We start from the raw sequence: 144,179 nt of genomic DNA, 5'->3' as shown, positions 1-144,179 counted from the left end.
TTTAAATTGAAATTCGCAGTGCATACATGCATTAACAAAATACACGAGCGTAATGATGGTTCTACCAAGGGTTAGGATTCTAGATACAATGTTAAATAATAATTCAAGGTATATTTTTTAATTTGGGATTAGGCACGAAATGAGGGTGAGATCTGCTGTCAAGTCTACCAGTCCAGCGGTAATTCTATTTTGTTTTTCCGCTAATATTTCTCATTTTCAAAGAATATGTAATTAATAATTATAATCATACAGTATACAGTTATATTTCGATTCTACGGACCTCGGTTTAACGTATTCCAGAAGCGACGCACAAAATCTGAAGGAGCTGATTCAGTCTCAAATTTCTTATTTAAAACCAAAAATGTTGAAATTATTGCCTTATAATGTGTATTTATAGTGTAACCAGTATTTTTTCACGGCCAGGTTGGATATTGTGCTATATTAAAAGTTCATAGTGCTGTATTAATCAACTTTCTTTCGCAATGTATATGTGGATATTAGCCAATGCAAACATTTGAAGTGAATATTACACACTACAGGAAATATTACAGACAATCGGAAACATATGACCACTCATGCTCCCTTCCTAAACAACTTAAAAATCGGAAGAGGTCCATTAAAATGATGGGTGAGAATGTATACAGAGGGTGAATTTTGCTACTTGATACTGCAAAATATCTTGAGAAACAAGCATCGGACGAAACAATGTATGAAATAAAAGGTTAATATTTTGCCGGGAGAAATTTTCCTGTGCTAAAATAAGCCTCCCTCTTCCCCACTTACGGATGGATGGAAGAACGGAAAAAATATATAGGAACCCCATTTTAATTGCAGATTCCAGTTCTAAGGGGAAAATACGTAAATTTTATTTGAAACATTTTTTCGAACCCTAATAGGGGTGGTGAGTTAAATCTAGGTTCATTAAGATATATTCAATTAGGTTGATTAGATAGGAGTTTAGAGTTTAGTGTCATTCTCAGCACCAAGGCTTTATAAAATGCAGACGCATAATTTAACACGCAATTCGAACCACTGTAATGGGTTCAAACGTCATTATTTCCCACCGAGGATTGAATATTTCATATGTAAATATTATCTTATTTCTTAGTTGCAAATTTTACTTCAAATTAGTTTAATTTATAATTATATAATATGAAAACAAGAAAGTAATACACTTTAGACTGTGATGTACTGTAAGTCAAAGATCATAAAACTGTCATTTTTATATGAAACAATAGCCACCCCAAAAAAACTATCTCTGCCTCCCTTTATCACCCCTAAGAAACTAAAGCTGGCGTCGTCACTGGACATGTCACTTAGAAGCAAAAATAAAGGTAGAAGGGTTATTTATTATTAAAAGTACCATACAAATTATAAATAAGCGAGTTTAGTATCGTGACTACCTTCCCAATAGTTTCTAATATTCCTCTAACTGGCCGATTTAGCTAATCATGGCAACACTAGTTCTGTAAGTGCCACTAAAGCCTCGCTGAAATGACGATTGGAATGTATGCAGCACTATATACGCACTCTCTCTAAGCTATGTGACAGTATACCTTACCACTGCTTTCTGGATTCGTGACAAACAATGCTTGTCATTTAGCATTACAAAAGTAGCCGAAACATCACGATCGCCATGTTCTTCCAGCGGTTTAAAAGAGAAAAGAGTGGGACAATCTTAAATCCATATCGTTATACATACTGGTTAATAACCAACGGATACATTCCATAAAGGTTTGTGCCAACGCAACTCAAAATTTGCGATTTAGCATACGATAATTGTAGTAGTAGTTATAATAACATTAACATTTCTTTGCGGTGCATTGCATTTATATACACATAATTTTGCGAAGACTGGTAGGAAGTGGCTTCCTAAGTTATTGATTACAATGCCAATTCAAATGTTAAAAGCAGATATAATTTTCTCACAGAATGGAAATCACTTTCGGTTACAGAAGTTAGCTACGTAAGGACAATAGAGCATTTTTTGTTAGATTTTAACGAGAAGAATCGGTAAGAGTACTTGTTTCTATAGATTATATCCAAGGATGTTACAAAATAGAGGATTTGCCCATACGTATCTTCATCATATAAATTCAATGAAGCAAAAAAAAAAAAAAAAGCAACCACCGGCACGTCTGATTGGCTACTCTTGTTTCAGCCATGATTGTTGGCTCGAAACATTGTGATCTTAGTGGCGCGGAGTGGGCAGAGTAGGTGTGGCGAAGCTGTGACGTACCGCTTCACGATTTTCTTGTATGGGCAGATCCTCTATTTTATAACATCCTTGATTACATCCGACGAATATTCTGGTCTAAGTCTCTTGTTACTACAAACTACCAAACATTTGTATACAACAGTGGGTAATTTTTGCAGCCCCTATGACTCTTAATTTGTTTATATAAGGATCAAGAGATGACTTAAGCTTCTGAAGTCTTGGTCTAACTTATGCAAAAGGTATAAGAATCATTAGAGATACACTTAATCTATCCATCACCCTGACATCACCAGCACCAAAGTGAATGAACAAACACTTTTCCGGACTTGTCAGATATGTATGTTTAAAAAATAAAAGAAAGTGCTTTGAAATTAAATTATACCCATGAATAATACAAACTGTAAAACGAAAGTTAGGGGTCGTCAACATATTACGTAACACTCCAAAGGGGGGTGGAGGTTCGTCCTCACGTTATGAAGTGTGACAAGGGGGAGGAGGGGCTTACGTCTTCGTTAGGTAACACATTTTTTGCTATCATTTTTTATTTTTATTCTCAGGTCTTTAAGCAATATTTAGCAAATAATTTTATTCAGTTCTTTTCTTTTTTATAAATAAATAAATAAATATCTCTATTGTTTTGAGAAATTGCCAATTCGTGTTACTATTCGGTTCAAAATTTCTTGTCGTCGCGAATTCTGTCGAGGAATTTAAAGCTTAAAATATGCAAGACGATAATCATGCCTGTTGTTTTGTATGGTTGCGAAACATGGTCACTTACTCTGAGGGAAGAACATAGACTGAAAGTATTCGAGAACAATATCCTGGGACGAATATTTGGAACCAAGAGGAACTGGAATGGGGAATGGCGGAAACTTCATAACGAGGAATTACATAATTTATATGGTTTACCCAACATTGTTAGGGTCGTCAAGTCTAGGAAGCTAAGGTGGGCGGGTCATGTAGCTAGAATGGAAGAAAGTAGAAACGCTTTCAAAGACTTGACTGCAAGACCCATAGGAAAACGACCATTAGGAAGACCTAGACGCAGATGGGAGGACAATATTAAGATGGATCTCGCAGAGATTGGAATACAAAGTAGAAACTGGATGCAGTTGGCTAAGGATAGAAGTCAGTGGAGAGCTTTTGTGAACGCGGCATTGAACCTCCGGGTTTCATAGGCCATAGAGTTAATTAGTTAGTTAGTTTGGGAAATTGCGAACATATATCCTATATAAATTGAACCATGCAGAAGAGATTCGAGGACGGTACTAGACGCCAGTACGACTAGTGACGAACCCTGCGTGTATTACAATACAATAAAACTCCATTTTGTTACTATCGCAGCATTCCATTTACAGTACACGCTTTTCTGGAGTTGTTAGTGATCGCAACCACCTCTTCAAAACACCCTCGCCTTCCACTCGTGTTGCTATTTCTGAAAATATTATTTAAAACATTTGATTTGAATCATTAGCCACTCTATTCTTTTAAGGAGTTTCGCACGTGAAACAGATGAAATTCTTTTTCGTGAAATAATATTTTCTACGGCGGAACGATCCACGATTTGCAGAGCAAAATAAGATATCTAAAAAGATAGTTCGTCGGATATTCATCTCGTATTGCCTTTTTTTCCATTTTTGGATCTGAATTTTCTGGAAATCGAGTTTATTCGCATTCTGCCACTGATGTAGGACAAGAAGAACCTCAGAATGGGTAAACTGAAGTCCAAAGTCCAAAGTAAATGCTCCAAAAATTATTCACAAACGTGATGTCCTTGCTTCTTTATGTATGCACGACTTTGGATCTGTGGACGACGAGAAAGAGAACTTCGCATCGTCGAGACTGGCGAACTTCAAACACACAAAGTATCCTGGATCCCGGAGAAAAGGACGATGTCAGTGCTATACATTCTGCTTCACTTGCATCTTCCGGCAATATTTCTCCCTTCCCACTCATCGGTGTCTTAGAAGGATGGGTGCGATCTCCTTTGGAAAACGACAATATGCAATTTCGAAGAATTAAGACAGGTTAATTAAACAACCGTATTATTACGGTACTTACATTTTTAATACTTTGAATTGTTGGCAAAAAAACACTACAAGTATATTCACAATACAAGCATTTTGCAATAAGAAGTTCTACTCTTAAAAATAACTCCCAAAATAAGCAAAGTTGGCAAATAGAAAATCAGAAAGTGTTACGTAACCAAAGGGGGATGAATTCGGCCTTGCGTTATGAAGTGTGACAAGGGGGAAAGAAGGGGTAAAAATAGGTCAACAATAGCGTTAAGTAATATGTGGACGGACACTTATTTTCTTCAAGTGCCGTTTTTCAATGTCGAACACAGAAGTTCGGTCAGAGGTATCATCTAATGCCCATATAATTTCAGTGTTTGTATTGTCCGTTCACTCTAGGATGGAAAATTGTTTACAAACAACAATTGTAGTGCGAGCGTCAAAACCTTGCTCCTCACCCCTACATGGCTAATTCATGGTTGCCAGGCACATGAATCGCCGAACCGAATGTACCTACTTCTGCACAGTCATAGAACAAATAAATTTCTGCTTTTGAGATGACTGAGATATTAACGTTATGACAAATCGAGTTAGTTATTATGTAATACAATCTTACATATAATGCACACTCAATTTTGTACAAATGTTCTTGTTCGAAAGTGTGCGAGAACCTTGTACGCCTGGCAATATTGGAAGGATGCAGTTTGTATTGTAAACAATAAACAAAGAGAGGGAAGACCGTTAGGTTCGCTGAACAGCGTTGTTTTCATGATAAGGCGACAGAAACATACTGTACTGATTGTAAACAGGGGCTGGGAATTTCGATGCGAGTATAGGTGGAAAAATTCTCGCCACATATTGCCTGTTGGTGAAGCTTTGCAATGTTGCAAACTGCCAAGTCTAGAATTTCATACTAATTGAACGAACTTTGAGAAGGTTTAGTATGATGCAATAATTATAAATACTAACAACCATAGACTTAAAGTATTAGGAAATAAAGCATGCTGCTGTAAGAAGAATATAATACACATTGAATTACGTGTTCAACGTACAGTATAAAGCGAATTTTAACATGCAAACATTTTAAAGCAGTACGCATTTGCCCTGTTTGGGTGCCCTTACCAGACACTGTCCAACACAAAAAAGGCATTAAAATAGGTAGATCGAACGTGGGCATGAACCCAGCTCTGGCTGGTATTCCTTATTAAGATTTTCGTCAGTCCCACGAGGTGAATGCCTAGACGATAGCTTCTGTAAGGCAGGGGTGGATCCAGGACGGACTTCTGGGGGGGGGGCGGTGGGTTTTAATACTGCTACTTAGAGCTACTTTTAAGAGCTCGAAACTCTGGGATGGTTTTTATTTAAATTTATAAAATAAGAAAGTTTCCTCTCCGGGGGGGGGGGCAATCGCCCCGATCGCCCCCTGGATCCGTCACTGTTGTAAGGCCAGAATTGCGCCAACACTGAAGCCCTAGAATTGGCGGGAAATATATTCCGCCAGAATATTATGTTGCCAACACTTCCACAAATATTATGGTGGGGGTTCCGATATTCCTTTTTCGTTTATATGTGCTTAAATTCATTATGAAGTAAATGTAGAAGTGTTTCTTTCATTCTCTTCCGTTCTTTCTTCTCAAAATCATCCTCGCTCTCTTTTCCCCACCATAAATATGAATATTATCCTCCTGTAAGATTGTTTCTCTCCATGGCCCAAGGTTTAAAGAAACTAACCTGATATAGTTAACTATTAGCAGAACTGTACCAATAAATTCACATTATAGACAGCGCCGTAACTTAGATTATTTTCTGGGGGGCAAGCATTAATACGTGTATTTGGACCTCCTAGAAAAGTTTTTTTCTCATTTTTGGGCCCACATCTTTGATCTTTCTCTATTTATGCCCCCCGGAGCCTGTGGGCCCTTTCTTACGGCAAGGTCTGCGGGGCTATTACTTACGCTCCTGGGCCCCTTCCATACATGACAAATTAATTAAGGGGACAATATTGATAAATCTCAAAACCATGCGAATAAATGTTATTTCTAGGGCACCTAATAGTAGACGTTTACTTTTGTTTTATTTACCTTTTGTGTGCTGCTTTATGTAATGTAGTGAAACTGTTTGATGCTTCATTTATAATTTCATGTTCGTATCGTATATGGATTAAGAAAATTTTGTCTCAAAATGGGCCCCTTGCAACCGTGGGGAACCTCGCTGGGGGCAGTTACCCCTCCCCTGCCCCACACAATTTACGGCCCTGATTAGAGAAGAAGTAGACTGTTTCGAAATTTACGCAACTTGCAAATACCAAACCCTACTAGTGCTAAAGTTGATGAGTTAGTGCCACTGTTACCACTGCGATAAGGGGAAAGAAGGGGAAGGACTGCTAAGATTCGCTAGCCAGTTTTTGTGTCAAAACACAGCGCCAAGCTACAGTAAATGGACAATATACGTATTTTAAAATGGCAACTGTTTATTTCTGCAGAATATCTTGTTCAAAAAAAAGTTAAAACATCCGAAATTACCTTTTATGCACCAGTTACTCCTTTCAAAATTTTTTTGCTTCGGTGCAGTTTCAGAAGGGACACATACGTAAAAAGAAATAATTTAAAAATTTAATGCACTAGCTTAATAATGTGATACTTATTTCGTTTTCTTTTTTCATTTACAAAAATTGTGAGGGAACAGGAAACAAGATACCGGTATATTCGAAATGCACATACATATTATTTTTTAAAATCATATTAAAATAAAACTCATTTATACTCCATTACTTGCAAGTTAGCTTCAATTCTGGAATGTTGAAAAGTTATAATACATTTACTGCGAAGTGTTTTCAGAATACTTTTCCTTTCATAGTATAATGAAACTACACTGAGAAAAAAAGGACTAGGATTTCCGTGTGGATACATCGTATTTACGCGGGTGCGCTCCTTAAGTAATGTAATTTCATGTATAAAAGTACAGCAGGTGGGAACACCATGCCAAGTCTGGAGTTCGGCGTCGAACTAGACTCGCTGTGATTGGATAATTTTATTCACATGATTGATTTCGTGTTAAAAACTATTACTCTCGTAAGGTAGGCAGTCACAGATTTAGAAAGAACCAAGAGGGGACACTTGTAGGAAGGTAGTAACAACATTATATACCTAAGTTACCACCGTCGGAATGGGTATGGTGTTAATTCTAGATTTGAAATGGTGGTCCCACAGTACAAAATTTTCGCTGGACGGTGGTGTAGATCGTACTACTGATGAAACAACATTACTTAATGTGGTGACGCGCATAACCTGGTAAAAACAGCATTTACATGCCGACTAGTTTATACATTTTTCTCCGTGTAGAAGTGTCTGTTCACGGTTGATTTTAGAGTTTAGTCCGGAAGAAATCTTTCCAGAGCCACGAAATTCCCCTACGAATATTTCTCCAATCGAGCTCAAACTGGGTTACTAATATTTATCCAGTAGTTCCTTTACCCAGGGAGAAATCTCCTGAAATCATATATGTCTGCTTATTGTAGAAAGGACATGCCAAATTGATGTAATACTGTGTACAAATTACTTTATCGTAAAAACATAAAATCTTGAGGATACTGGCACCTGAATGTTGATATCCCAAGCAGCATAAAGAGCAATACGACGCATGTTTCTAGCAATAGTATGTAATAATGTTTAAATGTTTATTACGCAGCAAACAGCATACATAGCCGCAAGTGCGTCTAGAAAGCAGGCACATGATACATGCAACCCTGCATATACAACAATCCAAATAATCCAAATAATAATAATAATAATAATAATAATAATAATAATAATACCCCATATACACCATATACTCGTATATTAGCACTTGATGAACTTCTTTCTTGGTCCAATATTAAGCCTGTTATCTAATATCTATCTATCTATCTATCTATCTATCTATCTATCTATCTATCTATATATATATATATATATATATATATATATATATATATATATATATATATATATATATATATATATATATATATATATATATCGATAATTTATTCCCAGATCTATGCTCCCTGCACAAGAACGCTCACTATACGCCCCTAAAATAAAATTTATCTCACAAATATTCTTGGTTTGCTATTATACTTTCGTTAAGCAAAAACATATTTTAACAATAGTTATCGTTATCTTTAGAAAACAAGAAACATTGCTGCATGCAATTTCGGAATTTGAATATTGCGTATCTTAACTGGACCACAAAACTTGTTCAGTTAAAACTTCAAGGTGAATAAATATCGTAGGTGAAATAAGTTTTAAAAGCATAGTGCATTCTTCTTCTTATTATTATTTTTATTATTCTTATTATTATTATTAATATTTTGATACTTAATAATTTGTCATCAGCCACCACTGATGTAAATTTTAAAAATTCGGACTTGAGAACTATTTTTTCTTCCATTTTATATTAAATTTGCGAAAAATACGTAGTGGAATTCCAAATGCAGCTGCCCCGTCGTAATGAGTAGCGTCCTTAATTACTTGTTTTAAGAAAATAGAAAAAAACATGTTAAACCCTCAAATTTTTGGAAATTTTTGACTGCGAAGCGCGATCAGAAGATACTATGTAAATAGAGTTTATTTATTTTAAAGTTGCTTTTACATACTTGAAGAAACATTTATGCTATATAGGGTCATAATGCTATATTATTCATTCGTTTTAGATAAATATTGAAAATTTATTGCTTTTTTTCGGATTTTTCAAATTTCGACGGCGATGCGGGACCAAAAGATATGGAAATAAAAGTTTTTCTTTTTGGGTTTTTTCTTGTCTATACCAGCGGCAACTTGTGCGCACTATAGCGTTCCGGAAATAGAAAAAATGTTTTCTAATCACCCTAATGATTATATTTTAGAACCAATTTAGCAGCTCTAGACGTCAGGTATATACTGCAAGATTCCCAACTTCCTAGTAAAAATTTTAACTTTATTAATGACAATATTCACAATTCACAATAGCATATTACTACTATATATTAATTATATTTCAAAACTTAATTTGGTAGCATTAAACTTGTTATCTTAAAGTGTTACAAAACGGAACTTATATTCATGTCGTTAATTATTTCGAAATTGAAACTAATTCTATATTTTCGCGTTACTGAAGACAGAAACAATAAGTCGTGCTTGTAATGTATCTGTAAATAAGTAATCTAACATCTTTTGCTTCTCATCTACTGACCATAAACGGAAGCTTCCAGTAGAGTGTGTGGACACAGTGCTACAGACAGTTTAATGACACCTACATTATTGTGAGGTTCATCCATGCCTATATTTTCTCATAAATCAGAAAAGATGAAAAAATGAAATATTTAACTTTTAAGTCCTACAGCTATGCTGGATAGGATAAAGGAGACGGTGATGATGAGAAATGAATGAAAGGTGGAATTAAGAAAGTGGGAGGAAACGGTTAATCCTGAGAAATCCGACGCACACAGTATTTGTCCACCACAAAGCTCACTTGGTACTAGCTAGGATCGAACCAAGGACCACATGCACCAGAAGTGAACGCTTTATGACTGAGCGACCGCTGTCCCGCATAAATCAGAGTTTAAAATCATTTAATGGACAAAACTAAGGGGAAAATGGAAATTTATAGGGGACTAATTATATGAAATTATAAATTGTAAATACAATAGTAAATAATACGCCCTAATCATTGGATGGGTGGTTGGGTAGTGGAACTCCAAATGTAGCCACCCCCTCATGGTGAGTAACGTCCTTATCTTACTTTCTTTAAGAAAATAAAAATAAAACATGTTAAACTCAAATTTTGCAAAATTCGCAACTTTTGCAAATTGTTGACAGCGATGCGCGACCAGAACATATCCTATACATATAGTTTATTTATTATCCGTTGTTTATACGTGAAGAAACTTTTAGGCTACATAGGGTCGTCGTCCTATATTCATTTGTCGTTTTAGAAAAATATTGAAAACTTTCTATGTAAATAAAAAATGTCTTTTTGGTTTTTTTTTTTGTCTATACCAACGGTAACTTTGGCGCAGTATAGCGTTCCGGAAATAGTAAAATGATTTTTTCTCGTACCACCCTAATAATCAGTATGCGTAGTGTACATGCCTCCAAAGAAAGGCAGAACAATGAGAACGATTCCGCATATTCATTAGACAAAATTGAATAATGTTAACTTTAAAGTATATCTGATAAATGTTCAGATACCTATCGTCTTCGTTTTCTAGTCTTGCCTCTCTAAACACTGCAGCCCCGTCTAGAATACTGTTGGATTACAGAATGAAATTGTGGTCGTTCTTTCAACCAGTATCGATTTCAGGGGATAATTCAGAGGGGAATTTCAACCCGAAGCCATATTATTAACATTCAAATTCGAAATGTTAACGAAGTTACTACAGCCCTTACGTATTTTGGTTATTCGTACGTTGAAGAACCATGTCACACGCTGAATTCATGTCACACCCTACCGTAGGTCCCGTTCAAAGTTTCTGGAAGAAATTTTGAACGTAAGCCTTTTATAAGATTCTATTAGGGATTTTCAAGTTTTTCTTCTGCCCTTAAAAATAATAGGGTACAACGGGGTAATTTGAATAATTTCAGACATTTTCTCATATATCTCGGAAACTGTAATTGGTATTCAAATATAAAATTGTGAACAAAAACTTTGAACCTTACTATTACTTAACAATTTTTCTTAAGATAGTATCTGAGATACATCATTGTGAAATTTGGGTATTCAATTTCCCCGCCGAAATTTCGAAAAACGTAAATGTGAGGGGCAATTTGAATAACGAGTGGGGTAATATGAATAACCAACAAAATAAACAAGTCTTATAGAAATAATGTATAAACTATTTAATAGTTAGGTTGCAATTTCTACGGTAGTTGAAATATGCTAGTTTTGAATGAAAAGAAGTAGGCCTACATAAATTGAAGGGTAAGGGGAAAAAAGGAGGAATGTCACAAAACTGGATTTTCGAGAAAACGGCGTTTTTATATTGTAAACCGCGTAATAAAGAATAGGGTAGTCAAATCTTTTGCCCCGTTTTGCATGGACATTTCGGCATTTAGGCATACATGGCCTATACTGTCAAATAGTACTAAAAGTCACCAACAGATAGGACAAAGTACCCAATAAGGCACACACGTGGACATTCCTTCTTTTTTCCCCTTACCCTTCAATTGTAAATATGCGTCGCCTATTGCTATCTTTTTGAATGTAGGCCTACACTAAAAAAATTGTTCAGAACACTGTCTAAGGCAGCGTTTCTCAACCGGTGTGCCGCGAATGGACCGCTGCCGTGCCGCGAGGAAACCGAAACAAAATTATTAATTCTATAGCAACCAAACTGCAAGACATAGGAAAGAAATGTAGGGGAGACCGGGGCTAGTTGTTACAATTTTCAAATTTTAATTTCTTGTGAAGTGCATACTGCACACAGAGATAAAAGTAAACTCACATTTTATACATCGGTCCTTTGTCAACATTTTAGAGTGAGTATTACTTTGCTGTGCATTGTGTAAAACCCACAGTTTGCTACTTTATGCACGCAGATGAAACGTAACAATTTACCCCGAAGTCGGGTAAGTTGTTACACACGCTGGGGCAAGATGTTACAAAATACATGTTAACGAGAAACTTACTCTTATGTACATAAATTATGAAACTGCAGAAAAGTCAAAGTAAAAAATAAGCAAAAATGTATAAAGTTTTTAAAAAAGAAACGTTTATTTAGACAATGATGTATTTTTGTTGTAGGCTATCAATAATTGTGACAATAACATATGCTACATTTTGTGTTAATGTTAATATAGAGTTGACATACGAGTAACTTGCTTAACAAAACATCAGAATAAATTTAGTTTATTTTTGATTAAAAAAAAACACTCTTGACTTTTATGCTCTCTAGATATTATCAGTTAAAGAATGGGCCTAATAGCAAATGTGAAAGGGCAGGTTAATTAGCGTTGTGTCACTCAGAATTTAAAAATGGCACACAATAAGGAGACTTAATTTTCATCATCTGTTGTTACGTCATTCCCATCAGAGGAACAATGAATACAAATGTAAAATTGATCATTACCTGCACATCTTTCATGTGCCCATCTTTTACATTCTAGACATTGAACCCAGGTTTCTCCAGGCTTACTCTTTGAGTATGTACCTAAACAAACTATACAAAGGCAATCTTCATCGTCGTCTTCCTCGCTGGAAGATAGTGTAATTCATTTTGGCCTAGGCCTATGTGATTTCTTCGTTCGCTCTTCTTTGAATTGCAGCATTGATTTCTTTTTGGAACATGCTTCTTTCCTTGCTTTTCTTTCCTCCTCCTCTTGCTGCTCTTTACATAACATTTCCCTAACCGGTGTATCCGTGGGGACTGCAGATTTCCTTTTCTTTCTTGTTTGTCCTAAGTTCTTCCGAGGGAGAGCCTTTGGAAAAGGACGAACTGTTTCTGGAGTAGTAACGGTAGTCCTATTTTCATCTGGAGAGTCTATAGCAGAACAACTTGTTGAAGGCAAGTCATTTGGATGGTTGTCAAAGTTGGACGGTACGATTTGTTGATTTCTTGGTTCGACAGGGAAAGATCTTTCAGTAACATTAGCACTCAAAAAATCAGGCTCTGTGTACACATTTCGATTGAAAGGCCATATACCAAATTTCTTAAAACCTGCCACAATATTTTTCGGACTCTAAGAACAACCAAGAGCTTCCTTTGCAATGCATGGAACGTTGTAGATTGATATGGGTGTTCCAGGATGGAATTCATCCAATCAGAGCAAGCGGTATAATAATATTTCTTGAAAGGGCCATACACACTGAAGTCTAATGGCTGAAGGGGTTGGAAATATGGGGTGGAAACGATATAATACAATGCCATTCTCTTTACAGAAATCCAATACTGACAGGGACAAATGAGAAATATTGATGTCCAAGGTTACTAAAACGGGAGATTCGGGAGAAGATGACACATTTCTGTGAATATATCGCATGAATTCCAGAAAATTTGGACCCATTATCCATCCAGTAGGATGAGCAGCGCCTACACAACCAGCTGGTCCCGAACTAATGAAGTGGAGTTTGAACTGCACGCGGGGGAAAACAAACATTGGAGGCACGAAATTTCCTATCGCATTTACTGCAAGAACCATGGTAACAACTGTCCCTCGTATAACTAACAAACTGAGTTCTTTCATTTGATGTTTGCTCACTATCATTCTTTCTCTTTATGTATCTCTGCAGTGTCAAAATTTATGTGATGTTCTTCTGCAGTTTTCCTTAGCGATTTACCCTCTTCAACCTCCCTTGCTTCTGTCATATATATTTCTTCCTTTGCTTTTCCTATCTGTGTCATCCTCTTGTACGTTCGAACCATGCTATTACAGAAAATGAATGCAGGCTACATTAGAATATTTAAAAAAATATATTTCATATATATATGCAGTATTTTATACGGGGCACATTGTTACAGTGTAGCAACTTGCCCCAACGCCGATGTCACAACTAGTCCCTTACGACGCCATTTTACATCATTTCATATTACGCAAAAGCTTCAACAAGTAACACGGTGATAGCATGCAGGCTTATAGTTAATGAACATTAAAATGAAAAGCATATATTACATACAACTTACCTCCTGTTTTCTTTGTAGGTATGTACAAGGAAACGAAACTCAAAAAAATTACTTTTCACCACAGAAAACAGAAAATTCACCATAACACGCTTCAATGAAAAACCTCAACAATGGAAGTAACTGTGCTTCCTCTTCCCCGGCCGCGTCACGTGTTACGGTGGTTGAATGGCTCGTTCGCGTTGCCAATACCACGAAAAACACAGTGTTGCAACATCTCTTCTGTAACAACTAGCCCCGGTCTCCCCTATATTTTTATATTTCACATTACTATGAATTTCTACCATGGAAAAAAATTACTGTAATTGTAATATATTATTCTACATCTATTACTGTGTAGCAGACAGTATTTCGACTCGTACACATTTCCACGGTTAGTTGCTATGTTACGCTTCAATTAAGAGTCATACTAACACCAAGAAATGGAAGCACTTCTACGAACGTTCACTTGACGCGTACCGTACAACACTCATTCGCACGTGAATGGCAGAACAACACTTTTTTCAACAGCTGTGTGTGTTTTGACTTCTACGCATCGTAAGCTGTGTAATTGCAATAATATGCACCGGTTTTGGTTAAAACAGCAAAGTTAAAGAAGGTACAAAACATTTGTTTGTACGTTCGTTATTTAGTGATCTTCGTTCTTAGTGAAAGGTTGGATACAGTTTTCGAAAAAGAAAGCGTATTTTTAAAAATCTGAGTCCTATATTTCATTGCAATTGTTTTCTATTTTAAAATTAGAATAAAAAATAAGCATAATGAATTAGCATAGGGGAAAACCAGTAATCGAGGCTTCATGTCTGTGAGAAGATGATCAGTATTCACAGAAAAAAATACCATGGTATTTTATATTTGCAAATAATAATAATAATAATAATAATAATAATAATAATAATAATAATAATAATAATAATAATAATAATAATAATATCTATGAGTGTGCCGCGAGAATTCAAGTTACACCCGTAGTGTGCCGCAAGTTGAAAAAGGTTGGGAAACGCTGGTCTAAGGCAAAGAGCCGTAATTGGTTAATTCATCTTCCATCGTTCGTATTTAACGACAACGACAACAGATAAACTGTTTTCGACCTTCTGCACCGACACAGACTTCGTAGAACTATGTCTTACAACGCTCGCAACGAATCCAGTCTCCCTTTCTAGCAAAAAGTTCTGAATAGTTATTAAGAAGGCAAAAACAGCAATTCCTTGTTTGACTTTCATTGCCTGCAGCCATCTTTAGACTTAGGCCTACATTTTCGTCACTTGAATAGGTAGAGGATATCAGTTTCTTTCGAGCATTCATTTTTTTTTCTTGGCAGGTTCTGTATTAGCACTCTTCTTTCTTGTGGTGTCTTTGGATTTTGTTGCACCCGATTCTTGCGTCTTTCCTCGGAGGTGTTTTATTCTCATTGCCCGAATATTTTCAGAAGTTGAGTAGCATGATTTTCCTGCGACACGACATCTCTTCTGCACACAAACTTTTTCTGGGCTGGGAAGCACTTGTTGTATGGGTTCATCTATAGGCTTCATTGGGACAAAGTTTTGAGAGCCATGACCGGAAGAAGAAGGCGCGCTGTTAAGATCTTCTTCCCGAGAAGATTGCTCCTCAAAATGTATAATACGGCCAAATGTTTCCGAAGGGGCGAATCAAAATTCTTCAATAGCTTATAGAGTAAACGAGTAGATACCAGTACATGAAAACCCATTAACTGCCAGTCCAACAGAAGCTGTCCGCTTCTAGGCTTCAGTGAACAAAATGCAGAACTGAGATTTAATAATCACTGACCTCGGGTTTTAGTGAATCCAGATAGTTGCCTCTTGGTGGTAATTGGCTTTCAGGGCGTTAGAAACAGAGCGATCGAGTGGTTATAAAAAGTGTGTTGTGTCTTGAGGTAGGTAAAGCATTTCGATGTCATGACTTTGGTACAACTCTAAGGACAAAAGTTGTGTGTGAGAGTTTGGGTTTTAAAGTCCGGATTTAGGCGTACGCCTTTGAATCTTACTACAGGAGGTATAAAAGACCTTCTGGGATTGCACCGTTACATTTTCCCCTAGCTCAACAGATGTTAAACTTGCCACCTCTTTTCTACCCTTTTCTGCAACAATTTTAGAGGTCTGTTATTTAGAGGAAAATTACTTCCGTCCATATTATAAATACGGTTACGATGGTTTATGGAGATCATACTTGTTCATTAATTTTCCCAGTAAGTCAAAATAAGAATTCGCAGTTTCCTTGTTAACATTAGAAGCTTTCGCTTTTGACAAACAAATATAAAATAGTAGGCCTATAGTTGTAATTTCACTGCTATTCAAATTGCCCCGTTTTGAATTACCCAAATTGCCCCGCAGTCGATGAATATTCCATTCAGAACGTGGTATGAAAACTGCTGATTAGTTGACGCCAGTGTACAGTATATCAATGCCCCACATGCTACTGATACGATTATAATCCAGAGCGGTTTCATTTTATCCAGTTAATAATAAGGAAAGCTTAAGGAAGCAACGTTGAAAATTATAACGACCTAAAAATACACACATTCGTACTTACCTTGCAGCAAACAAAAAATCGTATAAACCTTCAGAACCGAAGGAATAGTTTGTATTTCTGAGAGCGACTTCTGCAAACCATCACCTACAAATCCACCACAGGTTCACTAACATGGCGAGCCGTGTTTCCACTCCAGCTGGCAAAATGCTTAACATTATTCAAATTCCCCGCCTATTCGAATTACCCCGCTGTACCATAATATTTTATTGTAGAATGATTTCCTTTTATGAAATTTTCTCTAAAATTGCTTTGATAATTATGATTCTCTTCACACAGGGAGGACTATTTTTCTTGGAACATCTTTTTAACTTCTAAATTAAGAGATTAGAAAAAACACTGAAATTTTGTGTAATGGAAATATCAGCAGAGGGAAGTAGTCTGATATACTCTGTAGTACTACCAGTTTAACAATGTTGCCAATCGAACATGCCCTTGTATATTTACAAATAGCACTACGTCAGATTACTACGTATTTCATTTCCACATGTTTAAAGAAATCTAACAATATCGCACTTACTATTCAGTGTTAAACTAAATACAACACAGTATGACAAACATCCAAATATAAGAGGCCTCTACATCAATAATAACACAAGTAAGACAGCAAGGGCAATACACTATCAAACTACTTCAGTGTTCGACACCACGATCATGATATGATGTATTTAAAAAAAATACTTAGAAGGGATTGAAAATTAAACTTTTTTCCAAAAGATTTTATGCTGTAAAACTAAGTAAAAAAAAAGCTTTACGTCCAAATACGTATGGTTTCCAATTACTCACCGATGTTAAGGGATACGGTAATGATGAAATGGATGATAATGGTGAAGTAACGAAAGTGAGAAGAAGAGGAAGAATGTCAAGAGAACCCATAGCCAAGGTTTGTCCACCAGAGATGGAGTGGGTCAAGTTTTCTGAGTGGGTCAGTGGGTCATGGGTCAACAGCATTTTACCCACTGCGACCCAACACCCACCGTTACCCACTGGGACCCACCACTCAACGTGACCCACTGGAATCCACCGACTCACTGTGACTTATCGTCCCACTGTGCTCACTGCATCCTAGACAGCATCTTGTGAATACTGTTGATTTTGTCTACGTTTTACTTTCAAGCCCTTCATTTCCTTTCCTTTTTCATTTATTTCTGTTTACTTACCTGACAAGGGGCGTATGCGAACCATGACAAGTAAATATTTATGAAAATTGTTATCCTGACTAAATGTGGATCGCTAATCATCCTGTGGATAGTCACTCGGTGTGGAAATGCCTTGTTTACGCGCTACATACATTACATATACCAAGCAATGACCGTGTGAGGCTGTTTCTAGTTATATCCCCAAAACTCCAATAAAAGGTAGAAAATAAAAATATATGCAGGTAAGCTGATATCTAAGAGGACGCGTGATCAAGAACACGGCAGTAGCGTCACACAGTGTTGCCGCCCTAATACAAATTTATAGTTTTTCAAATAGTACGTATACCATTTTACGGCATTAAAACAATTGTCATAAAACGCGAAACAATATAAGCAAAAGGTAGGTTATCATTGTTGCCAAATAAGGAAAATATAAGGCTCTAAGGTTGAGAAATTATGGAATCCGTACAGAGAAATGAACAATGTACAAGAAGAAGACTGCAGAAGGACCAAATGTACAACTACAGCATGCACAGCATCCAGTAACTATCAGACTTGATAGAGGATACACCCAAAAAAGACACATGGTAAAGTTGCAGTAGAAGGAAGAAGTTCCATGAGACATTATACAGAAATGTGAACAACAAGTCGTCATGTAGCCCAGCAACTCCAATTGCGTTTGTGTGGAATCGATATCTCAAACCGTTCCCAAAATCTATGAAAGAACTGTCTTGGGGTTGCAATACTGTATGAAATTAAGCATGTTTTCCAAACCACAGAAACGAAGGCGTAGCATCTGGAAAGAGCACATAAAGCTGAGGCAAGGAAGGTAAAAAATCTGTAACAAGAAAGTACATCAGAATCGATTCGCAAAGATTTATGAGTTGTGATAGGTGTTAGTGAAGAGTATACGAAACGTTAGCATATGAGTCAACGATGAAGATAAAACACACTGCGTTCAGGTTACCAGTAACACACAGGTGCAAAATATGTTAATATAATACGTACAACAGAAAAGCCACACGTAGTATCGCAAAACACGCACATTTCTCGTCCTAGCCGCACTCTTGACATGACGTATCAAGACCGTTGGTCACTGGATGGTGTATATACTGTGGTTTACTCTTTACTATACATTTGGTCTTTCTGCAGTCTTGCTGTTGTTATACATTTGTTCGTTTCATTGTACGGACCCCCTAATTTCTCAACGTTACAGCCTCATATCTCCCATATAACCGACTTTTTGCTCATTTTCTTTCAAGCTTTATAGCAATTGTTTTAATGTCATAAAATCATATACGTTCTATTTGGAAAGCTATAGGTTTCTGTTGGGATGGCAACACTGCTTGCTTGACATTACTGCCGTGTTCTTCATCCCGTGTCCTCCTCCGGTAGGTATTAGGTTACCCGCTTACAAATATCTAAATTGTGACTTTTTAGTTATAGCATTTTGTATTGAGGTCTAGAGGGGGTATGAAAAGTTAAGGGGGGCAGGCTCCCTCCAAGCCCCTTCTAGATAGGTGTTTCTGTCAGATAGGTATTTTAAAGTTTTCTGATAGAATGAAAAATAATGTCTTGTTTGCATTTTCTTAAAATGACGATATTTATAAATAAAATTACGTTATTATGTGCAGTATATCTATTTTATTTTTCCTCATTGATAGACAGTCTTTGTAGATTTTACAAGATAAGTCACCCATCAGTGACTCAGGAATATTCCTTATAGTTAAATTTCCCGTAGTTTACAAGATGTTGTGTTTCTGTGCTTACGATACTAGTATACTTTACGAATACTGATACAAAGATTCATTTCGTTCAGTGTTGCCCACAAAACTATATTAAGGACATTAAGGACTATCTCGTCTCGAAAAGATATCGACAATCTGTTATCTCGTTTCGATAAGTTCTTACATATGTTATATCCCATATATACGAGAGTAAGTTAAAAATTATATTGGACTGACCTCTGTCCTAGTTTATCTTATTGTTATGCTGTTGTGGTCATTATATGAAAGTTTAATCGTAATTCCTCCATTTGTCTTCCTTTTGTTGCAGATAGATCATGGCCGTCCTATTAAAAGTTTGTACCAAAAAGAAACACCGAACAGTTATCTGGTTTTATTGGTCGGGAGGTGTATTAAGGTCAACAGTGGCTTGCCGCAACCGAGTGTCTACGAATGGATTGAAAAATTCAAAACTGGACCCCATAAGGACGCACGAGGAAGGAGCCGGACCATCATCTACAGCCACAAATGATGACAACATTGAGCGTACACATGCCATGAATTTGTTAGACACTTCGTTGTGCCGAGACGCTGTTCCCGTATTTTGTCGAAAGTCTTTGACGGATTGCGGCTTCTGATACACCTTCCGACCACAAAACCGGATCATTAGTCGTTTGATCTCTTTGGTGCAAACTTCTAATTGGAAGGCCATAATCTATCTACAACAAAAGGAAGACAAATGGATCCCTTTGTATTTTAATATGGATCAAACTTTTCATAGCATGACCACAACAGCCCAACAATAAAATAAACGAGAACAGAAGTAATTATCAACAATGCAAGAAAAGTTGTAAAAAATGTGGATAATTTTTGACTTACCCTCGTATATGTTTCTATTTCGAAGATCTTTGTCTTGTCTCATATCATGGCACGAAACTTCTGTCTCGTCTCGTCTCGTAGACAATAGAAATTTCGTTGAATGTCAAAGATATGTGCCTAATAGAACGGTTAAAAAATAATTATTAACTCATAGCTTCCAATCCTTATTATACGGGAACACAAAACGTTTTAGTATGTGTATAATACAAGTAATAGTTTACAAGTGCTATAATACGTGTCTCTTTCTGCATTACCTGCCTGCCCGACACCAATAAATGGCGCTAGCGTTCAGGCGATTTGTAGATTTAATTACAATTTAAGAAGTGCATAGTTTCAATTTAATTAGTTCATTTGAACAACCGACATCAATACAACATAAGTTGAGACAGTGGCGCGTAATGCAAACTGGGGACCGGGGTCAGTGAAGTAGATCGGGTCCCCTTCTCGAAAAATCATCATTTGGCATTGCTATTTTTGAAATTCATTTGCATACTTTTTCTTTCTGTTTACTCCTCATCCCCCTTCCCTTTGGTGTATGTGTTTAAACCATCTTAAATTGGGGGTGACATTCAGCATATATATCATATATATACAGTATATATTCATTTTTAAAGAAGAGGCATGGCAGAAAAAGGATTAGGAATACAAGTGTAACGGACAACCCATAACAGAAATGCCATAATCTTAAGAACAAACAAAGCATAACAACAACAAAGAATTCAGAATTTATCCTACACCTAAGTTATACTATTCTAGCTTAAAAGTGTACTCTAATTAGATAGAATAGTTTAAGTAATGCTAATAATAATACATTTAGAGACAAATTTACTTACAAAATGTAACAATGAGCTGATATTGAAAAATATGCAAATAATAATATAACCGATGCGATTTCTAAATGTAAGTTCTCAGTTTTCTATATAATTTTCTTGTTCGGTTCTCGCCTTTGGTGTTTGTCCTGTGCAATTTTTCATATGATTAAGTTCATTCATATTCTCTCACCTGGCTGAGTTTACGCTACATGGGTTTTATTTGATTAGATTTTTCTCATACAATTAGCCCCATTCACGTAAGATTCGTTTTCTCTCCAGCTATAATATATGATACTTAAACACTTTTTTTAAACCGAACTAGTAAACAATGCCTAGAATAGATTTCTCTCCTGCGTGTCCTCTTCATTTATCTTTTACTAGGTTTCTCCTCATTGATAATATACGATATATTTAGTGCCACTGCGTTGGCCGAAATATCAATAAATAGTTAAGCATTAGAATCTTAATCTCTTGTTTGTTCTTTTTACTATTATTTCCAGATTTCACACTTATTTTATAATTCCATTATTTTGTATTTAATAATTCTATCATATTTATATTCTGCCAATTATGACTGTTTCCATTACCACTTACTAACACACTTAGTATTAGAATATACTGTAACAAAAAATCCTGAATGTAATGAATAATTGGGGATAGGGCTACATCATAAATTAAATCTGTGAGCACAGAATTCTACTGTGGGTTGTGTACCATCCCACTTTTCATTACCACCCATCGCAAGTCGATTGACAGATCTTGACGGCTTTTTATTATTCTTTGGTATTTTTGTATTTTTATTGTCTTAAGTTGAAACATGAAACAACTTTCAGCAATAGTTCCACTACCTTATTAGCCTGTGTTCCGCCATCATTCAGAATGCTACCTTCCTTGCTTTAATAGCTGCGAAAGTATCAACTATGTTATCAAAATCCAAAGTAGATGCTATTCCATTATCGATAGAAAGAATGTCCAGATTCGTGTCTTTCTTGACTCGTAGTGGAGCGTAAGTATGATTTTAACAACTTCATTCTGCTGAAAAACCTTTCAAATGATGCGACAGATACGGGCAGTGTTATAAAAATCTGAAGAGCGGTTGCCAACAGTAAGTACGCCAGAAATTTTTACTTAGGAGGGTGTTCAAAATAAAAGGGGGGGTGTGCACTCAGAATAGTGATATAATTTTTAAACAAACTCAAACAAGAAAACAGTATATTTTGTTACGCAACTATTCCAATACTACTACTACTACTACTACTACTACTACTACTAATAATAATAATAATAATAATAATAATAATAATAATAATAATAATAATAATATCAGCTCTTCACAGTGTTAGGTTCAATAAAGTAAGTTCACACATTTGAGCATTTATTATTATTATTAAACTAAGTAATACAGTGAAACCTCTCAAATCGGACATCGGTGGAACACGATTATTTGTCCGTAAATGACAGGTGTCCCTAAAAGGAAGGGTTCTTTCTCATAACATCACACCACACATATTTATGGCATGGAAGAATAAGAAAGTTTGTCCTCTTATGAAGGTGTCCACTATTGAGGGATGCCCGTTAAGAGATGTTTCACTGTATTAGGAATTAACCATCACTATTTTAGCCAGTAATTACATATGAATTGATTACATACGAATTATTGTAATTATTTTGCAAAATTCTGCCATTATTTCAATTTATTCAACCCAGCAAGTCTTAGTATTTTCTTTTTTCAAAATATTAATTGGGAAAAAATTCCCTCGTCCCACGCTGAAATCACATTCGTTTAGTAATTAATACTGCACATAGTTCCAATTTCATTATTTTAATATTCTAACCCTCTTGTTAACGTTAATTGTTGTATTATTATTTGATCTCTTAATCTCCGTTCCTGCCCCTTCCTGGCTACGTTATTGGCTCTGAATATCTTTCATAAGAAAATTATTCATTGATTTAGTTGTTTTCCAGAAATCCAGTTTTTCAATTTACAAATATGTTGTATCTTTCTGTTTTGTCTTCTTTAATATACCCTAACTTTAATAATCCCAGGGCTCATAGTGGTCTGATCTCTTGTAAATAGTTGAAAAGTGACCAAAAAAATGGCAAAAAGCACACGAAAAGGGACCAAAATCTCATCATTTCATTTTTTTTTCCTTTCTCAATTTCTCCATCACCTCTTAATTTGTTTGTTCTTTTGTTTCTTCTTTACTTCTTCTCTTTGAGCTTCCTCCTTTCTTAAGTTTTCAAAGTATACTTTGTATTTAAGGTAATCAGAATTAGCAGATGTAAAAAGCTTCTGAGTAAGTGGAACTAGTTCTGGCCTATTTCCGAATTTCTTTATCCCAGACATTATATTTAACTTAGCATTAAGAGTTCTCAAAAACGTAAAATATTCAAATTAATCACCTACTCTTCAGAAGAACACACAAGAAGCATAACACAAGACGAACATGATGAACCACAAACATACACACATAACGTTGAACGGAGCGTTAACTATTACGAGAGAAAACTAAAACATTATAATGATAGAAGAAAGAATAGACACAGAAGGTTCTCAACCAAACCTTGAGAGCTTAAGCATCCACCAACCGTCCACTGTGCTTTAGAAAAAATAAAAGTTGAAGTGAGAATAAAGCTGACTGTTTCACATGTGGCAGCAAGTATATACTGAAGCTTTCAGAAGAGTAATGAGTGACAAGTTTCTGCCTTTTTCCATTTGTCTTTATATTTTTCTTAGAAAACTGTCAATGCAAAACATAAATCACACGAAAAAGTTACTTTACGTCTCAAAAAAGTAACTTTTAGTGACAAATTTGAAAAACAGTAACTTTTAGTGACCAACTTCAAAAAAAGTAACTTTTAGTTTTAAAAAAGTGACTCGCTATGAGCCCTGTTCCGCTCAATAAATTTACGTGAATAAAAAATATATTTTACAAAAATTAAGCTAGCGCCAAATGCGTTCCTGCATAACACTAGACTCAGTCTAAAAATATATATAATTCTTACTTTGATCGATCTCTTCATTTCTAAAAACGTCTTGACTACACCCTTCTAATGTCCGTCCGTTGATTCACCACTTGCAGAGCAGGCTCGAAACCAGCCACAGAGCTTTGGGGTCCATGAATATGTTAGGAGGGGCCAAGTCATTAAAAATTCTCTTACAAATATCTAAATTATGCATTTTGTATTGAGGTCTGGAGGGGACATGAAAAATTTAGGGAGGGCCAAGCCCTCCTTAGCCCCCCTCTGGTTGCGAGCCTGTTGCAGAGTAGCACATACCAACTGAATCTGGTATAGGCTTATTACTATATTGTTACATTTTCCTTATTGAGGAGGAGGTAGGTGAATGATCTCTCAAGACGTTGCCAATTTCAGCATCTGTCCATCAATCTCTTTTCTCAGAAACGACCGTGGAGCCCAGGAGGGTAGGTATCAGCGGTCTGATTTGTCAATTGTTTCGATCGAAACACCGCCCGAAACAATGAGGTCATGTGGTTCTCGAAGCCGTACCTGAGAACGAGGTCGCTTCGTATTTTGAAGTGAAATAAATAAATAAGAATATTGCCTTCTTTCCTGAACGCTAAAGCTTTGTTAACTTGATGTAATAAATAACCTATATGATACAATTGGATTTGGGGAAGTATTCCTTTTCCATCCAGGGGTGTGTGTAAAGAAATTTGGAGGGGTGTTAGGGGGGTGTTGGGGGGGTGTAGATTACTCCCTGGTTGCCAAACTCTTGTAAGCTTCAAGCCCCATTGAAAATACATATTTCAGTATACCTTGTGGGGAGAAGTCAAGTGGTTCTTTAGGTTTCTAAGCACACCTTAGTGAACGGATTATATATAAACAATTCTATGCCATCCAAGTCATTCGGTTAGAACCAGGGAGTAATCTACACCCCCCCAACACCCCCCTAACACCCCTCCAAATTTCTTTACACACACCCCTGGATGGAAAAGGAATACTTCCCCAAATCCAATTGTATCATATAGGTTATTTATTACATCAAGTTAACAAAGCTTTAGCGTTCAGGAAAGAAGGCAATATTCTTATTTATTTATTTCACTTCAAAATACGAAGCGACCTCGTTCTCAGGTACGGCTTCGAGAACCACATGACCTCATTGTTTCGGGCGGTGTTTCGATCGAAACAATTGACAAATCAGACCGCTGATACCTACCCTCCTGGGCTCCACGGTCGTTTCTGAGAAAAGAGATTGATGGACAGATGCTGAAATTGGCAACGTCTTGAGAGATCATTCACCTACCTCCTCCTCAATAAGGAAAATGTAACAATATAGTAATAAGCCTATAAAAGATTCAGTTGGTATGTGCTACTCTGCAACAGGCTTGCAACCAGAGGGGGGCTAAGGAGGGCTTGGCCCTCCCTAAATTTTTCATGTCCCCTCCAGACCTCAATACAAAATGCATAATTTAGATATTTGTAAGAGAATTTTTAATGACTTGGCCCCTCCTAACATATTCATGGACCCCAAAGCTCTGTGGCTGGTTTCGAGCCTGCTCTGCAAGTGGTGTATCAACGGACGGACATTAGAAGGGTGTAGTCAAGACGTTTTTAGAAATGAAGAGATCGATCAAAGTAAGAATTATATATATTTTTAGACTGAGTCTAGTGTTATGCAGGAACGCATTTGGCGCTAGCTTAATTTTTGTAAAATATATTTTTTATTCACGTAAATTTATTGAGCGGAACAGGGCTCATAGCGAGTCATTTTTTTAAAACTAAAAGTTACTTTTTTTGAAGTTGGTCACTAAAAGTTACTGTTTTTCAAATTTGTCACTAAAAGTTACTTTTTTGAGACGTAAAGTAACTTTTTCGTGTGATTTATGTTTTGCATTGACAGTTTTCTAAGAAAAATATAAAGACAAATGGAAAAAGGCAGAAACTTGTCACTCATTACTCTTCTGAAAGCTTCAGTATATACTTGCTGCCACATGTGAAACAGTCAGCTTTATTCTCACTTCAACTTTTATTTTTTCTAAAGCACAGTGGACGGTTGGTGGATGCTTAAGCTCTCAAGGTTTGGTTGAGAACCTTCTGTGTCTATTCTTTCTTCTATCATTATAATGTTTTAGTTTTCTCTCGTAATAGTTAACGCTCCGTTCAACGTTATGTGTGTATGTTTGTGGTTCATCATGTTCGTCTTGTGTTATGCTTCTTGTGTGTTCTTCTGAAGAGTAGGTGATTAATTTGAATATTTTACGTTTTTGAGAACTCTTAATGCTAAGTTAAATATAATGTCTGGGATAAAGAAATTCGGAAATAGGCCAGAACTAGTTCCACTTACTCAGAAGCTTTTTACATTTGCTAATTCTGATTACCGTAAATACAAAGTATACTTTGAAAACTTAAGAAAGGAGGAAGCTCAAAGAGAAGAAGTAAAGAAGAAACAAAAGAACAAACAAATTAAGAGGTGATGGAGAAATTGACAAAGGAAAAAAAATGAAATGATGAGATTTTGGTCCCTTTTCGTGTGCTTTTTGCCATTTTTGGTCACTTTTCAACTATTTACAAGAGATCAGACCACTATGAGCCCTGGGATTATTAAAGTTAGGGTATATTAAAGAAGACAAAACAGAAAGATACAACATATTTGTAAATTGAAAAACTGGATTTCTGGAAAACAACTAAATCAATGAATAATTTTCTTATGAAAGATATTCAGAGCCAATAACGTAGCCAGGAAGGGGCAGGAACGGAGATTAAGAGATCAAATAATAATACAACAATTAACGTTAACAAGAGGGTTAGAATATTAAAATAATGAAATTGGAACTATGTGCAGTATTAATTACTAAACGAATGTGATTTCAGCGTGGGACGAGGGAATTTTTTCCCAATTAATATTTTGAAAAAAAAAATACTAAGACTTGCTGGGTTGAATAAATTGAAATAATGGCAGAATTTTGCAAAATAATTACAATAATTCGTATGTAATCAATTCATATGTAATTACTGGCTAAAATAGTGATGGTTAATTCCTAATACAGTGAAACATCTCTTAACGGGCATCCCTCAATAGTGGACACCTTCATAAGAGGACAAACTTTCTTATTCTTCCATGCCATAAATATGTGTGGTGTGATGTTATGAGAAAGAACCCTTCCTTTTAGGGACACCTGTCATTTACGGACAAATAATCGTGTTCCACCGATGTCCGATTTGAGAGGTTTCACTGTATTACTTAGTTTAATAATAATAATAAATGCTCAAATGTGTGAACTTACTTTATTGAACCTAACACTGTGAAGAGCTGATATTATTATTATTATTATTATTATTATTATTATTATTATTATTAGTAGTAGTAGTAGTAGTAGTAGTAGTAGTAGTAGTAGTAGTAGTAGTAGTAGTAGTATTGGAATAGTTGCGTAACAAAATATACTGTTTTCTTGTTTGAGTTTGTTTAAAAATTATATCACTATTCTGAGTGCACACCCCCCCTTTTATTTTGAACACCCTCCTAAGTAAAAATTTCTGGCGTACTTACTGGTTAGAACAAAGCCAAATCAGAGCAACAAACATGTTTTTAGCCTTTCCTCGCTCTCATCATTTAGCTGCTACACAAAATTGGCAAAGTAAGTAAATGGTTCTATTTTATTTCTATCTAAACATAGAAAATGAAATGAAATCTTTAAGTTTTACGTCCCACGATTATGCCGATTAGGTTAAAGGAGACGGTGATGATGAGAGATGAGTGAAATCGGGGAATGAAGAAATTGGGAGGAAACCGAAGACCCCGAGAAAACCCACGAGCACTGTGTTTGTCCACCACAAAGTCCACACGGCGCGAGCTGGGATCTAACCAGAGACCCCAAGCACCGGAGGTGAAAGCTCTACCACTGAGCCACCGCACCCCCAATATCTAAATATAGAAGGAAGCAATATAACATAATTCACGTTTTTTTTCTTTTGAACATTTGAACATCTTATTGGCTCTAAATTTGTGGATTTAAGTGTAAATTTGTACGCCAAGAAACAAGAGCAAGAAAAGAGAAACCGGCTAAGCAAAAGAGTTTCGCTCGCTGAAAATTCGACTTGTAAAGGACAAAAGGAAAACAAGCGAATCAGCAACTATAGCGTCTGCACCAAAGAGCTTTTAGTTAGAAACTGAATGCTAGTACCCTAATATAAAGATAACGAAAGAAGTTCTGTCACTTTTTCAGCAACCACACTGAATATCGATGTGTCACCTAAGACGTAGCTGGAAGATCAGAAATAGTCCCCATCAGCATCGATGACCTTCTCCCAACGTTCTGGAAAGCCATGGATTCTATCGCGGTAGAACGTGGTAAAGTAAAGAAAGTATGAAGTGCATTTTGCACCTATACTAGGGATTTGAACTGCGTCCTCTAAGATGATCGTCCAAGGAATGGAACAAGTAACAATCGGACGATCCAATGTCCGGGGAGTGTGGCGGATGCAATAGTGTTTTCCATCCAAGGCGTAGAATGGTGTCCTGGGTCATCCTAGCCACGTGGAGCTTAGCATTGTCCTGTAACAGAAGAAAAACTTTGCGATTCGGAAATGCTTTCTCCTGGAAAGCACTTAAACACTGCTCAACTGTTGACAGTACACAGTTACATTGATGATTTGACCAGCTGGTAGCATTTCCCGATGCACGATGCCGCGAGCAGTCCACCAAACACACAGGAGGACTTTCTTCTGGTGCAGTGCTGGTTTCGGCTGTTTTGGAACCTGTTCATGGAATGCTAACCAATGATGACGGCGCCGTGGAGCTTTGTACAGGACCCATTTCTCATCACACGTCAACATCCTGTCTAGAAATGACTCCTTCCTCAGACGAGACACAAATAAACACAGGTGTCTGCTCGCGTTGCCTTCTGGCCCGGAGTCAAATCGTGTGGGATCTATCATCACAACTTTTAATGCTTCCCAAGTTGATGGAGGTGCTGCCAAATGGTTTCCCTACTCACACTGAATTGTAGTCCCAGTTCCTCACATGACTGGCCACTGTTCGTCTCAATTGCTGCCTGAAGATCTTCATTTTGTACATGTGTTGGTCTTCCGGCAAGTGGTGCGTCTTCGAGTGTTTCGTCACCGTCCTTAAACTTGTTAAATCATTGCTGCTATGTCCAGGTAGTCACGACACCCTTACCAAAGGCCTGGCATGTCTTCCGCCTCGGTGCAGCGGCGTTTGAATCATGTTTGAACTCGTACAACATATACGCCCTTACGACGCTCTATGAAGGTCCAATGTTCACTCTGTTCTTACGCAAGTTCAAGGTGAAACTGAACTGGCCGGCCATGTATATTTGGAATGTTTAATTGCCACAAGCGGAGAAATGTGTTACCGTGATTTGTGAGAGCAGTGACGTTTTGCTGTTTCCTAGCGTATTGTAACTCCCAACTCAATCCTGGCGTGGCAACAAGGCATTGCAAACAGATCCATCCTGTAGGCGGGAAGCGTGCAAAGTAAAAACAAACGTACTCTAGATGAGGACCGAATTTCTGTTTGAAGTAAAACAGATTCACGAGTATTAATGATAGCTTATAACTAAGCCACGGATTTTTATGTTCTTACAGTTTTTTCTTTGTATGTACGTTCGTGAAAATCAGAAATGCTGGAAAATTACGATGTGAGGAACCACATAAATCAAAATCACGTTACATAATTTTATATATTTTGAAGTCAGCTACATATTTTCCGTCTACTGTACATATTTTTACATCTATCTGACACACCTACATAATTTCTAATTAACTAACTACGAGACTCCAAATAAAAGGACAGCAGAAGGGAAACAATATGCCTTTCTAATAATTTATATCTACGGAAATTTCATTTTGCATCTTTATTTAAGGGAGTTCGATATATAAAAATTCTGCACAACTTTGCAATGAAATATCATTTTATGTCGTCTTAAGGCAAATGCTGGATGGTGCCTTGTTGAGTCCAGGGTAGATAGGTTCCTATTTTCCTATTTCTTAGATAAATTCCTCAGGGCAGTAACTGAGGGTTGTATTATTATTATTATGTGATTTATATTTTCTTGGAATAGATTTTCATTTATTCCTTGTGAAATTTGAACTGTCTGTGGCAAGTTAGTGATAATAATTTTGCAGTTATGTATTTTTTTTTTCAGAGCAACCTAGAATAAGTAACTGGAACATAAATAAATAATATATATATATATATATATATATATATATATATATATATATATATATATATATATATATATATATATATATATATATTCTCTGAGGAAACGACGCAGAAATAAAATACACTTGAAAATATATTCACATATTTTTACGTATGTTAATGTTTTTTTTTTTCATATTTACAGTAGCCTAAGTTCGGGCGCATGAATTTCCCCGCAAAAATATTAAAAGGGACTCTCTTTTCAAGTTCATGAAGGTACCTAAAATTTATAGAAAATAAAGTTTTGACTTATGATGTTCCATCTAGTCAGTCACTACTTGTTCATATTATGGAAAATATTGCGTATAATAATTTATTGTTATTAAGCAGTTATACATTGAATTAAGAAAATATCAACAGAAACAGATTTTTCCTAAATAAATTAGAATAAAATGTTCACAACTAATATATCAAAACCCATCAAAATTTCTGCAACCTGGTCACAATTTTCCAAACCGATAAACCATGTGGAAGAGGTATTCGTTTGATTACTTTGCAACATCGACAATGTGACTTCCTTGTCTTTCAATGCTCAAGATTATAAAATACTCAACCATCTACGAATACTGGCTACCAGAACATTATGACCACCTATTCCATGTGTCTACCTTTGGTTCGCAGGACAGCAGCAATTCAGTTTGGGACGGAAACAATGAGAACTTGGTAGATGGTTGGAAGCACTGCACAGTACCTCTGCACATACAAGCAAAGCTCTGCACGGGTCGGACGCGCCCGTTTGACCCGGCTGATTACCCGGCCCGGCCCTGCCCGTTTAAGGAAATAGCAAATTGTTTTAAGTAATATCAAACTGGACCGGGCCGAACCGGGCGGGGCACATTCCGGGACGGACAGAAATGCTCGAGGGCCGAACCGGGCACATGTATTTCCGAGCCGGCCCGGCACAAACACTCTGAAAGACGGATCGAAAACTAATATTGTCAGCCTATATTAATTGTAATGTGTTTCGGAAACTGACTCTTTATTCAAGACTGCAAAGTACTGTAATACTACTACTATTACTACTTCTACTACTACTACTACTACTTCTACTAATACTACTACAAACCACTCCTAATACTACTACAGCTGCTACGATTTCGCGTTAGAGTTGACATGTCTGGTGGTAACGAATTTACCTTCTAAGTACAGAAAAAACGGAGAAATACTAGTTATTATGGCCAGTCTGCGTAGAATGTGAACCGATTCTTGATCTACGAGGGACAACGGTGGCTCAGTAAGTAAAGCACTCACATCTGGTGCTAGAGGTCGTCGGATCATTCCCAACTCGTGCTATTTGAGCTTTGTGGTGGACAAACACCGTGTGCATGGGAGTCCCGTTTCCTAACACTGTTTCCATTCCACAAATTCATCCCATCATCATCCATCCGGACAGAGCCGTATCTACCCTAAGAACATATGAAAAATTCAAGTACTTGACCTATTAACTAGAATTTGGTACTCTACCATTAGACCACGGACGTCAAAACCGTGAACTAGCGTGCTCATAAGATCAATGCAATTTGTATTAATGTTCAATTAGCAACGCAAATACCAAATGTTGTTACATGTTCCTGTATTCTTTATAGTATGATACTACAAATATAACAAAATATAATGATCAAATAAATCACCAAGACGCCGGGTCGGTTAGGTGTTCCTGGAACGGTAGCTCACTGGTTGAGCATTTACCTCTGATGCATGGGGTCCCTGGTTCGATACCAGCTCTCGCCAAGTGAACTTTGTGGTGGGCAAACACCGTGTGGAGGATTTTCTATGCGTTCTCCCGTTTCCTCCCACTTTCTTCATTCCACCATTTCATTTATTTCTCATCATCATCGTCTCCTTTAGCCTAGCCGGAATAACTGTTGGACGAAAAACTCAAAGATTTCATTTTCATTGTTTTTGTTTTCGTATTACTAGTAATAGCAGTAGTGGTATTAGCTGTCGTATTAGTATAGTAATGAGTAGTAGCAGTAGTAGCAGTGGCAGCAATAGAGGAATTAGCACTAGCATTCGTGACCGTAGTTGTAATAGTAATATTAGCTGTAGTAGTTGTAGTATTAGTATCACATATAGTTTAGCAGTTTTACATATCTTCTCTGTTACTCGTAATGCACTAATGAGTGTAGTATAAGACTTTTACGTCCATGAGCTGTATTATTGTACCTAGGTATAATAGACATGGCTGGACAGAGCAAGCACAGATAACACATAGGCAGACAGAATAGGGATACAGTAAACAGACTTTGGGTAACCTTTAACACGATTTTCATATTCGAGGACAAACAGACATTGAAATATTATGACGACACATTTCTCATTTTCCATTGCATATTGAAGGATTGCCTTGACTTATCAGACTTAGTTGTTCTCAGGTAGGTTACGCCCGGCCCGTTTAGATCTCTGGTCGTTTTTACCCGGCCAGTTTAGGTTCCGGCCCGTTTGTGCCCGGCTCGACATTCGGGCCGGGCCGGGCACAGAATATAGATCCATCTGGGCCGTTCTGGGTTGTCTCCGGGCCTGGGTTTGCAGGGCTCTGGTCCAAACTAGAGAGCCCGACGCTCGTGAGCTCGGCACTCACGCTCAATCGGGTTCGGGCTGAATAACTGAGCTATCACTAGAGTGAGCCCGAGCCTCAATGATATAACTAAACGCGAGTCCGAGTGAGCGTGAGCCCAGTCGAGAGAAGTGAATGGGAGGCCCAGTGAACGCAAGATAACTTAGGATTATTGAGGGAGTGCCCATTCGAAAGAATTGAATGCGAGGCTGGGTGAGCCCGAGCCTAGTTTCTGGAAGTGATCGCGAGCCCTACCAAGCTCAAGCTAAATTGAGAGAAGTGATACCGAGCGCCAGCCCAGTTGAGGGAATTTAGCGTGAGCCTGAGTGAGCGCTTGCTGAGTTGAGAGAATTGAGCGCGAGTCCAAGTGAACTCGAGGTAACTTAGGATTATTGAGGGCGTGTCCATTCGAGAAAATTGAATGCGAGCGCGGGTGGGCGCGAGCCTAGTTTCTGGAAGTGACCGCGAGCCCGACTGAGCTTAAGTTGAGAGAAGTGATCCCGAACGCGAGCCCAGTTGATGGAATTTAGCGTGAGCCTGAGTGAGCGCGAGCCCATTCGAGAGAATTGAGTGCGACCTTGTGTGGTCGCGAGCCCAGTTTGGGGAAGTGATCGCGAGCACAGTTGAGGAAACTGATCGCGAGCTCGAGCCATGTTGACGGAAATGTGCGCGAGCCCGAGTGAGTGCGAGCTCAGTTGAGAGAAGTGAGCATAAGCCCGAGTGAGCGCGAGCCCAGTTAAGAATAGTGAGCCCAGTCGAAAGAGGTGAGCGCAAGCCCAAGTATTCGCGAGCACGAGTGATTGCGAGAACAGTCGAAGGAAATGGTCGATAGCGCGAGCCGAATTGAGGAAAGTGATCGCGAGCCCGAATGAGTACGAGCCCAGTTGAAAAGAATGAGCTCAAGCGCTAGCGATCTTAATGTAAAATTGTTTTTGTCCATGGGCTGTTTTCGCTCCCGCTGTATTTGCATGCGCTATTTTTATCCTTGCGCGGTTTTTGTTCATGCGTTTTTTTTTTTTTTTGCTTGCTCGCTTTTTGTACATGCGCTGTTTTTGTCCTTATACCTATTTAACTGGGAAGAGTACCTGTGAATTATGCAACCTGAACCACAGTAAAGACATTTGATTTGTCAAACTTAAGATACTTCTATATGAAAATTATTTTATAAATTTGTTCAATTACGATACATTGTAAGCATAAAAATATTACACTCTGTATATTATGCTCTTGTAAATAGTATACTTATATATGGTATATTAATTTGGGGTGCTGCTTACCTTACGCATTAAAACCTTTGATGGTTCAAGAAAATAATATTGTAAGAATATGTTTAAAACAAGGACTTGACAGTAGACTAGATTAGGGTTGCCAGACGTCCCGATTTTCCGGAACAGTCCAGGTTATCACTGATAGAATTAACTGTCCCGAAATAGGCTTTCGGGACGCCTGTTTGTCCCGGTTTTGGTTCTTCAGATTGAAAAATAATAACGTGTAAGAATTAGTATGTCTCAGCTAAAAACGAAAGGTTTTTGGAAGATTTGTGTAGACAATTAATTTTACTAAACAAACAACCAGGAGTTTGAAATTCACATCCATTCTTTCGTCCTATAAGTTGTCGAGCTTCCAGAGGATGAACAATGGATTTTTGAAAATATTCAAGAGGGATCATATGTTATGGCAATAATTTCTTGAATATTACTTTCAATAGAAAAAAGAATGTATTTTTTTTCTGGTGACAGGCTTTAACTACTAGCTATTTTATACTTCAATTGCCAGCGAAGAACCGCTTCATTGCTGGATCCTGATGCATGATGATGCTGGTCTGGAACGGCCTATGCTGTGACGGTTGTGCACCCTCCAACTACACTGGGTTCAAGTTCCGCTCGTTATTCGGTGCTCACATTGATAGTATTTCCCATTCTTCATAAAAACACCTTGATATACAGAAACTCAACACTCAAATCGAATGCAGAAACATACTTCTTCTTTCTTACCACAACCATAGGTTGGTGGACAACATGGAAATTTTAAAACTTTTCTCTCCCTTGGGAGAGTGGTTTTATACTTCGATAAGGTCTCTTCTTCGTAACTGCATCTAGATATTCTATCCTAGATCTTCCTCTTCCTGGTTTTCCTTCTGCCTTTCCCTCTATCAGTACGGTGGTCCAATCAGAATGCCGAATAAAATGGCCAAGCATGCTGTTTCTTCTTTTCCTTATTAGCTACATGATATGTCCTCCTTCATTAACTTCCTTTAGTACGTCTTCATTCCTTTTCCTTTCGGTCTATAATATGCACAGCATTCTGCGCCAACACAACATTTCAAATGCTTTCAGATTGGATATTTCATCTTTTCGTAATGTTCACTTCTCTGATCCGTAAAGGGCCTCGCTCCATACCAGAGTCTTAATAAATCGTTTTCGAACATCCAACGACACATTTTGTGATGTTAGCAGTCCTCTTTTTCTATTGAATGCTTGTTCTCTGCCTCTTGCCTATTGAATACTGCATAAACATACAGAATTTGAATAACTATAATTTAAATACAGTATTAATTCTGATCATCTTGATCGTGACAGAGACAAAGAGCATGGTTAGTGACGTCGTCCCGTGTAAAATGGCTTCCTGTCACCAGGGCATGGCGCGTCCTCAGGTTGCGGATCGAGGAGAAGGCTTCTAGATATAGAGGTTAGCTGTGAATATACTGAATAAACAGTCGCGAACAGATGACAAGGAGTGGTTCTCCAGCTTGGGGGTTTGGATAAGGCTAACAACCTCATCCTCTAAAAAAAGGCATTTGTTCAAAAACGTTCAAAGAAGCCTCGGACAAGGACTGATAACTTGGCACGACCTCAGCAAAAGAAAATGGACATGAGATTTGGAACGTGGAATATTATGAGTCTTTATAGGGCAGGCGCGTTAAAATCCGTAACAAGTGAATTAGAGAATACAGGATGGACCTCGTAGGAGTTCAAGAAGATAGGTAGAAAGGAAAGGGAACTGGGAATTCCGGAAATCTTACGTTCTTTTACGGGGAAGGTAATAAAATCCACCAATTAGGAAAAGGGTTTTTCGTTCACAAACGAATAATATCAGCAATTAAGAGAGATGAATTTGCTACTGTCAGATTTTCTTTTATTACTGTTAAGGAATGGTGGTCTGATATTGTTGTTTTAAATGTGCATGGAGTAGAAGATAAGGATGATGATATGAAAGGCAGTTTTTACGAAAAAGTGGAACGGATATTTGACCAACTCTCGCGATACCATATGAAATTCTATTAGGGGATTTCAATGCGAAGGTAGGACGAGAGGGTATTTTCAAATCGATTATATTGAACGAAAGTCTGCTTAAGGAAAGTAATGACAACGGTGTTTGACTCATGAACTTTGCAACATCCAAAAATCTTATCGTGAAGAGTACAAAATTCCCACATCGCGACATTCATAAATACACTTGGATTTCAACAGACGGAAAAACACATAATCAAATTGATCACATTTTAGTACGTAGACAGAAGAAGACAATCTAGATAACTGATGTTCCGTCCTTTAGAGGGACTGATTGTGACACTGATCACTGCCTGGTAGCAGCGATAATAAGAGAGAGATTATCGTTGAATAAAGGAAATATTTAATGTCTGAAACCGGAGAGATTCAATTTAAGAAATTAGAACAGAGCTAGGAAAGAGAGAAATACCAGATTGAAGTTTCGAATAGATTCTCGGTTTTAGAAGATTCGGAGTGCATTAGTGTTGAAGATTCTTGGATTTAAATTAGAGATAGCATTAAAATTTGAGCAGAAGAAAATTTGGTACACGCGAAAATACGTAGGAACAAACCATGGTTCGACCAGGAATGCATTAAACTAGCAGAGAGTGTAACAAAAACACTCTTAATTCCCTTTCTTTCAGAACGACCACCCCGGTCCAAAATCCGTACTTGAAAGAATAAGAGACCAGCACATATCTAACCTTCAAAATACAGTCCCGTCCACCGGGGAAATAATTATGGAAAAAAGTGGGAAAAGTTCTCGCCGGTACTGTATTAAAAGGCCGCGTAGCGCATTCAGATAATGAAAATGTATAACTCTCACTTTTAATATACAAAACTAAAGCAAAAAAAAAAAAAAAATCAGTTGTTTAAGGAAGTTACTTAGCTATAACAACCCTACTATTTTCAAATTAACAAGAATAAACAATTTATTATAAATAAAGAAAAAAGATAAAAAAATAATAAAAAACTAATAGTAAACAAAATATTAACAATTGGATATAGAGATGCACGCGAGACGCGAGAAGTCATGTCTCGTCTCGCGTCTTGTCTCGCATTTGCGAGACGAGACACGAGACGAGACTGAAAATTTTATGCGAGACGCGAGACGAGACTTGGTTAAGTCTCGCACGAGAAGTCTCGCTAGACTTCTCGCAGTCTCGCAACATTTATGAATTACATTTAATTGTATATTTAGTGATTTCATATTTATTGAGTTTTCTAAGTTGAGCGTTAATGCCTCCAGGAACAAAAAATTGATTGGGGCACTAGACATTTTATGAGATTTATTATTATTCAAGATTATTTTTATTATCTTGAATATTATTATTCAAGGTTGATTTTCAAAATTAAAACCTTCTTTAGTTTCTAAACGTCATTAAAAAAGAAAAACTTTGTAAGTTGGAAATTTATTACAGCATCGATTTAGGACTTTATTTTGTGACACAAACACATACACGCGGGCGCGCACGTGTACATGAACTTCTGTTTTTGGTCTGAAAAGCGAATAAGACTCCTTATTGCTTTGAAATGTTATATTTCTGTTGCTTCTGTCTTTTTCACATTACTACTAGCGATTAATGTTTGGGGATGGCGGGGAAAGCCCCTCTCGTCAAAGTTTATCCCCGGCCCGGCTCGCAGAAATAACATGATATTTTTACATGGCATAAGTAATTTCTTTTCATATATTTATCAAAAACATCCCCCTCTAGTTCGGAAGTTTAATTCAAACACTGGTTTGGTAGAATGGCCCTATAGGTTTGGTGAGGGATGGTAGGAATGGCCCTATATCTGTCAGAAATTTATTTTCTAGATCTCGCAACACTATATAAGTTGAAAGCGAAAGTTGATAAAATGCGAATTCTGGCAACACTGCAGTTAGTTCAACTGCATGATCTGGAAATTGATCCAGAAAGCTGTTTTCGTATCAAGTATAGTTTGCTGGATATTTGGATTATGGCAATTGTTAACATATTGCGTTGTCCACAAGTCCGTTGACACAGGTAATGTTATTCCTTGGTGGTTGGTGTAAAGGGAGATAGGCGACAATCGATGGCAGCATTGTTCTCCTACACAAGTAACGTATTTTTATATTTTCCCTGCTGCTTCCACAAATTTAATGTTAGAGAGTTTAAACTTTCTGAAAAGAAAGTTCAAACCTATTCTAAGGAAACAATCCATGTCAATTTTGGATATTGCGACGTTAGAGCATTCCTCGGACTAGAAGCAGGCAAAGACAAGGCTGAAATCCAGTTAAATAAAGACGAAGCAATTTACATATAGATATAGTAAAAGAATCCGGTTTTGGTTCAATGAGTTCAGAAAAAGATACAGGGCAACGTTATATTCTTTTATCCTAATTACATTGGCGACTTTTTTTTCGGGGCAAAAATGTGCCCGCATGACATACAGGAAAATATTGCTGGAGACCTCTAAGCTGGAAAACAATGTTGGATCCAGTAACAATTTATGCTGGTTTTGCTGTAAATTATGCTATTAATTTGACGAAAATAAATGGTCCAGCAATCAAATTCCAGCAAAACTTTTCTTTTTTTTTTTTTGGAGTGGAGGGAACACAAGTTCGGATACCATGTAACTCTAGGTTCCGTCTCCTTAGGATGTTATGAACATTCATCCCATGGAAAGCAATGGCAAACCACCATAGATTCACCTTGCCAAGGGACTTTTAGGTCAAATACCTGACTTCGGACAGAATATCACATCATCATTTATTAACAGCCATAGAATAACACATTGCAAAACTTTGACTCAGAATATATGCGAGACTGCGAGACCATGCGAGAAAGTCTCGCGCGAGACGCGAGATGAGATTCAAAATTTTATGCGAGACGCGAGACGAGATCCACATTCGCGAGACGAGACGAGACCAATATTTGAGGCTGCGAGACGAGACGAGACTTCTTCATTTCTCGTCTCGTCTCGTCTCGCGTGCATCACTAATGGGATAATAAAATAAATCCTACAGTTCCTGATGGAAACAGCCTAGAATACATTTTCTCTCAAAAAGCGCCATTCCAAGATGGCCTACAGCAACCTCTAATTTTCTCGTCTTAATTAGTCAAACTTTTAATTAGCATCTGCAAGTAAATCATCTTTCAAATACATTGAGTATACTCACAGAAACCCACTGACAAATTTTTCACTATTTTTCACAAATAATAATAATTTAATTTAACAAAGTGTAAAGAAACAAACACTACGTACCTTAAACAGTGACCAACTGAGGAACGACGTCAGTTGATCCATGGCTTCCATTCCGGGTTCGAAACCAACCAATCACAATCCGGATTATAGATCGCGAGGTCCTCGTCATTTTACATTACCAGCTGGTACCAGATCCTCGAATATATTTTCTCAATTCAGTACACACCTGTGAAACCAGAAAGGTAAGATGAAAAGGGCAAAGAGAGAATAAGGTCGTATGTCTCCATAAAATAAAAGATGGCGCCATCTACTTCCTAATAAATCCATAATGATAAGTTACCTTATTATATATACATATGTACATCACCCAATTCCTCATTACCATATTTGTGACAATCCATATCGTCACAAGAGGAGAAAACAGGAAAAATTACATTGGTTACATAATCTGAATTAAATAACAGCAAAAAGTTTCGTACACATCAAGCGGGAAACTTCTAAAACGTTTAGAACAAAGAAACGTGATTTTTAAAAGCTAAAATTAAGGATCCTGAATATAATAGTAAAAACAAAAACATTAAGGGGCATGGATAAGGGGATCAACGAATTTAAGAATGGCTATTGACCTCGTGCTTATACAAGCTGACGGAACAGCTCTCACCAGTGGCGGCTCGTGAGTATATGATATGGTAGTGCCAAAACCTACACAGTAAATAAGCGCATATCCGTAAAAAAAAAAAAAAAAAAAAAAAAAAAAAAACATGTAAAGGCACAAATAACATTATTTTATTAGTCACACACACACATATATATATATATATATATATATATAGGCTATATATATATATATATATATATATATATATATATATATATATATATATATATATATATATATATATATATATATAGGCTATATATATATATATATATATATAGAGAGAGAGAGAGAGAGAGAGAGAGTTATTTAGAATGAAGTTGTTTGTGTCTACAGTTAACTTATTATAAACATAAAGCAGATTTTGTTCACCTTGCGATCCTTCTTCCCCAAACAACACACGAAAAACAAAATAAAGGATTGGCTACATTACAACTAGAAATTCGAACTGTTTTCCAAATATATGTGCATGTTAAATTGATGCTATCTTTCCTTATTACGGATCGCTTGCTTAACACACAATTTTAAATTAAGCATTTGCTTTCCTAAATTTCCTGCTTCCAGTTAGTTTGTCGTCATATGATAGGGATGAAAACGGATATTTCACTAAATTACTTGCCGCATTCATCGTAATGTATTGTTCTAGTTTCACGGAAAGTATTTTCAAATATAGAGAAAGAAGAAAACAGCACTACACTTCAGTGGCGGATCCAAGGGGTATGATCGGGGCGATTGCCCCCCCCCAGAAGAATAAACTTTCTTATTTTATACATATAAATAAAACCCATCCAAGGGTTCAAGCTGTTAAAAGTAGCTCTAAGCAGCAGTATGGCAACCCACCGCCCCCTCGAAAAGTCGGTTCTGGATTCGCCCCTGCTACACTTAAATACTCAGCATCAAAACTTCGCAAAAATGTATAATTGACAAGTTACATACACACACCACATTCAACGCCACAAACACTCAGGCGCACAATGTGTTTATGTTTCAATCAGGGGGGGATCATACCTGAGTTGACAACACAATAAGGAAATAAACTCAAAATCGATTTTTGGGAGGGTCAAATCTAGATGGTACATATTGATATGTAATAAGTAACTAGTTTGGAAACACTGCAATAGGAACAAGTGAATCAGGAGTCACGTGTTAGAATTCCAGGCGACTTAGCTCCAAACCAAAGCCCCCTTTCCTATTCTAAGGCCATCATAACCTGAGCTCGGAGCATCAAAACATAAGACGAAACAAATCTCCCGCTTGGAGCCACTTTCGATCGTGGCACAAAACGCTAGTTATTACTCCGTACTTTCCTCCTGCTCTTCAACTAACGAGCATGCGCACAAACCATTTTTAGAACAGTCGGGAGAGCACGGGAGAACTTGGCACGAACAGAGTAGAGATAGGCCTATGTACTGCTAGCGTGCGAGTAATTCTGAGCGCATTCAATCACTGAGCGCGACTCAAACCAGTTTCTCGTGATCAATGATGACGTTGCAAGTAAAGTATTGTGCATAAAATTAAAAAGTTTGTTATCTAGTAAGATGCAAATATTATTTATATTATTTGTGGTAGTGCCACGGCACATTGGCTCCCCTTCAGCGGCCGCCGCTGGCTCTCACAGATACAGATTAGCATCTTAAATAGATTTAAAGATTTATTTGACGATTTGCTTAACACGTAGCCAAAAACAAATGTGAGCGGAGAAAGGGAAATACACACCGCTGACCGTATATTCCAGAACCTAACCGAATAGAAGTAGAAATCGCTATAAAGAAATTAAAGAAACATAAATCTCCTGGTGTAGACGAAATTTCGGCTGAGTTAATTTTAGCTAGAGAAGGAAAATTGTGGAACAAGATACACGCACTCATTCTTGTTATCTGCAACAATGAAGAATTGCCACAGGAGTGGAAAGAATCAATCATTGTTCCAATTCACAATAAAGACGACAAAACTGTCTAATAATTATCGAGGCATTTCTCTTCTGTCAATATCCTATAAAATCCTTTCAAACATTCTATTAGCAAGATTGACCCCATACGCAGATGAAATTATTGGAGATTATCAGTGCGGATTTAGGCGAAATCGATTAACTATCGACCAAATATTTACCATTCGCCAAATACTCGAAACGAAATGGGAATTCAATACCCAGGTACATCAACTATTTATTTATTTTAGAAAGACTTACGACTCGGTTAGGAAAGAAGCATTGTACAACTTTCTTACAGAATTTGAAATACCGAAAAAGCTAATTAGATTAATTAAGATTTGTTTAAATGAATCCCAAAGTAAAGTCCGAGTAGGAAAATTTGTATCCTCGAGCTTTCCCATCGAGAATGGCCTGAAACAAGGAGATGCGTTGTCGCCATTATTATTCAACTTTGTCCTGGAATACGCTATAAGAAAAATCAAAGATAGCAAACAGTGCCTAGAGTTGAACGGTATTCACCAGGTTATGGCATATGCTGATGATGTAAATTTAATAGGGGATGTTAGGAGAACAACAGAAAGAAGTATTAAACGCTTGCAGGGAAATGGGTTTAGAAGTAAATGCAGAGAAATCCAAATTCATGGAAGTGCGTCGGGCGTAAAAATATTAAATAATACTTTGGATAAAGTGGATACTTTCAAATATCTAGGATCAATATTATTAGACAAAAGTCATATTCACGAAGAAATTAAATGTCGACTAAAAGAAAGGAATTTGTGTTATTATTCAGCTCAAAATCTCCTGTCGTCACGAATTCTGTCGAGGAATTTGAAGCTTAAAATGTATAAAACGATAATCATACCTGTTGTTCTGTATGGTTCCGAAACATGGTCGCTTACTCTGGGAGAAGAACATAGACTGAAAGTATTTAAGAACAAGATCCTGAGACGAATAACGAACCCAAGAGGAACTGGAATGGGGAATGGCGGAAACTTCATAACGAGGAACTATATAATTTATACGGTTTGCCGATCATTGTTAGGGTTATCAAGTCTAGGAGGCTTAGGTGGGCAGGTCATGTAGCTAGGATGGAAGAAAGTAGAAACGCTTTCAAAGTCTTAACTGGAAGACCAATCGGCAATCAACTATTAGGAAGACCTAGGCGCAGATGGGAGGACAATATTAAGATGGATCTCGCAGAAATACGAATACAAAGTAGAAACTGGATCCAGTTGTCTAAGAATAGAAGTCAGTGGAGAGCTTTTGTGAACGCGGCATTGAACCTCCGGGTTCCATAGACTATAGAGTTAGTTTTAATTAGTTTAGTGACGTCCTTATTAAACCTCAATCAATCAACTAATTATTTTTCCTTCTTCCCTCATTCAATGCATGACACATGCATCTGCACAAGAGAAATGAGGCAAAATTTTAAAAAAGAAAAAAATGGGTATGGGAGGAAAAGCTGTAACTGTCCAGAGTATTTTTTATAAATATATTGAATGTTGATGCAAGAATCGTGATCAAAATTTCATACAAATGCATTTTTTTTTTCAAAATATATAAATAGAAGTTTGGAGATAACATGCGATTAAATTTCATGTTGTCAATATTTTTCGTAACACACAAAACACTTCAGTAACTGCTGATATTGTTGTTTCACTGTTTGTACTGTTGACCTTGATGACTGTGCTCCTCTTCCTGTGTAAGTATTAAAAGTTCTAACGTATAACGTTACGAATCACTGAATTCTATGAATGACAATACTCATAAAATTATAGCATTGCACAGAAACACTAGTATTATCAGTTGGGATCTCACCCGTTCGGAGGTCTTAGGCCCCCAGTTTTTTGATGACAAAAATATTGAAGCTATTATCTGTACACATTTTTGGAAGTTTATAGTAAAATCATGATATACCTCTCTTAGTCTAGATTCTGGTAGACCCACCCAGTTTTTACCTTCTAGATTCGACACTGAGGATTTTAAAAACCCTTCCCACTAGTCTAGTGGCTAGGGCTACGGGTGCGCCTTTGTTTCGATTCCTGGTAAGAAAATCTTGAAAATATGAAAGGGTTACAGTAATTTGGATTCCATTTCAAATTGTAAGTTCACACCTCATATAATATCAGTAGTGAAAAAGAAACTAAATTTCCAACCAACCAACCAATCAAAGAGTGGATTGAAGTAATGGGCATCTCTGGCATGTTAAAATTGGGGAGAGGACGAAGACTAGAATGCTAGCAAACCCCAACTAAAGTTACGTCAAAATTATGAGTAAACTGCAATCTACTTTACTAACGGCATCCGATCTTTCTACCTTTTGCAACACAATTCATAATAATTTTATTCCATCACAGGTAGACTACTTCCAGAAAAATGGAAGTGGTTTATACGTATATAATGGTTCGTCACCTTGACATTCCTACTGGTGAATTCCTACTCAGTGTTCTTAAACGCATTTGCAGCAGTGTAGTTTTATAGTTTTCATTGCTTCGTTTTTTTAGCTAACAAAATCTTCTCTTCGAGAGAAGTCTTGCGATGACACTTGATGTGATTGCTTATTTCGATTTTTTTTTATTTTCATTCTTCATATGTATTCTTAATAAACTCAAAAGGTATATTATCTACCTTTTTGTTCTTCATTTCGCTGTATGTTTTTGAACTTGTGCAATGAACCATCCTCGTTTATTTCGTTTTCCGTTTTCATGTAAATAAAAAAAAATGTAAAGTATTCTTGCTGTCATCCGGCTCCTCAATATATTCTTTCAATCTTCCTCAAACTCAATTCGCTCATTTAACACTCACTTCTATTTTTAGTTTCTATATTGTCATAGTAGTTGTCCCTTGCTGCCCTTCTACAGTATTCGTATGAAATTTACTCTTTTATATATAATATTAAAATTTCTCTACTTTTAAAATTCTTTTTGTCATCTTCGCTTCTATTGTATATTTCCCTGTCTTTGTAGATTTTAATTCTTAATTCAAAAAGTAAACTTCTACATGTCCTTTCCTTTCCTTCTCCAGTCTCTCTTCGTCATGGAAACCAGTTCTGTGCCTACAGCCGAGACTACTTTGACTAACCAAGAAGCGTAACTTAAAAAAAAAAAAATCCTTCTTTGAAACTAGCATACGTCAGGCGGACATTCTAATCACATTAACCTTATCTTTAAGAACAGACATAACTTTAATTTGTTATGCAGTCTATATAGATCTAAATACTTTCAGCATTGATCCATTTATTTCGTACTCAAAATATTTGGGAGGACGCTTTTTCCCTGTTCCCCCGCCAGAAACGCCTGTGACTGGAGTGGTTTCTGCAACCCAACACTCTCGGATGCGATATATTGTGTTGACAAACGGCTTATACTGTGAGTCTGTGCACTCGCCAACTGTATGTGATTCAAGCCTCGGTCACAGTTCGGAATCCAGGGATTATATTAGATCCTTTTCATTGCTAACCTCGTTGTTGCATGAGATAAAACACACAAATTCAAATCAGTAAACTGGAACTAAAGATTGTATGTACTAATCTCTATACAAGTGTTCTTGGATATTCATTATGACCCGATTTCTGACTGTTGGAGTTCAGTACACTGTGTTCAACACGTCGTTTCAGAAAATAGCTAAACGACGCACTAACCCTTTTAGGATCTTGGGTTTTTGGGGTATTTTTTTTTAGATTTTCAGTCAAGCAGCTACTGCATCGTCACTATTTATCCTAGGATCATAGTTCATACCTCATTCTCTTTAGAATAGAGCAGGTATTCAAACGGCACCACTTACATGCCCATACCATATACCAGGAGAGGGAAAAGTGAGGTCAAATGGAAAATTTGGGGGGAATTTTATTCACACTTTGGGCCCCTTTGGAACGGCCCTGTTTAAACGTAGAGATCTAAGAAAATCTATAAATACTACTCCGTAGACTGAATGTGTGTGCCAAATTTCAAGCTTCTATCTTGAATAGCAATGGCGGGAGAAATTTTATCGTGAATCCCCACAATGCCCCAGATTACCGCAAAAGAATCTGATCTCAGTTAAAAAATTCCTGAGACATCCCTATTTACCCTAGGACTATAATCCGCCAACAATTCTCTTCAGAATGGAACTGCCTTTCAGACGGTACCATTCACATGTCTTCATCATGTATCTAAGGCGGGAAAATCCCGAAGAAAGGGATTTTTGGTTAAAATATCCCTTTTTTCAACTTTTTGCCCCTCTGCCCCCTCCTGTTTTAACGCAGAGATCTGAAAAATACCTGAAAATACTACTAGGTGGACTGAATGTTTATGCAAATTTCAATCTTCTACATGCAAAAGTAAGCCCGCCAAAAAAAAAAAAATACCGACAATACCCCATATTCCCGTATACAGGAGACTATTTTGTAAAAATTCCCTAAGACATCCCTAATTACTCTAGGATCATGGTTCGCACATCATTCTCTTTAGAATAGAACTGCCTTTCAGACGGTATCAATCTCGTGTCTCCATCATGTATCTGAGGGGTAAAAATAGTGAAAAAGGGATTTTTTGATAAAAAAAATATCCCTTTTCTAACTCTTTGCCTCTCTGGACCCCCTTTCTGCCAACGCAGAAATCTGAAAAAAAAATAGGTAGACTGAATATTTGTGCAAGTTTTCAATCTTCTACGTGCAAAAATAAGCCCGCCAAAAAATAATGAACATAGGCCTAATACAAGAAAATACATTGTTTAAAGTTATGACGTCATCACCTCCTATGTCTCGATCCAGGAAGGTGTGAAACCATTCTTAAAGAAACGGACGAAAAACCTCAAATAGGAGAGTTATAACGCAATGTACCATGAAACACCCGTATGGTACAAATTGTAGCACAAAATACCAAAAGGGTGGACATTCATTATAACCCAATTTCTCAGTGTTGGAGATCAGTACACTGTGTTGAACACGTCGCGTCGTTTCAGAAAATAGCTTATCGACGTACTTAATCTAGCTTAAAAAAAAAAAAAAAAAAAAAAAGTGGCGAAGCGTGCGTAGGTAATGAAATCTTTCAGTTAAACGTCCCACGTTTACGGTATTTAGATTAAGGGAGACGGATGATTCAGGTCAATGAACGACGATGGAATAATTGATGGAATGAGAATGTGGGAGGAAATGGGAGTATCCCGAAAAAACCCACGAACATAATGTCTTCTACAAATCGCGGATTGAACCAGGGACTCCATGCACCAGAGCTAAGCACGTACCACTGAGTCAGCGCTATAATTAAATTATCGAAGGATATTCATTTAAAAAAAAAATACACAGGCGGAGCACGGTTCTTCAGTGATAAATCACTCACCTCTAATGAGACAAGTCCCTGATCCAATGCCATATAATCAGTGGTCGAAGTGAGACGGTATGCGGTGGTATGCCATACCGCTTCTGGTTTTCCAGTAATGAATTCATACCGCCTCTGGTTTTTCAGTGATAAAGACATACCGTCACTGATCATTAGATGCTAAATACCTTTAATAAATCTACTTTTATACACACTAATTGACGAATAGCTTTGCACGTAAAAAGATTTTATTCTTATGTAGAAATGATTTCTAAGTTTCCAACACCGACATTTTTGTTATTTTCCCTACTTTTATTTTTAAAATGAGGTACAGTCCGTGGCATAAAATTTGTTACAAAAATTCTAAGTCCAAATGAGTAACAAACTCTTGCCCAGTTTTCTTATGCATTCCCGCAATACATGTATCAATCGATTAGTTGCTTCTAGTATTAATTCCAGCTCCTCCCCGTCCTCCACCTCTCCTTGTCTAAAGCAGTGTGGGTGACGTAGTACACTCTTTCCATTCAGCTGAAAAAGAAACAGGAATCAAGTTTACAACGTTATAGCTATAAAACAGTCTTTTCCATTCGTTTGTTCTGAAATATTTTTAAGAGCCTAAATTAAAGGAAAGTAACACAATCTTCCCAGAGCTTCATAAATACCTTTAGTTTCATACTTTTCTTTCTTTAAAGAGTACAAGCTAGTAAGATGTTCCCTAAGAAATCTATGGAAATTGCCAAGAGCTCTAAAATATCTACGGAAACAAACGAGTTTTATTCAATGATTCACTGAATTTCTTTTCAGTAAGTGCAAGGAAATGTTTCAGGGCCGTCATTTGGGCAGGACAGGAGGGTGTAATTCCCCCTCTCTTGAGCTTCATAAATACGTATTTTTTGATCAAATGTATAGTAATACACTAATAAAAAGTGAAAATCTTATGTCGCCGCAGAATCTCTTCCTCCCCCCCCCCCCCCGAATAAAGTCTAAAAGACACTGGTTTTAACAACAAACCTATAGAGCTACGATAGCACATTGCTAAAGAGCTTACATTTGGTTTCAAGAGTCGAAGATTTGATCTCAAGCCATATGACTTCCTGGGTGACGTTGAGAGAGAGAGAGAGAGAGACAGAGAGGGAGAGAGAGAGAGAGAGAGAGAGGGGGGGATTCAAGTATGGAGACAGAGAGGGATGATTGGTATACACATATTTAGAAGTGGGGAAAAAATGGTCGGACAGCATTCGTATTATGACGAAAATTCTGATTTTGTGAAAGATAAGAAGGGAAGTTTTCGAACTGCGAGGATCACATTAGGCAGTTGTCGAATTAATGTGGAGAACTCTTTTTAGAACATCAGATGATTACGAAAGGAAAGAAAGATCTTCAGAACTGAGGAATTAAGATTTTAAAAAATCTGATTTCGGCGACGGGTTTCGAACCATGACTTTATCCATTCAGCTACGGAGAATTCTATTACTCGTTCACATACGTTTCCCTTAACTGCGTTGAAAGCTACCTTCAGGGGATATTCCAAAAGTTGACTCGGTGGATGCGCCGTCAGATAGGACGTAAACATCTTGTAACTTAGTTACAATGTGTAAAATGAACTTCCTCTTCTTCAGGACACTTTTTAAAGCTTTAAAATTTGTTACTATTGTTTTAATTAAGTTACATTTGATAGAACTATCTGATAAAGCAGTGTCAAGCCCTGTGCGTCATTGTCTGTTAGGTGAATGGTTAATGTAAGTTACTCCTACGTGGATGGTCCGAGCTTCCAATCAAGACCATTCTTATTGATTATTTTATTTGAGCTACGCTCATACTGTATATTCCACAAGTTCAATTTTGAAGTAATGTAGTCACAGCTAGTTTAATTCGAAATAATTTTTCAATATTATATTTGTTACTAAATTTACATGGCACTCCTCATTGTTTGTAGCCCTGCATAAATGCAAAATTGTTTTAAAAGTATATTTTACTTTCAAGTTTTAATGTTTTTTTAATTGTCCTTCAACTTTATTTTATAATTATTTTCTATTTCTTAATTATAACATATTTTCTATTTATATTGTATTCTATGTTACACGATTATTATTTATATTTTATGTCTTACCTTTGAAGAGGAGCTTTTGACAATTCAGAGCAGCAGGGACATACACAGGATGCAGGCCTTTGCAATCAAGAGCTTTTGCCCCCACGAAATCACTACTTTTTTTTTGTGAATTATATCTAATTTTAGAGATGATGATAGCAGGGGCGGATTCAGGGGAGTGCGTTCGGGCGATCACATCCCCCAGAATAGGGGACTTTTTATACTTTATATTTTAAAAATAAAACATATCCTAAGTATTTTTCATCTTTGTATTATAAACTTAAATTAAAACCTAAAGTAGATAGGCCTTACTTTCTTAAGAAAGATAATTCTGCAGAAGAGCTACTTCTCCTTTTCTAAATTTGTTTTTTTCTTTTCTTTTCTTTCTTTCTTTCTGTTTTTTCAATCCACTCTTACCTTGATTTGACTTCGAACGACCACCCCTCCCAAACAATCATCCTGGATTCGCCCCTGGATGATAGACGTTTTAGTAAAATATGCCCTCAATCGCTGAAATAAATTCCTGTCAAGCTTTCGATCGCTGAAATAAATTTCTGTCTACGGCCCTGCAAAACAGTGACGATTTTAGGGAGTGATCAGTTAGTAATGCCTCCCTGGAGCAACGACACTTCCCCAGAAGTCATATCTCCGATAATTAAGAATGTGATTTGTGCATTATCACTTTTCACTCTCAGTGTCTTGAAACGCACCAAAAAGGAACTGTTCTGAAGTACTTACTGGTTCTCCCTACGACCCAATTTCAATATGGCCAACCTTGGACATATACACATCTGAAATATCACCTTTTATGTCAGTGATCCCGAAAACTATCCATTCGACAAAAATATAGGATATTTTCGATTCTTTATTCCTGTCACCCTCCCATTGTCAACTCGAAGCCAACCAAGGCTTATTTTGGACTTACGCAGCATCCACAGTGTCACTTTTCATCTTTGCATATTAATTCGACACTAATTTCGTTCGTATTTGATTACTTTTACATGTCACCTTCACCTCTTGGTAGGGATTTTTTCAGTATCTCGCCCCCACAACTATGGAGAAATTTCAACCAACTAAGTATAATCATAAATTATCGTCTGAAACACAACAGTACGGGTGATCTTTTGCGCAGAGGAATTCGTTAACTACTGTTTCAATATCAATGTATTGGCTTTTTTTGCTGTCCATGCTGAAGATTGCCAAAGGGCTAAACTTCATCTGCACTATTGTGCAATGAATATAGGTTTTAGTGGTTTAATTTAGTGAATACTCGCTTAGATGTTGCTCTCGTCACAGAAAAAGTGATATACAGTTATAAAAGAAAAATGAAATGAAATATCTAATTTTTACGTCCCACGATTATGCCGACTATGCTAATGGAGAGAGTAATGGTGAGAAATAAATGAAATTGTTTAATGAAAAAAGTGGGAGGAAACGGGAGAAACCCGAGGACACTCATGCACACGGTGTTTGTTCATAATAAAGTTCATTTGGCGTGAGCTGGGATCGAACCAAGGACCCCATGCACCATAGGTAAAGTTATAAAAGAATAGGCGTCTAAACAAATACGGAACACTACTATCAATGAGAGTTATATAAGATAAGATTTTTATTTATTTCATTCTAAGTTAAAATTTCAATCAATCTTGTTCTTCATTACTGTTCGAAAACTTAAAGTTATTGCTGCAAGAACGTGATAGATCTTTTCAGTTGACTTCGCAGTCTCCTCCACAGCTTCTTTTTCATGTAAGGCTAAAGTAGTCTCATTTTAGACATCGAGGAAAAATAGTGGAATTACGAATTTTCAATGGGCCCCGTTTTACTCTGGGCTCCCTCAACGCACTGCCGTTAGTTACGTCACTGTTCAGGATGCATGATGCAGCTTCTGCTTTTAGGAATACTTTCTAAGGCAGTACGAGTTTTTTTTAACTGCTGTGTGAAATAAGTTGTATTTGCTAGAAGTGTCGGTTAAAGGAAACTAAATATCCTGCACTCAAACACAAATAATCTCTTTCGAAACTCTAATGGAAAACGAAACGAATCGTCCTAAACATGTTACGCTTTTGAAGAGAAAAAGAGCAAAGCAGTAGTTGCACATATGCTTAATGGTGTTTCTTGGATACAAATTTATAACTTACAAAAGTCATGTTCACGTCACGGTTTGTTAGATGAAGGGTTAGTAAAAGGAATTCTTACGCTGGTGGTCGTGGGTTCGAATCTCTGCTCTTCTTGTTACTTTTTTCTCTTAGGTACACTTAGTTTGTGCATTCCAAACCTCGAAGTTTGGTTTGGATTATTTATGAAAGCAGGTAGAGAATTAATTGTAGTCGAAATTAGTTTCAAATATGAGATTATAATTACATATTTTGTCTTTAACTTATTACGTATCAATTTTTATATCAAATTTTACAGTCTTTATTTAATTCATCTTCCGGTGTATTACAATGAACATTTGCAGAGCGACGTCAGTCGGACGAAAGTATTATATTCCATTGTTACTATAATATACCTAGGTATTTGTTTATATATTTATAAATTGTTTACTAAGTAAAAACTTATGGCGGTCCAAATTATGTGTCATATAATAGACCGTACGAAGGCGGACATAGCAGAAGGCGTATTGCAAATATCCCTGGTGATAAAAAGTAGGGGTCTTCTTCACTAGATTCGAACCACTGTTGCAGGCGGTTTTGGTTTACATAGCAAGCATAATACCACTCGGCCACCCAGTCTCGCACGTTAGCCTCTTTATTAATGCAGAACAAACTGAGACACTTACATTCACGGGTGTCGCGTAATGTATTTCATAAAGTTTTGTTAATAAGTGGGTCGAATTAGGTAGCCCTCGAGAGGGCTGATGGTGTTGTGGGCGAGCATTTATTAATAGTGTGTATAATCCCCTTGGGACTCGACTAAAGCTGCCATACGCCGTGGCATTGAATCCACAAAGCGAGAGATATAGCGTTGAGTGCAACATATCGACCACGCATCTTCAGCACGCTCCCAAAGATCATTAGATGTTCGTGGAGGATTGTTCGGCCAGGTTTCCCGCAATGTTCTTGCAACAGAGGCCCACATATTTTCAATAGGGTTCAGATCTGCTCCATGAGGAACCCAGTCAACTATTTCGACATCAGGTTGCCTCTGCAACCATGTGTGAACCACATTTGAATTATGTATCGAGCTATTGTCCTGTTGCAAATATAATATGCCGTCACCTACATGAGCTGTTATTTCCGGAAGCGTTTCATCCAGATGTTCCACATACTTGTGGGCGTTTAGGCGACCAGGAATCCTGTAGATTCCTCCAAAATTTGCAGCCTTGCATATCCATGCCCAACAGTGGACAGTTACATGTCCCATTCGACCAGAACGGGAAACGTATTCAGAGGCATACCTTTTTCCAGGGGGGCGGTAAACACGCTTCGGCCCGAAGTTTGCACTGGAAAATGTTTTTTTTTTCGTCTGTGAAAACGACCTCGTCCCACACACGTGCAATATTTAACTGTGCAAACGCCAGACGGTCAACCATGTGGTCTTCTGTTAGTCGCTCCTTAACAGCTGCCCTGTATGATCTCAAACCAACGGATTTGAGTCTACGACGGACAGTCGTAACATCGCCTGGGAAATTGGTTTCCTCTCGTAACTGTGGGACAGACATGAAAGGGTGCTCACGGCATTGGGCAATTACACTCTGGTCTTCTTCGGCAGAGGAAACTCTTTGTCACCCACTTCCTCTTTTACGTCTTACATCTCCTGTTTCCTCATATCTCCTCCACCACCTCCGTGCTGTAGCACAGTTAACGCCATATCTCGCGCCTGCCTTGCTATAGTTCATGCCCGCATGCTCAATTAAAGCAATCACGCTGCTTTTAACAAAAGCTTTGTAGTGAACCATCTTCACACCAGAAGCAAAATGATAGCTTTGCTTAGGTGTTTGAACGGAACGTGCTTCATGTGACGTCACGTAACAAGGCAGAGTTTCCGCTCATTGCTGTAGACGATATCGTACGCCCTTTGTTGGGTGTTTCGTGACGGAAAAAGTGCTTTTAAGCAGTTCATGGCGACCGCTTTGAAAGCAAATGTAAAGTATGAGAATTAAATTTGTCATATCTTTAGTTTGGTGTAGAGACAAAACAAAATTGGAAACCAAAGGTTTAAGAACAACTCAGATTATTAATATAAAACAAGTCAAAGATTATTAACTGGTATTATCATACAAGAAATGCGAGAATTTTGAAACAAAGAAAAATAACTTAGAAATTTGCAACTGAAGACAAAAAAAAACTAACTTAAACACACTAAAGGGTTTGAGTAGGGGGATTAATGGGGACGTCAGCAATGAGGCTATATGTCCCCGTCTCGATTAACGCGAGGGATGGATTTTACCATTTCACTTTGACGGAATAACGTAGAGGATGGAGAGGAGGGGGAGATACATAACAGCTATAAATATAAAAATAAAAGTGACAATGTTCGGTGGTGAATAACTCTTGAACTACCCGATCGTTCTCAATCACATTTTGAACATAGATGAAATTCGAACCTGGGAAGCTTTTTGTTATTTTATTTTGATATTAGAACTTGCGGAAGAGCAGGGGAGGGTAAATATATGAAAATGAATAAAACTTAATAACTCTTGAACAATCCGACTGATCCCAATTAATCAAACATTCAATATAGATAAGGTTAGGATCTGGGATGTTTTCATTTTTTGCCTTGACGGCACAATGTAGGGGAGGGGAAGAGGGAACTATGTAAATAAATAAAAATAAAAATGCTGTTTTGGTGACTTTATTACGCTTAAACCACCGAACTGATCTTAATCAAATTATCAACATATATGAGGTTCGGACCTGGGGTGGTTTTTATCATATCCCTTTGATGGTAGAACGTAGGGTAGGAGGAGGGGAGGGGAGATATCTATAAAAATGAATAAAACTTAACAACTCTTGAACCACCTGACCGATCTCGATCTAATTTTCAATATAGACGACGTTCGGGCCTAGAAACTTTTGTATTAATATTTTCACTTTGCCGGTAGAACATAGGAGAGGATAAGAGAAGGGGAGATTAATATATAAAAATAAAATGAACAACTCTTGAACCATCCAACAGATTTCGATCAAATTTTCAACGTACATTACATTCGGGCCTGGGATAATTTTTGTCAACATGGAGAGGGGAGAGGGATACATAAAATCATCGAAAATGACCAATATCAAAGAGTGCTTTAGTAATAGTAAAACCATAACATATTACTATTTTTCTTTAATTTAGCCCAGCGAAATCGGGGTGCGACTTAGATTCGAGGACGTATTAAGTTCGAGTAGTTATCGAGAAATACTTAAAGATATTAACGTGTTATTGAATTACTTTGCTAATAATAATAATAATAATAATAATAATAATAATAATAATAATAATAATAATAGTATTAGTATTGAAGATTTGATCATTCAAATATTGAAAGATCAAAATATTCAAAATACCTTAAGACAATTAAACGTGTGTCATCGCCGACTAATGATCACCAAAAATTCTAAATTTAAACAAAATATTAACACATGGTTCCGACTTGAGAACCTCCAGATTATTAGCTAGGGCCTTGAGCACAGATCCATGCTCTATATGCGCGAAATGGTATGTTTTAGTATGTTTAAGTTAGATTTCCTTGCCTCCAGTTACAAAATTCCAAGTTAGTATTATTCGTTCTTTCAAAATTTCTTTCGATTTTTTTTAATAATATAAGTCAAAAATCTTTGGCATAGTTTATATTAATAACGTGGTTGTTCTTAAACCTTTCGTTCGCTATTTGGTTTCTTCTCCACACCAAACTGCAGATATGATACGTTTAATTCCCATACTTGTCATTTGGTTTCAAAGCAGTCACCATTATTTGGTAAAGCAATTTTGTTCGCCACAATTCATGAGTTTTGTAACAAAACACGTCAAGAAATGAGTTAAATGAAGGCTGCAAGAGTTTATATCAAAGTTAAGTATTGTGAGCTAGTGACAAGCATGTAATAACGTCTCGTATTGAAAATAATGTTAGCTACTTTTAATTCACTAACTGGTATTAGATTTAATTCAAGCTTAAAGAATTGGAATGAACAAACTCAGTGTAGCTTAAAGAAACAAAACGTAAGAAGAACTTACGAGATTCGAACCCTCGACCACCAGTACAAAAATCTTGTTCACTAACCCCTCACCTAACAAGCCATCAAATTCAATAAGTTTTAAATTTGCAAGCAAATGATATCATTATACGTTTGTGCAATCAATGTTTTGCTGTTTTCCTCTTCAAGAACGTAACATGTTTACGACGATTCGTTTTGTTTTCCATTAGAGCTTCTGGAGAGATGATTTGTGTTTGAGTATAGGATATTTTGTTTCCTTTAACCAGGAGTTCTAGCAAATACAACTCATTTGAAACAGTTGAAAAAAAAGAAAAAAACTAGTACTGTCTTAGAAAGTATTCCTAAAAGGGAGAAACTCCATCGTGCTCCCTGAACAGTGACGGGAGTGCGTTGAGCGAGGCCAACAGCAAAATGGGGTCCATTGAAGATTCGTAACACCACTTTGAAGGGTTTTAATTAATTTCACACTTTTTCCTCAATGTCTAAAATGTAACTACTTAGCCTTAGATGAAAAGGAAGTTGTGAAGGAGCTATAGACTGTGAAGTCTACCGAAAAGATTTATCACGTCGTTGCAGCAACTATTTCCAGCAAAAGGGAATAAGTACATCAGACCTAAGTTTTCAGAAACGCTAAAAATCCTTCCCGAGGTGTATTTGTATTTGTTTCAACACGTGTATAACTGATTAATTGTAGCAAAAGAACTGACAAACTCTAAGACAAGAAGAAGAATCTTGCTTGTATTGTAGAACTGCAATTGGTGAGAAACGCTTAAAAGTGGAAAAAATGTTTTTATGTACTTATTCCCTTTTTCCAATCAGTGGTTCAATTATGAGCCTATATTTTTGAGGTGTTAAAAATAACAATAATAAGAAGAAAACTTATTAAGTGGTAGGTTACGCTGGACTCTTAATTGTGTATATGGAATAATGGAACCTGGGGTTATACAGAGGATTATGGATTTCTGTTGGCGATCAATTAATCTTTACCCTAGTAGGGAATACTGGTTGGTCCGGATTTCGAACAGTAATGAAGATCAAGATTGATTGAAATTTCAACTTAGAATGAAATAAATAAAAATCTAATCTTATACAACTCTCATTGATAGTAGTGTTCCGTATTTGTTTAGACGCCTATTCTTTTATAACTTTACCTATGGTGCATGGGGTCCTTGGTTCGATCCCAGCTCACGCCGAATGAACTTTATAATGGACAAACACCGTGTGCATGAGTGTCCTCGGGATTCTCTCGTTTCCTCCCACTTTTTTCATTAAACAATTTCATTTATTTCTCACCATTACTCTCTCCATTAGCATAGTCGGCATAATCGTGGGACGTAAAAATTAGATATTTCATTTCATTTTTCTTTTATAACTGTATATCACTTTTTCTGTGACGAGAGCAACATCTAAGCGAGTATTCACTAAATTAAACCACTAAAACCTATATTCATTGCACAATAGTGCAGATGAAGTTTAGCCCTTTGGCAATCTTCAGCATGGACAGCAAAAAAAGCCAATACATTGATATTGAAACAGTAGTTAACGAATTCCTCTGCGAAAAAGATCACCCGTACTGTTGTGTTTCAGATGATAATTTATAATTATACTTAGTTGGTTGAAATTTCTCCATAGTTGTGGGGGCGAGATACTGAAAAAATCCCTACCAAGAGGTGAAGGTGACATGTAAAAGTAGTCAAATACGAACGAAATTAGTGCCGAATTAATATGCAAAGATGAAAAGTGACACTGTGGATGCTGCGTAAGTCCAAAATAAGCCTTGGTTGGCTTCGAGTTGACAATGGGAGGGTGACAGGATTAAAGAATCGAAAATATCCTTTATTTGTATCGAATGGATAGTTTTCCGGATCACTGACATAAAAGGTGATATTTCAGATGTGTATATGTCCAAGGTTGGCCATAATGGAATTGGGTCATAGGGAGAACCAGTAAGTACTTCAGAACAGTTCCTTTTTGGTGCGTTTAAGGGCACTGAGAGTGAAAAGTGATAATGCACAAATCACATTCATAATTATCGGAGATATGACTTCTGGGGAAGTGTCGTTGCTCCAGGGAGGCAATACTAACTGATCACTCCCTAAAATCGTCACTGTTTTGCAGGGCCGTAGACAGAAATTTATTTCAGCGATCGAAAGCTTGACAGGAATTTATTTCAGCGATTGAGGGCATATTTTACTAAAACGTCTATCATCCAGGGGCGAATCCAGGATGATTGTTTGGGAGGGGTGGTCGTTCGAAGTCAAATCAAGGTAAGAGTGGATTAAAAAACAGAAAGAAAGAAAGAAAAGAAAAGAAAAAAAAAACAAATTTAGAAAAGGAGAAGTAGCTCCTCTGCAGAATTATCTTTCTTAAGAAAGTAAGGCCTATCTACTTTAGGTTTTAATTTAAGTTTATAATACAAAGATGAAAAATACTTAGGATATGTTTTATTTTTAAAATAAAAAGTATAAAAAGTACCCTATTCTGGGGGATGTGATCGCCCGAACGCACTCCCCTGAATCCGCCCCTGCTATCATCATCTCTAAAATTAGATATAATTTACAAAAAGAAAAGTGGTGATTTCGTGGGGGCAAAAGCTCTTGATTGCAAAGGCCTGTATCCTGTGTATGTCCCTGCTGCTCTGAATTGTCAAAAGCTCCTCTTCAAAGGTAAGACATAAAATATAAATAATAAACGTGTAACATAGAATACAATATAAACAGAAAATATGTTATAATTAAGAAATAGAAAATAATTATAAACAAATTTGAAGGACAATTAAAAAAACATTAAAACTTGAAAGTAAAATATACTTTTAAAACAATTTTGCATTTATGCAGGGCTACAAACAATGAGGAGTGCCATGTAAATTTAGTAACAAATATAATATTGGAAAATTATTTCGAATTAAACTAGCTGTGACTACATTACTTCAAAATTGAACTTGTGGAATATACAGTATGAACGTAGCTCAAATAAAATAATCAATAAGAATGGTCTTGATTGGAAGCAAGGACCATCCACGTAGGAGTAACTTACATTAACCATTCACCTAACAGACAATGACGCACAGGGCTTGGCACTGCTTTATCAGATAGTTCTATCACATGTAACTTAATTAAAACAATAGTAACAAATTTTAAAGCTTTAAAAAGTGTCCTGAAGAAGAGGAAGTTCATTTTGCACATTGTAACTAAGTTACAAGAGGTGTACGTCCTATCTGAACGGCGCATCCACCGAGTCAACTTTCGGAATATCCCCTTAAGGTAGCTTTCAACGCAGTTAAGGGAAACGTATGTGAACGAGTAATAGAATTCTCCGTAGCTGAATGGATAAAGTCATGGTTCGAAACCCGTCGCCGAAATCAGATTTTTAAAAATCTTATTTCCTCAGTTCTGAAAATCTCTCTCTCCTTTCGTAATCATCTGATGCTCTAAAAAGAGTTCTCCACATTAATTCGACAACTGCCTAATGTAATCCTCGCAGTTCGAAAACTTCCCTTCTTATCTTTCACAAAATCAGAATTTTCGTAATAATACGAATGCTGTCCGACCATTTTTTCCCCACTTCTAAATATGTGTATACCAATCATCCCTCTCTGTCTCCATACTTGTATCCCTCTCTCTCTCTCTCTCTCTCTCTCTCTCTCTCTCTCTCTCTCCCTCCCCCCCTCTCTCTCTCTCTCTCTCTCTTTCTCTCAATGTCACCCAGGAAGTCATATGGCTTGAGATCAAACCTTCGACTCTTGAAACCAAATGTAAGCTTTTTAGCAATGTGCTATCGTAGCTCTATAGGTTTGATTTTTTTCATTTTTCATTAGTAAAGATTTTCACTTTTTATTAGTGTATTACTATACATTTGATCAGAAAATACGTATTTATCAAGCTCAAGAGAGGGGAAATTACACCCTCCTGTCCTGCCCAAATGACGGCCCTGAAACATTTGCTTGCACTTACTGAAAAGAAATTCAATGAATCATCGTCCGTAGATATTTTAGAGCTCTTGGCAATTTCCATAGATTTCTTAGGGAACATCTTACTAGCTTGTACTCTTTAAAGAAAGAAAAGAATGAAACTAAAGATATTTATGAAGCTCTGGGAAGATTGTGTTACTTTCCTTTAATTTAGGCTCTTATAAATATTTCAGAACAAACGAATGGAAAAGACTGTTTTATAGCTATAACGTTGTAAACTTGATTCCTGTTTCTTTTTCAGCTGAATGGAAAGAGTGTACTACGTCACCCACACTGCTTTAGACAAGGAGAGGTGGAGGACGGGGAGGAGTTGGAATAAATACTAGAAGCAACTAATCGATTGATACATGTATTGCGGGAATGCATAAGAAAACTGGGCAAGAGTTTGTTATTCATTTGGACTTAGAATTTTTGTAACAAATTTTATGCCGCGGACTGTACCTTCAAAGACGTCCATCTAGTTTATATTTTGATGTCCCATATTGAATTCTTTCTTTCTTATACGTGTATGTGTGTCTTCTTGCCTTAATGCATATAAATGTCGCGTTTTGAGCATAGGCCGATTCAGGGATTGTCTGCTGTAGGGAGCGGTTCAAGTGGGGTTTCTAGGACTTTTCCCGCAGGAAATAGCTATAAAAACTCGGGTTTTGAGCATTTTCGTGTATAATTCTCTATAATACACTAACGCTCTCGCCTTCGGTGCGAGTGGTCCCGGATTCGATTTCCGGCGGGGGCACTCGGTTGAAAAAGTGTAAAAAGCTTTTTTAGGCCAGCCATCTTGAATGAGGTTTTCCTGTGTTTTCTTCATTCTTACCAGGCAAATGCCGGGATGTCCCAGCAGGCAGATTCCTTCCTTCCCTTTCTTCGGATAGTGGGATCGCCGAAGGGACGTCAACCCTCATACGTGTCCACAGTTACCGAAAGCCCAGAAATCTAAATCCTGAACTCTAATAAGGGGTATTTTCTAATTTTTTCAGAAATGTGTTACCAGAAATCAAAGTCTTTCCATGCCCCTCCCTCCCGTAACTACAGAGAAGCTCTCCAGTGGTTTTCAGTCATTATATAAATAGAAATTCAATTTTTTAGGCAATATTCCCTCATTGTATTTCAACAATTAGATAGTCGGTATGTCGAGTCAACTGCACTGCATATAATGTAATTTTGTCAACTGCACTTCGAACACTGCATATAATGTAATTTTGTAGTGAACAAATTGTGTCCGTAGGTTTTAGTTGGAGTTCTTTTATTTCTTCTTACATTCTTATTCTGCATATTCTTTCATAATCATTCACTTTTATTAATAATCTATCTTCTTTATTCTAAAGGTCATAATTGTCTTATGTTAATGATTTCCTTTTAAATTTTGAACAACGCTGTTTGTTTAAAATATTACGCTGCAATGTACGCTGCACGAAGCTCTTTATTTGTTTAGAAAAGGTAAAAAAAAAATCACATCTTGTTGGAAAGTTTCCAAAAGTAATTGAATTATCAAGTGGACCCCTTTGATGCCAAATGGCCTAACACCAAAATTGACATTTTGGAGGAGTGAAGTTTGAAGTTCAATACATCTTGAACAATTCATATTTTTGTTGTGTTTGCAATGAAAATTATAACTATGTAGTTAATAGTTTCATAATTTGCTGTTTTTAAGAACATTTTTAAGCAAATTGTCCACCTGCAACTGAAAGTATTGATTCATTTTCAGAGTTAGGTCAGGTCATTTGGCATCCAAATGGTCCAAGTGGGGGAATGCAATAGCTGAAAGGCTGTTCACTGTCGTGTCAATTTCCACTTTACCAATTTGGCGGCTTCCCTCCTCACTTTAAAAAGAATTTATTCGTGGCGTTTCCCTCGTCGTCGCTTTTGCCATTAATGATTTTCTTCTCGTAGTTATTCCCCTAAGTGATAAATCAGAACCTATAGGTAATGTCTTTAGCTGTTCAGACTCTTTAGCTGTACTTGAATCGAGAACAAAAATAGTAAAATCAACTGAAAGTTCTTATTTTTAAAGTTATTGTTCTTTTCTTAATACTCAATTGAAGCGAAACGGTACTCCGTAATAGGAAATATAATGTGTATATATTATATTTCAGATATATTTTAGATGCATTTAAGTAACAATTTTTGTTGCTCCTGGTCATTCGTTACATGTAATTTATTACTTGTTGATTGTATGGTATCCTAACCCGTTTTTGTAATTCGTTTTACAGGTGAGCAAGTTTCCAAATAATTGAATATTGTTAAATGATATTCCTGGTTGTTATTAAAAGAAAAAATAAAGTCTACTCACAATTTGTGGGTGTATGAAAGAAATTATTAGATATTTTATACATTTCCCTGTAGTTGATCGAAAGATAGATGGATATATTCAGAACGTCTTTTACTGAATTTTAAAAAGGCATAAATTCTTTAAGTCAAAGAATCGATGATTAACCAGTCATTAAAATTATCAATTGTCTGTTTATCCTGCTGTTATATGTTTATCTGTTCTTGTGAACACTGTAAATTGGTATCTTTCCCGTTGGATAAGCTTGCATATGTGCATTATTTTTATTCATATTAGTTTCATTTATTTGTATATAGTTTAGTGGTTTTTGTGAATTCTTTGTGATTCTTTTAGTGATTTTTCTGGTGAGTTTTAGTGAGTTGTGTTTGCATTAACTGGCAACAGTGCCTTCAGTGTGCTATTCAAGTTGTGTCTGTGCATTCGACAATGTGCTGCGAAGTGCAACTAGGCAAGCATATTCATTAATAGTTTCAGAAAAGCATATTTATTCATAGGTTTTAGAGAAACACTCATGTTCATTAATATACAAGATTCACATGTTCTTAACGGTGTTTTAGAGTGTTACTCAGTTTATGTGTGATCGAAGACAAAGTATGATGGTTAGCAAGCAACATGTGGTTTAGCTAGCAGCAAGCAACGATTACTGCAGAAAGATGTTAAGATAAGTAATTCATTGTACTAATATTTAAGTATTATATCAGTATATTAACATATGAACAAAGCATGTTATATTTATCATATTAACACATGTACCTTTAAATAAGAATTGAAGCAAGTAATAGCTAAATTATTCGTCAAGTCTTATTTCTCGTTCCTTCATAATATCTGGGTGAATCAGTAATATGGGTTTAATCATACAGTTCATTAGCTGTGGTTGTGATATGCATGAGTTGTAAATAAAGTACATAAACATATCACCCCTTCATACATAAGCTTCATCATTTTTTTTGGTCCTCCATCCACCGGATATCAGAACGAGAAACGTGACTGCATTCTTCGTTCTCGTGTGTGTTTGTGTGCGTGCTGCTGTCATAGGCAGGACAGAGCTGTTCATATCAGTACAGTGGTGTGTGTGCATTCAACCCAGCTGAATTCAAGATTGCACGTTTGTAGGTCACTCAGAAGTGAAAAGTAAAATATATTGTCAGCGGTTTGTGTAGTTAAAAAAAAAGGACTGAAACAATGGCAGAAGTGCAGTTGGGTCAATTAATTAAGAAACGTGCTTCGGTCAAAGGTCAGGCAACAAGAATACAGACATTTCTTCAAAAACTACAGAATGAAAATAAACCTAGCATACAAGAAGCAAGAACGAGGTTAGTTGCACTTGAAGGGGTTTTTATTAAGTTTGATGAGATTCAGTCAGAAATAGAGCTCTTGGATGAGACGGGTGAACAAGAAACGCACAGAATTACATTCGAGGAACTGTATTATGATTCAAAGGTTAAGTTACAAGAATTTATTGATAGTTTTGAACAAAAAGCGGATTCAGGGACAGCAAATAACAAAGCTGCAAATTCTAGTATTAGTAGTTCAGTACAATTGCCTAAAATTTCTTTGCCCATATTTTGTGGTAAATACGAAGAGTGGTCGCCCTTTAAGGACATTTTCATTTCCCTTATTCACACTAACGAATCATTAAGTACAGTTTGTAAATTTCAATATTTGCGCACATCGCTCAAGGGAGAAGCGTTTACATTAATAGCAAATCTGCCAACGGTAGAAATAAATTACGAAATTGCATGAAAGCTTCTTGTTGAACGCTACGAAAACAAACGGTTGATAGCTTCGACATATGTACGAGGGTTGCTCAATATCAAGCCAGTAACGAAAGAAAACGCTAAAGACATTAGACAATTTGTAAATACTGCACGCAGTAATTTTCAAGCCCTTGAAGCATTGAATTTGGACAAACCTTTGCATGACGTACTACTAACACAACATTTAGTAGAAAAACTTGATTCGGCAAGCAAAAGGGAATGAGAAGCTGAGCAAAGTAGTGACTCCTTTCAATCGTTATCGGAATTATTTTCATTTTTAGAAGGTCGTTGTCAAATGTTAGAAAACATTCGTCCTACTCAATCTGAAAGTACTTATGACAACAAAAGTGTAGATTCCAAAGCAAAAAGAAAGAATAACAGTCAAGTGAATGCGTTTGTTACTGTGCTTCCAAATGCATGTAATATTTGCCGTAGCAAAGAAACGCATGCTGTTTTTCGCTGCCCAGAATTTCTGAGTGCTAACATTAATCAAAGAAAGGAGCTCGTGAAGCAAAATAAATTATGTTTTAATTGCTTAGGTAATAAACATCAAGTAAAGGCATGCAAATCAAGTACTTGTAAGAAATGTAATTTTAAGCATAATACACTGTTGCATGAAGATACTACTCAGGAGGCTACTAACCAAGACAGTTCAAGCAAAACAAATAACAATAATACTAACGTACCTAAAGTTAAGGAACAGAATCAGGTTAAGGTTCAACCACAGGACTCTTATTGCTCATTTAAGATTAATTATGGTCAGCAAGTCTTATTAGCAACAGCGTTAGTTAACGTAACAGATATTAAAGGTCGTTTTCAACAATGCAGAGTGTTATTAGATGCAATGTCTCAATCGAATTTTGTAAGCGAAGCTTTAGTTCATAGATTAGGTCTCAAGAAAACGAAAAATCGTGTTCCCATTAGAGGTATCAATTCCGTAACCTCCGAAGCTCAGTACAGTGTTGAAGTTCATATTTATTCAAGAACATGTGATTTTAATGCAGTGGTCGATTGTTTAGTATTACCAAACATTACAGGTTGCATACCTTCTAAGGATATCGATTACAGTAATTGGAACTTGCCAAAGAATATTTGCTTAGCCGATCCAAATTTTAATTGCTCGTCGTCAGTAGACACGCTTATAGGTGCGGGGTCATTCTACATTCTCCTTGAGCCAGGCCAGAAGACTAGAAAAGGAAATTATCCAGTTTTGCAGGAAACGAAGCTAGGATACGTTGTCGTCGGAAATATGCCTTCAATACCCGAAGAAGCCAACCAGTCGGTAATTTCATGTTTTGCTCAGATGGAGACAGACTTGGATACACAATTGAGAAAATTCTGGGAACTCGAAGATCTTCAGACTAAGATTTACACGCCGGAAGAAGAAAATTGTGAGAAGCATTTTTTACAAAATACAACCAGAAATGGAGACGGAAGACTTATTGTCAAATTACCAAAGAAGGAAGAGAATGCAGTTTTAGGAGAGTCTTACAACATGGCACTACAAAGATTTAAGCAGCTTGAAAGAAGATTGCTACAAAATACTGAGTTTCATAAACAATATGCCGCCTTTATGGATGAGTATTTAAGTCTGGGTCACATGCGAAAAGTTACAGAAGAAGACGTGAACAGCAGCAGCAGTTGTTATCTTCCACATCATCCTGTATTTAAGATGGACAGTACAACAACTAAATTAAGAGTGGTTTTTGATGCAAGTGCAAAAACATCTAATGGGAAATCATTGAATGACATTCTTCAAGTTGGGCCAATTGTTCAAGATGACTTGTACTCCATTATTTTAAGGTTTCGGTTGTATCCAGTTGCATGTACAGCAGACATAGAGAAAATGTACCGCCAAATATTAATTCATGATGAGGACAAGTGTTTACAACGCATCCTTTGGAGAAACTCAGTAGAAGAACCGATCCAGACGTACGAACTACAAACAGTGACCTACGTGACTTCGTCAGCATCCTTCTTGGCAACAAGATGTCTGAAGCAAATAGCGGAGGAAAATTCCAAGGAATTTCCAGAAGCGGCAGAAGTAATAAAACACAATTTCTACATTGATGACGTGTTAAAATCAGTACCAAACGTATCAAAGGCCTTAGAACTACAGAAGGATCTTATTAATATTTTAAGAGGAGCAGGTTTCAAGCTTTGTAAATGGAGTTCTAACAAAGAAGAAGTTCTTCAAGGAGTTCCCGAAGACTTCAGGGAAATACAACAGCCAATCATACTTGGTCAGCAAGACGGTGTTAAGACTTTAGGAATAGCATGGATTCCATTAACAGACAAACTTATAATTTCGAACAAAATTTGTAAAAATGGAACTGCAGTAGAAAGTAATGTTGCAATGACAAAAAGACAAGTCGTCAGCATAGTGTCATCTATCTTCGATCCATTAGGTCTAATCGCTCCAATTGTCATCAAATACAAGAATTTCTTACAAAAGTTGTGGAAGACAGGAATGGATTGGAATGATCCATTAGACACAGTCCTACAAGTTGAGTGGAATCAATTAATGTCTTGGTTACCTGCGATGGCGAAGATACAAATTACAAGAAACGTAATGTCTTCGGAGAACGTTAAGGAAATTCAATTACATGGTTTTTGCGATGCAAGTGAAGAACATTTTGGAGCAGTAGTGTATATCAGGGCTACAGACGATCAAGGAAACATTGAAGTCAATTTACTTTGTTCAAAGTCGAAGGTTGCACCACTGAAGAAGCAAACTTTGCCTAGATTGGAATTATGTGGAACACTGTTACTTTCGAAGCTAATAGACAAAACGCTATCCATATTGAATATAGAGGTCAGTGGTATACACCTGTGGACAGACTCGAGGATAGTTTTGTCATGGATCAAATCACCTCCCAATCGTTGGAAGACATTTGTATCCAACAGGGTGGCTCAAATTCAGAGAATCACATCAATCAATCAATGGCACCACGTGCCTAGTAAAGAAAATGCGGCAGACATAGTTAGTCGAGGAGCGGATCCCAATACTCTTATTCAGTCTCGAGAATGGTGGCATGGTCCAGAGTTTCTTCACACAGCAGAATGGCCATGTCAAGAACAAAATAAGCCAGCTAATATTCCAGAAGAGAAGAAAGTCATGATAAGTTTGGTGGCAGTTCATGAAACAAGCTTTATGAAAAGATATTCATCGTTAAACAAAATGTTGAGAGTAGTAGCATATTGTTTGCGATTCAAACATAATTGTCTTTCCAAGAAATCAGAAAGAAGAACCGATAGTCTTGACGCTTCGGAACTTCGTTTAGCGTTACACAGATATATCAAGATAGTACAACATACTACCTATCATGAAGAAATATTGAACTTGCAGCAACAAATGGAAGTTTCAACAAAGAGAACAATCAAGGATCTTTTTCCATTTCTGGACACGGAAGAAATGCTAAGAGTAGGAGGAAGATTGGAACATTCAAACTTGGAGTACGACAACAAGCATCAATTCATCTTACCTGCAGGACATCATTTCACCCACCTGATAGTCAAAGAAGAACATAAAAGGTTGCTTCATGCAGGACCACAGCTTCTTATTGCATCTTTGCGTACCAGATATTGGATTCCAAGAGCTAAGAAGATGGTCAAGGCAATAGTACACAATTGTTTGGTTTGTTTCAAGTGGAGATCAACAAGTTCATCACAGTTAATGGGACACTTACCCAAGGAGAGAGTAAATGAAGCAAGGCCATTTGTACACGTGGGAGTGGACTATGCAGGATTCTTTTATGTCAAGCCCACGATTCGCAGCAAAATTCAAATGAAAGTCTATGCAGCGTTGTTCATCTGTTTAGCCACTAGAGCAGTTCACATAGAAATAGTTTCAGACTTAAGTTCTCAAGCCTTCATCGCAGCATTGATGAGATTTATTGCTAGGCGAGGAAAATGCTCATCCATCTGTAGCGACAATGGTTCAAACTTTGTTGGCGCCAATCGAGAATTGCAACAATTTTTTGAATCCAAGACTAACAGAAAGGGCATCCTGGAACACTCAGCTCAAGAAGGTTTAGAATGGAAATTCATTCCTGCCAGATCTCCTCACATGGGGTCATGGGAAAGTTCAATAAAATCCATAAAGTACCACCTACGGCGTGCAGCAGGAACAGCAAGTCTGACATTCGAAGAGTTGAACACGTTACTTGTTCAAATTGAAGCCATTCTAAATTCAAGACCATTGACAGCCATTTCCAACGATCCTACAGATCCAATGTATCTCAGTCCAGGACATTTTTTGATGGGAGATACACTTCTCAGCCTTCCGGAACCAGATCTACTGGACGCACCTATCAACAGACTAGGCAGATGGCAACGGATTCAACAAATGAAGCAGCATATTTGGAAACGTTGGTCAAGGGATTACCTCAACCAGTTACAACAAAGAAGAAAATGGAAGTCAGCTCAACCTAATCTACAACCGGGCATTGTCGTATTGTTAAAAGAAGACAATGTTCCTCCTCAAGTGTGGAAGTTAGGTGTGATTGAAGAAGTTCATCCGGGCAGTGATAATTTAGTGCGAGTGGCAACTGTGAAGTGTAAAAGTGGCATTTTTCGGCGCAGTGTTGTTAAATTAATTTTTTTGCCCTTAGAATATTAATTGATTGTGTCCAATCAAGGAGGGGGAGGATGGACAAGCTTGCATATGTGCATTATTTTTATTCATATTAGTTTCATTTTTTGTATATAGTTTAGTGGTTTTTGTGAATTCTTTGTGATTCTTTTAGTGATTTTTCTGGTGAGTTTTAGTGAGTTGTGTTTGCATTAACTGGCAACAGTGCCTTCAGTGTGCTATTCAAGTTGTGTCTGTGCATTCGACAATGTGCTGCGAAGTGCAACTAGGCAAGCATATTCATTAATAGTTTCAGAAAAGCATATTTATTCATAGGTTTTAGAGAAACACTCATGTTCATTAATATACAAGATTCACATGTTCTTAACGGTGTTTTAGAGTGTTACTCAGTTTATGTGTGATCGAAGACAAAGTATGATGATTAGCAAGCAACATGTGGTTTAGCTAGCAGCAAGCAACGATTACTGCAGAAAGATGTTAAGATAAGTAATTCATTGTACTAATATTTAAGAATTATATCAGTATATTAACATATGAACAAAGCATGTTATATTTATCATATTAACACATGTACCTTTAAATAAGAATTGAAGCAAGTAATAGCTAAATTATTCGTCAAGTCTTATTTCTCGTTCCTTCATGATATCTGGGTGAATCAGTAATATGGGTTTAATCATACAGTTCATTAGCTGTGGTTGTGATATGCATGAGTTGTAAATAAAGTACATAAACATATCACCACTTCATACATCATCAACCGTAGTATTCGTCTCTCTATAAATAAATAAATTTCTGTTTATGCTTCTTCCTCCGTAAGTACATTATTTTTTATGATTTTCACTAATTTTTCAAAGGAAGTTTGAATGGTTTTCTTGTTCTGTTTATGTTTCTATTTGTATTCTATATGATTTTAACTCATGTAAGGTTTGTGCACATTCCTTGCTCATATTCACGTGTGACTGTAATCAAAATGGATTTTCTTTTTTGTCAAATCGTTCACACTGGCAAGCTGCTGTAGTACTTCTAACTCCAAACTATAACTTCCGGTTTCTGCTAATCCTTAAATTCAATAATGATAAAAAAAAATTACAGCACTGCATTCATGACCTTGAGCTAGTGTTATTTAATATGCCACATGAACCCTCCCCACTTAAAAAAAATCAATTTGAACCCAAGATGGCGACCATAATCTACATATACCCTAAAAGTTGTGGCCCTTCATTCAATATTGGTTGTCATACTCACTTTTTACTTCTTCCCTTCCGGCTTCAAATTGTAATGGTGCCCAAAGACTTTTGAAAAAAATTAAATGAAATGAAATCCTTAAGTTTAACGTCCCACGGTTATGCCGCTCAGGCTAAAGGAGACGGTGATAATGAGAAATGAGTGAAATGGTGGAATGAAGAAAGTGGGAGGACACGGGAGAACCCCGAGAAAATCCACGAGCACGGTGTTTGTCGACCACAAGGTTCACACGACTCGAGCTGGGATCGAACCAGGGACCCAAAGCACTGGAGGTGAACGCTCTACCACTGAGCCACCGCACCCCCCAAAACACTTTTGACTCACCCTATATATATATAGTAAATCACAAAATAGCACCACTTTGAGAAAACTGTTATATTAGCATTATATTAGCACTATTGTTGTTCTTCTAATAGTAAGCTGTTGCTTATGTGTTGCTACTGTAGTACATATATGAAGATTGAAAGAAAACCCTAAGCTTTATACATTAAGTGACCTCACAATTCACAAATTCAATCCAATGCATATCAGGAAACATTCACAATTGTTCTGAGGGGTGCTATTTTTTGTGCTTGACTGGTTATATAACCACGAACAGCAGAATGCAGAGAAAGAACTGAAGAAGAAAGGAGATTTTCTTTTATTATTTTCTGTTGTTTGTTCTTGTTTTTATGAGGAACACTGATTGTTAAAAGATAAAATTTAGGGTTTACTTAAATTACTTTTTAATTGCTATTTCTCACGAATGAGCAAAACTTTCTCATAAGAATGAAAAGTAGAATAATACAAAAGCAGAAACATATATATTTTTAATACATTTATTTTCCACTAATTTCCCATGTTGGCTATTTAATTACTACGATCTAACACAAGTGTTATCCATCAACTTTAAAGTTACAAATATATTTATAATGTCTAATGCAAAGACCGAGTATCAAAATAATTAACAGAGGATTTATACTTTAAGTAAACTTCATGATCAAGATCAGTTATTTTCAACTCGACGTTGTATGACGTAGAATATTTTTTAAAAAACTACGTAGACGTAGAAGAAATAAACCTACAGCAAACAAACAGTGTCTGAACATTCCGTCATTAGGAGTCATTCTGAAATGTTTAGAAGCTATTCTACCACCAAATTTCTGACAGCTTCACTGGTGACGTTAGGTTAGCCCCAAGCTGTGTAGGGAGTTACAAACAAACTAGATATCCACGTTCGTAAAACAAAAAATAAAACTTGCCACTAGGAATCAAGGAATATATTTAAGATTAGGTTGAGTATTTCCTAACACTGATAGCTCTTCCGATACACACCTTTATCCCTTAAAATTCGTTAAGGAAATATTACACTCGATTCTACAACATCACAGACATTTTAATAAAGTTCATATTTTATTCAACTCTCGTATACTGCAATTGATACTGCTTGTCCTTTCTGACAGCACGCTACGCGCACGTGATGCTCAATTCAGTGTTACCAACTTTTGCGTCGAATATTGAAACACGAAATTATTTACTGGAAGTAAATCTCAGTTTTATAGAATTAAATGACACAAAAGAGAACTAAAAAGAATTCTCTCAATAACCAGCAGGTCCACTGCTCAAGTTGACATTCGACTAAAACAATGTGCATTTGTTTATATTCAAATTGGCAACGTGTGGAAAGGATGGAATGCTTACCATTGGAAAGCAAGAGAAATGAGCCACTATAATTGGTTGAATGTGCTGTTGCCATAGAAACAGTTCTTGCCTGATTGTTATGACCACGTGCAAGAAGGAAAAAACAGAGGAAAACAACTGTCAACACGGACATATTGTATTAAATGAAGTGTAATTATATCGCTAGTTGTGAAGAAAGGAACATCCCCAAATTATGACATTTCTGCATCTTATACATTGGAAAGAAAGTGTTCTAAGACCTATTTTTAATGATCTATTGCCGAATATCTTTTAATTATATATTAATAATATTATTTATACAGATAATTTAATTATCTAATTATTATTATTCAATTATCGTTGCATATTTCTATAAGCCCTAAAGATGGTTATCAAATTTATAGAAATATCTTTAAAAAAAAAGTGTAATCTACCATATTAATACAAACTATGACCAATTACCGCCCTAAGTACAGCTATGATACGATGTGGAATGGCGTGATAAGAGGTTGCGAATGGTAACAAGTGGAATACCACATCATTCGGCGCTCAATGTGTTGCTCGTGAAAGACGATGAAGACAGAAATTGGCACTTGATTCTCGTTTCCGTAACGGACTACAGATGTTATTTCATGTCCGAGGATCTTGCAACCAAGGGAGGTATTCAACTTCATTCTCATTTTCTTCAAACTACGCCGTAACAGCTCCAGATGTATCAATCGGCGATTTATCATCTTGGAATATGCGTCGTTACCCGGAAACAATATCTGGAACATAGGATGCAAATAGTATCCTAAAGTGACAACATAATCACGAGTAGACAAGCGAACGGTATAAAAAAGCACAGGATCCACTGAAAAGCAATATACTGTGGTCAACATCGTCACAGACACGCCGCCATGTTTCACGGTTGGCCGGATACACTGTGGATGATACCATTCTTTGGGTGTGCGCTACACATAAATCCAGGGTTTGGAAAAAAATGAAATGAAATCTTTGAGTTTTACGTCCCACGGTTATGCCGGTTAGGCTAAAGGAGACGGTGAGATGAGTAATGAATGAAATGGTGAAATGAAGAAAGTGAGAGGAAACGGGAGAACCCCGAGAAAACCCACGCACACGGTGTTTGTCAACCACAAAGTTCACTTGGCTGGGGCTGGGATCGAACCCGGGACCCCAAGCACCAGAGGTGAACGCTCTACCACTGAGCCACCGCGGGATCCAGGGTTTGGAATAAGGTGGACGATGATTCACCTGACCATATCGCAGGTTTTCAGTCATCAGCTATCCATGTTGCATGTTCACGAAATGATTGATGTTATGATCCCTTATCAGTGGTTTTGCCCGTGCAACCCAACTAAGTATTTTCATTTGATGTAACTCACAGAGATTGTTATTATCGATAGAGACTGTGGGAGGTGCTGCTTGAAATCACGCGTCACTTGCACTGCAGTCACATGACGGTTCTGTGTGATGATTCGCTTAATACTCCTCGGGATCTCTCACAAAGGGTTTTCTTCCCGCTATTGTTTCTGTTCGCCAATATGGTTTAGTCGTTAGATTGGTATGACGTCATCACCTGGGACATTGTCCTTTGACACACACTTAACACTATCGCCACGCTCGCATTACATAACCAAGTGCCAACTTGCCCACTTTCTAAATCAGAGAGGCCGCCTATTTTGCATTATCACTTTCTATACACTGCCACGCTACTGATCTTTACTTAGTACATAGTTTGTCTTAACACATCGCTATCAACATTCTGGTGCTGCGGTTGCCACCTGACCGTTCACCACCAAAACATTTAACGTTTTTTCAAACGCCAGATCTTTAAATTATAGCGGACAACATATTCGAGTGGTTAGAGCGCTGGACTCAAGCTCCAGTGGTCATGGGTTCGATTCCCGGCCAGTGCTTCCCAATTTTCAGCGTCCACTCAGCGTCGTGAGGCAAACTGGGGAGTCACGTGAATAAAATACATGACGGCCATTGGATCTAGAAAGCTTCTGATGAGCCTGTTAGAAAAAAGGGCAACGTAGGGCGCTGACCACGAGTCCGTCACTTGATTGGACGTAGTTCAGCCGGTCGATAACAGATGGCGTTGGAGAGGCTCAGGCCCACGAAAAGATCTGTTACGCCAAATGCTTTTTTTAATAGATCTTTCTATTAATTTGATAACCATTTTTTGTTCAGTTTTGTAATGATTTTTTTAAAGTATTGTGAAATGTAAAGAAAATTCTTTGGTTTACGTTTCTGATTATATAAATTTCAGAAATTATTTTTATTGCATTTTAATCCACTTCGAAACTACATTATAATTATTTTATCTTATGTGGAAGTTTTCATTTGGTACGTTTATTTGTTATTGTGCTTTGACAACTTTAGTTCTTAAAACTTCACACCCTTTCTTCAAAATCCACAATGACAACCAAGAGGGTAGCATCTGTGCTGTTTCACTCTGCACGAAAAATAAAAGAGAAAATATTAACACTTAACTATTACTATGTAAAACCATAAACAGAACAGTATTTAAAACGTTACTCTACAATATTTAAAGGAAGAGTAAAAACTATCTCCATCATTATATTTTGTATACACTAAATTGCTTATTTAGAAGCACAAGATTTTCAGCAATTCTTTTTCATTGTGTCTATTAATTTTTCATATTTTTTATTTCTACTGTTATTAAATATAAACAACCTTATTAATGTCTGCGGGAATTTTTGCTCCCATTGGATAGAGCCTTGAAATATTTAACACATTTCATTTTAGTGTAACGACTCACGATTATGTACCGAGGTTAAGAGATACGATGGCGATAAGCAGATTCACAATGATGGGATGAAAAAAGTGGAAGAAAAGGGGGTAAACCACGAGAAAACCCACCCACGCGGTGTTTGTACATCAAAAAATCCACTTGACGGGAGTTGGGATCGAACCAGGGACTTGTACAGATTTAAGTATATTTGTTACAAAAATAAATAGATAAATAAATAAAAGTGAAATGAAATAAAATATTTAAGTTTAACGTCCAACGATTATGCCGCGTAGGCTAAGGAAGACGATAATTAAGGCAAACGAATGATGATGAAAGAATTGGTGGAATGACAAAGTGGGAGGAAAGGTAGTATCCCGAGAAGACCCACAGACGCGATATCGTCCATCACAAACTTACTTGGACGGGGATCGAACCAGAGCTCCGACAGCTGTTTACGAAATTGTAGTATTAGATAGATATGGAATCTCAGTTATGAGGCAGTTTTGAACTGATTCTAAAAAATCCCAACTAAAGTATATGTACGCTGAATTCTTATATTTTGAACTATTATTAGTATTAAAGAAACTTATTTACTGACGTATCAATTGTTTAAAGATGCAATGAAAATGCTATCAATACGAAACTGTTGAATAGGCAGATTCATCATGCGGTCTTAACTTCTGTAAAGATGACAATATTTATGGATTCAGGATTTTTGTTAATTATTGGAAGTTAATTCACTTAAGAGGAACGTTGTATATATTGAATGCTTTACTTGAATAGTTTATGTTAAAATGTTACATGAATCAATATTTTCTTTTTCATTTAACAAGAGAGTGAAAAAATGAAATGAAATCTTTAAGTTTTACGTCCCACGGTTATGCCGGTGAGGCTAAAGGAGACGGTGATAATGAGAGATGAGTGAAATGGTGGAATGAAGAAAGTGGGAGGAAACGGGAGAACCCCGAGAAAACCCACGAGCACGGTGTTTGTCCACCACAAAGTTCACTTGGCGGGGGCTGGGATCGAACCCGGGACCCCAAGCACCAGAGGTGAACGCTCTACCACTGAGCCACCGCTCTACCACTGAGCCAAATATTTTTCAACATATTTGGGCCACGTCATGCCGTCTGGTAGTAGAGAGGACATCGCCGCGTCTGTGTATGAATTTCTGGGTGAAAACTGACCTGATCTGTCAACGTTGGTAGCAGCTTGCTATAATGGTACACCAATCAACACGGAAGATTTAAAGAGGATCTACATAGTTTGATAAAAAAAAAACTAAATAGAGAACTTCAATGGACCGTTTGCCTTCTTCACGGAAATGAACTACTTCTTCGTCATGTGATACGGCATCTCGACGGGAGAGCATCGGGACCGAAAACACTTTCGGCACACAAATAATAAAGCTCGACAAGTGCGAGGAAGCACCCTTGTAAAATACCAAGCAATAAATCTTGACTGGTTGGATGAATTCGCAAAAGTTGAAGACCTCAGTGAGGACCAACAATATTTACGAGGAATGTGCAGCACAATTCACTCAGGATACTGTTCTTCAAACTTGGCGGACAAGAAGCCCGGTCCAGTGGTCCAGTCACGTTGGCTCACCACGGCATGTTGCATTCTTCGGGTGTACATTAGCATAGCTAGACCTTGTGAGGCATTCATGTCCCTTGTACAATACATCATCATGGTGTACGCCCGGGTCTGGTTTGCCCTCCAACAAAACCTACGATGCTGTGAAGGACCGCGGTATTTATTGAGTTTGGGACGACTAGCAAAATTTCTATCCACAGAACATAAGCAGATAGTATTCTCTGTATTTTCCAATAATTCGCAGTTCCTAGAAATAAATTTTGACGCGGACAGTTACTACGACATGGAGGAGTGGATGACTTTGTCCCCAACAGAACCTCCGCTCACCAAGATGCTCTCCGACGATGAGATTGAAGAAAATATTTAGTCAGCTGCAATGCTCAGAGAAGAAATAACTGCGTTACCGTGCCATAGTCAAGCAGTAGAACAAATGGTGGGTTCGGCCACACAAGCTTCTCAATCCGTGTGTGGGCTGGCAAATCGTGATGGATTCATTCGCTGTGCCTTGCTTTCTAGCAAGGAAATGCCAACATTCGGATGGAAATAATACTATGCCATCTAGAAAAGTAAAGCAAGGAAGTGAGGACGCAACCACGTAAGGCCATGGCAGAAAATTAGAAAGAGCGGGAGGGCGGAATTAGGGGTGGGGGGAACTCGAAGTGCAGTCACCTAGTCGTGGTGAGTTCTGGGTTATTTTGGCCAAAGAATAAATGATTGAAAATGTCGATAATAAATTGCATTACAGCAATAAATAAGTAAATAAATAAATAAATTCTACTCTTAGGCTAAACAAAAATTTTTGTACATACAAATAAAACACGCATTCCTCTTGCCTTAAGCGTTGAAATTTGGCCAATTTAAGTGAAGAATTGCACATAAATGAGCTCTGGGAAGATGTATTACGTATAGTTCAAACTGTTCCTAAGGCTGAATCTAAAAAGACTACAATATATGTGTATTACACAGCCAAAAACGTATAACATGGTACTGTGTAGTGCGGGTTGCATAAACTTTCCTGAAAACCTCTGTGCGGCACAAGAAGTCATTGATTAAAATTCTGAAAAAATCTGGCAAACTTTACCCAATAAAAGATACCCTTTAACCGCTTCGCCAAACCGATTTTCGGAAGAAAGTTGAAATTCAGCCCAACCTATTGTAGAACTTTCTTTGCGACGAAATTAACGTACATTTAGCGGTCCAGAAATTTGTCACAGAAAACAGCCCCAAGTGGATATATTGTAGATGCATTACGTAACCCTTTTATCCCTGTTCTTTTTTTATTGTTTGTTTGTTTGTTTGTTTACTTACGACTTTATTTTTAGTTTGTCTTATTACTTTTTTGATTTAACAAATGAAATACAACTGTCAGTTTGTTTGCGGGCGTCATATTTAGAGAATTATATGGACGTAAAATTTACGTGCACTAGGGTTGAAATACGTATGTAAAATACAAAATGTCATTAATCGAAAACATCGTCGTGATCTATATACCGTACTTTAGAAACTCAAAACACATCACTAAAGCAGAAGGATGACTTATTGCAAATAGTTTGTTTCACCAAGAATAAAACAGCCTACGTGGTTGAGCTTCGTCCATCGTAATAGCGCCCTGCAAGTACTCTACAAGAAATGTGCGTAGCTTCCTAACAAAAAAGATGAAAGCACCAGAGAAATAGCGCAAAGTGATTTAGACAAGTTGCAAGAATACTGTCACGAAAACCCAGCAATATTGAATCCTCCAGAGTAATTATATTAATCTTAAAATATGATGTGCACATATGTTACCGATAGGGCTAATTGAATTAAGTGGAAGAACAGGACACGTCCGAAAACACAGTTCTGAGCTAAAATGTTTGAACGAACGAACAATACTATACTGTATTATACTGGTGGTTGCTGTTTAGATTAATATATTTTGCAAAAACTGTTTTAAGTATTTAACACTTCTTGTTTTTGACATAACTAAACTTAAATATTTTTAGGAATTCTTTCACTTTAATTGTACTATCTTTGGCAAGGAATTTAGGAATTGAAGTAGAAAGCATGAAATATCCACAATAAATATTCCACATTCAATCTGTAATGCGAACTTTCAGGCCCATTGCTAGTTTTTGTATATATGTACATATAATATAAAGTATTTTAATACTCATGGTATTTCTTTGATTCTATTAAGCCGGAGCGCTTCTAAGGTCTCGAATTTCTCGCGATTTTTTTTTTTTTTTTTTTTTTTTTTTTTAAGTTTAGGAGCTTGGGAGCAGCTGAAGGTGATGGCTGTGACTTAGGACCAAAGACTTTAGCTTTGTATTAGAGGAATACATATCGAAATATTTAGATTCTGATTTATGCTCTGGGGTTGTAGCACTAAGGATAGAAGTTCGATCCCCGGATAGGAAATTCCTGTAGAAAAGAATTTTAGTAGGGATTATTAGACTTTTTGGATGCAGCGTCCAATTTGAGCGTGTGCTGTTATTTGAATCTTGATTGATTTTAGGCGAAGGCCGTTGCTATGGCAACAGGGGCTGAATAAGTTTTTTTTTTCTTTTCAGCTAGTTGTGTTAGATTAACTGGGTGGAAAATTTGACGCAGCTGATTCCTGAGGAAAGAGGATGACAGGCTGCGCGCTTTCAGATTGTCTCCTTTTACCGAGCCTTTCAATAAAGGTGCTACATTCTGCTTCCCTGCACCTGATTTGGTGATTAATAGCCAGCTGTTTTCCTGCAGGTTTGTCCAGCAGAGGGCAATATCTAAATTAGGGACTTAGACCAGGCAGTTCTCAGAGTGTTGGGTCTGTCTTTAGAGATTTTGAGGTTTATGATGGCTTGTACGAGAACGCATGGTCAGAACCTCTTTTACAGAAAATCTTAGTTTCTTTTTAATTGCGAACTTGTGGATTGAAGCAAACAGAAATTAAGGATTTCAGTAGGTGGGAACCTCTAGTACTAAAGAGGTGAACCTAGTTCCACAAGCAATTCAACAATTAAAGGAACTCCTATTTTTAATTAAGGAATGTTTGATTCAATTAGAGAATTTTTCTTTTCCTGAATAAAAGTTAGGAAAGGGTCTAATTTATAAAATTTCCGCTAAACCTTTGGTATTAAGTTTAAGCTATTGATGCTTTTTAATTACCTATACAATTAACGAACATATTTTTATTTTATATTATGTAAGCATCTCTTGATATTTAGTCTGAAGTTGAAGGATAAGGAGAAGAAAGTACGCCATCACAAACCTAATGAATCGATTCATTGGCCGCGGTGGCTCAATGGTAGAGCGTTCACCTCTGGTGCATGGGGTTTCGGGTTTAAACCCTGCTCCCGCTACGGGAACTTTTTGGTGGACAAACATCGTCTATCTGGGTTTCCTCGGGGTTCTTCCGATTCCCCCACTTACTTCATTTCACCATTTCATTCATTTCTCATTATCACTGTCTCCTTTAATCTAACCGGCATAACCGGACGTAAAACTCAAAATTTCATTTGATTTTTTTCAATCGATTCATCTGATCCCAGTAATATCGTCAACATTTAATAGATGTTGATACAGTATGTTCCGTTAACATGAAAAAGAAGCATTTTCGTTCTTTGATTGGGTATTCTTACAAACTTGAACTGATGAAGTGGATTTGAACTGAAAGTAATCCAGCCTAGATAAATCTTAATTAATCTAATTAATTACTCTAATCTAATTAATCATATAATGCTATATTAAAGAATATGTGAAATACTGGATGTGTTTATAAGTTTCACACTTCTCATTAAATAACTGTTCTTTTAATGAATATACTGAATAGATAATCAACTTACAAAAATGGAATGCACCCAATATCCAGTAGTGGTATCTGCTCTTCCCAAAGTTCTGATTGCAATTCTGGCGAAAGTGGAAGGCGATGGTATAAAAACATTATCTTTCGTTAAATGAGGGAAGTCTTTTATGAGTTTTGTTGCTACAGGGCCAGGAGTTAAGGTTTGAAATACAATACCTGAACCTTTGTTCTCACTTCGGAGTGCTTGTGTGAAATTCCGAACGAAAGTCTACAAATAGAAACAGAAACGCATTTTACAGTATTACCAAGTACAAAAGTGTGTGAATACTTTTAATACTTTATAATTACTCTCTCTCTCTCTCTCTCTCTCTCTCTCTCTCTCTCTCTCTCTCTCTCTCTGTGTGTGTGTGTACGAAAATTTAAATCTAAGACAAATTTTGAATCTACGAGGCTAACATTACATTTTTGAATGTATGGATTTGTATACCCAACAAACAAACAAAGTAACATTCATTTTTACATTTTATACATATGTATACAAATACGTGGGATTATGGTATACAAATTAACAATGTTGGTTTTGCGTTCTTCACGGTAACTACATACACGAAAGAGACTATAATTTTTTGGAATTATTTTATGCTTATCCTGAGGGGAGGTTATGGTACGCCAAAACTATCTCATGAGTATCTCACGCTAGAGCGATGAAACTCTTCATTTAAAGAAAATAATGGTTACATTCTCCACTGTTTTATGAATGTTTCGTTTCTAGGAGGAAAAAGGTAAACTTAAAAAAAATACTTTCAATTATGTTTCGCAAAATGGGTTCAGTGTGGGAACATTCAAATAGTTTTAAAATTAATGTTTAAATACATTTACCGCTCGGGTAGACCTGCATTTTTATTATTGCATTTTAATTGAAATGCATATTCTACGATGGAAAAGAGGTTTCAATTTTTCGCAAAGAATACGGGCTTTCCCCGTCTGAAATGCATTATTGAACGTAGTTACCACTTGGATCGAGTAGAGGTTTCTTCATCACTTTGATTCAAATAGTATCCTTCGGGGAGAAAGAGAGTTTAAATATAAGCATTTTCTATGAGTTTATTATTTCCGTGTAACGCTCGGTATTTCAGCTAGTAGTGAATAAAGTGATTATATTCCACCACATATTTGCTATATTTATGATAAATGCAAAAATAAAATAAAATAAAATAAATCAACGTTTGGAAATTTTTAGAAATCAACATTTAACGTGTAAAAAATTTCTTATAATGTTATATCAGTGAACAAAAAATGTCTGGAATGCATCGTAACAGTGCTTTAAAGGAAATGCCCTAAGAGTGCTCGAAAGGTATCTGAACTTCTGATGTGTTCAATGAGAATACGGACAGAAATGACCTATGAATGTAGACGTGATCATGTATAAATTGACCTAACACTGTTCAAAAGTCGTTTCTGTGCCAATATACTCATTAAACGTATCTTAAGCTCATTTACATTTTGAACATCCTTAGGACAATTCTTATTAACCACTGTTAAGAAGCGAACTATTTTTTTTTTCACTGATAACAACACTTCGATACATTTCTCGACATTTTAAACAATAAAAGGAGATCATTTCCCAAAAAAAATAATGTCCACATTATGTTTACACACTGATTATTTTCAATGATATTTAAAATTAAAATTGTGTACTAGGTAATGTTAAATAAGCTGTTTTCATCTTCCAGATTATTTGATAATTAGATGTTTCTCTCTTCTATTAATTAAATGTGAAGAAAAATAAATATAAAATCTAATCTAACTATATATAAAACTTCATGAACTGACATAAAATAACGGATACTTCCCGTTGACGTGGAAACTTGAAATTTGGTATGATTGTAGTTTTTCAGGACTAACCCATACAAAATTGCCAAAAGTGAATATTTTTAATTTTTAGGGGGTCTAAAGAGGCGATGAAGAAATTCCCCATGTTATTTAAATGGGCCATTTTTTGGACCTATAATCTCATATTTTAGGTACTTGAAATTTTAATAAAAACCTGAAATTCGTTATGCTTCTACGTTTTTGGTAGTGTTACCTAATAAATTGCCAAAAATGCAAATTTCCAGATTTAGAGTAGTTTTGTGGGGGAATTGAAAAATATTTCTCATGTTATTTATATATGGAACATCTTCTACATCCCAAAATGTTTAGGCACTTCCTTCAGGATTAGAATGATGAAATTTCGAATGATTGTAGCCTTCCGGGACTAACCCACAAGAAAATTACCAAAAGTGAATATTTTTAGTTTTTGAGGAGTCTAAAGGAGGATGAAGAAATTCCCATGTTATTTAAATAGGTGCTTTCTTGAAATACAAAATTCCCTATATAAAATAACCTTTTTATAACATAAAAATAGTAAATGTGCACTGATCTAAAATAAACAATTAAAAATTAATCTAGATTCAAATCAAAATCAATCCAAGGTCTACAGTTGTAATATTCGATATCATCACTAATAGGCATCTACACTGCCATTAACTAAAATATTGCACATCATAACTAATTCGTTTCTTTTAAAAAATATCTCAACATTATTATTTAATACAATATGCCGAAATACTTTCTGTTTACTATATCAAATATCAGTAACTATGCAGTAAAACTTTAGTTTATAAACGTACAAAGTATTACTGAAATTACAAAACTTTTCAAAGATAATTAATATTTCCTGAACTTACTTTGGTTGCTGCATAGACTGTAAAAATAGGAACAGGCATATTTCCTGTAACAGATCCAATGTTAACAATGGCACCTTTCTTTCTTCTTTGCATCTGGGGTAGAACAATCCGAGTCATCGCCACTGTGGCTCCAACATTCACGTTAATCATGTCCCAGTTCTTCTCCGCACTAACTTCGTGTACGTACATCGGATGATCAACTGATTGCCCAACATTATTTACTAGAAATAGACAATATATTGTGTATGCATTGAGTTGTGGGCGGGAAGTCCCTTTACATAGTAAAGTATGGAGAATTACTGTACTCCTTGATATTATTATTGTTGTTATGTTATTGTTCATCGTCATCATCATCATAGGTATTCTGTCATTATTGATAGGTCATTTGCTGCAACTGAGAAGCTCCCATGCAACAGTCTTCAGCTAACCTCTTGATCTTCACATATGATTTCTCTGTTTTAATACTGTCAACTCTATCCTCTTGCTTTCCCCACCGTGTTTTTGCTGCTACCGTTCCCTCTAGCACGTCTCTCATAATGCTGTTCCTTCTCAGCTAATTTCCCAACCAGTTTCTTTTCCTCTAATCAAATACATCTAGAATCTCTCTTTTCTCCCCTATTACTCCTAATACCTTCTCGTTCGTTTTCCGTCTGACCCAGCTATTCTCTCTATTCTTGTCCACAACAACGTTTGAGAAACTTCCAGTCGTTTCTGGTAGCTTTTGCGTAATGTCAATATTTCTGCCCCATAGTGTACAATACTCCGTAAGAAATATTTGAGTTTTTCTTATTTTTTTTATTCAATAACTCACAAAATAAATTTCTCTTCCTCCTAAATGTTCCTTCCGCCATTTCTATCCTTGGTCTTATTTCATAGTTTAGTTTTCTCCATTAATAGCAGTACTGGGAAAGGTCATGTCAAGAGAGTACCACAATGGTAGATACAAGTGGTTTCAGTGTTGACGAGAGTTTGGTGGTATGTTTCTGGGTTCACTATTGCCACAACACCAAGAAGGCAGTGATAGACATTACAAGGGACTTTGGGTAGGGGCTACAAAGCTTTTTTTTTTTTAGCTTTATTACTGCAATTTCAAGATTGAGCTTTGTGGTAGACAAACACCATGTGCGTGGGTTTTCTCAGGGTTCTCCTGTTTCCTCCCACTCTCTTCATTCCACCACTCCATTCATTTCTCATCATCACCGTCTCCTTTAGCCTAGCCGGCATAACCGTGGAACGCAAAACTTTAAGATTTCATTTCATTTATTTTCTTGCAATTTCAAATTTCTAATCAGGCTGACTATTAGCTTAGGTAGGAGCTACCAACGCATTTTAATCCTTATTCCTGCAATTACGAACTCTCAATCTTGTTTATCATTAGCCTTGATAGAATCTGACAAACACTTTTCAACTTTAATCATTACAAATTCACACAAAACGTTATCGACTATTATCTTACGTAGGACTTCTCAAGCATTTCAATACTTTATTCTTGCAATTACAAATTCCTAATTCATAAAATATTTTGCATAGTAGTATTATGGCTACATAACATTTTGACTCGTTCATATCAAGCACTGATTTTCTTTTTTTTTCTCTTTAATAAATAAAACTTACAAGAGAATACTACTCTTTAAAAAGCGGGGACCCATGACAGTCGTCGGGTTCGCCGTTATCTTAAAACAGCCCTATAATTTATGTCGCTATTCACATTGAAGGATAACTCGTAAAATAATAATAATAATAATAATAATAATAATAATAATAATAATAATAATAATAATAATAATAATAATAATAATAATAATAATAACCCTGTTTCGATTTTTCATTTTTGGCGGCTACTTAAGTAAGATCTCACCCCTTAAATTAAGAGATTTTACCTATAAATGTGACAAAACTTGCACATTGTTTCTTTCCATGTGTATTTATTCTTACATTAAAATGGTATTATTAATAACACTGATTTTATGCTAGATCTTATTGTTATGTAAACTGCTTGAATGGATCTTGCATTCCGTACGAGCTATTATACTTTTTTTTTTTTTTTTTTTTTTTTTTTTTACCACGGTGGCTCAATGACTTTCCGGTGGTACAACTATTGGAAGTTAACTATCCTTGTTCTTTCTATATTCGTGTCCGGTATAGTCCTGAACAATTGAAAAAAGAGTAAAGCAAGAGTCAAAAAGTGGTAGGAGCTCCTTCGTGGCTAAACGGTTAGCGTACGCGCCTTTGGCGTGGGAGACCCGGGTTCGATTCCTGGCGGGAGCTCATGTGGTTCGGATTGCACGTTAATCAGTAGGTCCATGTCTCATATAGCCTCGGCGCTGAACGGGACGTTAAACTCAAAATCAACTCAACTCAATTATTTGCTGTACAATCTACTGCATAAACAAACGAGGATTCCGATTTCCCGAAAAACTCCTGTTACGTCATTGCCGAAGAAACATGGCTCTTGGATGTTTCCAGTCGGTATGGCTTGTGAAATTTTACAAGTTCAATAACTTAGTTAATACTAGGTACAGAAAAGAAAGATATATTTATTTATTTATTCCGGATAATGTCCTTTTAAATTAAGGTAAATAAAGAAAGTAGTGGAAATACCAGTTGTATCGTACGAAACCATGTGGACAGTTCAAAATGTACTTATCTGATAACCTACAGGTTTGTAACGGATACGAACCTTTGTCTTCTACTATGGTCACTGGAGTTCTTTTTGTTTTTGCATAGAATAATAAATTATCACTTGTATTGATATTTATTACGGAATTGTATTTACAAATATTCTGTATACTCGTTACAATCGAGCGGAAAGTTAAACAAAGAAGCGGGTGAAAAGACTGAGCCATCTTTCTCCTATCGTTCTGAGAAGGTAAGACTTAATTTGAAGGATTAGTTGAAAATTATGTGGCTGTAGCAAGAAAATACTTTGACTAACTAGGTGTTGAAGTTGTCATTTGTTTGCCTTTATGACGTATGTGAATCTTCCCGTTTATTGTGTACACTCTGGAAAGTGTTCCTCTTCAGACAGAAGTCCTTGTTAACCACTGTCCTCATGTAGTACCCACGAGCCCAAACTGCTATCTTTACCGATTGATCGAAGGAGCTTAACTACAGTGGTAGAGTTTACGCCTAACTTGTATGCACAAGCACGATTACTTTTCCGAAGGTCCACTACCTCGTGAGAAAGTTATCAGAATTTGTTGTTGAATGTTGTGTCACCAGCTCGAAACTCCACAAACCAATGGCGTTGGTATATGGTGCGTTCATCACTATTCCTTAAATATAAAATGAAATCTTTAAGTTTTACGTCCCACGGATATGCCGGTTAGGCTAAAGGAGACGGTGATTATGAGAAATGAGTGAAAATGGTGGAATGAAGAAAGTGGGAGGAAACGGAAAAACCCACGAGAACGGTGTTTGTCCACCACGAAGTCCACACGGCGCGAACTGGGATCGAAACAAGGACCCCAAGCACCGGAGGTGAACGCAATACCACTGAGCCGCCGCGCCCCCTCCTTGTATATATATATATATATATATATATATATATATATATATTATTGCCTTTCGTGGTTAAATTTGCAGAGTATCCCACTTTGAACTCATAAAGGAAATTCACTTCTAAATGCGTGTTATCCACACTATAAAAAATTTTAAAAAATCCATTAAAACACTTTTAGTAAAGATGTTGAAGGGAAAATTGATGAAATAGTGTTTATAAACTGTGATTCGCGTGTCCAAAATCGTGAAGTCTCAAACAACAGTACCGTATCTAATATGACATATTTAAAACACTTCTTCTCGACAAACATTTCGATAACAAAGCGATGACACATTTTGCAAATAATTTGGGATACACTTGGAAAATACAGGGGGTGAATGTGTTTTATTTGAAGGTGTTCAAAGATGGACGGTAATGTGTAAAGTGTATTATTGTGTCTAAAAGTAGTTTCTTTATTTTTTGCAGTGCATGATACATTTTCAACAATATAGTGCCGAGTGGTGACCCTTGAGGAAAGTTGTATCAATATTAATTAATCTTCCTTCACTATAAACTAATTATACATAAGAATTAGAACTTTAACTAAATTTTCTTCCCTTAGTTTGATTAAAAAAAAGAAAAGAAATGAAATCTTTCAGTTTAACGTTCAACGTTACGTCCCTTAAGCTAATGGAGACGGATGATTAAGGCTAGTGAATGTTTATGGAAGGATTGGTGAAATGACAGTGTGGGATGAAACAGGAATAAGCAAACCACAAACATACTTGGCCGGGTATCGAACCAAGAACCTCATGCACCAGAGATCAGTGTTCTACCATTATGCTATCCATTCCCTTAGTCTGAAATGATAAAATGTTAGTTTGTACTTATTTGACTTTCCTCAGTAGCCGCCACCGCTCCTGACTACCAGATACCCTAGTTTGCTTCCTGCACATGTACGTAATTTCTGACGTCTTACCTCTGACCTTGGTACATCCACAAGTTGCGTTACAAATTATAATTCTTTATGCGTAAGTATTACAAAAGATGTTTGCAATTAATATTTTTTTCCCGCAATTTTCATGAGAGACCTCATTTGGTTCCCACATTTGTGGCATTGGTGCACATGATGTTTATAATAACCTAATTGGAAAAACTGTATTCCAAGAATAGTGCTAAGGGAAAATCTTACCAAGAATTCCAACAGGAATATCCTTCAACTCCTCTTCAACCTTTGGATAAACAACTGCACCCAGACTGAAGTCGGCAACAATTATTTTTGTACTCACCCCATAAGCACTTTCTGGAAACAATAAAAATAATAAGTTTATTTCTGGTGATAAGTATAGCGACTAGTGTCTTACAGTTCTTAGTCAATTTGAAGGTTAATATAAGCATGAAAACGTACCAAATTCAGACAGAAAATTATTGATCTCCTTCCTTGTAATTTGGTCAACTACATAAAATTTGAGTTTTATCGCAATAACACTCATACTACATTATATTATTAAACCATTTTTGTCAAGCGAAGAATGGATATATTAAGTAGTATTTGTAACGGTTACAAATTCAAAACAAGACTAATAACATGTTAAAAATTGTAAAAAGGTCTATTTTAGGTAGATACTAAGAAAACACTAGTCAGAAAAAAATGACAATATAAAAATGGTTTGGTTACGGTATCTTCAAATACTTTAACACTTAACCCGAATTTCTCGCTTTAAGTGTACGAAACGGATATGTGAGTAGTATCGTTGGAAAGTGCCCGTTATACTGAAGAAAATGACATTTGAACCATGACCATGATCTAGGCCAAATATCAATGACGTAGTAACTTTTTGGAATATATATATATATATATATATATATATATATATATATATATATATATATATATATATATATATATATATATATATAGGGTATTCCAGAGCGACCCAGACACTACCTTTTCTCGAGAAAGGTACATGCTATCAAGTTGAAATAAAAAATTGCATCACAAATGTGGGTCCAAAGAATCCGTAGAAATTATTTACAAAATCCCGAAAACCACCCTCAATGGTGTAATGGGGGACACATGCCCCGTTCTCGCGATTTTTAAATGGGAACGATGTTTCGAATGCACATTCGAAAAGGTGGGTAAAACAAATAAGATTGCCCTACGAAACATTTGTCCGTACTACCTACCGTTTTCCGTGTACCATTTTTCTTTTTTTTCTTTTTTTTTTTTTTAATGAGGGTGGGCGAAATAGAATATACGGAGTTTACTAATTAAGATAATGTAAGCACCATCACAGTTTCGGGAAGAGCAAGACACACGCTTTCCAATGATATGCCACATGGTGATTCAGTCTAAAAGAGAAGAAACTGCGTGACCCGAAAAGGGGGTCCAAAGTAAGGCCAGAACTCGAAAATTTCAAATGGAAACGGGGTCCGAGTAATACCTCGTTGCAAAGGTCTATGCAAATGTTAAAAGAATTCAAGCACAATTTTGGAATCCACTAACCACTTTCAACATGGCGACCATAACAATATCGAAACCCTGAATTTCTGATTCGTAATGAAGAAATGAAGCGTACTAGTGAAGTTGCCCACTTGACCAAAACAAAGGGCTGGCACGTAATAATACCACAAAGAAGCAAGTTCCATTTGACTGCCCAGTTCAACGCAAGTTATGTCGCACAGGTGGAAGTGTGCCTACCTGTTCTGCCAGTTCTAGTGTGCTTCCACTGATAACATGAATACGCCACTCCAATCTTCGTCTCATTCACCGTTGTCTGTTGCAAGACGTTGCTTCGTCGAAGAGATTGTGTGAAAAGTCTGGATTTGTTAACGTACATTCGTCGTGGTCGTGTGCATTTCTGTCAATTACTTCGCATATTCCTATATAGAAACCACCTTCAGACTTTCGAAAATTTTTCCGCCCTGTTTTCAAGATACAAGATTGAAATTTTGCACACGTATTGTGTACATAACTACGTATTTTTAAAGAGATTTTCAGATCACTACGTGACCCCAGGCCCGGGCCAAAGAGACGCAAAAATTAAAAAAAAAAAAAAAAAAAAAAAAATCGAATAATACGGACAAGCGAGTCATACCCTTGGAAAGGATGCTCTATTCTTTTTCTTTTAAAAAAAGAGGGGGGTATAAATCATGATCCTATGATAAATAGTAAGGAAGCAGTAGGTGTTTGAGTGAAAGCCTAAAATTTGCCTCAAAAAGTGGAAATCATAAAAGGCTTGTGCAAAATATTTCAAAGATATACGTAAAACATCTTATGATAGTATTTAAATCAATATTATATCATGAAAACCCAGCTCGATTCAAGTGTTAGGCCTGAGAACGTGTAATCCTCTTCATTTCAAACGATGTAGTCGTTATTCTCTGTGTAAAATTTAAAACACCCTTTTCTTCCTTTAGAATACATGTTTCACTCAGACCCAAGTACTAATTAATTTTCAACACGTAGCAATGTCACAGTGCCAGTCAACTAAAGGAGTTTGGTTTGGTATAAACAAAAGTGTTTAACACAAGGATGCAAATAAACAACAAAATTTTACTCGCCCAAGGAATAAGCTACTAGCCCACATCTCACAATAGAAATCATTTACTTCACTTCGATATGATATTAAATACTCGCCCGCAGCGACGAACCACTCGCCCAGGGCGAATGGGCAAGTGGTTATTTGCATCCATGTCTTAACAAGATAAATTTTATGAAGCCTAAGTTTAGACAGAGTATTTAATTTCAAATTAAATGAAGTAAACTTTAAGCTGAATGAATACCTGAAGTAGAAAATATTTAACCATCGTCCGCTCACGTACTGCCAATTCACATTTCCCCTCGCGGCGACGGCAATTTGGCCGTCATCAATTAATCACGTTTTTCAACATTGTGCATGATGCAAACACTAGCGGATCCAGAAGGATCGTTTGGGAGGGGTGGTTTGCTTCCTGGAAGAGGAGCGTAGCCTCAAGGTGACCAGAATTTTACTTTGCAAAAATCGGACGCATATGAATGCGGGACTAGAGGGGGGGAGGTAGCTAAACCTGATTCCAAGATTCCATTTTGAGACCCAATTATTATTATTATTATTATTATTAATGAAAATATATTCTTTCTGAAGACTTTAATTAAATACGAACTTTCATTTCGGAGACATGGCGGTGTCATGATTCACTAGTCACCGCAATATCTCAAATGCGCTGTCTTGCACAGTACTTGCAAAAAAGAAAATATTGTATTGACGATGGTATTTATTTTAGCGAAAACGTGTACAATTTGCTCTAATCATTTATATTTTGAATAACAATTTCGCAACAGCAGTTGAAAAACAAAACGACAGATTCGGTGTACGCAAAAATCAATATCAAATGTATACATGCATAAAGAATAATAGAAAATGTCAACAAATGTCATAATAATAGAAAATGTCAATAATTGGTAGCTTAAAAAAAATACAATAATTAATTATAAAGTGATGTTTAATAGTATATGGCACAGTGTTCCAAATAGGCCAAAATATAGGGGAGCAATCTTTACGTATTGCTTTCATTTCTGTTTATATCAGATATAATTCAGCAAATTGAAAATTGAAAAGAGAAAAATATAATATTCAAACTGAACTTCAAAGATGTTTAGTGGCTCCGTGATTATTCCCCGTGGTAGTGATTGCCCGAACTTGAATTTCGTGGCTTTCCCACGAAATAAGGATGTTATGGTTTTTGCTTTAAAAGAACTATGGCCTGCGCATTCAAGGGCACAGATCAAGTACAGGAGAATGAAATGGATACACTTACTAATACATAATACTAATCATCGCTGCATTTAAGCATTGTACTGTACTTCTAACAGGAACCCAGATGGACGATTTGAAGTTAACCTACAGCATTAACATACAAAGAAATGAATTGTGAAGATAAATCCTACATATAAATATAATATATTGCAGTAGTCCTTAACCATATAAATCACTACGAAGGTAAATGCACAATTTATTTAATAAAATATTGCAAATAATGTAATAACAAAAATATCAATACTAAACTTTCTCTTACACAAACTGAACAGAAATTTTGTCGCATCTAGCACGAATTGTGTATAAATTTTATATGAATTAAAATTATATAGAATTACAATATATGCTATTATAATGTATAACTAGTAAAGAAAACTCTGAAAGATTAGCAAAGTCTACAACAAAATGAACGAAAGAAGATCAGAAATGTAAAACCAAAGTGATATTTCCTTTCATTACAGCACACAAACTATATTTCCTAAAACATACCGACTGGCGATATTATTTGACAATATCAGATATATATTTTTCTTTAAAAAATGCAAATTAAAATTTAATTTTGAAAAAATTATCGCCTTTAAACGAAATTACCAATAGAGAATAAAGTACGTGGTCTAATGGCTAACACGCTTGCCTTTGGTGTGCGTGATCCCGGATTCGGTTCCCGGTGGGGGTACAATTGAACGAAAAAGTGGTTCGGATTCCACTATAATCAGTAGGTCCACGTCTTCTTTAGCCCTTCTGGCACAAACGTGGGACAAATATCATATGTATAATATATAATTGTTTATTAAAAATATAATATAGCCTATATACCGGTACACATCTTTCACGATTGTGGTTGTGCAGTTTTGTTTCAGTTAAAGATTAAAAAAAAAAAGCCATTTCAGAAACTTTTTCGAGTTCGTTCATCTTTCTTGATTTTGTTTGCGATTCAGATACATCCAAGAAGTTCAACTTATACTCAGGCTCATGACTTTTGTGGAGTACCCACGAGTTGAAAATACACGGAGAGAAATGCATAATCCAGTCGGCATGTAAATGCTGTTTTTACCAGGTTACGCGCGTCACCACATTAAGTAATGTTGTTTCATCAGTAGTACGATCTACACCACCGTCCAGCGAAAATTTTGTATTGTGGGACCACCATTTCAAATCTAGAATTAACGCCATACCCATTCCGACGGTGGTAACTTAGGTATATAATGTTGTTACTACCTTCCTACGAGTGTCCCTTCTTGGTTCTTTCTAAATCTGTGACTCCCTACCTTACGAGAGTAATAGTTTTTAACACGAAGTGAATCATGTGAATAAAATTATCCAGTCACAGCGAGCCTAGTTCGATGCCGAACTCCAGACTTGACATGGTGTTCCCCCCTGCTGTATTTTTATACATGAAATCAGCGGCGGCCGCTGAAGGGGAGCCAATGTGCCGTGGCACTACCACAAATAATATAAATAATATTTGCATCTTACTAGATAACAAACTTTTTAATTTTATGCACAATACTTTACTTGCAACGTCATCATTGCTCACGAGAAACTGGTTTGAGTCGCGCTCAGTGATTGAATGCGCTCAGAATTACTCGCACGCTAGCAGTACATAGGCCTATCTCTACTCTGTTCGTGCCAAGTTCTCCCGTGCTCTCCCGACTGTTCTAAAAATGGTTTGTGCGCATGCTCGTTAGTTGGAGAGCAGGAGGAAAGTACGGAGTAATAACTAGCGTTTTGTGCCACGATCGAAAGTGGCTCCAAGCGGGAGATTTGTTTCGTCTTATGTTTTGATGCTCCGAGCTCAGGTTATGATGGCCTTAGAATAGGAAAGGGGGCTTTGGTTTGGAGCTAAGTCGCCTGGAATTCTAACACGTGACTCCTGATTCACTTGTTCCTATTGCAGTGTTTCCAAACTAGTTACTTATTACATATCAATATGTACCATCTAGATTTGACCCTCCCAAAAATCGATTTTGAGTTTATTTCGTTATTGTGTTGTCAACCCAGGTATGATCCCCCCCTGATTGAAACATAAACACATTGTGCGCCTGAGTGTTTGTGGCGTTGAATGTGGTGTGTGTATGTAACTTGTCAATTATACATTTTTGCGAAGTTTTGATGCTGAGTATTTAAGTGTAGCAGGGGCGGATCCAGAACCGACTTTTCGAGGGGTCGGTGGGTTGTCATACTGCTACTTAGAGCTACTTTTAACAGCTTGAACCCTTGGATGGGTTTTATTTATATGTATAAAATAAGAAAGTTTATTCTTCTGGGGGGGGGGCAATCGCCCCGATCATACCCCTTGGATCCGCCACTGAAGTGTAGTACTGTTTTCTTCTTTCTCTATATTAGAAAATACTTTCCGTGAAACTAGAACAATACATTACGATGAATGCGGCAAGTAATTTAGTGAAATATCCGTTTTCATCCCTATCATATGACGACAAACTAACTCGAAGCAGGAAATTTAGGAAAGCAAATGCTTAATTTAAAATTGTGTGTTAAGCAAGCGATCCGTAATAAGGAAAGATAGCATCAATTTAACATGCACATATATTTGGAAAACAGTTCGAATTTCTAGTTGTAATGTAGCCAATCCTTTATTTTGTTTTTCGTGTGTTGTTTGGGGAAGAAGGATCGCAAGGTGAACAAAATCTGCTTTATGTTTATAATAAGTTAACTGTAGACACAAACAACTTCATTCTAAATAACTCTCTCTCTCTGTATATATATATATATATATATATATATATATATATATATATATATATATATATATATATATATATATATATATATATATATATATGTGTGTGTGTGTGTGTGTGTGTGTGTGTGTGTGACTAATAAAATAATGATATTTGTGCCTTTACATTTTTTTTTTTTTTTTTTTTTTTTTTTTTTTTTTTTTTTTTTACGGATATGCGCTTATTTACTGTGTAGGTTTTGGCACTACCATATCATATACTCACGAGCCGCCACTGCATGAAATTACATTACTTAAGGAGCGCACCCGCGTAAATACGATGTATCCACACGGAAATCCTAGTCCTTTTTTTCTCAGTGTAATTACGAGCAAAGACCACGTCGGGCGGAAACCACACAACAGCCTTAGTCACCTTGCAGTCCATCTCTGTGAAAGTTACAGCACAAACTCAAATCTACGCTCTGTCTTGTTCCTGGCAAATCTGTCAATGACACGATCGTAATCTACGTTTATCTTGGTGCGCATATAGTAGTGCCAGGTCGCTAAGTCGATCTGCATCCATCCGGAACCGTAGCTATGTATTCAGCCTTTTTAGTGTTGAAATGGTCTTTCGGCTGATGCTTTGTATAGGGTATTTTGTACGAATATACCTCTTTTGCAGTGGTATAATTTAGTATGAAAGAAAGAAAAGCATTAGACCAGACTAGGAATACGGGGTTGGAAATTGGCTGTAATTATACTAGCCTTCGCCTAGGTAGGGCTTCGCCCCCAGACCCCCAATTTGCTCTGCATACTGCCTCACACCGTGTAGCAAATGCTCCTACGTTTTACCGTGGCACGATTTTCGCGTTCTTCCTTCTATGTATCTCTTTCATATAGCATTGGATTGAGCTAAAACTCTGTCACGAAATTCAAACACCTTGTAAGGCATTTTAGTAAACCACCCCCACATCTTTTGCTTCCCTTCTATGTTAAGTGGCAAAAAACGCTCAAAGATATGTTTAATTATTTTAAATGAAAAATTAAACTACCAACTTTCATGTCTCTAACCGTAAAGGATCCCGAGATATGAGCAACTTATAATAATAATAATAATAATAATAATAATAATAATAATAATAATAACCGTCCCTTTTCTTTCCTTCTAGGTAAAATATCAAAACGCTGAAATACATATTGAATTATTTTGAGTGAGAATTCCATACACCAAATTTCATGTTTCTAACCTTCGAAGATTCTTAGATATTGATATCTTATTTTAATAATTGCAATCCCCGCCCCTTTTCTTCCCCTCCCTTTTTCCCCATTGTACTAAAGTATCAAAAAAACGTTCAAACGCGTGTCAAATTATTTAAAATGAGAAATCCAAATACCAAATTTCAAATCTTCATCCTTAAGGGATTCGAAGAGATGGCCACCCCTTCCCTTCGAATTTCCAAGAAATCCTTCCTTATTGATACCCTACACTAGAAATCTTATCTACAGTCCGAATTCCAAGTTTCTAGCTTAAGCGGTTTGGCCCGTGCGATCAGTTACTCATACAGAACTTCGTCTTTATTTCCCAAGAAAAGATGAAATGCCATTAAAAGTCACAATAAATCCCTGGTCCCTACCTAATGTTTCCGTGCTTGAACCCCAAAAGTCAGGTTCTCTTCTTTGATCTAGTAGCTAGCGAACGTATCTTTCATGCACGAGGTTCTGTGGTTTGATTCCCGGTGAGTGAGCATCTAACGCACTACAGTGGTTCAAATCCAACTTTAATCACTAGTTCTCGTTCTATAAAGCATCGCTTTTGACAAACGAGTAAATACATATCAATCAATCAACCAACCGAAAAGTCTAATCTCTGATTCAGAGAGTTTTTCGGTAAGGAGCGCTGAAGATTCTATATTTCTCTTTATTCAAGGTGAAGGTACTTGAAGTTTCGAGATACGAATTCCATTTCCATATCCTTTTTCTAGGACACAATTTTAAAATATATCTTTTTAGTGCAAAGAGTGAGGCATCTTACCCTCCTTTCTATAGATGTTGGTTCAACGAATGAATCATATTCTCGCTCCTTTAGGCCTTATGGTGACCGCCTTAAGAAACTAGGGACAGAAGTATTCAAACTTCAAATATGTCTGTATTAAGTACTATTAAGTACCACACATTTTGATTAGACTCTGCTAGGATTGTCACAAAGATTAAATTGGTCGGGAAAAGACCATATTTGTATTTTCCAACGATAAATGCTGGAAGTAAAAACCAGACCTTTGAGGGGGGCGGTAGCCCCCTCCTCTCCCTGGATCCGCCAGTGGATGCACAGTGTATGTTTTGGAGTAATTAGATTTAGTAAATTAAAACAAATCATTGTTGACCAGGAATAAGTTTACATTAATAAACAACACTGCAAAATATGAATGAATATACTGTGAACAAAACGCGAAAGAACAGACTTGAGCATAATCAACATCCATGTCACTGTCCTCTTTGTGAGATTGCTAGCACATATTGCAAGTAATAGTAATGGTTGAGTGCTTTTTGCACACGTTTTTTTTTCCAGAATCTTTACAATCAAGGCGAATTCTGTTGTTTATTCTTAACCCGCTTCCTTGGATTGATTGGACTGGTTCATCATCGGTAGTTTGCTCTCTGTATTGTGCCAGAACACCAGTAAGTCTTTTGGCAAAGTTGAGATTTTAGAACGAGCTTTTAGGTTTTGATAAATTAGCTGTAATGCTAACTCGTACATATACTGTCTTGTATTTTTTTTTATGTAAGGGCAGTTGAAAATGAAACAGCGAATGGAAAATGATGAAAATTTTATTTTTTTACGTAGTTGCGCAACAAAAAATTCACGTTTTCAAATTGGCCGTCCATCCTCCTCCACCAACTTTGGAACTGTACTGAGCCGGAAGTAGGCACTTGTTAGATTGCAGCCGCACAGAATGTATAGGGTTGGAGGGTGAATAGAGAATACACACCGTCCATCATAATGTTAGGGCTCTGGGAAAAAGTTTATTCAAAAATTAAAAATGACGGCCAATTTGCCGCGGGTGCGAGCGGATGAAGGTTAAAAGTTTTAGATTTGTCTAGTAGAAAATTGCTCAGTTTCCTTACAGCGTTGTATTCCCTTGACAGATTAGATTTGTGTATCCTAAAGATTATCAGTATACTAACCCGCTAATCACAACAGCAGTGCAGGTAGCCTATCAAGCAAGGATGATATCTGAATTACTTCCATAGGAATTCAAGGAGAACTGAATTTTAATGGTCGTATCTTGGGCTCATTGTTGAAGGGGAAGGGTGTAATAGCTCAAACTGGCTTAACATCCATATTTTCTTACCACATAAATGTTATTATTATGAAATACTAATTTCTCAGATAAGCTAAGTAGAAACAGGCCTGTCTATAGGAGTATATTGATCTATGAAAAAGAAAAAAATAAAATACCTTAGTATTCAGATTACCACAGTTGCCGATGCAGAGAAATCGTTCTCAAGTCAGTAAAGTCAGAAATCTGCATGGTACCAGAGCGACCATTAAAACATATACAGTATGTATCGTCTTCCATCGGAGAACCCATGGTCTGGAATTATTTAAGTTTTATTTGCATTCTTTATTTTGTCACATAACTACAGTGGAACGTTTTTTATTTTTATTTATTTATTTATTTATTTTTGTTATAACAAAATAAAATAAAAGAATTCTTGACTCATCCTTCAACACCATATACAGTAGTATTTGTATAAACAAACAACTACCCATTTCACTCGAACTGAAGATCGTCTCAATGGGACTGAGAAACCTGGTCACGTCTAGCTACGGGCATAGAACATTCAAGCAATGAGAAGAAAATAGTTGGAATGAGTTCCCGAATAAGTAGATTTTCAAATAATAATCTGGAGATATAATACATGCTAATCAGTAAGTTCTTGGAACTTAATAGATTCTAAATGAAACAATAAAAGTGTCAATCGAAAAATACCATAAACCTTATAATTAATATTTTTTTAAAAAAATATTTATTTACCAATTTCTTTGGCTGTGTTACTCAGCTTTTCTGGATTTCGGCTAATCAGTACGATATTAAATCCCTTTTTTGCTAATTCAAAAGAATAAGCTTTACCAAGGCCATCTGTTGAGCCAGTGACAACTGAAACGAAAATAAAACAAATCTTATAATTTAACTATACACGTTATACATTATACATATTGGATGCTCTCTATTAATATATACTCTCTAATAATGTACTTGTTACTGTCAATATATGGAGCATATCCTAAAGTTATTGAATTTGATTACATTTAATCAAATCTACTTTTTATTGTTCTAAACTAGAATGTACTACTTAAAGTCAGCACTAGACTTTTCACTGCCCACTATTTACCCTAAGTTCATGTTTTTTTTTCTTTTAAGTTTCTTCGAAACTAATGGGCAGGAATTCATGGTATAAGAACTATTAATTTTGCTAATAGTAAAATTTCCGATGCATGGATAAATTTTTGTTCGAATATCCTGTACTAATATGAGGCCATTGAATTCAATGAAGCTATTTTAAAACATACATGTAAATGAGGTGTATGAGACTAATTACCTGAAAGTGGGACATTTGAGCTACCACTCACGTCAACAATAAAACTTCGTACGCTTTAATGAATTTTTACCTAAGGTTTTACATAATTAATTTGAGGGCATCGAATCCAATAAACCTATTTCTTAACATATCCGTGAATAAAACTACTAGACAAGTTACCTCAAAGTGGGTAATTTTAACTATGGTCCATCCCAATGATAAAAATGCCATAGGGTCTTGGGAAAGTAACCTCAAGTTTGGAAGTTGAGTTGAGTTCATCTTGAGCTTAACGTCCCGTTCAGCACTGAGGTTATATGAGACGTGGACCTACTGATTAACGTGGAGTCCTAATCACATTAGCTCCCGCTGGGAATCGAACTCGGCTCTCCCATGCCAAACGTGCGAACGACCTCAAATTTGGAATTATTATATTTATTTGTATTCTAATTTTGAAGTTATTTTGCTTTTGACCCCAATTTCGAATATAATTAAAAGTTCATGGAAGAGTCGTAAAGTCTTGCAATATTCTGGTACACAACATACCTGCATTTATTACAATACAATGAAAAGAGCGTAACATTCAAAGCAAGATTTTCGTGTTTGATCCGCTTGAGACACCATCATGTCAGTTCCTCGATTCCATATGGATTGTCCTTACAAATAAAAAAGTTAGTCCCTGCTGCTTCCATCTGCTACTGTTTGGTGAACCATCGGGATTTTAGCAAGTATGCCATAGACCGATACAGATGACAATGCCATGACTATATACTGGATGTGGCAACAGTTCGACCTCATCAAGTTCTTGCATTTTTATTGCGTCTTTCGAATCGACAGTGGTTCTGCGTTATCCTGTTGTAGCCGGGCGCACGTTTAGCGTAGTGTGGCATTAATCCACTCCAAATGTTCGGAAGAAATGTAGATATTGATGATACGACTTTTAGGAACGAATTTAATGTGACTTATTCCTCGTAGTTTTGCCACACAGGGCATGATTTCAAGCTCGAAATTGATCCGTTTGGCGACCGATTCTGAAATATGTTGCAATCATTGTTTTTTGCACATTCGGGTTTCGAAAAAGCATCCACTTCTCGTCGTACGTGACAATGCATTTCAGTAAACACACATCATGTGGATTTTGCAGTAGTTACAAGCAAACATCCACTTTCCTCTGTGCTTGAGAAGTCAGCTTATGAGGCTTAATACAGCAGCTTCTGATGCTTTTTATGAGCTCGCGAAAGTAAAGTACTATATTGGTTTGAGACATTCCAATTTTGATTGACAATATATTGTCATGTGCTGATAGATGCATTTTCCTCAATGGTGTGTCGTATGATCAAGATTTGTTACCTTGTGTAGCGCTCCTTACAGCCGTTAGTCAAACAGTCGAAATTTAGCTTCCAAAAATACAAAAAAAAAAAAAAAAAAATCCCGTCGTTGAAGATCCGGTATTGCAGGGCGCAATTAGTAAAGATGCCTTAAAGATCATATAATTAAACTGAGTAAATAGTCTTATTCTAATCCAATAATTCTAAATTCCAGAAAACGACTTTCAATATATCGAAATTAGAAAGGCTAATTATTTCCATTAGGAAACAATTTATTTAACAAATGTATAGTAATAAAAAATTTCTCAAATACAATACTGATAATATAACGTTAACAACAATAATTAATGCAAACACGAATGGTAAAATTACTAGAAAAGTTCTAATAACCAAGGTTAAATAAATCCAACATTCAGCTTACTTCAAAGTTTCATTTAGTTTATCATTCACCAAATCGTCTTTATCAAAGCAAATCAAGATGGTAATTGTTAAGAACAGCTACTTCTCATCTCCGGTGCACGAGGATACTTCTTACTGTTGCACTAGCTACAGAATTGATTCTATTTGATGTACAAGTGGTAATTCAACACATAAGAAACCCAGATCATGTTGCATTCACACTCCAATATGGAGTGAGAATGCAACGTGATCTAGGTTTCTTATGTGTTGAATTACCACTTGTACATCAAATAGAATCAATTTTGTAGCTAGTGCAACAGTAAGAAGTATCCACGTGCACGAAATATGCGTTCAATTGCCTAAGTACAAGGGCACTACACAAACATATATTATTAAGTACAAGGGCACTAGACAAACGTATATATTAAGTACAAGGGCCACATTTAGAAATGCAACGAAAAGGAGAATAACGCCCAGGAAGCATTCATTTTCACATACCTCAAATGATTGGAGGATATAATCTACCCACTTCCAACAGGAAGTTGTGAAACCGCGTTGTGGGGGGATACTTTTTTTTGAAAAGAAAGGAGGCCAGATGTCCCACGAAATGGTGTCTTTTGTTTCCATATCGCGGAATGCTGTCCTTCGCGTCTCGCCACAACCGCTCGATATTTTGCGTATGAGCGCCAGTTTCAGGATCTACGAAATTCAAGCTATGATTCACGCTGAAGTGCTGAAATCCAACCTCAGTCAACCTATCGTATGACTTCCAGCAGTCGCTATGAATGGTTGTACCAGGTTTCACCCACTGTTGAAGAACGCTTAACAGCTCTTCAGCACTTCGGTTCTTGACGACACACATGAATACATTGCCAGAACCAACCTCATAACCTCCAAAAACCCATGTGCCATCGATCACACGACCGCAGTGATTTTTGCGTTTCCCGAACTTGGACTCATCTATCTGAACTGTTATCCCTGGACCCCCAAGTTTAGTAGAGGAATCCATAGCCCAGCAAACACAAACCTCACGACAAAAGCTAAACCAATCGACACATGTGGGTTTGGAAATATTCAGATTCATAGTAGCATTACTGATGTTTGGACGACTATTCAAACACCAGTAACCCATAAGGCGCGTCACCGTTAAAAAATCGAGTTTAGCCCAAGAAAAAAACGTTCCCTTGAAAAGTGAAGAGGAAAAGGAGCACTTCGTCTTCCTCTTCGAATTTCCAATGAAACGTGTTTTCTGACAACGAAACACATTCCTTTCCTTACAAAAAGCCGCATCCCTACAACATTTGGAACATAACTTACCTAAAGGAAGTACGCCATGCTGCTGCAAAAGTTTTATACTCTCATCTATCCTTTGTTTTACAGTAATTTCCACTATGGCATACTCTGAGAAGGAGCATTCAGAGCACGCCGGCATGCACATTAGGATACCACCCGCCATTTCCTTTGTCTTCTTGCTCTTCTTCTTACAGACTACAGCTGTCGCCACCTACATCAATGCGCACACGCACAGTTCCATTCATGACGTGGCATCGAACATTTGAAAAGCGCAAAACGCCTATGTAAATACAGAACGTTGACAACACAACGAGAGCGGAATACACACACGTCTTCTTTAATTTCAAATCACTCATTAACTAATTAAAATTGGGTATATTACCAACTTTTTAAGTAGGTAGATATTCAATGAATAATTCCTGAAAGTATGGCGTTTCTCGTCCTTCCCTAAATGGGAAGTACGGCTCCTTAACTATAACCTCAAGATTTTACTTAAGACCTAGTTTACTTTAATTCTTTCTGCTCTCAGTATGCAATCAATATTCTTTCCGATCAATTACCCCGTAGAATTACACAATTAACAATCCTCCCGAACAAAATTCCATCATTCTAATAATTAAATTATCGAAAGGATCCATTACCCACAGAAACTAATGGCCCTACAAAAAATGGCTTCAATATTGAAGATTGAGGCTTGACAAATTATATAGATTAATAGCAAAGAGGGAATTATCCAGTAAAATTCCAAAAGATGATTAATAGAACCATCTAAAAATTCTCGACAACCTACGTCAAATCCTATGGACAAATTTGCTAACAAATTGAATTTGAAATGAAACCCAAAAGAACCCACAAACAAAAATTAGGTACTCACCAAAGAAATTCACAGCTGGGCTAAATTAACAGCAATACCTGTTCCACTCATCCAACCTCTGCTTAAACGGCATCAACTCAAGTTTCAACCAAAAATGGACATTCCTAGGAAAAATCTTTCAAAAGGCAGAGTAATTTCAAACTAACTCCTCAGCGCGGTGGCTCAGTGGTAGAGCGTTCACCTCTGGTACTTGGGGTTCCGGGTTCGATCCCAGCCCCCGCCAAGTGAATTTTGTGGTGGACAAACACCGTGCTCGTGGGTTTTCTCGGGGTTCTCCCGTTTCCTCCCACTTTCTTCATTCTACCATTTCACTCATCTCTCATCATCACCGTCTCCTTTAGCCTAACCGGCATAACCGTGGGACGTAAAACTCAAAGATTTAATTTCATTTTCAAACTAACTCCTATAATCGTCTTGAATTACTTCAGACTTGATGGAAGAATGAACAAGTGAAAATAATACGCTTAAACCAGCCGTTTACAACGAAATTTCAGTACTCCATTTCCCATTTCTTCAATTCGATCTTTACTGTATCAATCCAATGCTTCAACTCGAGGAAGCAACCGCTAACCGCCGGCCACGAAAACAACAGGCACTGCGTGATACGTCACGCGGCTCATGGCTGCGCACTCAGAGCAGAAGACCTTGAATTTTTCGCTCGTTGATTTTAGAACACAACAAGAGGAAAAAAGAACAAAACAAAACATTTTTAAATACAGGTATCCAATACAATCAGGGTTGGGTAATTAGGCGTAAAAAATGTTTTCTACGTGACGCGTAAAATACGTAAAGTACACAAACAATTAGAAACAGGTCTACAAATTAAAAGAAAACGTTCTACGCACTGAGTTTTAAAAAATCTTCCTAAAATTGTATGGAATCTACCTGGATTTTGCAAAACCTAATCCGTAAGCATAAACTGGGAATTTTGTATTGGCTTTGTAAAGTAGCATTGTATAATATGGGTTTGCACGCGTGACTGTTCAAAACCCATTTCATCACGTTTCATGTTTTAAACCCTCTGTAATCGAGAAAAGTTTTATGCCAGAGGAGCCGTTTGAGAAACTATTGTGCAAATCAACAACAATGGTAAGCCTAAGTGGCCTCCATTTGTGACGACTTTCTGCAATGTCTGAGAAAAGCATCACGAACAAGTAGAGGAGTTTCTGTTGGAAAACCTTGGCCCTTCAGAAATAACTAGCTACCAGCAATATCGGGGAAAATGTGGAAAATTTAAAGAACTTATGAAGAAGGGAATTACAACACCATGCACATTCTGGTATTTCGCTACTCGGCAACATAAGGAGTTATCGGAATTTGCTATGAAGTTACTGAACATCCCAGCATCTTCAGCGCAAATTGAAAGACTTTTCTCAAATTGGTCCTTTGTCCATAACGCCACAAGGAACCGGCTCAGCTTCGAACGTTCGAAGAAACGACTTCAAATATACTACACCCTCAAATTACAAGATCACTCAAGTTATGAATATTAGTGTGATTAAGAGTATTGTGTTCGAATTGTACTAAGGTATAATGGAAATGGCATGTAACATTTTTTTTAGAATTAAAATAATGGCTAAGTTTTAAATGAAATGATATACTCAGTGTTATCGGAACCAAGTGAAATATATTCAGTATTTGAACTAGGAAGAAAGACAAATTGTTTCTTTCCAAAAACAACGAAGAAACAAGTAGTTTAATATTCTGTTGAGTATTTTCTTCAGTTTTGTCTATTTATTATCAGCATGAAAAATTTCTACATTAAAAGTTCAAATGATAGTCAAGTGCTAAGGGAAGTAATATATTTAGTGATGTTGTTGGACTTGTAAGAAAAGAGCAAAATAAATGAGTACATTCCGAAAAATGTAGTATAATGTTCTGTTGGGTGCTTTTATATTTTTTCAGTTGTGTGTGTTTAAAATAAGAATCTAATAACTTTTACATCGAAAATTCAATATGTTCCAGTCCTAAGTGAAGTGGTATATATAGTATCGTTGGAACGGGGAAGAAAAACAAATCAGTTTATTCTAAAATTTCATTATTTCAATATTCTGTTCAGTATTTTTCGTATCAGTTATGTGTATGTTAGTGTGTAATATGAAGGTGAAATGAGCCTAACAGTCAATCTCTTTTTCTTTTCTAATAGAAGTTTCAAAGTATACTGAAATGTTTCGAGTTTTATATTAAAAGCTGCAAAGGTATAACAATAAATTGTTACAATCAAAAGGTTACTTGGTACTTGGTACTTTACAATCAAACATAGCCGAACCAACACATATTTTTAATGTCTGTGCTTATATGTTGGGTGGTTGTGTTTGTGTGTGTGCTAATAGGTGGAAAGTAGTAGTGGGCCGGCGAGGGGCTATCCAAAATTATCTTTTATTACTATGATTTGGCATGAAATCATTACTTTTAAATATAATGTTTAGAAGATAATAATGTTTTAATGCTTAAATAAGAAAACTAAGCTTACAATATAACCGACTATTCAAAATTATCTTAGTTTTAATGAAAGAAATATAGTTTTCTACGTCTGCGTAAAAAACTGGTTTTCTACATGACGTATATTACTAGTAAATTACGCGTAATTTATGTAAAATACGTAACAAGTAAATTACCTTGCCAACCCTGAATACAATACAATAAACCAACATATTTTCATTCTTTTCTTTTCTTGTTATTTTTCTTTCTTTTTAATAAAGTCCTTGTTTTCTAATCACCTCACTTTTTAATAAATTCTTTTATTAGTTTCTTTTCAAATTTTTGTTGTTCTCCACAAACCACTTGTCCTCGGGAAAATAACAACATACACTGCTGGAAGAGAATTTCAGTGGCGATTCGGAAATTAATGTCATCTTCGCCACACTTGGGACAGATGCACTTTGGCTGATCTCCGACATTGTTACAACTTGACAAAATTTCTGGAATGAACAAGTTCCTCTGCTGTGGTTTACTGCACCTTTTCCTTTCGTAAGACAAATGTTTTTGATTGTTGCCGCAACGTTATGCCTGAGTTTGAACTTATACAGTAAGAGTTCATGTATCAGATGTTGAGTATTCATCAATACTGTAACTAAAAAACTGACTTAAGATACTGACAGAGTGGCGGCCTCTGTGTTAAATAGTCCGCTTGAAACCCTACCATATACATACTAATCAATATTCTTAATTTTCAACTGTTTTATATGAACTATATGTGTTTATAATAAAGAAGCCAAGAATTGTATAAAATTATTGGTAGTAGATATTATATATTTATTTGGTATTACTCTTATTATTGTTTGTATAGTATATGGATATCATTTAATCTCGTAATACATAGTTTAGCCACCAACTACTATGAGAGAAAAATTATTTCCTTACTTAATTATATTTCTAGATAGTTGGAAATATTAATTTTAGCTTTGCTGTCAGCTGAATACAGAACAGAGAGAGGAAACAGTCTGTTTGCAGTTTCCATAAGGTTTCCCAGCTTCTTTGTTGGGGAGTACCGGTTGACTCCACATAACAGAACTAAGACTATACAAGCGGAAGAATTATTCTTTAGTCAGTTTATTCTTTAAGACACACCGTTTAGCTGCTGTTTAGATATTGCGTTAGAGTTAAAGTTATAACTATTTTTAGAACGCATAGATCAAATAAGTATACGTTTACGATTTCTGGGTTTTAGCTGGCAGGCTAACCTAATGTTAGATTCCCTGGAAGGCTAGTTTTGTAATTATCTTACTTCTCAGATTGCAGTATGTGCGTTAAGATTATGGTACGAATTTTCCCTGTGATAAGCTGATTGTTGAAGTAATGTTTAGAGTAGAATAATTACTTTTAAGTACTTATTGACCCTACTCCCTTAAGGACATTGTTTTTCATGTTTTTAGTAAAGAGAGTTATGTTAGGCTCTTGAGGAACCTGATTCATTAACTGAGCTAGTCTTAGCAAATTTTAATTTGAACTCTGTATACTGAGTTCGTGTCCCTTATTGAAGGCTGGTACGAAATCGACCTGCCTGTTAGAGAAAAGTTGAGTGCGTCCTTTTAAATTGAGTTGGGCTTACCCATGATAGGACATTCATCTTGGAGTACTTAGTTCGTGATCGGACTACAAAACCTCTTTTGAGGTATTTTCCTTTCCTTAAAACTAAGCTTGCTTCTTAAAGAGAAGTTTTGTTAGAATCCCTAATGAAGGTGATTTTAGCTTGAAGAAGCTATATCACAGTCGAGGTTAGACCAGGCTAGTCATAAAATTAGAGCTAATTTTTGAGAATTAAGAGGTGCACCACACACCTTGGAAATGCACGAAAAAAGGGAGTGGCCTCATATTTACCAGTAAATTAGAGCAATATAGAAATTACTAAAGTTTGATCTGAAAGTTTGGTATTAGTTTCAGGTGGCTGTCTTCTCGAGGTAAGAATAAGTAGCTTTTAGAGGTGATATTAAAAAAAAAAAAGATTCTAAAATAGAGAACAGCTTGAACTTAGATAAAATCATTTCAGAAAATAAAATTTTAAGTGCAAAAGAATTCTTTACTTTTGTTTAATGAAGGCAGTTCCCAACCTTAAATTATATATTTAGGTGTAGATTTTTTAATTGATTTGCTGGAAAGTAATTTTAAAATCTATAATTTAGTATATTAAATTTTAATACCTTTTTACTTTGTAAGGTTTGTTTTATTATCTCATGAGCCGCTTAGGTGATTGTAATTATTTTGCTTTTACACGGAGTATTAGTTATCACCTGAAATATGCAAATAATGGGATTATAAAAGTGAGATGTTATCATAGGTATCATTTATCTTTCACCTCCAATCTACCCACTTACAACCTTGCACTTTCATTGTATTCCGATTTATCAAATTAGTATAAAAATTGTATTGCAAAAATTACATTCTTCTGATAATGTAATTCAATAAAGAATGTTTGCGGTTAGTGTCCTTGAGTAATTCTACATATTGTTACAGTACCCGGAGGACGCACTCTCGTGCACTATATAGTTTGAACCATATCATACAGTTGTAAATTCCACTGTCTGAATACTTTATTATCACAATTTAGATCTGATCGTACGCTTGATATAATCATGTGCATGATACAAGCTTAAAGTTTGAAGTGATTCATAAAATTAATCTACAGGGGGAGGCAAAAGTCTGAATACATCTCTATAAAAGACGAACAGTGTGAGAAGTCATAATGTCGTTTGTTATGGGGTGTTTATAGGTGAGGCGCAACTTATAGGAGCTAGGGCGACAGTATCGGACATCTGGAAATCCGCCATCTGGAAATCCATCTTGGATTTGGGTTACATTTTTCAAACAGGAAGGGCTTCATGTCGCATATCATTTTACACTGCCGTTTTCTAAGGAATACACCTGTACAATCCGTTTTGCGATATCCGTTTATTTGTGTAGGAGTTATGACCTGTTAATGTTTAAAATTACAAGAAGGTGACCAATATTCTTTATCGTGGCAGGTGACCCACAATGGCACTTACACAGGAATAACGCACTGAAATTGTGTTAATGATTGGTGGACGAAGTACCAGAGTGATTGCTGCTGACTTCAATGCCCGGCATCCTGAGAGAAATTACATTTAACATACGACAGTTTCCAAATTATTTGACAAATTTCGTGCAACAGGTTCGGTGGCGGACAAGAAATGTAGTTTACGTCCAAGAACAGCCACCGACGAGGAGACTACAACAGCAATTGTGGTATCGGTTGGGAAAAGTGTACATCGCAATACAAACATTCCTCCCAAACTTTCTTCCAACAGGATGGTGCACTTCGCCACTATGCTACTGAGATCAGGCAGTTTCTGGATGAACGGTTTCCAGATCACTGGATAGGTAGAAGGGATCCTATGGAATGGCTACCACGGTTCCCTGATCTCACACTTCTTGACTTTTATCTGTGGGTCATTTGAAATCATTTGTGTATAAGGTAAAAATCAACAATGGAGCCCCTCTCTGCTGGCGTATTGAGGAGGCGTGTGCCTCTGTTGACCCATAAATCCTGCGACGTGTTCAGCAGAACTAGTAAAAAGAGCTCTGATTGTGTGTCCAATGCAATAGGGGTCATATTGCGCATATGCTGTAATGCCGACTCTGACAAATGTCTCAAATTTTAACAGGTTATTACTCCTACATAAATAAAGATATCGCAAAACGGATTGCACAGGTATACCCTCAGAAAAAGGTAGGGGGAGTAAAAATAATATACGACATGACTCCCTTTCCATTTGAAAAACGAACCCAAATCCAAGATGACAGATTTCAGGATGCCCACCGCTGTTGTCATAGCACATATAAGTTGCGCCACCACCTATAGACACCCCATACCAAACGACATTATGATTCCTCACGCCCTTCGACTTTTATAGGGATGTATCCAGACTGCCTCACCCTGTATTTATGCTAATTCTCATTGGTGAGATAAACGTTCATAATGAAACAATAAACACAATACAAAATCATAGAGAGCTTCGTGGCTAAGCAGTTAGCGTAGGCGATTTTGGCGTGGGAGACCCGGGTTCGATTTCCGGCGGGAGCGCAAGTGGTTCGGATTCAACGGTAATAAACAGGTCTCGTCTTATATAGCCTTTCTGCTGAAAGGAACGTTAAAATCAAAACTAACTCAACGAAATCATAGAAAAATAAAACGACTATACATTACGAACAAATACAGCTAGAATCGTGGTTGTTTCATTAATAGTCTCAAACAAGTATATTCTAGAACTCTTATTTATTGTTTTAGATCTGGATCGTAATGTTTCTGTATTAGTTTCGGCCGAAGCAGTCTTCCATTTCATTGCTCTGTCAATGTCGTTGCAACTTCGATAATTTTACGTAATAAGAGTCCTGAAGGCCATACACCAGCTCACTTGCAGCGTACTATAGCTATCTCTTGCTGATTTTTGCTCTGCAGAGATCAAATATATAAACCGGAAATAAATGTAGATTTCTACAATTTCTCTGGTTTTGTTAAAGGGATATGGTGGGCACGGAATATATTTTCAAAATGCCAAATCCAAATAATAAATTATTTCCTGCTTTTTAGACCTTCTCTTTTTCTACAGTTTGGTGCTTTCATTATACTCCGCTTTTAGTGCTCTTTTAAAATCAGTTTATATTTTCTTTCAAAATATATATATATATATATATATATATATATATATATATATATATATATATATATATATATATATATATATATATATATATATATATTGTGCTTTTTGTTAGGTTTTTGAAGTATGTTATTTTTCTTTTAAAGTTTGCGTAATTTTACCACTTGTAGTGTCCAAGATGCTTCTCGTAGTGGGAGACCAATCACAGATAAGGTGAATAATATTCTAAGAAAATCTGAATCATGCTAGTATATAAGCAGTCATGACGTCGCCAATATCTTAAATATTCATCACCAAATAGTGCTAAATCATTTAGAGAAAACTGGATTTAATAATATAGCCTAAAGCCTTGGTTATATGCAACCCACTTCACTTTATTGATTATCTGGTTGCCCCATGTCTAAGGATAAGTTTTTTTCTTAGGTGATACACCAATTATTCGATTTTAAAAAAATAATGAGTTAATCAGCACCTTTTTAAAACTTTTGTACTAGAGAACCTTCCTTGGGAACAGCTTATCAGACTAGTGAAAACTGACTCGAATTATTACCTACCATTCTTGATATAATCGCAAACATACCCACATGCATGCATAGATACTCCAAGGTCAAACTGAGAATCTCCTATTATTGAAGTTGGTAAAAATACCGCTTTCCGATATACATATTACCCTTTTTGCTCTAATGCAAGAAGTGTTGAAACCATAAATTGTATATTTCTGAAATTTCTGATTTGAATATAGAAGCAAGAATGGGGATTGAACTATTTTTCGAATTTTGAATCCAAATCAAAAATACTTTTATCGCTACCTCTTAACGTATTCGTTCTATCGAGATCAATGATACAACTGGAAAAGATAGGTTTCCACCATCTTCGGTTTTTGTGGAATTGAAACCCATTCTTGGGAATTTGATTAAATTAAAAAAAAAAAAAAAAAACGTGTTTCGTATTATATTATCATTTTAGTTTTATGGTATTCAATTTAAGAACCAGAAATGATTGATTCTGTTTTGGTTTGATTAGAAATGTTAAGAGAGGAGTTGCAAATTATTTTTAAGACACTGAATCAATATCGAAAACTGTTTATTGCTGTCTTTTAACGTTTATACTGATAGCTGTTGACAGATGGACAGACGGACGTAGCCGTCTCTAATGCTTTCAATACTTACACAGAGCACAGTTTGGAAGTCTAAGAAAGAAAAAAAAATCCGTTGCTAAAAATGAAATGAAATGAAAGCTTTTGTTTGAGGTCTGAAGATTATGCAGTGTAAGGTTATGAGACGTATCAGTGGCGGCTAATGTTAGCGTTGCAACGTTGCGCAACGACCAAAGTATTTCAAGAAAAAGTATTATTATCAATAGTAGTAAAGAACAGAAAAAATACTTTTTAATACTCGCATATATACACTTTAAATAAGATATTTTTTACTTCTGTAACTGTCCCTTCCGTTAATCCGTTTTAAAAAGCGAAAAATAATCCGTCACAGAGTCTCTAATTTATATTGTGTTGCAGCGAGCATACAACGACCAGATTCCTTCAGCGCGGCAATTGGAGCAAATGTTAAGTCTCCTTTCCCCTATCTCAGAAGTTAAAGGGACTGGTCGTTGCAGTGCTTCTGTAACACAGCACGGTTTCCAGTGAACGAGAAGGATTTTTGCGCTAAATAAGATTTCTGAATTTTCTTTCACTAGCAATTAACAAATGGAATTTGTTTTTATGCATTCATATTTTTAAATTACAGGACCATACTGAAGCAAATCATAATGACAATTAAAAAAAGTGATTGCAGAATTACAAAATAAGAAAGAAAATATCTAGTAGAGGAGAAAACAAATGAAAGTAGACCCGCATTTACAAGTTAATTCCTAGCCTTTATTGATAATGAAGACTTCTTCTACAGTAATTTGTGAATCAAATATTAATAAGTCAGTATGTAGAATTGCTCCCCCCCCTTCCTCTGTGGATAGTATTTTAGTATAAACATATTTCTTTTATAAAATAAGTATATTTTATACTCTTGATAATTTCCACATAAAACTGTATGATGGAGAACGCCACATTGAATTTGGGACTAGTTAGCAATGCTCAGGGGCGTATGCACGAGGGGTGTCCACCGGGTCCGGACCTCCCCAAAATTTCGAAACTTGACTAACATTTGTAGACTTTCTTGACGAACTATACTTGCTTAACAGAGAAACGATTGATGTAGACTAAATATTTTATTTTACGCCTCATCATGTACTCCTTCTTTTCTTATAGAAATAATCGTTCTATAATTTTTTCTAAAAATATAGGTGACAGTAAGTAAGAATTATTTATCGTCTTTTCGGGTGCAGAATAAGAGAGGTTCCATATTATGTAGACATATTGGACCTCCCTCAAATACTTCGGACCCCTCCCAGTTAACATTCATGAGTGTAGAACTGGCAGTGCTGTTTGTTTTGATGTTCTTTGATTTTTGGCTTCTGTTACATGCTGATCCTTCATCTGGCGGGTTTCGAGGTTTCCTTTCCAGAACATATCACATTGGTAAGCGTTGTTTCGCCTCATGTGGAAGTATATTGTGTTCATCATGCATTGCGTAACAACCAAGACGGATGATTTGGAATGTAGTTTTTCTTTTATGCACATGTGTGTGTGTTGATGTATGGATATGTGACATTCGGAATTCATATACCAGTACCTCTTTTGTATCAGCTGTTTTGGTTTTTAATTATTAGGTTTAAATTTTGTGTATGCTTTAATTCTGTAAATAACCTACAAATTCTGAATGAATTGTATACCATGACTTCTGTAAATAACGTACAAAAAACATTGACCAACTTTCAACTGGGGAAAAATTTTCAATTAAGGCTTAGACAAAACAAAGGGCAATTCAGGAGAGTGTTAAAAAAAAATCCAGTTTAAATTTATAGGATATCTTATGGCAGTAGTGTTGTTTGCACCAGATACATTTCCTCAATTTATTTTAAATTTTCCTGGATAAACTGTGGATAAAGTGTGTTCAATGTACATTATTTTATAACACTAATCTCTGCTACGAACTCTCTTGAGTCAACGCTGAAGAGGAATTTGGATTACTGTCAGGGACTGAGTTTGCTAGAATGAACCGTTCGCAAAAATCTAGAAAAAATATTTAGTGAATTTACAAAGCTTCTTAAATTAATATTAACTGTACCTATGGCGTCAGCAAAAGCCGAAAAGTTTTTTTTTCCACATGAGAAAGAGTTGACACTTTCAAGAAATTGAATGTCCCAAGATAGGCTATCAGCATTGGTTATGCTTGCCATCGAAAAAGACCTGACAATAAGAATACCAGAGTTCAACCAGTATGTATTAGACAGATTTGCTCCAATCAAAGAGAAGATAATGTAATTACTAATTAATTAAGGTGATTAATCGGATAAAATGTTCTGCATTTTTTATTTTTTAAAAACATAATTTTATTTTTTAAAAACATAATTTAATTTAATTTATCATGTCACATAGTATTTGCGTCTAAAGTTATGCTGATTAGTCAATGAATCAAGTTTATATCTTCTGTCTCTTATCGTTCGTACTGCAACACCCGAAACCACAATGCACCGGACGCCACTGAGACGTATGATAAATGAACGTTAATGATTATCGACGGAATTGTAAAATAAGAATGTATAAATAACGGTAATGGCGAATCTCTCAATGCATCTAATGTTGACTACTACAATACAAATTTACATAGTTTGGAATGGAGCCAGACAACCCTTAAAACAGAGGTAAGAGTTCGGTTTTCCAGCTTCTGGTTCTTGTTCTTGTTCTTGTTCTTCTTCTTCTTCTTCTTCTTCTTAATAATAATAATAATAATAATAATAATAATAATAATAATAATAATAATAATAATAATAATAATAATAATAACAACAATGTTGAACAAAGAATGGATGAACGTAAATTTCTGGTGGACCACATTTTGTATAAGAACCTATCTTTCATCAAGGTTCTCCCGTTCTCTCCTGCATACACATGAGGGGCGCGGTGGCTCGTGCTTGAGCGCTCACCTCTGGTGCGTGGAGTCCCTGGTTCGTAGGGATGGGCACGAGTCAAGCTAAAACTCGACTCGACTCGAATTTCGAGTGGAGTCAAGGGTAATTTTCTCGAGTCGAGTTCCGAGTCGAGTCACTGTTTTTGAGGTCAAGTTTCGAGTCGAGTCGAGTTTGATAAATGGCTCGAACATTCAACTTGTTTTAACTCGTTTTGAAGTCATGGTCTGATCAGACTGGAAAGGTAAAGCCATGAAAATGTAAGCAGTAATGTGGAATATTTTTAGTGTTACTCACGAGAAGGGACACTGTTCGCATCTCATCGATAACGAGACGACAAGAGATTTTTATAACGAGACAGCCTCAATTGTCGTGAGCACCAATATGAGTATAAACTGTAGTTCTTACTATCAAGGCTGACACCTGCACGGTCCAATTTTTGAGCCCAAGCAGAAGCCCAATCCGGGTAGTGAAGTTAAACGGCTAAACTAGGTTCAACTGAGCGAACAACTCGAGCCAATCTGGTTGGGACGAGCCATCGACTAGGCTCAATTGAGCAAATGGCTCGAGCCGGCTCGGATGGAATGAGCCACTGACTCGGTAAAGGTGAGCCATCGGCTCGAGCCTGCTCCGTTGAAACCAGTCCATCGGCTCGGTTCGACTCAGCTCAACTGAGCTGATGGCTCGAACCGGCTCGGTTGGGGTGAGCCAACATTCTCGGATCGGTTCAACTCTGGTGAGCCATCCACTCGAGCCGGCTCAGCTGGGTGAGCTGTTGGCTTGGCTTACTTCTACGTTCGGCTACGATGAGCTGTAAGCCTAGCAGCCCGAGCCGGTGGCAACCCTAAACCGGGGCCGAGCAGTTTTTAACATGTCTAATCAGCGCCTATAACTTTCAACAAATTTTGGCTCGAGCCCGAATACTTGCTCCTCCGAAACTCAAACCCAGAACCTTGCAAATGAGTCCTTGCCTCCTGAAGACTTCTCGACGACCAAGATCTGCAGTCAATTAGTTTTTAGTACTCAGATACAACCCGCCTAACTTCCATGGTTATACACGGTGTTATAATAATAATAATAATATTATTATTATTATTATTATTATTATTATTATTATTATTATTATTAATAATAATAATAATAATAATAATAATAATATTTGGTCTAGGAATTAATTCGTGCGGTTGGTACGCACACATTGAAGCTGTAGTACAAACACAAAATACATAAATACCTTAAGAAAAATATTGTCCATCGCTAGCCACCACTTTCGCCCATCTGTCAGGCAATGTACGGATTCCGTGGCGAAAGAAGTCCTCATCCTTGGAAGCGATCCAGCCAGAGACCCATGTTTCGATATCTTCTGAAGAAGTAAACCGCTGTCCAATCAAATCGTTGTTCATGCAATCGAACAAGTAGTAGTCCGAAGGAGCAACGTCTGGTGAATACGGCGGGTGGGGTAAAATTTCTCATCCGACATTTTCTAAATAGGTTTTGACCGGTTTTGCGACATGTGGGCGAGCGTTATCATGTTGAACAATAAGTTTATCATGTCTGTTCTCCCATTCTGGTCGTGTTCTGGCCAGAGCTTGCTTCAAACGCTTAATTGTCGTCGATAACGTTCTCCATTCATAGTTTCACCCGGTTGCAGCAGCTCATAGTACACCACACCTTTCATATCCCACCATATGCACAGCATAACCTTTGCACAGTGAATATCTCGTTTTGGTTGTGATGGACCTGGTTCACCTGGTTTCACCCAGGCCTTTTTTCGTTTAGGGTTCTCGTAATGGATCCACTTCTCATCACCCGTAATAATTCGATGCAGAAACCCCTTTCTGCTCTGTCGTTGAAGCAGCAATTCGCAAATGGTTTTTCGTCTTTCAACGTCTCTGTCTTTCAATTCATGTGGAACCCAATGTGACATCTTTTGAATCATTCCCATGGCTTTCAAGCATTTGGAGACTGTTGTTTGATCAACGCCTAATGCTGCTGCAAGTTGTTCCTGTGTTTGACACGAATCCTGCTCGAGCAATGCTGTCAATTCTTCGCCTTGAAATTTTTTTGGCTGTCCAGCTCGCTCTTGGTCTGCCAAGCCGAAATCACCACTTCTAAACCGTGCAAACCACTTCTGACACGTTCGCTCAGCTAGAGCATGGTCACCATACACTTCCACCAAAATACGATGACTTTCAGTCGCACTTTTCTGCATGTTAAAGTAATGCAGCAGGACACCCCGCAAAAACACTTTATCAGGCACAAACTGCGCCATGTTCACTTAACTACAAACTGGTGTTGTTGACGCTTTAATCCACTGCCCTATACTACGAACGATACGCGATGACAGGGGTTTGCAACACATGTGTGGATACACGGAACTGTGGGACGCTCCGTTCGTTGCGCCATCTCTTGTCCACCCGCACGAATTAATTCCTAGACCAAATAATAATAATAATAATAATAATAATTGATCACGTTTTAGAAGATAGATGAAGGCAATCTAGCATAATTGATGTCCGGTCGTTTAGAGGGGCTGATTGTGACACTGACCACTACCTAGTACAAGCGATAATACGAGAGAGGCTATCGCTGAATAAAGGTAATATTCATTGTCCGAAAATGGAGAGATTCAATTTAAAGAAATTAGAAGAGGGCCAGGTAAGAGAGAAATACCAGATTGAAGTTTCGAATAGATTCTCGGCTTTAGAAAATTCGGAGTGCGCTAGTGTTGAGGATACCTGGATTGAAATTAGAGATAGCATTAAAATTTCAGCAAAAGAAAAATTGGGACTTGAAGATAATAGTAAAAATAAAAACATCCGGGAAATGTATAAGGGAATCAACGAATTTAAGAAAGGCTATCAACCTCGTGCTTATACATTAAAGGAATCGGACGGTACAGTTCTCACTGACATGGATAGCATCTTAAATAGATGGAAAGATTTCTTTGACGATTTGCTTAACACGCAACCAAAAACTAGTGTGCGTGAAGAAAAGGAGATAAACACCGCAGAACCGTATATTCCAGAACCCAACCGAATAGAAGTAGAAACCGCTATAAAGAAATTAAAGAAACACAAATCTCCGGGTGTAGATGAAATTCCGGCCGAGTTAATTTTAGCTGGAGGCGAAAAATTGTGGAACAAGATATACAAGCTCATTCTCCTTATCTAGAACAAGGAAGAATTGCCACAAGAGTGGAAAGAATCAATCATTGTTCCAATTCACAAGAAAGGCGACAAAACTGACTGTAATAATTATCGAGGCATTTCTCTCCTGTCAACATCCTATAAAATCCTTTCAAATACTTTATTAGCAAGACTGACCACATACGAAGATGAAATTATTGGAGATTATCAGTGCAGATTTAGACGAAATCGATCAACTATCGACCAAATATTTACCATTCGCCAAATACTCGAAAAAAAAAAGTGGGAATACAATACCCCGGTACATCAACTATTTATTGATTTAGAAAGGCGTACGACTCGGTTAGGAGAGAAACATTATACAACGTTTCCACAGAACTTGGAATATCGAGAAAGCTAATTAGATTAATTAAGATATGTTTAAATGAATCCCAAAGTAAAGTCCGGGTAGGAAAATTTTTGTCCACGAGCTTTCACGTCGAAAATGGCCTGAAGCAAGGAGATGCGTTGTCGCCATTATTATTTAACTTCGTTCTGGAAAACGCTATAAGGAAAATCAAAGATAGCAACCAGGGCCTACAGTTGAACGGTATTCACCAGGTTATGGCATATGCTGATGATGTAAATTTAATAGGGGATGATAGGAGAACAATAGAACGAAATGCAGAGATCTTATTAAACGCTTGCAGCTTCATGGGTTTAGAAGTAAATGCAGAGAAAACTAAATACATGGAAGTGCGTCGGGCCCGGAATACAGCAAATTATGGACGCGTTAAAATATTAAATACTTTTGATAAAGTGGAAAGTTTCAAATATCTAGGATCAATATTAACAGACGAAAATCATATTCACGGAGAACTTAAATGTCGACTAAAAGCAGGAAATTCGTGTTACTATTCGGTTCAAAATCTCTTGTTGTCGCGAATTATGTCAGGAATTTGAAGCTTAAAATATATAAAACGATAATCATGCCTGTTGTTCTGTATGGCTGCGAAACATGGTCGCTTACTCTGAGGAAAGAACATAGACTGAAAGTATTTGAGAACAAAATCCTTAGACGAATATTCGGACCCAAGAGGAACGGGAATGGGGAATGGCGGAAACTTCATAACGAGGAACTACATAATTTATACGGTTTACCCAACATTGTTAGGGTCGTCAAGTCTAGGAGGCTTAGGTGGAAGAAAGTAGAAACGCTTTCAAAGTCTTGGCTGGAAGACCAATCGGAAAACGACCATTAGGAAGACCTAGGCGCAGATGGGAGGACAATATTAAGATGGATCTCGCAGAGATTGGAATACAAAGTAAAAACTGGATGCAGTTAGCTAAGGATAGAAGTCAGTGGAGAGCTTTTGTGAACGCGGCATTGAACCTCCGGGTTCCATAGCCATAGAGTTAGTTAATTAGTTAATAATAATAATAATAATAATAATAATAATAATAATAATAATAATAATAATAATAATAATAATAATAATAATAGCAGTATCATTGATAATTATATTGTTTATTTAGGATACTTAGAAAGAGTACTGGAAAACTACACACAGGATTTAGTTCGATTTGGCTCGTTTTGGCTCGACTCGACTCGAAACTTAACCTGAATTCGAGTCGAGTTACGAGTCGAGTTGAAGTAAATTTTTCGAGCCGAGTTCTCGAGTCGAGCTCAAAAATATCTGTTTCGAGTCGAGTCGAGTTTCAAAGAAAACTCACTGGAACTTGCTCGTGCCTATCCCTATTGGTTCGATCCTCGAACAATTTAGTTTATGGTGGTCAACAGCATGTCTGTTCGTTTTCTTGGGGTATTTCTGTTTCCTTCAACATTCTCATTTTACCAATTCTTCCATCATTATTCACTTGCTTTGATCACCGTCTCACTTTGCGTAAATGGCACAATCTTGGTACGTTAAACTTAAAATTCTCATTTCACTTTCTTGCATTTTCATTCCAGCATTTCTTTCTTATGATTGACTTTCATATCCATACTTCTTTAGTCCAAAGGACATAGCCTACATGGATTTAAAAAACTATGAATTTTGTTTCATTTTTACCAATGGAATAGAGGTGTATCAGAGACTTCAAAAATGTATGTGAGCATTCAGGTCATTTAAATAAAACTATTAGTGAAGAACATTTGCTCAGTGGTGGGGTGCCCATTTTTGGTACTAGGGGATCTTGGTTCGACTCCAGGACAAGTGAGTTTATGGTGGACAAAGTCGTCTCAATGGGTTTCCTCGGGGTTCTTCCCCATTCTAATTAAACAAATTCTTTTATTATCATTTACCTTTATTAATCATCCGTCTCATTTATTCTAAAGAGCATAACCCAGTGGCGTAAAAATAGAAATTTCAATAACTGCGGTCTGTCCCACCGGAATTTAGAAGCTTGCACTGACACGTAGTTTAAATACTACATTTTCTTATATATGGATGTGTGTGTGTTCTAGCATAATTTTGGAATGCCTGGAGCAATTTTAACCAAACTCGGTACACGTATTACTTACAATCTTGAAAAGGGTAGTCTAACCCCATATTACTTACAGGAAGTCTAACCCAATAGTATTGCTGTTGGGTTAGACTCCCTGGAACATTTAGGGGTAAGTGGGAGAGAATAACATATAAAAATGGTCGAAGACGATCGACACTAGTGTCGAATTCATAGTTTTTCGTGTCGCTTAGAAAAATAGTGACACTTAACATGACGTTTAAGCAATTTCGCCCCTCATTAGTAATCCGGGAGGTGAAACGGTGGAATGTTAAAATAATTGAAAACGACCAATGTTAGTATCGAATCAATAGTTTTCAATGTCACTAAGTTAACTGTTGGCATTCGAGATTCCGTTTAAGTTCAAGTTTACCCTCCAGTCGAGGTAAAATCTAGTGAAGTAGAAAGGAAGACATATAAATGTGATCGAAAATGACCGATATTAGTGTCGAATCCATAATTTTAGGTGTCGCTTAGATAGTGACACTACAGATGCCGTTTAAGTCCAAGTACAGCCTTCATTACCTCCCGAGGGAGTATGAAATAGTGACATTTAGAAATAATAAACGACCGATATTAGTGTGGACTCTATAGTTTTCGGGATTTCTAAGTTGATTAGTGACAGTTCCGGCCAAATTAATTCTATGTTCAGCTTCCAGTGGGGCAAAATCCCAATAGCAGTGCTAGGGGAAATAGGACGAATGGCTTACAGCAAAATAAGACAGACCAATGGATGTGGAATCCATAGTTTTCGTCTCTGAGCTGAATCATGATATTTCCGATGCTGCTTAGCTGCAGGTTAGTAGTAAGGGCCTGACTTGGCCTAACTCTCGATTATCCAATTTTGGGTCTCCATGGACCATAACGAATGAATCAGGGATGCTTTGGCACCGGCATTGCGTCACCTATTGAAATTTTGATTATGCTTATTCAGGAGCCGCACGTTGGTGTAAATGAATCAGAGGTACCTTGGCCCTGCTATGACGTCATTGAATTGGGAGTATTGGATCAGAGGTCATGATGATTCTTTAAAATTACTAAAAATATGGTCTTGATGATTCATTACGTTATGAAATAATACAGGTTTACGAATGCTTTCGTTCCCTTTTATGGCATAAAATTTGGAGATTGTTATATCTTTGATGAGATGGACTAACACGGGTGCAAATGAAATCTTTAGTTTTACGTCCCACGATTATGCCGGTTAGGCTAAAGGCCCATACAGCAGAAGTGAACGCTCTACCACTGAGCCACCGCACCTCTACTGGTATGAATGAATTAGAGGTAGTTGGTTCGAGCTAATATGTTCGTTTGACGTCACTGAACTGTGATTTTTAGCTTGGAGCTTATGATGGCTTGTTTCGTTTCCTTTTATGGGTATAAAATTACCAAAACAAGGTTTGATTTCTTTCTTGATGACCTATTACATTATGAATTAGTAGACCCCAGTAATAGTATAAATTAGTATTAATATGAAACTCGAAAACTTTGGAGTTCCTTTGTGGCTAACCGGTTAGCGTATGCGCCTTTAACGTGGGAGACCAGGGTTCGATTCCCGGCAGGAGCTCATGCGGTTCGGATTGTTATCCGTTTGATGAGATGGACTAACACTGGTGCAAATGAAATCTTTAGTTTACGTCCCACGATTAGGCTAAAGGAGACGGTGACGATGAGAAAGGAATGAAAGTGTGGGAGGAAACTGGAGCATAATGTTGCTTACCACAAAATTACTTTGAACCAGGGACCCCATACAGCAGAGGTGAACGCTCTACCACTGAGCCACTACCTTCCTTACTGGTGCGAATGAAGTAGAGGTATTTGGTTTGAGCTAATGTGATTGTTTGACGTCGGGCAGACCCTATTTCACTTTTGGGACCCCCCACATGGACCATAGCGAATGAATTAGAGATGTTTTGGCCCGGGATTGCATTACCTATTGAAAGTTTTGCTTATGTTTACTCAGGGGGGCAGGGATCACTCAGGACACATAAGATCACATTGATTTACATCAGGAGTTGGGGGGAAGGGAGGGGAGTATCGCACCTCGTACTCTTTGATGAGTATAAAAATATCAATTTCGGAAGTTTTTTTTTTAAACTTATCCTATTATCTTTCACGAGACATTTTCGTTATATAATAGAGTACAATGGTTTACTTTTTGGGAGTTATCGTTCCCTTTGGAGCCTTATTACGTTATATGGAGGCGTATTTAAATATTCCCTTAAATTTGATAAGTACTTTGTGATCCATTTTGTTCCGCTTCAGGGGTGAACATGGATACCTTGCAATCGTCCCGAGTTCAATTCTTGGTGCCAGTTTAGGAAATGTTGAATTTAATGTCCCTGCCGATGATGAGAAATGATGAAATGAGAAAACATCATAAACTTACTTGCTTGCGGATTGAAGCAGAGACCTCACACATCAGGAAAAAAAAAACGCTGAGCCACCATGCCAACTTCTGTGCGAGCAGTTTTGCGTATGAAAAAGAACATGATCAGATTATGTTACATTACACATTTCTGCTCGTTGTTAAGCATAGAAGTTTGTTATTGTGAAATTGCAGCATGTGCTTATACTACATCAGCATTTTTCTCAGCTGACGGACTTTTAAAGCTCAACTTTACATTTATGTCAAAGACAGTTTCATAACATATCGATGAGTGTTACATTTTTTCAATCAAGTTTAAGGAAAATGAATCACATTTTAGATGTGGTAATTTGAATGTCGTATTAAACTAACGAGTCAACGGTATGATGTCATGATCAAAATTGCGATACTAGATGTCGTAACGATTGATGTGTAAGGAGAAAGAAACGTGAATAATGTCACAACCAATCAGATTGTTTCTTACATCACGTTTTGGCTCATGAGACATGATGAAAGCTGTGTTTTCATTGGTTCTCCGTGATGTCATTTATTATTGTCCTCGTTTTCTGATTGGCTGATAGTGTTGTCACTTTATAGTTGAACACGTTTCAGACCTAAATAAAATTCTTAATTTCATTTTTGAAGTTCTACTTCCACGAAGTTCGTGAATGAACGTAGGTGTACCTCTAGTGACAGCGTGACTTTACTCCGTTCCTTGAATTTGAGGTAAGTATCAACTGCGTTTCTTAATATCAATGGAGTGCTTTTGAAATGAGCATAACATTGTTATCATTGTTTTTATTTTAGCATGAATTATTTAGCAAATGGAAAAATAACCCTCACTTACTTGACCGGGAATCCCACACATTAGAAGCAAGCACGAGAAATTTGTTGATTTTGGTTTAGCGTCCCTTCAGTAGTGAAGCTAGGAATACGGCTTAATGTTGAATTTGAGCGCATACTGGGTGTTGAACCCGGGGCCACATCCCACACATTAGAAGTAAGCACGTGAAAATGATATCATTTGTTGATTTTGGTTTAGCGTCCCTTCAGCGTTAATGCTAGGAATACAGCTTAATGTTGAATCTGAGCGCATACTGGGTGTTGAACCCGGGCCAGATGTGCGTAACGCTAGCCACTTAGCTCAGTTTCTGAAAGTTACGATTAACGTAAACAAAGAAACTACGCACGAATTTGTTCCCTACAACGTGAGACGTGGACCTACAGTTTAATGTGGTATCTGACCTCCCGCCGAGAATCGAATTCGAGTATTCCTTGCTTTAGCTCGAGAAAAGCAAGCGCATGAGATTTTGTTTTCGTTTCATGTTCGTTATACGTTTAAAGTTCAGTGTCAGAGGAAAAATGCTTACTACAATGATTCTCTTAGCACGCTTAGAAAAACAATTTCATTCATTCTTTTTATCACTACAGAAAGTTAGGTGAGTTACATATTGGTCCCGGGTTTGATTTCCAGTATGACGACAATAAAAATTTTAACAGTAGAACTGTTTGAGATATGATAATTCTTTTAGGATTGATCGTGTAGTCATTTTGATAACGTAGTGATCTCTGAATTCAATTTTAATTCGTGCTTTTTTTCTGTCTCGTCTTAGATATTTGTTTTCTTTGCCTATTCCTTTTTTGCTTACCTTACCTTTTTTCCTATTTGAATATGGCTACTTCTGGCTTTACTGTCTTGCGAGAAATCAATAGACATTATCGGCGTTTTAATCTTGAAGGACGAATGCTGGAAATTCAAATTAATGCTCCAACCAGTGGCACCGATATTGTTGAATGGGTTCAGGCCTCCTTTCAACAGATGTTGGATTACTTATTGGAAAATGTTGACGAATCATCGATGGTTGGATTATCGATTTTATCTCACGATGAGAAGAACAAACCGTTTTATTTATCTTTTTGGCGTGCAAGTAATTTGACACTGGAGACTTTATGGGCTTCCTTTGATCGCATCCTTCAAAGTAACGATAGTTTTCTCATGAACGAACCGTTCATTGTACATTTTCATCATGTGGGTGTGCCCCGTGGATTTGGATTGGTGCGTCGAGGTCTTTTATTAAACGACGAGTTACTAAAACGCAAGAAAGGCATTTTACGAGTGAAAAACACCAACAAGAAATGTTTGGCTTATGCAATTGTGATTGCTATTGGCCTAAAGAAATATAAGGATACAAATAAGAAACTGTACAGACAATATCAGAATCAGAGCAAGTGTGTCGTTCTCCCAGCCGTACATGAACTTTTGTCTCGATCATCAGTGAATTTAGATCATGGGGGATCCGTGGAAGAACTGCGACAATTGCAACGTTACTTGACAAATTATAAACTTACCGTATACACCAGCTTTTCCGGAGAAGATATTCTGTATGAAGGACCGGGTGGCGAAGACAAGATTCCAATCAATTTAATGTGTATCAATTCTCATTATGACATCATCACGTCATTAACGTCGGTTTTTTCTACCAACTATTACTGTGCTGCATGCCACAAAAAATATGATCATGTTAATAGACACGTCAAGAACTGTTCGGCCATGTGTGAGAAATGTTTGCAGAAACCACCATGCAGTAAGACCAATACGGAGAAGCAGTGTTCAGAATGCAATCGTGAATTTTATGGTGAAACATGCTATACAAATCATCTGACTGTACCATATCATAAGGGCCAACCAATATGCAAGATGGTGAAACAGTGTGCCAAATGTCTACGCATTTATTCGTTTGTCCGTACAGGGGAAAGAAAACATGATTGTACAGATTATTTTTGTAATGTGTGCCATAAACACGTTATGTCTACCCACCAATGCTACATGAAGCCTGATACGACTCAATTAAAACCTGGAGTTCCATCAGTGTTACATGCCAAGAAGGCTATGATTGTCTTCTATGATATCGAAGCCACACAGGATACTTTCTTCGATGAAGACACGTTCATTCATAAGCCCAATTTACTGGTGGCCCAACAAGTATGTTACAACTGTGTTCAAGATGAGGATATACATCATCCGTGTGAAGTTTGTGGACAGCGGGAACATATTTTTCAAGATGATCCGATCAATGCCTTTCTTGCGTATTTACGTCAACCACGACCCAGCATCAAACTTATTGTATCTTTGGCACATAACTGTAAGGGATATGATGGTCATTTTATTCTTAAATCTTTAGTGGAAGAACATGAATTGAAACCTACTTTGATCTTGAACGGAGCAAAAATTTTAAGCATGAAAGTGAATCACTTATCGTTTATTGACTCCTTAAATTTCATGCCAATGGCTTTAAGTAAATTATCCAAGGCATTTCATTTACCAGCGACCAAAGGATATTTTCCACACTTTTTTAATACTGCTGCAAATCAAACGTATGTGGGAAAATTACCGGACATCCATTATTATGGTGCAGATGAAATGAAAGTGGATGAACGAGAGAAATTCATGACATGGTACAACGAACACCAGAACGATACGTTTATTTTCCAAGAAGAATTGGTGAACTATTGTGTCCAGGACGTCAACGTACTTCGAATGGCTTGTATATCTTTTATGACCACTTTTGAACAAGAAACTCACGTTAATCCTTTCCTGGAGGCTATCACTTTGGCGAGTGCGTGCAATTTAGTATTTCGACGAAATTTCTTAAAGCCCAATACTATTAGCATTCTTCCTGCACGAGGATACCGTCACAGAAACAATCAGTCACGGATTGCTTTGCAGTGGCTTGCCTACATGGAGGAAAAAGAGGGTCATTTAATTCTACATGCGGCCAAAGGAAAAGAAGTTTATGTTGCTGGTTTTCATCTGGACGGTTACTACAAAGATCCTGACACTAAAGAGGAACACGTGTATGAATTTGAAGGCTGCAGAATTCACGGCTGTCCTCTATGTGTCCCTACAGGTCGTGATCAGCCCATTTATGAGAACTCCGAAGAAACTATGAACTATCGCTACGAGAGAACACAGCGTAAAATCAAATTATTACGATCCATGGGATATAAAATACATGAAATGTGGGAATGTGAATTTCGTCAAGTGTTAAAATCCAATCCAGCATTGGCCTCGTCTTTAAGCACACATCCTTATACTAATAAGACACCATTAAATCCAAGAGACAGTTTCTATGGTGGCCGTGTTAATGCCATTAAATTGTATCACGTCGCAAATGAAAATGAAGGCGAAGAAATAAAATTCTTGGATATCGTTTCCCTGTATCCTTATGTGAATAAATGTGGACGGTATCCAATAGGACATCCACGAATATATCTACAGGGAGATCCAGAAATGCCGGCCATTCAAGATGTCAACGGATTAGTCAAGTTGAAGATTTTGCCTAGCAGAAATGTGTTTCATCCAGTGCTGCCATTTCGCTCAAATAAGAAGTTGTTGTTTCCACTTTGTGCTGCCTGTGCCACAGCATTAAATCAAGATTCTGAATGTACACATTTGGACAGTGAACGAAGTCTAACAGGAACGTGGGTGTCCTATGAAATTCAAAAAGCCATTGAACTTGGGTATCAAGTCATTGAAATTTACGAAATTTGGGATTACGACATCACCGTATATGATCCAGAAACCAAGACTGGCGGATTATTCAGCGAATACATTAACACATTTTTGAAATCTAAGCTGGAAGCTTCTGGTTGGCCTGCCAATTGCGTCACCGAAGAAGAAAAGCAGCAGTATATTCAAGTGGTACAACAACGTGAAGGCATAACTTTGGATGCAGCAAATATAATTTCAAATTCAGCACGTCGTAGTCTTGCAAAACTCTGTTTGAATGCCTTCTGGGGACGACTCGCTATAAGAGACAATTTCAGCCAAACGACCATCATTAACGACCCCAAAGAACTGTATCAGAAATTAACTGCTCCAGACATAAAAGTCAACCAAATTTTACCTGTTAACGATTCGATGTTATACCTTTATTGGCAGTATGAAGATGATGTTCCAGTACAAAATCACAATGCTAATGTTGTCCTTGGAGCTTTTACAACGTGTCAAGCTCGTCTGGAACTTTACAAATATTTAGAATTGCTGCAAGAAAGAGTACTATATTTCGATACAGATTCCGTAATATTCACGCAGCGACCATCACAGACCACAATAGAACCAGAAGTATTTCTTGGTTCAATGTCAAATGAACTGGAATCAATTGGACCAAAAGCATACATTAAAAAATTCGTGTCTGGTGGCCCAAAACAGTACGCCTTGGAAATCTACAACCCCGACACGAAATCAACCAGTTATGTATGCAAAATTCGTGGGTTTACACTCAATTATACTGCAAGTCAAAAGCTAAATTTTAATAGTCTGGAGCAAATGATCATAAATCAATCGAGTGAAAAAATCTCCATTAGCACGCCGCACAAAATTTACAGAACCCACGATCATCATCTTGTCACAAAACCTGAAGAAAAGAAGTACAGTTTCAACTATAAAAAACGCCGATTAATACCAGACACATACGAAACATTGCCCTATGGGTATAAAAAAGCCAGAACAGAATAACAGCCATATTTTTCCCTAATCCCACCAACATCACCTCCCAAAGAAGGGGCAAAGAATCAACACGGGACATGCTTCAACGATGCACGAACGGAGACAAACTCAGATGACATCACCTTGCAGAAACCCGTGGAGAAAAAAAAAAAGGAATTCAGGTACGTCACATTTGCGTTTCTTTTTCTCACATTACTCTCTTGATCATTTAGTTCGATGTTAATAATCTGTTTTTCTTCTTTCACAGGAAACAAAATAAATATTACCATGTATATTCATATGTTTTATTTTCTCTTTACAGAATTTGTACCCGTCACGGACACGTCTTCCTTTGAAGAAAAAGAAATTCTGTATTCTATTTCACATGCTAAAATAAATGTACAAAAACATGATTCTGTGTTTTATTTCACATCCTAAAATCAAATTCTTTTTCATGTACTGCGATTTCAATTTCTTTTTTCTGAATCAGTTTACCGATAAAATAAATCAATGTTTTGCGGAAAAAAAATCAAACTAAATTTTTGTTTCAGAAAATTTTTTGTGTACGAAAAAAAACTGATTCAGAAAATTTTTGTGTACGAAAAGAAAAAATGTTTTCAGAAAAAAAATTTGTGTACGAAAACAAAATTCTGTTTCAGAAATTTTTTTGTGTGTACAAAACAAAAAACTGTTTCAGAAAAAAATTTTATGTACAAACAAAATTCTGTTTCAGAAAAAAAAATTATGTACAAACAAAATTCTGTTTCAGAAAAATTTTTGTGTGCAAAACAAAAATCAGTTTTCGTCACGAAACTGCTCCGACTAAATGAATCGATTCATTCTGATAGTGTTGGCAACACTGGAAAATGTCGGTAAGTATCGCTCAGACACTGAGTTACAGCGAACACAACTAGATTCGAACCAGCAACCTTAAATGTCTAATTCATCTCTAAATACAGCCAACTAAACAATAAGATTATGTGTATACGTCAATGCTTTGCACTGAGTCAACAAGGTTTTCTTCAAGGTCAAAGTTGCACACGAAGTAAAAAGATGACAACACAGATCTTCTATCTTTCTATATGAAACATAAACCTAGTGTAAACTGCTCGCACTGAAATGTGTAATGTAACATAATCTGTTTAAATCTGCTCGTCTTCTTTTCATACGCGAAACTGTTCGCACTGAATGGAGTACGGCGGCTCAGCGCTTGTCTCTAACGAGTGAGGTTCCTGCTTCAATCCACAACGAAGTAAGTTCAGTTTCCTCCTATCATTTTTTCATCATCGTTTCAAGGGGACGTTAAACTCAACATTTCTTAAACTAACACAAAAAAATCGAACTCGGGACCATGACATAGTAATCAACAAACTGAACTTCTCAATGGGCCATGGTGACTCAGCTCTTATTTCTGATGTGTGAGATCTCTGCTTCAATCCGCAAGCAAGTAAGTTTATGATGTTTTCTCATTTCATCATTTCTCATCATCGGCAGGGACATTAAATTCAACATTTCCTAAACTGGCACCAAGAATTGAACTCGGGACGATTGCAAGGTATCCATGTTCACCCCTGAAGCGGAACAAAATGGATCACAAAGTACTTATCAAATTTAAGGGAATATTTAAATACGCCTCCATATAACGTAATAAGGCTCCAAAAGGGAACAATAACTCCCAAAAAGTAAACCATTGTACTCTATTATATAACGAAAATGTCTCGTGAAAGATAATAGGATAAGTTTAAAAAAAAAAAAAAAACTTCCGAAATTGATATTTTTATACTCATCAAAGAGTACGAGGTGCGATACTCCCCTCCCTTCCCCCCAACTCCTGATGTAAATCAATGTGATCTTATGTGTCCTGAGTGATCCCTGCCCCCCTGAGTAAACATAAGCAAAACTTTCAATAGGTAATGCAATCCCGGGCCAAAACATCTCTAATTCATTCGCTATGGTCCATGTGGGGGGTCCCAAAAGTGAAATAGGGTCTGCCCGACGTCAAATAATCACATTAGCTCAAACCAAATACCTCTACTTCATTCGCACCAGTAAGGAAGGTAGTGGCTCAGTGGTAGAGCGTTCACCTCTGCTGTATGGGGTCCCTGGTTCAAAGTAATTTTGTGGTAAGCAACATTATGCTCCAGTTTCCTCCCACACTTTCATTCCTTTCTCATCGTCACCGTCTCCTTTAGCCTAATCGTGGGACGTAAAACTAAAGATTTTTCATTTGCACCAGTGTTAGTCCATCTCATCAAAGGGATAACAATCCAAACCGCATGAGCTTCTTCCGGGAATCGAACCCTGGTCTCCCACGTTAAAGACGTATACGCTAACCGGTTAGCCACGGAGGAACTCCAAAGTTTTCGAGTTTCATATTAATACTAATACTAATTTATACTATTACTGGGGTCTACTAATTCATACTGTAATAGATCATCAAGAAAGAGATCAAACCTTGTTTGGTAATTTTATACCCATAAAAGGAAACGAAACAAGCCATCATAAGCTCCAAGCTAAAAATCACAGTTCAGTGACGTCAAACGAACATATTAGCTCGAACCAACTACCTCTAATTCATTCATACCAGTAGAGGTGCGGTGGCTCAGTGGTAGAGCGTTCACTTCTGCTGTATGGGCCTTTAGCCTAACCGGCATAATCGTGGGACGTAAAACTAAAGATTTCATTTGCACCCGTGTTAGTCCATCTCATCAAAGATATAACAATCTCCAAATTTTATGCCATAAAAGGGAACGAAAGCATTCGTGAACCTGTATTATTTCATAACGTAATGAATCATCAAGACCATATTTTTAGTAATTTTAAAGAATTATCATGACCTCTGATCCAATACTCCCAATTCAATGACGTCATAGCAGGGCCAAGGTACCTCTGATTCATTTACACCAACGTGCGGCTCCTGAATAAGCATAAGCAAAATTTCAATAGGTGACGCAATGCCGGTGCCAAAGCATCCCTGATTCATTCGTTATGGTCCATGGAGACCCAAAATTGGATAATCGAGAGTTAGGCCAAGTCAGGCCCTTACTACTAGGTTCAGCTCCATATGTACGTCTGCAGGGAAAGGGTAACATGTAAAATAATCGAAGAAGACTGGTATTGGTGTCGAATAAATCATTTTCGATTTTCTAAATTAATTGGGACAATCCGGATGACGTTTGAATTCAAGTTCAGCTCCCAGTGTGAGTGAAAACCCTTAGCGCACCTAGGTGGTGTGAGGAAGGGGAACGTGTAAAAATAATCGTTAATTTTTAAATCTTGGGGGTCGCTGAGATGAAAAGGGATACTTTCGATGCAATGTAAGTTCACGTCCATTCACCATTAACTCCCCTAGAAGGTGAGAGGGGAGTGATATGCAAACATACTAGGAAACAAACAATATTAGAATCAAATCAATAACTTTTCAGATCACTGAGATGAATAGTTAGTTCAGATTCGGTCCCCATTGGTATGATGGAGAAGAGGGAAGAAACAAAACGTCTAAGATAACCGAGATTACTGTTGAGTCCATCGAGGTCCATCGTCGACTATTGTTTTCTCGGAATCGCTTAGCTGTTGGGTGTCAATCCTGATGACATTTAAGGTCAAGATTAGGCAAGAACGAGCATGTCAGTTAGCTCAGAAATTTACATTATTCGTTATTTATTCTACTCGCTACTTTAGTTTGATAAGGGCAACGCCAAAGTCGTTATTATTCTACTCAGTTCTTTATCTTTACAAGGCAAAGCGAAAGGCGTTGTTCATACACCTGTGTATATATTGTTTAAATAATTGAGGTAATTAGGGATCTTTTGCCTGTCAGATATCAATTAACAAATTAATAATCTCCTTTTTCAACAAGCAAGACTTCATTTTACATGAATTAAGGATTAAAATTACAAATTTAGATTATGTTCTCTCGCAGGAGACCATTCGTTCAGCTTGGAGCCTTATATAAATGACAGCCAGTTAGTACAAATGAAAAATACAATTTACGTTAAGAATGCTGGTATTCCACCCATGTTATGCAGATTGTGGTTGCTTGCTGAGACCTTCTTAGACCTCTCCCTTACCTTTTTATATTGTATAAATTTCGTCAGCCAGACCCTGAGGTTCTCCGTAACAGCCTTGTTTGTTCACTTAATTACTTCTTACGCTGTGGAAGGTAAGGAAGGCAGAGGAATGGTAGTATAATGTTGACTAGGGACTGGAGATGGGGGGGGGGGAGTAATTGGGATAAAAATAGGGTGAGGGGTAGACCCAGGGAAAGGATGTAGGTAGACTGGAGGGTACATCGATGCAAAATTCGTTGATGCGGAAAAAACCTTTGATTGTTGGTTATTGGAATTTCGAAAGGAAGGCCGTTGTTTTTTCTTAAAATGTTTTTGCTGTTTTGATTGGTTCATGGGCTGCGATTTAGAATTTTGTGGGTTGTTCTGACATGCACAAATTTTGTCCTCAGACTTCTTAATTGCGTCGTCTGACTTTTCATCACAGACGTACTGCCTGTGCTTATTAGAACAACAATGATGATCTGTGGCAGTATTTTTAAACTGCTGGTTGTCGCTATGTCTACTGGGGGATTGATGAAAGGACGCCCGTTTCGATCTACAAAAGTTGTCCGAACAATAGCTATTATTCGGATATGAAGAGCGGTTAAATGAGCTAGCCTGTGCTTCCTCTGTAAATGCCACAGTGTGCTGTACTGGCTGGGCATTCATATGTGTATTAACTTGGAGTTGGAGGGCATCTAGGCGAGTAATGATATTTCGAAGTGAATCATTCGCCGCCTGGGAAATACTGTTGGAAGGCTGACGTATATTAGAAACAGCAGGCAGGCCTGCCAACCGTCTTTGTGCTAGTCTATCGGTTCGTTCCCTAGTAGAGGCTAGAGTAATTAATTCTTCAAAGTTGCGAAAGTTTTTTTGAGAAAATTCAACTATGTGATGTGGCAGCATTCCTGTAATAGCATCTAATAAAAATTCATCAAAACTAGGCGGGTTCGCTAGTTGGGTAGACAAATATCTTTTGACGTATAAGTAATGCAAAAGGGATTCGGAAGGGTCCTGAACCCTAGACCTATATGTTTCTGTTGCTGATATAGACAAGTTGTTAGGACCAAATTGTTACAAAAATTTGTCTTTAAGATCTGTCCATGACAAAGCGTCTAACCTGGCAGTGGTTTGATACCAATACAAGGGTACATCTGCTAGACACAACGAAAAAATATTTTTCATTCTATCTTATGACCAACCAGATATTTTCGCTGTGCGTTCGAAAGTAGTTAAAAACAAATACGCTCTCTCTAAAGGTGTGCCCGCAAATATGGTGAGAGAGTTGGGGTTAACCGAAACGGATGCGGAGCCTAACGTGACAGAGGCTGAAAGTTGGGAAACTGTATGGGAAGGAGTATTAACTACAGGCTCTGGCGTTATAGAATGGGGTGTAGTGCTGTTAGCGTGTAGGTTAATGGAGGTAGCAGGAAGAGTCGTCAAAGACTGCGGAGCTACTACGTGACCGTTTATGTCCATCGTTTGCGCAAGACTACGTGTTATTGGCATTATAGAATACTAGAATACACTCGAAAATATATTGGTGAACAAAAAAGAAAAAATATAAAGCAAATGCACTGAAAGAACTATACCACTTTTGAAAAAAAAACGTCCAAAAGGAAGTAAAGAAAAAAATTAAGTCTGGTATAAAGAAAACTGCTGTCATTTAAGATAGGGCCCCAGCTATATTCTTTCGTCTGGGAGCCATGTTTAAATAATTGAGGTAGTTAGTGATCTCTTGCCTGTCAGATATCAATTAACAAATTAATAATTTTCTTTTCCAACAAGCAATACTTCATTTTACATGAATTAAAGATTAAAATTACACATTTCGATTATGTTCTCTCGCAGGAGACCATTCGTCCAGCTTGGAGCCTTATATAAATGACAGCGAGTTAGTACAAATGAAAAATACAACTTACATTAAGTATGCTGGTATACCACCCATGTTATTGCAGATCTTGGTTGGTTGCTGAAAGATTTGTTGGTTGTTCCGAGATGATCCTTGGACCTCTCCCTTACCTTTTTATATTGTATAAATTTCGTCAGTCAGACCCTGAAGTTCTCCGTAACAGCCTTGTTTGTTCACTTAATTACTTCTTACGCTACGTGACTGCCGGAGAACTTCATTAGTCCACGATAAGTGTGACTGTTTATCCCAATTTTTTTATTCAACTTAAGAACACACGCATTTTTTAATCACTAGAAAAAAATATCAAGAAATAACTTTGAACTAACTTTTTTTTTTTTACTCATGTTACAGTTTCATTATAATATATAAAAAGTACTCTGTGTGTGTCTGTATTTTCGACAGTAACTCTGAAATGCATGACATTACTTCAACCAAACTTCGTACACGTATAATTTGCAATCTGAGAAAAATCGGTGTGGGGTAAGGCATTGCTAGTTCTACTAGAAGTGTGAGTAGATAGGAGTGTCGTCCAAATAACCGACAACGACTAATATTAATGCCGAATAAATTGTTTTCGGGGTCACCACCGCTACCATTGGAAGAGAGTGACATTAAAAAATGATCGGAAACAACACATATTAATCGAATCCATTGTTCTCGGAAACACTACGATGAATATTTCGAGGCTGTTGAAATCCTCGTTCAGCCTCCATCGGGACAGTAGGTGAGGAAGAACATATCTAAAAAATAAAATATTCAAAGTGACTAAGAATAGAGTCAAATCCATAGTTTTCGAGGTCAGGAAATCGGCTGACCTGTCTGAAATAACTTTTAGGACATAGCATATATGTTAAGGTGGGTTTTTATATTGTTATTTCGACTTAAAGTTTACAGCCTACGGAGGTAGAGTGTTCCAAAATTTATTCCAAAAGTAGAGCATGTTACGGATTTTATCATTACAATTTCAATGAAATGCCAATTATAACGGGGTAGAAGATTAATATAATATACCTATTCTACTCGTGCAAAAAAAGGGGGATTTCAGCTAGTAGATATATATATATATATATCACATTGTTATATTCCTTATACAAAATAAGACAGGTGACTAATGAAAATTGATGGGTATGAAAGAAGTAATGGAATGAACATGTGAGAGAAAAAGGGAAAACCCTCGAAAAAACTCAAAAATACAATGTTGTATATCATAAACTAACATGGGGCTGGGATCGAACGCGGGACAAGTCGTATCCAATGTCAGCGCTTTATCAGATTCTATAAACCCTTTTCTTAACTCGAGTTTTTCTTTTATGCACTTTCCATTAATACTAGACTCAACAGGGAAACGAACACAGAAACATCCAAGACAGTTGCCCTGCAAAGGGGCTCGAACCCATGGATTTCATCCCAGGATGGGGGGCCACGGTGGCTCAGTGGTAGAGTGCTTATTTCTAGTGCGTGTTGTTCCAGGTTCGATCCCTGACCAAGTAAGTTTCTGATGGAGAATATTATGAATGTATGTTTTCTCGGGGATTCCTCCTACTTCGTCATTCCATCAATTGATCCACCATCATTCACTTGCGTTAATCACCGTCTCCCTTAGTCTAACAGTCATAAACGTGGGATATTAAACTGGAATATTTAATTTAACTTTTCATTTCACGTCGTTCTACTGTACCACTTTGACGCCATTGAACCACATTGTTCTCCCTGCTTATACGTTCCCACGGTTTCTGAAGGAGAATGTGAGGAAACGGTCTGCGAATGACTTACCTTTTTGTTTGTATTTCTTAGAATGACGGAAGTGGTACTTAAGATTGTAACGTCTATTCATTTCTCAGCAACGTATAACTCTTCAACGAAAGCAATTTTTTTATTGGGATAGATAGTTAGAGGGATTATCTCGTGAAGTTTGTTAATTGGAGTCAATCCGTCAATATCTTAACGGGTAACGATAACTTACACTCGCTGTGTACCAGACTCCACACGATAACTTGAACGAAAGCGAATTTTGAAGTCTGTGTTAATCAATAGATCGTTAGAGCGATTATGCCGGTTAAGTTCACAAATTGAATCAATCTCCTAATATCTTCATAGGTAACGTCGCTATCCACATCTCATTCGTGCATCGCGTGATCCTCTTTACAGTCATTACCAGAGTTCATTTATTATTTACTGCTATTTTAGTGGTGACTTCAGAGTGGACCTGGAGGATTTTTTTCATATCCCCGAGGGATATTTCCGATCGTGTTAAACGTGAATTATCAGTATTTTCGTAGTAGTAACTACTTTCATCTCCTACATAATGGAGGAAGGTACGGTAGCTCGGTGGACTAACGCTTACCTCTGGTCCCTCGGGTCCCTGGTTCCATCCCCAGCCAAGTAAGATTGTCGTAGACAACATCGTACCCATAGGTTTTCGCGAGGTACTTCCGTTTCCTCCCACTTTCTCATTCCACCAATTCTTTCATCTTCATTAGGGCAACCATAAAGCAGTAAACGCAATAAAAGCATAATTAAAATTTCAACCTATGGTTGGTACCATATCTGTGATTTTGACCACTTTACATATCCAAATTTGCTAATCTTATAAGCATAATTTATAGAAATAAAGCATAAAGCATATGCTTAATGTTTTTTATTCCAGAACTTTATGTAGTGTTCAACAAAGGAAAATATCTCAATGTATTTTGTGCAAAAGAAAAAAAATGATCAACAAAAGCTGTTATCAATGCCGCAAACATTGGAAATTAACTGCCAATTGCCTTTAGGCGAAACAATGGGAGGTTCGAATTCCTCCTCTCCACACCTTCTGCTCAGAATGATTTTTTTTTTTTTTTGTTTTTTTGTTTACTCACTTTGTGTTAAAAGGCAGACAAGACTGGTTGTGCTTATTCCAAGATGCCAAAATCAAAAGTATATGCATCTCAGAAAATAAGAGAATTCCTAACTGACCATTTGAAGGTAGAAGGGGGTAATCCATTTTGTACTGTTTGTTCTGAATTCATTAAACATGAGAAAATAATCTACTGTGCAGCTATTATAGGGAGCTAGCATGTTTACCAGCGGGGACTGACGTAGAGGAGGAATATTTTCAACATTTTTTCTGCCTGGCTCTTGCGACACTCCCTTACTCTCCTCCTATATGTCAGCGTTGCCAGTCGTAAAAGAAATGTCACATGAATGTCATTCTGAAGAGTTAGTTGATTTATTTGTTGGCTGTTGTTGTGGTCGCGGTTTTGTTGCTTATTATTCATTTGACAATGGCTTCACAGCGTAAGAGAGGGCAAACTATACAGAGCAAAGCTAGAGAAGTAATAAATGAAGGTCATAGTGCAGTGCGACGAAGAAGCGAGGGAGAAATAAACTGAAGCATCTGTTATCACAGTCTAATTTGCGTGTGTCCACGTGTACACGTTTCTATATTCTTTGAACATTATTTATGACTTAATTTTTTAAAATTGTATTGAGTATTTATCTTCATTGTTTTCTATTACATTTTAGTGCCTATTGTACTGCCTATTTTGTAAATTTTAAGTGCCTATTTGCCCACCTATTTTCCAGGTTTTTAATGCCTAAACATCTGGTCTCTAGTGATAATGATTAATCGAAATTAAACATAACACATATCGGTATATTCTTCATTGCACTTCTAAACTGTTAATAAGAAATTATGTATATAATTTATATATTTCAAGTGTTATGTATAGGCTCTGTAATTCGATTGTAAATAAATGTATTATACGAAGACAATGCTATTTTTAGAGCCAACAAAATTTCTTCGAAAGAGCGGAATATTCTTAGATATAATTATTATTAATAAGAATTAATATTTATTATTATTATTATTATTATTATTATTATTATTATTATTATTATTATTATTATTATTATTATTATTATTATTATTATTATATTAATAAGAATTAACGCTTTAAACAAGCTTAGAAGCTTCTAAATGTAGGACCTACATTTTTCTTGCATAAAGCGGGGTTTGAACCATCACATTCAACTATCCCCAGCGGAATTGACCCTTTTGTTGCAATAGAAGACTAAAATGCTAGACCGCTCCTCCACGTGGGTGGTTATAAAATATAGAAGGTGAGTAATATGCAAAATGTATTCAAATACGATAACTGCTTATGCAAATTAAAAAAAATATTTCGATAGGGATTGCACAGTTAGCATAAATTCTTTGAATTAAGTGAGTATTAGGTAATTTTTTACAGCGCACTGGCAACCCTGCCCAGGACCATCGAGTGAACGTTTCTTGATGTCGGGGGTGGGGCACCTGTCAATCAACTCTGAATTCCTCAGCCTCGCATTAAAGCCAGCTCCCAGTAATACATGTTTCTTCTTCGAAACACCGCTTAAGGAAAACTGCTCAAAATGAGTGTGAAGCAGAAAGCAGTGGCAATAGTTTGACCACCACTCTTCCTCAACTGTTGCAGCACATATGCACCAATCAAGAGACCATCAAGAATATGGTTACAGCATTTAGTGCAGCTGATATTCCACTTCTTCTTTTAGGAATAATAAAATAAGTTCAATAATTGGATTCAGTCATCTACTAACACTATAACAGCCACTAGTGAAGTACATTAAGAAAATATGTACATAGTTGTGCTGATGATGATCTGAATGAAACAAAATTGAAGTGTGAAGGAAATGCTGTTATAGTGGAGGTGAACAAACACCATGTGCGCGGGTTTTCTTGGAGTTCTCCCGTTTTCTCCCTCTTTTTTCATTCCACCATTTTATTCATTTCTTCTCACCGTCTCCTTTAGTCTAGTTAGTATGAAAGTGGGACGTAAAAGTAAAAAATTTCCTTTCATTTCATTTTCCGAACCACATGAACTCCCGCCGGAAATCGAACCCGGATCTGCCACGCTAAAAGAGCGTACGCTAACCGTTTTGCCCCGAAGGAGTTTAGGCATAATTTAGGAAAAAGCATAATGTAAGGAAAAATAAAGCATAATATAGAGTTGTATAACACTGGTCGACAGTGAAAAATTTTTCTGCATGAAAGCAGGTGTTCCTTATAGTTTTCGAGCTGCTGAAAACGAATCTGATCTTAATTTTGGCTCTGCACCCTCAGATTTTGAAATAATGTCAATTTTAGTAGATTTTGGTTAAAATTTTAAGGAAATCACAGAACTGTAGGTTTGAAGCCTCTCTACTCCTTTCCTAACTATCCCAAAATAACAAATAATACCTTGTTGGAAAGGGCATGAAACACACATTCGAACGGTAAGCATTTATTACCCATCGCGCTCAATGTGTAGAAGAAGAAGAAGAAAAATATTGAAAAAACTGGGGAAAACGAGTTTTTTGAAGAATTTTAGAGACGTTTGCAACACTGAAAGTCACGGTACGCAAACATAAGCTTAGTAACTCATATCCCATACATTCTGGTGTGTTATATTAAAAACTCAAAGAGATATCTCAAACACAAGGGGAGTAAAACAGCCTGAAAGTAATTTTAAAAGGAGGGAAAATTTAATATTTGGAGAAATTGAAAAAAGTTTGCAACACTTACTCTTGCGATACTCACATATAAGCTCAGTAACGAACACCTAATACATTCAGGTAAAATAAATAATCACAGATGTTACCTGAACAGAAGTTTAGAAATTCTGACCATGTATGTAAATTGTCAACGATTGTTTTAAAAAAAATCAACTTTTTTTTATGGCAAAAAGAAACATGGTCAGAATTTCTTGAATTACATCCAATATTCCAATTTGTGAGGAAAAGTGGCCTATTGAAGCTGGCAACATTGTATTTTTCTTCCCTCCCAGTCACCACTCTACTGTTGCTCAGTTGTCGGAAGGTTTGAGCCTGGGGCAGAGAGTTTGTACACATCTTCCTATCGTGTAAGTGTTTTTGTGACTGTCACAATGCCTCGAGATTGTGTTACCCACTCAGATAATTTTTGTTATGCCTGTGGAGAATACATAATTAAGGCTAAGAGGGAAAAATTAATACTTTTGGCGAAGAAGGCTTACGAACTATATACTTCGACAGCAAAATTGATGAAGATAGGCAGTGGGTACTTAATACAATATGTAATAAGTGTGCTTGGCATTTCGGTCGTGGTTGAATAACAAACGTCAAGGTAAAATGTCATTTGGTGTTCCGAAGATATGGTGTGAGCCGCCAACCACGTAAGTGACTGCTACTTTTGTGCTGTATACATTCAAGGCATGAAAGAGAAGGGGGAAAAAAATCCTGACAATATTTCGATTGCAATAAGACCTGTCAAACACGGTGATAATGTTCCAATTCCTGTACCTCCAGCAACATGGTCTCTGGAAGAGGAGAAAACAAACGTAGCTTCTTCAGAATCGGAGAGCTCAGAGTCAGATTTTGAATTTGAAGAGAGAAACAACACATTTTGTAACACAAAGTGATTTAAATGACCTTGTTCAAGATTTGAAACTAACCTAGTGCCAGGCTGAAATTCTTGGATCCAGACAAACAATGGAATTTACTTGACATAAGTGCCACCGTTTGTTCATACAGGAAACGACATGCACCATTCAGATTTCTTTTTCAACAGGAAGATACACTTTGTTTTTTTTCTGATGTCAATGGTTTGTTTGCTGCTCTTTGTACGACACATGTGGCACGGGAGTGGAGACTTTTTATAGACTCCTCAAAGAGCAGTCTTAAAGCAGTTTTAATACATAATGGCAATATCCTCCCAACTGTACCAATCGCTTATGACACACAGGCGAAGGAAACGTATGACAATGAAACTTATATTAGAAAAAGTTCAGTACAATGTTCTTAAGTAGCACATTGTTGCCGATTTCAAAGTTATAGGATACATACAGGACTACAGAATGGATACATAAAACATTGCTGTTTCTTATGCGAATGGAACTCTCGAGTCCGAGATAGTCACTACCAGAGGAAACAATGACCACGACGCAGTACAATGCAAGTAGGTGTTAAGAATGTAGCAACCCCTCTCTAGTTAAATCTGAAGACATATATCTCCCTCCACTCCATATAAAACTTGGCCTATGAAATCTTTTGTGGTTGGAATAGACAAGAGTGGAGCTGGATTTTAGTATTTGACACTAAATTTCCGAATCTCAGCGCTAACAAAGTGAAGGCTGGTGTGTTTGTTGACACCCAGATAAGAGATCTAATGCGGGACCATAACTGATGCAGCGCTTAGCCCTCTTGCAGTGCTGCAGTGTTCGGTATCATTCAAGAGTTTGTGTTCCGGTTTCTTAGGCAAGACAAAGGATGAGAACTACATAAACACTCGTGAACAACTTTTTGAATAATTACGGAAAGCATGCATACATGTCGCTGAAAATTCACTTTCTACACAGTCATCAAGGCTTCTTTCCACCGAAATCTAAATGACTGTGCGACGTAAGTGATGAGCATGGCGAAAAGTTTCACCAAACAATAGCAGCAATGGAAAGACGTTACCAATGTGGATGGAAACCGAATATGCTTGCGGACTATTGTTGGGAATTGGTTAGGGACACAGAAGGCACCCACACGAAGAAGGTCAAACGCAAAACAATGTACTAAATGAATCATATGTAGTGTTCTTTGGTCACATATATATTTCTGAATCACAATGTGAATATTCGTATTGTACATATATTTCTTTGTTTACTCGAGTTAACCAATTTTTTCTCGCCTAGTAAACAGCAATCTCTATGACTCTTTTAATATAATGAATGTATTGGATGTGTGTTACTGAGCTTATGTGTGAGTATCGTAAGTATAAGTGTTGCAAATTTTTTTTCAATTTCTCCAAATATTAAATTTTCCCTCCTTTTTAAATTACTTTCACACTGTTTCACTCCCCTTGAACTTGAGATATCACTTTGAGTTTTTCAATATAACACACCTGAATGTATGGGATATGGGTTACCGAGCTTATGTTTGCGTACCGTGATTGTCTGTGTTGCAAACTTCTCTACCTTTCTTCAAAAAACCCGTTTTCCCCAGTTTTTTCAATATTTTTCTTCTTCTTCTTCTACACATTGGGTAATAAATGCTTACCGTTGGAATGTGTGTTTCATGCCCTTTCCAACAAGGTATTATTTGTTATCCTGGGATAGTTAGGAAAGGAGTAGAGAGGCTTCAAACCTACAGTTCTGTGATTTCCTTAAAATTATAACCAAAATCTACTAAAATTGACATTATTTCAAAATCTGAGGGTGCAGGATCAAAATTAAGATCAGACTCGTTTTCAGCAGCTCGAAAATTATAAGAAACACCTGCTTTCATGCAGAAAACTTTTTTTGAAGTTGAATTTTGTCGAACAGTGTAATAAAGCATAAAGTTGGTTGCCGTGATCATCATTCACTTGTCTTAATCATTGTTTCCCTAGCCTAACAGACAAAATCATGCAACGTTAAACTGAAAGATTTAATTTTTTCCTACACAATGGAAGTTCTTCTTTAATAAACTTATGTAATCACCACTGACTTCTTTATTAACAACTTAGGAAGGACTAAACAATTTGAAGATATATTTATTTTGACATGGAGAATAGTACTGTCCTGTAAGCTGTGATGATTTCAATGGTGTCGTGGGGGATTCCCGGGAGCATATATTCATTCGTTCTAGTGTAAATTCACAGTATTCTCGTAATACTACTTTTCACCCTCCATGTACTGAAATTTCCCCTGAAGAAATCTGAAATCATCATTGCCTGTAAGAACCGAAATTTGTATATAAAATCGTTCATTTCTTTTCGCACAAAATGAAAGAATAAGGCTGCCAGGTATGCACCCAGAATTTTTTGTAGAAAGGAGTCCAATACTGCCAAGCACTAGGTCTATGTACTGAAGGGTATTATGCTGCACCCGAAAGTATGGTAAGTAATTTTAAAATACTTTCATATATATATATATATATATATATATATATATATATATATATATATATATATATATATTTAAATGAGAGAAGTAGATTGTTTTTACAAGCAAAAGGGCACAGATGTACTGTAAAATGACATTTTCATGCTACGTCAATCATTTCCCTTTTATACAAGTACGTATAATTTTATTGAGAAAGTGTATACAAATGTATGTTGAGTTAGGAAGTTTGGGGGGCGGAAACGAAAGCCCCCCACGTGGATGCGCCCAAGATCGACGTAATATGTTTCTGTACATATTACCTGTAGCCTATATACTTTCATACGTTAAAATAACGCATTTAAAGACATTGTGATAAAGCTGTTGGAAGTGTACGACGCGGGTACAGTGAAAATGAAATGAAATCTTATACATCCCATGATTATGACATCTAGGCTAAAGGAGACGGTAAAAGAAAGAGACCAAAAGTCTGTTTGATTTACTATGAACGTCAGAATTTGAGATGGAGTTCCGATTATGTACATTAATACCGCTCTGAAGGGCCTTGAGTAGGACATACTTCCGTTTAATGTTGACTGTAGGCTACCACAATTAATATAAAGACTTACCTGCCCAGGTTCCAAATTTTTGAACCAAGTCCAAAGAAGGAAGAAAAGCAGAGAGAAAATGAATCCTTATTCCTTGTAAAAACAGCCATAACATTCGAAGAACTACTTTTAATAAAGCAAAAACTCCTACAACAAACAAAAATGAATGAACAAAGTTCATTTCAAGAAGCAGATGATATAACACGTGTTTCTACTGTGATCACGCGTCACAGAATGAACACTGTGCAAAAGTTAGTATAGTAAGCCTTACAACCATTTCTTTTTTTCTTCCTCTCTCTCGCTCTCATTTTTTAAAAAGTGATTCAACAACATCTGTCAAGGTCAACTTGTTGCTTTTCAGCGCTGGACAAGCAGAAAGGAAAGACAATATTCTTGCTTAAAAATTCTTTTATTTACTTTATTTTGTACCTTCCCGCACTTTTCACTGTCCCGGGGGCCGCGGTGACTCAATGGTAGGGCGTTCCCCTCTAGCGCATGGGGTACTTGGATCGATTCCAGCTTGCACTAAGTAAGCTTTGTAGTGAACAAAAATCGTGTGCATGGCTTTTCTCAAGGTTTTCCCGTTTTCTCCCACTTTCTTCATTTTAACATTTCATTCATTGCTCATCATCACCGTCTCCTTTAGCCTAGGCGGCATAAGCGTGAGACGTAAAACTTCAAAGATTTTATTTCATTTTTTCTATCTCCGTTTCGTCCACTTCCAACATCTTTATTGAGTGATTTCAGACATCGGTGCTGATTTCTGTATAACTTTTGAGGGTCCGTTCAGATATGTGTGTTCCACTTTACCGTATTGAAGCAAAGATCCAAGAAAAAAACATCTATATTCTGCGGGCCCAATGAAACTTTGGAATGGAACCTTTGGACCCTACAATCGGCGACCATGATTTCAGTGGGTTCTGAATAGTAATTTCTCCCATAAGCAACGAATTTCTCCTTCAGTATCATTTCTTCACTCATGCTTAATGTGTTACCAATATTCTTGTAGTTGCGTTTTTCAACCATTCTATGCATTGAAAGTGACCGCAAGAAATGTGAATCCTCTATCACTACTGGGTTTATGCTTGCTATAGAGAAACATGCAGAAAAATAAAAGTAAACATTAGATCTATCCACCTATCTGTTTTTCCTGCCTATTTTATGTGGTTTATTTAATATTTTCTTTATAAGTCTATCAATTGGCGGAAATAAAAATTTTATTTCTACAAATTAAAGAAAAACACTTCCTTAATGTAAAGATGCATATATGTATAGAATGTTTACAAGAAATTAGTACATTAGATAAGTTTTCTTCCCTCAATTTGTAAATACGAGGAGTGAACAGAAAGTAAAGTTACAAAGCCTGCAGAGAAACGTGTATATTTTATTTCGTATAACCAATTCAGACATTGTAATTTATTAGGTTTCTTTCTATGGAGTCTCCATATCAGTGGAGGTACTACTATGACCAAAATAAATGACGCGTCTCTTTATTTTGAAGTTTTTTGAAAATATCTCCGTTTTCTTTATATGTTCGAAATTTCGGAAGGTTTCCCCAGCGGGACAGGTTAATAACAAACCCGTTTTTAATATTTGTGTTAGATATTAGCTTAAAATAAAGAAATTAGAAGCAAAAAAACATTAAATCGACAGAAATCTTGAGAATTACCAACTCTGCTAAAGTGGGAAATTTTCAAGAACGCGAGGAAATTCTGCAGTTCAACACGAAGCAGCGACATCTATGTCATTGAGAGAAATGTGGATTAAATCTGCAAACTAAACTTTTAACGAAATATTTCTAATATGTTTATTACGTGCATTATCTGCAAACTCCAAATATATAAATATATGCCAAATATTAACGTAAAGATAGAGCAAATAGTGGAAATTATCTATGGAAAAGGACGAATTGGTAGCACGATCGTAATGAAAATCGTCTTTATCGGAACAGGCTCAGTTTATGTAAGAAAAGAAATAGCTCAGTTAGTTAAAGAAACTAGTCTGTATACCGAAGTTAGGGGGTTCGAACCCCATGGATGTGCTGTTGTCATTTTTACCACTATGGTTATTTTATTTATTTTTTTTTATCTGGGAAAACATCAAATTGTAACATGTGTGTAAAACTCATGACGATACCAAAAAAAGAAAAATTGTCATTGTCGCACTTGCATTAGCGTCCCTAATTTTGTTTGCAAACAGTTTCGTAATTATTTCCCTTGTGCTCACTGCTCACTATATGCTCGCTGGCGCATAACGAATGTTTCCCAGAAAATGTTAATTCTATTTTGGAGAATTTTATAAAGTTTCACAATAATTCTCACTAGATAGTATTTTATCTATGTGTTTGAATATTTTGATTTCCCTATTAAATGTTTAATTTCCCTAGATGTTTAATTACGGAAAAGTTTTACAATGTATTTGTATTGAACTGAAATTGTTTTGAATTTACTACATAAGGTAAGTAGCCCGAAGGAGGAAAACTCAAGTAATTGATATTCTACGTAAAAGCAACCTATTATAGAATGATGATGCTTCTTACCTTCAGCACATAATCTTTACGTTAGAGAGTCAGACACAGAAAAATCCTGGTTTTTCCTCCCCTATGACCACCCATCTTAAACCTCTATATACCATTGTTCGTCTCACAAAATTTCGGTGCTCCAAAAACATTCAAATAATAATAATAATAATAATAATAATAATAATAATAATAATAATAATAATAATAATAATAATAATAATAATAATAATCATCATCATCATCATCATCATCATCCTGAATATGCCATCCTTACATAATGTAAGTATATCTTAGTTTCTTAGTTTAAATCTTAAATGCCTTAGTTTAAAATGCTTTCTTTAGTAATTATTTGAGCAACCATGTAGAAGGGGGTACGACGTTTTGTTTTGCCCCTCTCATTTCAGTACCTTTCCAACAGAAAGTAATTTCTGATAAGCAGGGCAGACAAAATGAATAAGAAATATATTTACAGCATCCTCTCCCCTTTCATGATTGGAATATCACGTAACATTTTTTATTCTACCAAAGATGGCCCTGTGCGGTTAGGGGTGGGTAACTAAAGA

General features: G+C 36.7%; 2 protein-coding genes across 3 annotated transcripts; one reads left to right on the top strand and one right to left on the bottom strand.

Moving 5' to 3' along the window:
• The first annotated feature begins 62,796 nt into the window (after nt 1-62,796).
• On the top strand, nt 62,797-72,979 carry LOC145681058 (uncharacterized). Its single transcript, XM_081752410.1, has 4 exons — nt 62,797-62,833; nt 63,898-65,321; nt 66,513-67,836; nt 72,972-72,979. Exons 1-4 carry the CDS (start codon nt 62,797-62,799, stop codon nt 72,977-72,979), a joined length of 2,793 nt encoding a protein of 930 aa, XP_081608536.1.
• A 118-nt stretch (nt 72,980-73,097) lies between these two features.
• Nucleotides 73,098-141,315, bottom strand: LOC145667983 (hydroxysteroid dehydrogenase-like protein 1). Of its 2 annotated transcripts, none has more exons than XM_081735413.1 (6): nt 141,117-141,315; nt 96,625-96,747; nt 86,301-86,411; nt 81,628-81,848; nt 78,939-79,166; nt 73,098-73,236 (listed from the first exon to the last, which is right to left on the bottom strand). In XM_081735413.1, the coding sequence occupies exons 1-6, from the start codon at nt 141,274-141,276 to the stop codon at nt 73,141-73,143; spliced, it is 939 nt and encodes a 312-aa protein (XP_081591539.1). In that variant the 5' UTR covers nt 141,277-141,315; the 3' UTR covers nt 73,098-73,140. The 2 variants fall into 2 exon arrangements, with proteins under 2 accessions (XP_081591539.1, XP_081591549.1); XM_081735423.1 differs by lacking the exon at nt 141,117-141,315 and adding an exon at nt 100,210-100,650.
• Between the last annotated feature and the right edge of the window lie 2,864 nt (nt 141,316-144,179).

The sequence above is a fragment of the Thermobia domestica genome, chromosome 1, assembly GCF_964235325.1.
Source record: "Thermobia domestica chromosome 1, izTheDome1.hap1.1, whole genome shotgun sequence".
Classification (NCBI taxonomy): domain Eukaryota; kingdom Metazoa; phylum Arthropoda; class Insecta; order Zygentoma; family Lepismatidae; genus Thermobia; species Thermobia domestica.
The sequence above is the reverse complement of the archived record's forward strand: the minus strand, read 5'-3'. Positions and strand labels throughout refer to the sequence as shown.

Coding starts and splice junctions, on each gene's coding strand:
- LOC145667983 (XM_081735413.1), bottom strand. CDS start 141,276: ATGAACTTTGTTCATTCATTTTTGTTTGTTGTAGGAGTTTTTGCTTTA. Junction 86,412..96,624: donor TAACACAGCCAAAGAAATTG/GTAAATAAATAT, acceptor TATTGTTTCCAG/AAAGTGCTTATGGGGTGAGT. Junction 79,167..81,627: donor CAGTCTATGCAGCAACCAAA/GTAAGTTCAGGA, acceptor TTCTATTTGTAG/ACTTTCGTTCGGAATTTCAC.
- LOC145681058 (XM_081752410.1), top strand. CDS start 62,797: ATGAAAATAAACCTAGCATACAAGAAGCAAGAACGAG. Junction 62,834..63,897: donor ATACAAGAAGCAAGAACGAG/GTTAGTTGCACT, acceptor TGTTGCATGAAG/ATACTACTCAGGAGGCTACT. Junction 65,322..66,512: donor AATTTCCAGAAGCGGCAGAA/GTAATAAAACAC, acceptor TGTCTTTCCAAG/AAATCAGAAAGAAGAACCGA.